At 50.6% G+C, this 124923-nt stretch overlaps 1 protein-coding gene across 6 annotated transcripts; it reads right to left on the bottom strand.

The window, feature by feature from the left end:
- Window positions 1-14590: 14590 nt before the first annotated feature.
- LOC108924285 (double-stranded RNA-specific editase 1-like) lies at window positions 14591-122895 on the bottom strand. Of its 6 annotated transcripts, none has more exons than XM_029247160.1 (13): window positions 122733-122895; window positions 122546-122639; window positions 82339-82408; window positions 68801-68851; window positions 41909-41983; window positions 32804-33732; window positions 28341-28455; window positions 28078-28246; window positions 26517-26668; window positions 25405-25573; window positions 22624-22805; window positions 20901-21079; window positions 14591-18912 (listed from the first exon to the last, which is right to left on the bottom strand). In XM_029247160.1, the coding sequence occupies exons 5-13, from the start codon at window positions 41934-41936 to the stop codon at window positions 18736-18738; spliced, it is 2100 nt and encodes a 699-aa protein (XP_029102993.1). In that variant the 5' UTR covers window positions 41937-41983; window positions 68801-68851; window positions 82339-82408; window positions 122546-122639; window positions 122733-122895; the 3' UTR covers window positions 14591-18735. The 6 variants fall into 6 exon arrangements, with proteins under 6 accessions (XP_029102993.1, XP_029102995.1, XP_029102991.1 ...); XM_029247162.1 differs by lacking the exons at window positions 122546-122639; window positions 122733-122895 and adding exons at window positions 104270-104385; window positions 105953-106418; XM_029247158.1 differs by having other exon boundaries at window positions 122546-122895.
- Window positions 122896-124923: the final 2028 nt, after the last annotated feature.

Genomic DNA, 124923 nt, shown 5'->3' with positions numbered 1-124923 from the left:
TAAAATAAAGTAGCAGTTATCGCTTTAGGGCAGCTGGTGGCGTCATCGTTGGAGTGGCTGCCTTTGGCTCCGGCGGTGGTGCTCTTGAGTAAGGTGCTTGCCCTGCAATTGCTCCAGTACCTTCGCCCGGCTATGTGACTCGGTACCTAGTTGTGACCCTGTGATGGAGTGATGCCCTGTCTTGGGTATGCCCCCCCACCCCCTTTAGCCTTACGCCCATAGGCTCCGGCTCACCGTGACCCTGCTCGGAACAAGCAGATATTGAAATTGGTTGGTTATTACTTTTCTGAACTCATTTTAACAATCTTAATGTTACGGACAGGGTTCAGAGATTTGGAAAACACGACATTTAATTCACATATAAAAGCAATGTGATACATTGATCTAAGTTTTAAAAAAATCTGTTTCGTCTCGTAACGAAAACATGGTAAACACAAAAAACAAAACAGTCCAAGTGACTAAACAGTTGAAGTAAATTATGTAAGCATATAATGCCCAGATTTAAAAAAAAATAAATATTTTTCTTTCTTTTTTTTTTTTTTTTTGAAAAAAGGGACATTTCCTTTCAAGTACAATTTCTTCATGAGCACAGCAGTGACTGTTTGCCACATAACAACGGAGTGCGATGGGATCAGATGGGAGATACGGTGATATACTGCTTTATGTGGCCTTGTGTTTTTATAGCTGCTCCAGGAAAACGCATCACAGAAACACAACATCACCAAATGGTGAAGAGGTAACTCTAATGTTATTGCTCATTTACAAAATTAGCACTTTGTGGCCTCCTGTTACTGTAAAGCGCAATTTGACAGCAATACGAGAGACCGAGCGGCGCTACGAATGGCGATTGAAGCCGCACTTGGAGGCACCGTTCGGACTGAACATTCTCACATATTGGGTTATCAAACGTCTTTCCGAAAGCCCTTCGTAGTCTGACGTTTCAATATGTCATAGAGCCGAAATAGTGCTGCAGCAACTGTTCTGGAAACATTTTGGTCTTTTATGAGAATATCTGCCCCCCCATCATTTTTATGCTCTGTATAATATTCAGTATTATATTGTTTTGGGCTGCATTCAGCCACACTGCAGACCTTCAGCTCACACCGCAGGGCACACATTCTTTTCTCTGCCCAAGGCTAAACACCATGTTATTTTCAACTTTGGAAAGTCCTTCTGAAACCCACACTTTGTATTCCGACATTACGCACTTATCTACTAGCCGTGGGCCTCGGTGCTGAGATGCAGTTGTCCTGCATGTGTGAAACGACACGAGTGGTGTCACAGTACATGGACAGATAGAGAATACCAGGGTAAAGTACAGTACATGCTGTATCTGGGTTAGAGTTAGGGTTAGTTTACTTGCACTGGAGTTCTGAAAGAGGTGGCACTCAGAGCGGCTACCGAAGCCCTTTGCATGTCCTACGTGCGCGTTTAGAAAAACATACAGACACAATAGAGTGACGGGTTGAACCAGTCCGAGCTCAGTATTGATTAAGTGCAAAAGACGTATTATGACAGGGCGGGTGCGTCTCTTTTGTTCCTTTGCAGAAGCACAGAAGTGACAGATGTGTCCATTGTTCGTGCTCTCCTGCGTGTCTCTAATGGATTAAAACCTGTTACAGCGGCAGCCGCCCACACTGGACCGGGTCACAAGTACACACACGTGTGCATTAGGCGTACGCTCATATTCCGGTTCTCATCCCGCAGGGCTGCAGACACACCTCGTTGCAGTAGTTCTCCTCGGGAGGTTTTGCTCCAAGAGCTGAACGAAGGACAGTCACTGCACTATGAGCGCTATGAGTAGTCTGCTCTGCCCACTGCCCCTCACTTTTTAGAGAAGGACGAGAGCAAAATTAGCACTCAGCCCTGCATCCTGCCGACTTGTCTTTGTGAAGAGCAGCCCTTTTCATGGGGTGCGCAGCGGGTTTGGCCGGGTCCTGCTCTTTGGTGGGTCTGGGGTTCGAGTCCTGCTTGGGGAGCCTTGCGATGGACTGCGTGTCCTGTCCTGGGTGTATCCCCTCCCCCTCCAGCCTCACGTTGCTAGATTAGACTCCGGTTTGTCACAACCCTGCTGTCAAGCGGTTTCAGTCAGTGTGTGTGTGTGTGTGTCCTTGTCATGTACATCATTAATGCTGCACTTTCTCCCCCCAGCCTGTGGCATTAAAAAAATACAGTAAATGTGCATTTCAAAGTCACTCACTGAGGCCCTAATTTGGCAAATATTCGCTGCTGTGATCTGAGCTATAAGTACAGTCTTGACAAATACAGTAGAACAAAGGTAACAGCTGACATAAATCAGCTTCCATAGGTACCAACAGACATGTACACACAGTAAGTAACAATAAAATGTAAATAGGTGATAAATTGTTCATCTGAGGTAATAGCAGACGTGTACATGTTGTAAATAGGTGATAACCAACCAGCGTCAACAACTGCTTATCCCGAGTGGGGTTTCAGTGAGCCAGAGCCTTACACGGCAACACAGGCCGCAAGGGGGATGGGACACGCTCGGGACGGGATGCTGAAACCCCAGACCTGCCACACAGCGGGCACCAGCCAACCCTGCCCTGCCACCACACCCCAACAGGTAATAACATGTACATGTAATAATATAAGGTAAGAACAAGTACATGTGATGTAAGACATAGTGATATTGTAAACAGCTAATAAGATGTGCATGCAGGTAATAAGAAACACACATGTTGGAGTTGGCTGTAAAAGACGACAGGATGAAATTACAATATGTGCATGTTTTTCATTGCCTTCTCACACAGACAAGTAACAAAAGGCAAATGATCACAGATAGACAATAAAAGAGACACATGTTCTAAATAGGTAACAAGATGTCTTTGATGGACTGGCGTTCCATCCATGGTGTACCCTCCTCAGCCTTGCACCCAGTGCTTCTGGGATAGTCTCTGGATCACTGCAATCCTGCTCAGGACAAGTAGTGAAATTGGATGGATGGATGGATGGATGGGTGGATGCTAAGTAAGTAAGTATACATCTGTTGCAAGCAAGTAATGAGAAACATGTACATGGTGGAGACAGGTAATAACACTGTGTGTGAGTGACACAGAGAGAGTGTGTTCCACTGATGTATGGATGAGTGACCCAGTGTAAGTAGTGTACCTAGCAGTGTAAGTCACCGTGGTGAATAAGGTGTGTGGGCTGGTAACACTGTGTAGAGTTCATTGGAAGTCACTTTGGAGAAAAGTGTCTGCTAAGTGAATAAACGTAAATGTAAACATGTACATCTGTTGTACGTAGGTAATAACAGACACGCATGTGGTAAATAGGTAATAACAGGCATGTACATGTTGCAAAGAGGTAATAAAAGACGTCCGTTTCAAGGACAGACATGAATCTGCTGCAGGTTATTAACAGACGTTCATAACCCTCATGGAGGACCTCCAGCACAAATATGCTCTGCACCTCCTAGATCCCCAGCAGCTCAGGGCCTGGTTGTCACGTTTCCTCTGCTGGTCCCTGCAGATAGCCAGGCAAGCGAAGCCTTGGAGAGAGCCCCCCCCCAGCCATCCGTCAGTGGCTCCAGCTGGGATCACAGCACTCTTCTCTTAGCCACATGGTTTTGCAGTGCAGGCGAAATGTTTCATAGGAAAGAGAGGTCTCCAGGACTCTGGCCATCAAGCTAATTATCCATCTGGTCCTGGGACTGAGATGGTGTGGTGTCTCACCAAAAACACTCCCGCACTCCAGCCACACTTCACTGTCCTTCTGCCCTGAAGGGATTGGTCCATCACCTGAGCTGGAGCATCGTGACGTCAACAGAAACGTCACCCCGTCCCTTTAGACTTGACCTCCGCAACAGCGAAGTCCTCCGCATCATGATCATTTGCGTGACATTGTGTTACCGTCTGTCATTTTCCTGTCAGCTAAAGGCTGCGTGCAGATTAAAACCCTGGCACGGGTTCAGCTAAGAAGACTCCAAATCATAGCCTCACAGAGCTTCCAGAACAGCGTGAGGCTCCGCAGCCGAGCCAGACCACTTTGCTCAGCATCTAGTGGACGCTTACTGCTTCCTGTCCTGCGGGGATGAATTTCTAGCAAACACTCTTTTTCCAGTTTGGCTCTATAAAAACTTTGAAATAGTATAAAACTGCAGAGTCAATTATTCCATTGCAGGCAAAAGACTCGCCTCTTTGGACTGTGCTACGTCTCCAGGAACTCAATTACATACCTCCTCTACACTGCTGGGAGCTGAGCTGTACTTTTCACGTATAATCTGTGTATTGTACCATTAATCCACACATACATGAACTTGCAGGAGTTTGCACTTGAGCTAATGCCATGGATCAGTTCGCACCAGTGCTGCTGCCATTTACTCTGATTTGCCCTTACTGCATTTTGTCAGGATGACCTCTGTTGAACTGATGAAACTCAAATGTAAACTCACAGCGACACACGGCTCCCCTCAGCAGGGTAACCCCAATTACTCTCACTCGCTGTTGTTAACCGCTTATCCTTGTCAGGGTGGTCTGGTGCCTATCCCGGAATTGCAGGGCTCTAGGCTGGGAGGGGCACACCTGGACGCGACACCAGTCCATCGTTGCATAAAAACCCAATTAAAGAACAATTGTTCTGCTTACGAACTCTGACCATTGTGGAGTAAATTAATCCAAATTAATGTCTGCAGCAAGATAATTTACCTGATGTGTCACTGTTTTCACCTCATCGAGACTTAGCGGTCACTCGGTATAAATGGCAAAACAATATGGCAATAACAATAGAAAAACATTTCCGTCACCCTGACCTTTAGGAAATTCCACTGCAGATGCTGTCTCCACTATTAAAGGTTTCGCTCTGCCTTCTTTAGATATTTGACAAGGACACGGAGCAATTACCTGGCATTCCGCCTCCAAGCAGACTATGCAGATATTTAAATATGCCATTGTTAAAAGGAAACTGTTTAGGGTAAAGTAATGAGGGAAGAGCGAGTCATTAATCTCTCTCTCCTCGGCTCTTTCTTCCCACGCCTTTCTAAGGCAGTGACATTTGATGTCTTTCTGCAGCCAAGGGATAGTGAGGGAGAAAGGGCAGAAACACCGTCAAATCAAGGAGGTCAAAATGCAAATCTGAGCCCCCTTCTCCCCACTCCTCCCCAGTCATGAATAGAAAGTGGGTCGATTTTTTTAATTATTCTGTCAGCTTCAAAGGAAGCCGTCGGACTTGTTCCAAAAAAGACGGAGGCTTGAGTTCCAAGATAAATGTTATCCATTTTTTCTGACGCCACCCTTTCCAGCCCCCCGCTCCACCTCCTCTCCTCCTTTCTTCTCTGGGCCAACAGCCCGTGCAATTTAAACACATGGGTTTGCTGAGGGCCAGCAACGAAAGCATGGCCAATTAACACCGAGGGCAGAACTGTGGAATTTCATACTGAAAAAGGAGGCGCGTTGAACAAAAATGTTAAGAGATCCGCCTAAACGCCACCTGGTCAATAGCGATGCATGCCTAGCTCGGCTTCTCAGAAGGTCACCGTTGCTGTCGCACCTTCGGTCTTTGACTTCCGTCACCGTTTAATAAGGAATGTGATGAGAACACAAGTAGGATTGTTTCCGTCTGGGAATATGTTGCATTACTTGATGTCCAGCTTCTCAAAGCCTTTGTCACTTACCTAAATGTGCCCTGGAGCTGTGTCACATTCCACCCAGGATACCAAGGTCACTGGAGCACCGAGGTGAAGAGCAGGTGGGGGTGGGACAGCGAGCAGAGCACTGCGGAAGTGCGGTTAGACAAACATCAGCTCCGCCGAGCACTTCATTGCAGTGGAGATCCAGGCCTTGAACGGGTGGAGGTCCCGCTGTCTCAGCTGCACTTTTACAAGTGCCTGTATCTAGAGTTTGCATATGTAAGCACATCTGTAACCCAACTGTAAAATTGTACATTTCACTGAGAAAAAATTGGATAAGCAACAAAATACCTGCTCGAAAAATGTGCATCATTTTAAGTGAGCAGGTTGCCATTCAGTTAATGACACGGACTGGTCAGATCTCAGGAGGGGTCCTGCTCAAAGTACCTTTAGAGAAGGTATTTAACCACAACTGTCGTGGTGACACTTCTGTGCAAACAGCTGAGTTGTAAGTAGCACTGGTGTAACGGCGAACATGAGGGTTTTGGTGCATATATTAGAACTCAGGAGCAACATGGATACAGTAAGAAAGAAGACCCCAAATCGCACGGACAGATCAGTTTGAGTGAAAAATTAGGTGTTTTCATAATGGTTCTCCTTAATGAAGAGTCCACTGAAGAGTCTTTCATGGACATGAAAGAATCTTCAGTGGAAATGCAACATCTCTCATATGCTGCCCCCCATGGCTCTGTAAACATCTGTTCTCTAACTCTGTGTTAACTTTATTTTACAATTAATAAAAAAAAAATCCTGCACCCCAGAAAAAAGACAAAAGACAGCACTACGAGTCGGCTAGAAAGAAAAACGTTGAGAGAACAGCGCACAAGACAGCGTATTACTTCACTCATAGGAATAATGGATTCAGCTGCCAAAGACTTAAACACACAGTCATCAAGTGATAAAGAGCAGTTAATGTATTCGAGGAAAGGCTAATTAACCTCCCGCTGCATTGAAATCACAGAGAAAGGAGCCCTCTTCAAATGCCAGGGAACATCTTAAAGTAGCCGTGTGATTGTTAAGGCCACGTCCGTGATGGAAATGAAGTCTCGCTGACACCGGCTTCAGAACACGGGCCCAGACTTTCGCAGCCCTAATTGTGCTGCTCTTTATGCACCTTGCACGCGGCAACAGGCATTCCGGTAATAAGCAGCCAAAAAACCTTTCGCTTTCATGAGTCGGGGGGGGGAACTCTAAATGAACTCAGTCCAGCTGAAGAAAGCAGTCTTGATCAATAGGTGCAGAAAACGAAACGTGCAGCCGGGCGGCTTTAGGAAGTGTTGCTAATGAGCTCCAGCCTAGCTGTCCGGGATGTTCCAGAAAACCATACGAAAGTCCGCGGGAGGACTTTTGGAACTTATTTAATCATTCTTCTTGGTTGGGGCTGGTTACTTCATGGCTCAACTCTTCTTTTCTGCTCACGTCACAAACTACATCTGCGCTTCCAACCCTGATTTACTCCTGGCTCCACACACAAACTATTTACTGCCAAGGAGACAAACAGGCTTCTCAAGAGATCTGCGCAATGGGTACAACATGTACCTCAAGACAGGGGTGTAAAAACTTGTCAGGTACTGGGAGGTACCTAAAAATATCAACATTAACACTCTGATGAATTAATCACAAATAGTGACCAAGCAGGACTGTTGAATGTTGAGAGGGGCATGAAGATGCGAATGCCTCCAACGATCTGAAATAAGCGAGAGGTGAATGGCATCTGTCTTTGGGTTCGATGGAGCTGTTGTAGATTTCCAGGTGTAGAAAATAGCTGGGGGTTGGGGGGTGAACAAGAAGCGATCACGTGTTCATTATCTTGGGGTTGGAAAAATGAACATCCAAGCAGCTTGTGATGGATTCTGATTGCCTAGCGACCTGTGACCACCGAGGCAGCAGAACTGGGAGTAGGCTGTGGAGGATGTGTCGGGAGACTGCTCGCAAGGACCACTTCTGCTGACACCCGCAACACCGAAGGAGGAAGAACGATGGACGGTGTGTCACAGTTAAACGCCCCCCCGCCATATAAACAATCTGGTCCCCAGGTCCCCACTCTATTTAGTTGGTTGACTCAGCGAGATGGCGCAGGCCCCGCTTGATCTGGGGCAACGGAACAAATGATGGACGAGGTGTGGGGATTGGGGGCTCTGGGGCACAACAGGGGGGCACCTGTGCCACAGTGCTACCCGGAGGGAAGGTGAGCCAATGACGCTCTTAACGACACACTCACTCAAAGGGGTTTACCATTACAGCGCTCCCGTTACAGGGTCACCTCTACTGCGGAGTACCTTAAAACAATACAAAACAAAACAAAACACATACTGGTTTCTGCTTTTAAAGTATAGAAGATATTGCCTCCAGGTCACATTTCTGCATATGTGCTTGTCTTTAAAGCTAAAGAATGTCCCACCAGTGTTCTTCCACCAAACATGCTGCTGTGAAATCCCAGTGGGGGATGTCTTTAGAGCAGAGGACACAACTGCCTGCCGGGACTTTCTCGGGACATTTTGCCTTTGCCAAACGCACCCAACCTTGACATTCCTTGGGGAGGGGTTACTGATACGTGCGCTGTTACAGCCATGAGCTCATCTCAGGGGTCCAGAACCACTGAGTGTGTCCAGTCTCCTCTGCTCAGTGTGCTGTGACTACGTGTGTAGCAACATCACATGAGGTTATAGAAAGGAGGCCCGGGCGTCCCCTCCCAGGGCCCTTGAGAACAGCAGCCAGAAGGCCTGCTGCTGACTGTGCAGTTCCCGCTTGAACCGCTCTAGGATATCCACCATCTCCACACCAGGTGCTCCAGTCTGCCCCCCCAGCAACTCTTTGATGGACAGCTTCAGGGAGGGGCTTCTGACCATCAGCCAACATTTCTGAGCTCCTGTGAGGGAGGCTGACGCTGTGTGTGCGGCACGGGGGACACACTGATGGAGGAGGGTCCCCACTTTACCATCTGTTAAGGAACAGTATGGATCCTATCCGGCTCTCGGGCCCATTAGCTGGGTAATGGAGGCTGATCAGTGGGGGAAGTCGGCCGTGACAAATGAAAGAACCCCAAACTGGGGCTGTCAGCAGAGGACACCTTCTTCCCAGGGTGCAGTCATCTCACATTAGGCAGTGCCGGGCAGGGCTGCGGTACGAGCTCATCCCTGTCAGGAGAGTAACTCAGGACAGAGAGAAAGAGAAACCCCAACCTTTTGTGGAGTTTGTTCTCTGCTGTTCTTTGTTGAATGTGTACAAACAGTTTTGAGCGAGCGCCTGCAACACGCCGCAGATTTATTTATTTTTTTTGAGTTTGGAGTATACACACGGCTTAGTGTGACTAAATCAGTCCCCAGGGCCTGTCTGTCATCGCTTGCTCATTGATAAGACATTAAAACCAATGTTTCCGAACCGGCGACCCAAAAATAACCAATAAACAACGTCAGAAAAATCGGAGGCGCTCAAACCTGCTATCTACCAAATTAATTACAAGCAGACACGCCAAATGGCCAGGGGATCGTATTAAAGCCGCTCCCTCCATTGGAAGGAAACAAACAAAACCGGCCATTGTTTTGGGTGCTGGGAGTTGCTGTACTTTCAGTCTCACTCTGTTGACTATTAATGAGAGACTCCATTGTTCTCCAGTCCAACGCTGTCCCCAGGTAGCTGTGATTATGTTAATTACTCTGCAATCGTGGTTACTAATCAAGTCTCGGATGAGGTCCTGCTATTCTGAGCCTGGCACGCTGAACTTCGCTTCTCGGAGCAATTTTACGGAGCAACATAGCTCCCGCTGCACTCCTAATTTAAAACTCTGTTACTGGGGGGCTGGTTTATAACTACTCCTGTTTACGTGTGTCAGAAGGAGCCTTATTTAACTCATGCACACGACCTCGCTCTGATCTTTGACCCAGTTAAGTATAAAACAAACAATAGATTGGTTTAACATCTTATCACTCTGTTAATGCATGCTGTTGATCTACAAGCAAACCAGTAGATGCAAAATTTTTGTAGGGATCCAACAAATTACAAGCTGATGTTTGAAACAGAGAACCACTTGTACCCCCTGGGGTTTACAGTGTTACACAGAAAATGACCATGAACATTTTTTTCCGTGGAAGGTGGTGATAAATAAATTTCCATTGTGTGAGGAGCTGGGCTTCACAAAAAACGGTTGTAGCTAAAGCGGCGTTTCCCACTTTTTAATTGTTACCGAAATTCAGTAAAATAATCATGTCAAGGGGCAAAAAATTTAAATTGTCTGTTGTCACTAAGCGGTTCATATCTGCGTTTCCCAAGGTTCCACTTCTATCTCCGAATTTTATGTAGATCAAATAAGGTCAAATTAAAAAATGAATAAGTAATGAAGTTTCGATGACACTTTGACCTCTTCCTGCCCCACACGGTGGGTTTAGTGATGAGTGAAGTGCATAAAGTGCCTAATTGTCCGATGGGAACTTCCCCCTTCGCTGAATCACAACTGTATTAGTGATTCATGAATAATCAGTTCACATGGAGGTGCAGTCAGAGTTGACTTGGGATGGCCAGATCTGTTGGGTGTTCCCCCAGCTAACTATAAATTATGAATACTCCCACAAAATGTTGGATCAGAGCATGTTGATTCATACAAGCCCCTGGAACTTCAGTGAACCATGGGAGATTTATAATTTCTTCATCATCACATATCTCAATGCAATGAAACATAAGGTTTCACCTCAAAGAAACAAAAAGGGACAGAACAGTGGTTAGAGCTGCCATCTTTGGCACTGGAGGTTGCAGGTTTGAATTTCACCACCTGCTGCAGTACCCTTCATCCAGGTACTTACGTTGAGTTACTCTTGTAAAAATGACCCACCTGTATAAATGGGTAAATAACAGTAGGTAGCTGAACAATGTAAGTTGCTTTGGAGGACAGTGTTGGACAAATAAGCATTGAAATCTTTTCCTGCTGCAGTCAGCAAACCTTACAGAATCCCATTCCTAAAATAACCTCCCTTTAACCAAAAATACTTTGACCAATTATGAAATGCGATGACAAAAATGTCAAGGTCAAATGAATGAGCTGAATGAAAGTGGTGAAAAACGAAACACACACACACACACACACACACACACACACACACACATTTTCAGAACCGCTTGTCCCATATGGGGTCACGGAGCCCACCCGGCAACATAGGGCGTAAGGCTGGAGGGGGAGGGGACACACCCAGGACGGGACGCCAGTCCGTCGCAAGGCACCCCAAGCGGGACTTGAACCCCAGACCCACTGGAGAGCAGGACTGTGGTCCAACCCACTGCGCCACCGCACCCCCTTCCCACATTTTCAGAACCGCTTCTCCCATACAGGGTCGCGGGGAACCGGAGCCTACCCGGCAACACAGGGCGTAAGGCCGGAGGGGGAGGGGACACACCCAGGACGGGACGCCAGTCCGTCGCAAGGCACCCCAAGCGGGACTCGAACCCCAGACCCACCGGAGAGCAAGACTGTGGCCCAACCCACTGCGCCACCGCACCCCCTGCACAAACGAAACACAAGTGAAGTAAAATGCACTTTCCCAACCGAAATCACAGAGGCACTTTACCTCTAGGAAGCAATGCAGGGTTTTGCTGTGGACACCTCAAGGGCAAGAGAACTCCTTGTCTACTTTCACAGCCTTAACCTGCTGAAATGCAATTTGCAGATAAAGCATGGAAGTGGGAAGCATGAAGAGCCTTCCTCCACTAATCCCACTTCACCTTGAGACCGATCGACTCCTCAGGATCATTCAGGAATATTTCATTTCCTGCTGAGAAACTGAAAAAAAAGTCTTTACACATTAAATTTCTGGAAACTTTGTCTTTCCGCTTGCTGTGGTTTCCAGGCCGCATAGGCATGTGAAGGAGACCATCAGCGATTGGGAGGCTAGAAGGTTGATGGTTGATAACGCTGCTTTTTTCACTCGTCTGCTTGCAGGCGTGAGCAGAAAAGACAGGTAATCCATGGCAGGATTATCACTGCCTTTTTTTTCATGTTGTCCAGGTGCTGGACGCTGATAGGACACGATGTAATATCGCTTGAAACACCCCACGCAGAGATTGCGGTCTGGATTGTCGAGATAACATTTAATAGAGAGCGCAAACACACAGCATCATGCAAACGGCTGCGATGGGTTTCTTTTTTCTGTCGTTTTTCAAGCACACTCCCAATTGGGATTTTCGAATATATTTTTAAACTCCATTAAAGACTTTACCCTTGGACAGTTCCTGCAATATCGCACTATAAATGATGGTGAAAATGGCACTCCTCTAGGAGGAGTGAACTCCACTTTGCTTCTCTGCTAGCCCAGGATGACACAGCACTGTTACATGTCATGCTGGAAATATTAGTCCCCATATTTTTCTGCAGAAAAATTACCAGAGCTCAGGGGTTCTTGGAAAAGCAACAGGCCATCGCCAGACAAAAAACAAACAAACAAACAAAAAAAGCAATTCGACTTGAACACCATGACAGTTCTTCACTCAGAATTCTTTGCAGCTCTTATCCTCCACACTTAAATTTGGTTCTTGGTCAAATTTGCTCCTTCTGCCCCTCTGTTTGTTGCCAATTCTTACTGAGGGAATGAAGCCCAAAGTAACATCACAATGTTAACAGAACTTCAGAAGGACAATTTTTATTTCATTAAATGACTTTAGATCCTGTTAGGTGTATATATGAAACATACCGGTCCACAGGAAGTGCCCCAGTTTGGGCCGTTGCCCTTAAGGCTCAAGTAGTACTCTTGACCAAGACACTTACCCTGAATTACATTCATTCATTCGGTTGACACTTCTCTCCAAAGCAACATCCAGCCTTTAGTATAACTGTTTACCCATTTACAGCTGGGTAATTTTGGGTAAATACCTTGTTCAAGGGTACTACAAGAGTGGGTGTGATTCAAACACACAACCTTCAGATGTGAAGGCAGCAGCTTTATTCACTACACTAGCAGCTGCCCCACTCATTATCATTTAAAGATAATATTGCTGTATAAATATGGACACAATATGTTCTTACAAGCCTGTCATGTAGCCATAGATTATATAAATGGAACATAATTTCATCTTCTGAGCATAATTTATGGAATATTTTATTATTACATACTAGTACCTGGCAGCACAGTGACTCAGCAAGTAGTGCTGTTGTCTCCCAGCACCCGGGTGGTGTGAGAGGATGTGGGTTTGATGCCCCCTCAGTGCGTTTGCGTGTTCTCCTTGTGTGTGCATGGGTTTTCCCCACACACTCCAAAGATGTGCGTTTCCAGCGGATCGGTCATTCGAAATGAATCACAGAGTATGTGTTTCGCTGATAAGATGACCGAGTCACTACAGGTAGTGTATTTAACATGGTAAGTCACCTTGGATGAAAGTGTCAGCTATGTACTACAGTCTTCACTGGAAGTTACTTTGGAGAAAGGTGTCTGATAAATGAATAAATGTAAATATTAACTGAAATAATGCAGTAATACAAACGTTACACGTAGTGATATTTTAAGTAGAACAAGTTTAAATTGGCACTACAGTGAGTGTGGCTAGCCACACACGTGTGTACACACACACACACACACACACACAGATCCATTTGGCAAGACTCGCAGTGCCTGTGTCTGCAAACCAATCTTACTCACGGAGGCCCTCCGGCGCTAATAAATACAATTTCATTCCAGTCACAACGATTACTACGCTACTAATAGGTACTTTGCTGTTGTGTTTAGTAACTAAATAAAAGGTCACCATCTGGCGGCTGCCGAATTCTAAGAGGAACTTGTATGAACATCTCATTTGCAGCGCGCACGGATGGCCGCCTCGCCGCTGCTATCTGGGCGACTGTTTACTTCTCCCTTTTTTATTATTATTTTTTGAATTTTCTATAATGATGTTTTTCTGCGAGATCAAAGTGCACGCCGTTCTTACAGTAAACAAGCCAGCTCTGATTAAGGGGATGAAAAGGCTGGTGTGCGATCGGGCTTCGCGCGCCGCCTTCGCGGACGCGGTCGTTAAAAGGCGCTCGTCGTCCACGCAGCGCGCGCGCGCGCGCCGGATGAAAATCGCACCCCTGCGCACGAGCTCCCCGGGGGAATTTGAAGACGAACCGAACAGCGGCTCGTGAACAGTAATAACTCCCTAAACTCTACGTATAGGTCCTTTTGATAAACGCGGTCACATTTATATTTGTATGACTCGGTGTAACGTCGCTGCTCTGGTTACAGACGGTCAACTTACGCATTTTTCCGGCACGTCTGTTCACTGTATTGTTGCTGTATCCTCAAGAGCTGTGTGTCGTGGCGCAGCGAACGCAACCGCTGTTTCCTGACCGGGCAGATAGATGGCAGTAAAACGCAGCCCGACGGGGAAGGAGCAAGGATACGACTTCATGGCGCTCATGTTTGGAGCTTCTTTCTGCTCTTCTGGTGTTTTTCCGCTCCAGAATCTTCCCGCCACTGTTTCTCTCAGGACGGACTCAAAAGCGGGCGAATGCAGGATGGTAAAAGTGGCGGGAAGAAGATAAGCGTCGCGCGGCGCATTGACAGGAATACAGACTTTGCGGAGACCACATACTTTAATTAACCTTCAGGTAGTTTGACGTTATAAAATGAGTTTTTAAATATCTTTGTACCTACCTAACACCCGGACGGAAAGCCTAACCCATTAATAAATAAAAGGAAGTCTGTAATATGAAGCTTTTATTTATTGTGATGTATTAGTTGAAGTGACTTTGTGGTTGGGAGCAAAAATCATGACATTCTGACAGAACTGTGGTCCCAAATCATGTGCTTCTTAGGTAATATAGTACAAGGATCTAGTGTATGTGTATACACACACACACACACACACACACACACGAGAAGTTGCCGTAACGCTGCGTGCACAAGAAAGAAAAACAGCTGTATACAAAAGTAAACTAAGTTCTTGTTTATTTAACATTATTAGTTTAAAGAACTATTTCCCATGTTCTACATGTACATTTTTTGTTTATTTTTTCTCATTTCACTCATGCTGGGTGCAGGCTTGGTGTGGGAGTTCATGCAGCTGGCCCGTGTGTGGGATGTCACAGAGGACACGGTGGGCTGGACAAGGGTGCGGACCCCTGGCGCGCCCGCCGCTACACTCACCGAACACAACACAGTTCAGAAGGTCCGGGAGGTCACCGCTGGGACAGGCGGAAGGTGGTCGACGGCCGCAAAACAGGCCTGGCAGCACAGCCGGTCTGTGTCGCTCGGTCTCTTTCGTGCCGTCGTTCACCTGCTTCTCGCCCGGGGACGACAAAACAAAGGTCCTCCTCTTGCGAGTTGCCGTCAGCGTATATGTGCTGCGCACAACTTGGACTGCAAGCCTGAGGTCCACGGTCCTTACGTGATGCGCAAGTGATCTTCGACATGGGTGTGTGACCCCGGCTCATCGAGAGCGTGATGAAATCCTTCCATGTAATAACACGGTGCTGTCACATCAGTGCCTGAATGACCACGCCCTCAGCATGCTAACACCCCCTGCCCCCCCTTCCCGACCGAGCCTGGAGTCATTAATCTAAAGAGCGCAGCGCCGGGCGACCGTGGTAACAAACAGGCAGCCCTGTGCACGCTCCACTGTGCTCTGAAAGGCCTTTCAATAACACGCTCGCACTCTGCATGCTCAATATGCACACTACAATGACTCTGCTACCGGAAACCATTCGACTGTGGCTTCAGCGGGGATAAGCAATAAACCATTTGAGCTGCAAATATTTGCAGAATTTGTGAGAGACCGTAGGATGTGTCTTTGGCACAAAGTGCCGGTTTAATAAGGTGTGAGGATAAATCCAAATTGGATATATCACAGTTAGCAACTCTGGGGTAGGAACAGCAGGTTTATATAAATATAATGGCGTATATATGATTTTCGACGAGTTCTGTAATTCTGAAATAAGAAAGGTGCTCTGGGGAGTGTGAGTGTGCAATACACATCGGTTTGTGTTACACGTGTAGAATTTCCACCATTTGAAACAACATCAGGTTCACAATATTTACATCTTGGAATCCATAGCTACAGAAATACTGAAATATCAATTGCATCTGTTCACAAAGCTAGAATAAAATTATACACTTAAGTGTCCTTTTTATACAAAATAAAATACATTAGTCAAATTAACGTAAAAAACGAGAACAAAAAGTAGTACACCCAGCTATCTCTGCCACGAGACTAGCAACTCAGAGTTTAGAAGTTAGCATCCACTCAGAAACAAACAAACAAAAGAAGCAGAAATCTAATGACATCATCTTTGGTGAAGGTTCTCCGCCATTCTATTGCGGTGACATCATTGCGGAGTGCCCATGAGGCTTTGCAGCAGGTGAAGAAACAGCCACACGCACACCGTATGCACAAATGAAGACGTGCACACACACATATATTGGAATGAAGCATGGCTCAGTCGACATGCACTGCCGTCTGGACACAAAATTCCTTTCTCTGCAGGTTCCAATAAACCAGAGCTGGCCATTTTAAAAAAAGTGTGTGTGTGTTTGTGTGTCTGTGGCCATACTGCCTGTGGGTTTCAATGTTCACAGTTCAGCAGTCCCTGCAGAATCTACACGGGTGGTGCTTGGAGAGCAGCCTAGCAAATGGCACGAGAAATGCTGGTCAGATCCCAGTGGGTTTCGACCACAATGCCTGCGGCACGCTGCTGTCACGCTACGCTTCGGGAAGGGATGCAAAAAAGCTTCTATCAAACCCTGGCCATCCCACGTACTGAAAAACTCCAACATTCGAACCGAAAAACTCGAGTTTGTCTCAAATTGCGAGACAAGTCCACCAACACGGCGAAGCCTCAACGAGAAAAGTGCAAAGTTCAGTCAGACACCACTGCGTCATACGTGACGTCGCTGACAAAAGCCGAACAAACTGCAGGTCGAAATCGACGGGGTATCATATATGATCAGCTGTTGATGGAACCACCAATCTGCATAAGAATGCAATATTACTTTTTATCAAACGTGCCAAAATATCACTCAGTTTCAATTTTTACTCCTTCTGTGTTCATTCATACTGCAGACTTGCTAACGAATGGACGTACCTCCCACTGGAGCCCGGCTGCGTGTCGTACAGTTGACGTGCTACGGACGGTGTTTTCTGTTCAGCGCAAAACAAGCGTATTATGGCGAGTGCGAAGCGGTGTGAAAGCTGCGAAAGGCATCACCCGGCAGGTCAGAGTGGAGGCCACATCGCTGCGGTGCTGTCGGGGCACCGTTGGATCCTACGGGTGCGGAGTGCCAAGCTTCGGCAAGAACTCTATTTACAGCGAGCGGTGCGGCCTTCGCCTGCGCGAGCATGCGCTCGTCCTTTGAGCCGAGGAGCTGCGCGAAGCAGCGCCGGCAGGGGTTCGAGTGAGCCGGCCCTGCGGCTCCCATTCACGGTCAACGCCGGAAAGCCACGCGAGAGGCTCGCAGAGCACAGAAACTCACCACGAGAGGGAAAATGATGGGATGACCCCCGCAGAAGTGCTTTCGTTCCCATGCAGAAAGATGGCTTCATTCAACAATAAACATGCATTATTAAAAAGTCATTCAACTATCCCAATTAAAAATATATATTCTAAACTCCAATTAAAACGGTCTTATTTGAAGTAAAAACATCGGAAATGTTACGCAAGCGTGCATGTATGTGTACATATATATGTTTCCCACACAAAATCTCTTTTGTGGAAACGGCTACGAAAGATATTTTCAATCTCTGAACCTGGAGACGGACGTGTTTTGAACCTCGATTCTGTTAGTAGCAGTGCGGTCCATGCAACCGCCTGCCCCCGTGTCACCAACGATCCATTTGGCATCGTAAATGTAGCTGCACATCTAAGACCAAGGAATAAGAGACAGTTCGTCGATAAGAGGCTGTCAAAATCTAACCGTATCCTTATTAAGACAAAAGTGCATTTGTTACAGTGGACACATTTCCATTTGACACAGTGCAAACATGCATTTGCAGTGGTGAGAACGAAAAAATATGCACCGTCCCAGTCTATCAAAATGCAGTTCAGGTTTGCATCCGCTTGACATTAATAAAAGGCGATAGCAATTCAGGTGTATTATAATTCAAATCAAAATGAAAACCTTTTGCGACTTCACCGTAACAGACAGTTCAACCTTTTAAGTCTAACAAGATCTTGAAGGGCAAAAGGTTCCTTTATTTATTCTACTCTGTAAAGGAAAAGAACATTTCCCATGATAATGTGAAATATTGCTAATAAAACCATGACTTTGTAAGAATTACAACTGTTCTTAGATGGAACTGTTGAACTTCAACAGGACAGAAAACAGAGACAGAGGTGGACGCAATGCCTTCCCCCCACCACCCCCCCCTTTAGAATTCTCTAGAAAACAAGCATAGAAAATATCCTCAAGCAGTTCGGTACTTTGACAAAAATCTACAGCGAATTTTTTAAATATAAAATCAGCCAGCACTGAATATGCGTGAAAGGACGTCGGATTTTATGATTTGCGGACCTGCTGCTGCGGGCACACGACACACGAAGACAGAAACACCCACGACCCCCTGCTCCGATTCTAGTCGAGTAGCCTACCGGAACGCGCGTGCGCGCACACGCACACACACACACACACACACACACACACACACACACACACACACACACACGCTATTTGGCATTAACGTGCTAACGTGCTGTTTAGGCAACGTTGTCTAGGTAACTGGCTCTGTTTTCTTCTGTATCCTTTCTCACTTATAAAATGTTATTTTATACCTTTTCTAAAAGAAAATAAAACAACGAAATATAAACAACATTTCCATTTCCAGTTTAAAATGAACAAGACTTCAGGTAATGCAATTTGACCGATGACAAATTAATGAGAGAAATGTTCTTTTGCGAACGATAACTGCGGTAATGGTGACACGTGGGACAGCCAAAAAAAAAAAAAAAAAAAAAACCGTCAAGGACGAGGAGGAATGAAAATTGGAAGGGCTGAGAGGTCTGGTTGTGGACCAACAAGCACTTACGAACGCATATGCGAGCGCACACACACACACACACACACACACACACACACACACACGGAAACACGCTGGTAGTCTGGCACCTCGGCCTCCTCCCGCCAGCGCCCAGCCTCTTCTCAGGAGCTGAGGGAAAACTGGTCCTGTTCAATGGGTTTCTTCACCCAGGCTCCTAGACCTGCCTTGTGGAAGGCCTTGATGAGCGTCTGCTTGGCCGTGTGGTACTCCACGGCCGCCTGCTTGGCTTCGTGATACGAGCTTGGCTTGGGCCCTCTGATCCGTAGCGTGGACAAAAGCTGAAAGCGGGAACGAGGCACGCGTGAGTTCAGACGAGGAAGTCACCGAAACGAGCCCCGATCACACACCTTCGTGATGGAGCTGCTTCCCGAAAAACAGCCAAGAGGACATAGTTTGTTACGCAGAACGGGCAGATCAGCTTCTACAAGGGGTTCGCTGTCCTCCTGAATTCGTTCAGTGAAAACAGTCACATGTGCAAAGTTTTAACGCATTTCCATGTTATAGTAATTAGGGCTGTACCAGAAAATCAGTCTTAGACCACTTCGGTGAGGACTTCCCACAAAACGTTTCACTCAAGCAAAGACGGGGAGAGCGCAGGAGAGCTTCCCGAAATGCAGGTACACTGCTCCTTGAAAGTACGTGATCCCTTTGCGTGCCTTAGTTTTACCATGAAATGGTTACTTAATGAGAATCAGTGTTTCTCGTGTGACCTAATAGGTGTGTCACAACCAATTCCATATGTTGCTTTAGAGGAAATCGTGTGTGTGTAGCAGAAACACACGAGTAGTGAAGGTGTAAAAATAAGTGGAGCCCAAGTTTCAGTGGTTAAACCAAGTAGGTAAGTAGAATCAAGTGTGCAAATTATAATAATTTATTCATTTTATGAGTTTACTTTAATAAATTATACAAGAATAATGACCGTCCCTACTGGGTTCATACTTTCAAGCAGCACTGTAGCATCAGATGAGGACATCCCATCGAAACGCGTCTGTCCCGTTACGAAAAATATAACTATTTTGGTAAACTCGTGTGCTCTCCCATTTTTGCTTGAGTTTCATATATTCCAGGGTAGTCTGAGCAACTTTAACTCAATTCGTACACTAATTTGAGCATCTTCTGACGTTACATTGACATTGACGACTCCACGAAAGCTGTCAGTGTATAAATAATCGATAAATAAAGTGAAATAGATGTTGCCGCTGAGCAAATGGGCTGTTAAAGATGCGCTTAAAGACGCTGTTGACAGTCCTAGTTGTGGTCCCGAGCCCTTCGTTACTCAGCTCTGACTGGGATTTGGACCAAACGTATCGCGTGAATCAGAGTTTTTGTAAAGTACACGCCATCTGAGAACTCGTTACTGGCTTTCATTCAATAACTAGTCTGATATCGAAACTACACGTCAAGATGTTTATGAAGAAACCGAGTATTAAATGATAACCCTACACATTACGAGATACAAATGTATTTTTTAGCTTCATGAATGAACAAATAAAGAAAAAAATTTGTAACTCACATTCATATAAAAAAAAAATTCAAAAATGTAATTTCCCATAATGCTAATGCAAAATGAGAGCAAGTTCTCAATTAATGCACTGGCTTCAACACGATTTGAATATTGTGACATATTCAGTCAAAATTCAGGAGAAGCCAGAGTAATTAAGAGTTCATCTGAACCACCATAATCTGTACTGAAATGTCAACGCAGTAAATGAAGCTTCCACGTTTCACGCAATTTGGGCAGATCCTGATAGTAATATTTAAAAAAACCGAACAAGTGATTAACACGGTAAAATGGCACGTTTCAGGGTGTGCACTCGAGGTGTCATGATTTGTGAAATTACTTTTTGTTTTTTCACTCTGAGCTGCATGAGTCTTTGAAGACGAGCGTCTGCCAATTACAGGAACGTTATTTTTATTATGATATAAACTCCTGCGAAGCAATACGGTTATTCTATAACGGGGAACAGGAGGTAGTGCAGCGGTTAGAACTGCTGCCTCTGGCCTCAGAAGTCACTCGTTCAAAACCCACGTATTGACAGCATAACCCCAAGCAAGGTACTTGCCCCGAATTGCTCCCATAAAAAAGTTACCCAGCTGTATAAATAGTTAAATCACTGCAAATAGCTAAATGCCGCGTACATTTTTTTTTTTTTTTTTTTTTTTACGATATACGTGTCGGCCGAATGAATATTCTCATTCTTCTCCCGTCACTGCTGTTAAGCTCGCTCTTTAGGAGATTGCGGGTCTTGTCTGGAACCGGTGCTACCTTGGCGTGCAGGCGCACCCAGCGGCTGTAGAGGGCGTGCTTGCAGAGGCGCGACGGTCGGCCCATGTCGTCCTTCCCCGTGGTGGCGTTGATCACCTCCAGCGCCTGGTCCCCGACCGTCCAGTTCACGCTGAAGTTGGGGGCCTTTCCGGGCTGCCGGGCCTCGGCGTTGCTGATCCCTGCCGAGAGGAGAGGGACACAAGCGGTCCTCAGGTGCTGCCGTGGACACGGGTGCGGATTAGGAATACGGGAAGCGGCAAGACTATGAAAGTAAACGGTGTCCTCGGCCCTCAAGGTGCGTCAATAAATAATGGCCTCCGCCCGCCTGGAAAAAAAAAACTTTACATTTACGGAGCAGTGCGGATGGGGGGAAGTGGGGGGGGTGGCTGCAGCCCATCCATCTCGGCCAGATTAGGACCCCCATTCAGGCTGCTGCCCGCCGGCAGGTATTAGCACCAAGGCCTTCACAGTGGAGAGAGATCCATCTTTAAAAGAGCACTATCAGCCACTGTCCTTCATATGAAAAGATGAGGGGGAAATGTACCCATACGTGACCCGCTGAGAGCATTTTTATCCCCCGCTTCCCAAGAGGGCAGATTCCTGAGCGCCGGCTGGCGTCGGACGGCACGCCGACGAGCCATCAGGGTGCGCAATTTCAATTTAATGGGTGGAACAGCGTGCGGACATGTAAGCCCTTCTTAAAACTTCTTAAGCAGAAAAGGTTAATTGCCGCTCTGTTATCTCTCTAGGGCGACGTGGAGATGGGGGGGGAGACGACAGGCTCGGCGAGAACGATGCGGGCGGTCGCCTGCGTAGGTGACGCGTGCGAACAGGGCAGTGCGCTCGTGCATTCCGTGGCCCCCCGGGTCCAATTTGCTCGCTTCCTCCCGGGTCCTTAACCGACCCCAATAAAGTGGCTCATCCGAGGGGCTGCTTGTGAGGAGACGGGCACCGAAGGGCACCCCTGGAGAAGGAGCACGGCCACCTGGTCTTTTGCCGTACGAGGCAGCGACGAGAGCCCCGTTCGCATCCGCAGGCCACTCGGCACCTCACGTCCTGCACGACGCCAAGCAAACCAAACAAACAGTCTCACGGGGTGCACTTGAACCTTCAGCCGGCGAGAAATGCCACACAACATTCCCCTCCCACGTCCTCCGCGCAACGCAGCTGGAACGTCGCGTTAAACAGCGGCTGGATTTTCTGGGGAAGCGGCGTCGCGTCCCAGTAAAATCGCTTTCGGGAGAAAACAGAAGGAGAAGGCAACAGGCAGACAGCATCTAACCGGGCACGACGGTTTGAAGGTAACGTTACCGAAGACGTGAGGAAACCGAACGCTGTTTCGCCTCAAAGCGTCCAAGTGGCGAGCAAACAAATGAAACGGGAGCATCGGAAAGAAAGGACTGCGGGTTTCAGCGCACGCTGTCATCTGCAGAAGCTGACCTTATAACAAAAGGATTAGAGCAATATAAATTCCACAGCTGTTGAGAAAACAGTCGCTGAGAAGCAAATGAAAGAAAAGATTTTTACCGCCCACACGAATATTGAGTGTGAATCCTGCTTTCGGCCCCGGTATTAGACGTGGATCAAGTGTGACCTTTCCTTGGGATTTTGGAGCACGATACAAATAATGAAGACGCACGGGGTCCGGAAGCACGCGGTCGGGAACTGGTGCTCTGGGCTCCAAGATGTTCCTGCGGGGGGATCGGGACTGAGGGGGGCTCACCGCTGAGCAGGGGTCTGTTCAGGGTGAACTGCTGGGGCAGGTCCTCGATGTCAGCGATACGCTGGTACATGGCGCGGGAGAGGTGGTCTGCGTGGTACAGGCTGCCCAGGATGATGCTGGAGAAGTAGATGGGCTCCGTGAAGTAGCTCATCAGCGAGCCTTGGACCCCCACGACGTTCCACCTGTGGGGGCGAGGAGGGTACGCTCAACATTCGGGAACAAGACCGTCGCACAGACACACGGGGGAGACCCGGGCGTCGCAGCTCCACACCAACTTGCTGGACCCGATGCTGAGGCCACGCCCTGGCGCCGATCAACAAGAGGGCATCGTCTGGGATTCGACAGCCTTGCGTCACAAAGACCTGAGCAAACGACTTTTGAAACACTCGCTTTCTCCTCCTACGAGTCTTGGGCCTCGGAAAAGAAAAAAACGAAGAAAGAAAAAGGAAAAATAAGTCCCAGACCGGCTCAGCGGGATCGAGGCTTCCGCGGCGCCAAATCAAAGGCTAATCAAGCGCGGCGTGCTCCCCGCATCCGGCTGCCGGTGCGCGGGGAAGGAGCTCAAGTGATTGGGGCCTCGAGTGAAACGGCCGCCCTGGGAGGCCGCGATCAGCCTGGCTAAACAGCCACCCGCCGGAGGCCCAGCCCGGCGCCACTAACAAGGGCCTTTTACATGCTCGGTTGAACAACGTGCCAAACTGGACACTGCGTTCCTTCCCTTTTTCACCTTATTTTTTGCCAGTCAGGGTTCCACATTAAAGGAGAAAACGGAGGGCACGGAAGGGAAATGCCAAAGGAGGCAGACAGGCACTACAGGCTACCTGGGCTACCCTACGGAGGGGGGTGCTGACAACAGCGATCGTGGGTTGGGCGCTGAGCAGCGGTGGCGTGGGGGACACTGCCCAACGTTGCAACCCCATCGGCAGCACTGCATCCCCATTCTATCACTGCGGCTTAACTTACAAGGTGGGGTTGGGCATCACGGTAAATAACAACTGTCAGGAGTGAGGTGGGGGCAGCGTGTGTGTGTGTGTGTGTGTGTGTGTGTGTGTAGATGAGGGCAGCAGAGGGACAGTGGTTGTGGCTATGTGTGTATCTCACATGGTACCTTATTCTTGAGCTGCTTGATGACAGCTGGTCACACAGTGGTTAGAGCTGCTGCCTTTAGACCGAAAGGCTGCAGGTTTGAATCCCACCTCCAGCTGTAGTACCCTTGAGCAAGGTACTTACCCTAAATTGCTCCAGTAAAATTACCCAGCTGTATAAAGAGGTAAATAAGTGTAGGTAGTTTAATACTGTAAGTTGCTTTGGAGAAAATGAATAAATACAAGTTCTTAACCTACAAAATCATTTTGCTGAGACGTGTCACTTTGGAGAAAAGTATCAGCGAAATGAATCAATGCCTGTGTTAAAGTGCTCTGTGCCACCGCATGAGAAGTGCGCTCTATAAAATATATAAATTGAATTGAACTGAACTGGATCAACATAGGGGGGTGCGGTGGTGCAGCGGGTTTGGCCTGTGCCTGCTCTCTGGTGGGTCTGGGGTTCGAGTCCTGTTTGGGGTGCCTTGCGATGGACTGGCGTCCTGTCCTGGGTGCGTCCCCTCTCCCTCCTTGTTGGGTTGGGCTCCGGCTTGCCGTGACCTCACTTGGGACAAGTGGTTTCAGACTGTCTGTGTGTGTGTGTGTGTGTGTGTGTGTGTGTGTGTGTGTGTGTGTGTGTGTGAGCGAATGAATGTAAATGATGACTTAGGGAGAGAGTTGAATACAATACAGGGGGTCCTTGACTTAGAACAGGGTTCTGTTCTGACTAACTTGTAAATTGACCCTTACACTTTATTATATATAAGTGATTAACATGGGAGTGGGTTGGACCACAGTCCTGCTCTCTGGTGGGTCTGGGGTTCGAGTCCCGCTTGGGGTGCCTTGCGGCAGACTGGCGTCCCGTCCTGGGTGTGTCCCCTCCCCCTCCGGCCTTACGCCCTGTGTTACCGGGTAGGCTCCGGTTCATCGCGACCCCATTTGGGACAAGCGGTTCTGAATGTGTGCGTGTGTGATTAACATGGGTGAGTGCTACCTTTTATAAATAAAATTTAATTTTTTTTTTTTTTTTTACTAATTTCACGTTAGTCACATGAAAATAACACAAATATAGAATATCGATGATATAAATATGGTGCCTGCACTATTATTTCCGCTTTCATTTCTAAATGTTCTCTTCTCCTTTTTCTGGACCACCTGGTCGCTCACATTTCCACTTGCAAACAATTATTTAAAAAAAAAAAAAAAAAGAAAAGAAGTAGCAACTTCATCGGAGCAGAGAACAAAATGTTCTGTAAATAAAACAATCTTGCAGATAAAACGTATCTGATAAATATTGGAATATTTCTGAAATTTTGTCCACCAACCCAGCGGCGTTGGGCGGCTTCGCTTTGTCGGCAAAAACGGGTCTACCGGGGCTTGCGGGATGCCCAGGGTGAGTCTGGAGCAGCGAGCGGAGGGGAGCGCGGCTGAATTCCCAGCGACAGCAGTCAGAGCCACACTTCGCCATGTCTCTCACCCAGGTACCGGCAGCGCGTTACGCCGCCGGGTAACTCGGCATCGGACCCTGCGGGAGGCGAGCGTCGGGACTCGGCGGCAGAGAGCAGGGGCTTCGCAGCGTAACCAGCGCGGGGTCGAAGCGTTCGCACGGTCCGGTCGTTCCGTGTGAACAGGAGGAGTGAGGATGTAGCAGTGACAGGTTCATTTTGGGGGGGGGGGGGGGTCGCAGCGGGACTCTCACCTGGCGATCTTGTCACTACAGGACATGGTGAGCAGCCTTTCCCCCTGCAGGACGCCGTCCCACGTCTGGATGGTGTTGCTGGACCTCACGGGGATGGTCCCCTCTCCGGACTCGATCTTGGTCCGCAGCTGCCCCCGCGCCTTCCTGTTGGGGTGTCTGTCTCCCTGGTCTGGGAAGGGATGGACAAAGGCGTCCACAGGCACGGAGACCGGTTAAAGCGAACGTCCGCAGGCGCGGAGACTAAGCGACGGCGAGCGGGAAAGAAGAAAAGACACTTCGCTTTGTCTGCAGTGACTGCGGACAAAAAAAGATGCCGAATGCGGTTCTAAACAAAGCGGAGAAAAGAATTAATGAGGAGGGGTCAATTAAAACGAGCGTTCCGTCCTGCTGCTGGTGCAGATTTCGACATCTGAAGAAACTTTAAATAGGAACTAGGAAACGTGAGAAACACACTAATTAAAGAGAAAAAAAAACACAGCTGGAGATTAAATCACTTTCAAAATATGAAGCAGTACTAACTTACTGGAGGAACTGTTAGTTTAGGGACAGGTGGGACAGTCAGTGAGTGGACACAGGTGGACGCAGCCGCACTGCGGTGAGCGCCAGCATCATGCCGCGCTCTCCAGATTCCAGACCCGCCCAGTGAAAGAAAAAGGGAGGCAGCGGACTGATGCTCAGGGTTCACCTTGGCGGGTGATGAGGGTGATGACTCCAATCGGGCTGCTCTGATCAGTAGAATGAATGAAGTGGCTACAGGTTCAAGTGCCAGAGGATACCACTTGTTGAACTCGTGATTCCTTCATTGAACTGTTTCAGGGGGATGGTGGAACAATGGGTAGAAATAGTGTCTCACGAGGCCCTGGCTATATGATTTGACATGGGATGTGGGTTCAATCCTGGGGTGCCTTGCAATGGACTGGCGTCCCGTCCTGGGTGTGTCCCCTCCCCCTCCGGCCTTACGCCCTGTGTTGCCGGGTTAGGCTCCGGCTCCCCGCGACCCCGTATGGGACAAGCGGTTCAGAAAATGTGTGTGTGTGGTGACTATGAATTGTTGCCGTCGATAAAGTTGGCAACTAACTCCTATGTAATAACTATTATAGGGCTCCTCCTACCTTCCACTCCAGCTTCATGGGGCGAGAAAATGCGGGCGTCCCCACAGGGCGAGGTGCTGATGTACAGGTGGAACTGCACGTTGTCCTTCAGCTTGTACCCATGCTTCTCACACCTGGTGAAGATGGACTTTTGCTGCTCTTCCTTGTTGTTGCTACAGGGTATGAAAGAAGGAGGGGGAAGGAAAAGGAGGGAGAGAAACGCAAAGCTCCAGTCAGCGGAACCAGGACCCATATGGGCTGTCCATCACCGCACTCCTAGGCCCGATGTGCTCCTGGACCCGACAGCTCATATTCTCTTTTATCAGCCCGAAGTACAATTCAATCAAGCAGCTAAATGAGCCTTTAAACGTGGACTCTAACTGAAAACAGGAAGCCTTTAGGGCCGTGATAATGAACCCTGTTTGCAGCCTTTCTGACTGAGCATATTGTGTCCTGTCCATATTAGCATCTGTCAATCTTTATTTAGCACAGTGCCCTTCTGAGTGACCTTTATGGGCGGCACGGTGGCACAGCGAGGGGAGCTGCTGTCTGGTGGTGCAAGAGTACGTGGGTTCGATCCGCCGCTCAGTCTGTGTGGAGTTCGCATGTTCTCTGCGTGGGTTTCCTCCGGGTGCTCTGGTTTCCTCCCACACTCCATACACTTGCTGTTCGGGTTCCCGCATAGTGTGTGAGTGACAGAGAGAGTGTGTTCCACTGATGTATGGATGAGTGACCCAGTGTAAGTAGTGTATCTTGCAGTGTATGTCTTTGGGTGCTCTGGTTTCCTCCCACACTCCAAAGACATGCTGTTCACCCATCGTGTGTGAGTGACAGAGAGAGAGAGTGTGTTCCACTGATTTATGGATGAGTGACCCAGTTTAAGTAGTGTATCTAGCAGTGTAAGTCACCATGGTGAATAAGGTGTGTGGGCTAGTAACACTACACAGAGTTCATTGGAAGTCGCTTCGGAGAAAAGCATCTGCTAAATGAAGTAACATAAACCTGTCTCAAGAAACATCTCGCAGGCAACAAACGCAAAGCAGCAGCCAGGCTCAGACGAATCATCTGAAACATTCCCACATATTTTACTATTATGTATAATTTTATGGAATAGTCTTTCAGCACAAAGGGAATTTTAACATGGAAAGCAGAGGGAAAAATCACAGCTCAGCCTGCCAGGAGCAATTACAACGACATAACATTATTAATAATTAATAGAGGCATCGTGCATACTGACTGCACCGAAACATACTGTTTGTAAAGAAAGTAAGCTTCAGTAGTATGTAGAATGAATAAAAAAAGACAGATCCTCAGACAAACAGTGAAAATGAAATTAATGATGGCACTATATTCTATGTAACTGAACGGTGGAGACGGGAGCAGGAGTTTGGTCTTGGTAACAACTCTCATGAAGACTGAAACAGGGGATCCATGTGAAAGCTCCTTTCTCCGCTACATGTGAGAAAAAGCCAAAGAGGGACTAGGGCATCACGGAGTAATGCACGTGACACGTGATCTGGTGGCTTCGCATCATGCCGTCATGGTTGCCCTGCCCTTCCGACCCCCGGCGGCAGTGCCCCACCTGAGGTAGTACTCCAGCTGGGAGTACAGGTACCGGATGAGGGAGCGGCGGGCAATGATCTCGGCGTGGCAGTCGTTCAGCGCCAGGCCTCGGTCGCTCATGTACTCCCCGTTTATGCACTTGGTTCCCGTGGAAACGCAGATTACTTGGGCCTCCTTGACATCGGTGCCTGGGTGAACGAGAAGAACGTTTGTAGACGCGGAGGCGGCGGCCGGAGAGGCTAACGTATGCAGTCTTCAAATTTCACGGATGCGATCGCGTACCTGTTGTCATGACGACCCCAGCGAGGACTTTCCGCCGCGCGTGAGGGGAGGTGAAGTTGTCCGTCAGCTCGCTGAACTTGTCCACCACCAGCCGGGAGACGGCGTCGGCCAACACCTGAGACACCACACGACACAGCAACTTCACGCCCGGGCGTCTCACGGCGACACGTTACCAACGCAAACTCAAGGAGACACGGGCCAAGGATGTGCAACAATGCGGGAGACGTGAAAAATAGTAAGCGTCAAAGATGACGACTTGAGAAGACTAAACAAAAGCGCTTTAGTTTGCGGGCGCGGGACGCGGCCGTACTCGTTGGACTCCTTTCGAAACACGAGCGGACAAAAAAAACGCGGGATCCTCAAACGCACGGGTTACAGGGATGGAAGGGATCCGCCCAAAGAGGAATCGCTGCCGGCGGACCTAAAGGAAAGCGCCCGACGCGAAGCCCCTAAGACCCCGAAGCAGCCGAGTCCCGCGATGGACACATGATGACGGTGGCGCAAACGTGAGCGGCGAAAACGAGCGGCGCACTCGAGCTACTGCGCCGAAGGGTGGATGGCAGCCCTCGAAGCGACAACCTTCTTCTCCCTCCACATACTTCGCTTTATCTCAGGTAGCGCTAATATAGTGGAGAATTACACTGGGAGGAAGCCAGTGGCTGAACGAGCGCAAATTAAGATTAGTCTGTAATTGGCCGTGTCCACGGCGAAGCCGCTCCGCAGTCACTGGGTCACGTGATAACGCGCCTACGTTCCGGCGGGTCGCCGGCGCTTCGGAGGGCCGCGTGCTCGGGAGACAATGGCGCGACGAGGTGTTTTATTCCGGAAATAAGACGCAAACTATTCCGTCATTTAGCGCCTCCGTTCTCCTAATTAGTCGGGAGCACACGGAGGGCACCTCTGCGCGCGCTCGAGGCAAATTAAATAAATATTTCAAGACAAAGAATGAATTAGTCAATTAGGCGGGTGCCGTCTCTGTCAGAGGAGTCGCACGGTGAATTAAGTACGCCGGGGGGGTGGGGTACAGTCTGACAGGAGGAGGGAGAAAGGGACACACTCGTGAAGATGAGATAGCGTGGAAGTGATGAACAGCACGCTGTCTTCTGGTGGACCGCTCCTCTTAACATGTGTGTGTGAGTGAGTGACTGACTGAGTGAGTGTGTGACTCAGTGAGTGAGTGAGTGAATGAGTGAGTGAGTCAGTGAGTGAGTGAGTGAGTGAGTGAGTCAGTGAGTGAGTGACTGACTGAGTGAGTGTGTGACTCAGTGAGTCAGTGAGTGAATGAGTGACTCAGTGAGTGAGTGAGTGAGTCAGTGAGTGAATGAGTGACTCAGTGAGTGAGTGTGTGACTCAGTGAGTGAGTGAGTGAATGAGTGAGTGAGTCAGTGAGTGAGTGAGTGAGTGAGTCAGTGAGTGAGTGACTGACTGAGTGAGTGTGTGACTCAGTGAGTCAGTGAGTGAATGAGTGACTCAGTGAGTGAGTGAGTGAGTCAGTGAGTGAATGAGTGACTCAGTGAGTGAGTCAGTGAGTGAGTGAGTGAGTGAGTCAGTGAGTGAGTGACTGACTGAGTGAGTGTGTGACTCAGTGAGTCAGTGAGTGAATGAGTGACTCAGTGAGTGAGTGAGTGAGTCAGTGAGTGAATGAGTGACTCAGTGAGTGAGTGAGTGAGTCAGTGAGTGAGTGACTGACTGAGTGAGTGTGTGACTCAGTGAGTGAGTGAGTGAGTGTGTGACTCAGTGAGTGAGTGAGTGAGTCAGTGAGTGAATGAGTGACTGACTGAGTGAGTGTGTGACTCAGCGAGTGAGTGAGTGAGTGTGTGACTCAGTGAGTGAGTGAGTGAGTCAGTGAGTGAGTCAGTGAGTGAATGAGTGACTCAGTGAGTGAGTGAATGAGTCAATGACTGAGTGAGTGACTGACTGAGTGAGTGTGTGACTCAGTGAGTGAATGAGTCAGTGAGTGAGTGAGTGAGCGAACTTTACATGGCGTATCGGTTGTGTCAGCACACGGAACACCGGAACGGCAGAGCCATGCGCACGGCGGACAGCCCACCCCACACAGAGCTCCCGAGACAGGACGACGGATAGGGTTGGACACCGTTAAGAGTTTAGCGAAACGGTACAGTATCGGTACCAGCGAAACGATGCAGTGTTTTAACGCTGTCAATAACGTAAGTCCTACGCACAACACATTTGATTAAATACTGACTACTGACACTGAGAGTGAAGCTCAAACTGAACAAGTTTGTGCTGTTACACTTCTGCTGAACCAATGAATGTGTTTCCACTCCATCACAAATGCCTAATCAGCATTTTTCTTCAGGAAAAAGAAAAAAAAAAGCACATCGACTTCCGATGCGACACCTCTCTCGTTTCGCTGAACCGCCTGCTGCAAAAACACTCCTCCCGATCACGCGCCGCTTCCCGGAAATACACGGAAATACCTCGGCACGAAAGCCGCTTACGTTGGAAACTTCCCTTCTTGCGTTTGATAAAAACGGCAAAGTATTTTCTATTCTATTTTGATCTGAAAGTGTGGATCACCTTTCGGAGTTTTGGCCGCGTGATTGCAGACCGCCGTCTTTCTTAAGCCTGGTTTTGTAAAATTTCCAACAAACACCCTCACTTTTTGTACAGTTTTCTTCTTTTTGTCTCGACAGTAATACAGAAAACAATGCTTTTGTTGGGCTGGAATACACACACGCATCGTCTGAACCGCTCGTCCCATATGGGGTCGCGGGGAGCCGGAGTCTAACCCGGCAGCTCAGGGCATAAGGCCGGAGGGGGAGGGGACACACCCAGGACGGGACGCCAGTCCATCGCAAGGCACCCCAAGCGGGGCTCGAACCCCAGACCCACCGGAGAGCAGGACCCGGTCCAACCCGCTGCACCACTGCACCACCGCGCCCCCCCTCTGGGCTGGAATATCAATAACGATAAACACTGAATATTGGTGCCCAACCCTCATTGAAGGGCAGGAATGGGGTTGCGTGTGGCCGACCGGTGGAGAGCGCTCTTCTGCAACGGTGGCGGGCGAATCTGGCGTCGAGGGAAGGGACCCGGCCACAGCGCACCGCTTCCCAACAGAGCCTCCCTCGTGTTGACAGACGCCGCTTTGTTCAAGGACGAGCTGCCGGGAGGCACTTCCCGTAACATCGATTGTCTTGTTTCAACAACGTTCGGGAGGCGATGTTAATTAAGGCCGCGGTTTACTTTGACCAGCTCTTATCTGGAACAGGGATTATGGGGGCAGGATTAAGAGATGTGTAAATAGATGTCTCACTGGCAATAGGATGAGTTCAGTGCTTTCGCTCCTGGCTAGTTTACGCGTCCCAGCTTTATGTCAACCTCAGATGCTCATATCAATTTTGCGGGAAAGTCAGATTGACTGGTGACGGTTGCACAGTAAAAGCAAGAAGTCGTCACACACCGAGGGGCCAAGGACTCAACAGGATGAACGTGGGTCCACAGTCACACAAGCCGCTTGTCCCGAGCAAGATTGCAGCGAACTGGAGCCTAACCCAGCAACGCAGGGCATAGGGCTGAAGGGGGAGGGGACACACCCAGGACAGGACACCTTTCCATCGCAAGGCACCCCAAGCGGGACTCGAACCCCAGACCCACCAGAGAATAGGCACAGGCCAAGTCCACTGCGGCGCCGCACCCCCAACGCCCCTAGTCTAGGGTTTTATTCCGATTTCTTGAGACGACAATCACTTAATAATGACTTTTGTGCTGAAGGTAGTATTGAATCTATATTTCCGAATGTGTTCACACAGCTTGCTTTTCATGAATACGCTCATCATCATGACTGTACCCAATGCCGTAGCTTCGAAAAACAAACAAAAAAAAAATAGAAAAAAGAATAGAACCATAAATTCTAAAAACTACAGAAGGATAGAATAAGTAATAACGCACTTTAATTTACCGGAGGATATTAGAGAAAACCTTATATTTATAATTAAAAGTGAAATATCAGTTTCAAGCTTTCAAGTAATATTATTGTCCTTATTCTGAATTGCCTCTGGGTGGACAATTTCAACTAAATTAGAAAAATAAAATCTGGTTCCGTGTCTTGCACTTAAAACTCCGAATCTAGAAATTGTTTAAAGATCCTTCCATCAAACAATATATGAGGAATTCTCAAACTCTCAGTCTCCTCGGGCCAAGAACAGCTTCTCTGCCCGCAAATAAGCAGGCATATATAAATATTTCATTTCATCCCAAACAGAAAAAAAGAAAAAAATCCTAAAAAGCAACATTCTTTGGAAAAAGGAAAAAGAAAAAAAAAAAAGAAAAACTGTAGGAGTTAATCAGATGAAAACCCATAATGCAACATTCAGTTGCCCTACTTTCAGAAGTAGGACTTTTTTTTTTGGTCTGTCGCACTACCGGAACCAGCTCCAGCTGTTGGAACGCGTCTAGCCGTGGAGTTGTGCGTGAGCGCGTGCGCGGGCGGGCTTTACCTGGGGCAGGTGCAGTTGCAGGCCCTCTCGGGGGATGGGCTGGCGGGAGGGCGTCTGGTCTAGCTGCATGTTGAAGAGCGTGGAGAGGGCCGCCTGCGCAGCACGCGCCTTGGCCAGCTTCTTGTTGCGGCCGGAGCCCTCGAAGGTCTGCGAGTCCACCGTCACGGCCATGACGAAATTCTTGGCGTGGCTCTCGCCGCTCTCCGACACAAACTCGTACTTGAGACCCGGCCGTAGCTCGTTGAGAATCATGACCGGGTTCTTGCCGCCGGAGGGCGAGGAGAAGGCGGAGGGCGGGGGCAGCGGCGACTGCGCCAGGCTGCCGGTGCCCGTCGCCGCGGGCAGGGGGTACTCCCCCAGCGAGCCGAAGGAGCCGTTGCCGTTGGAGGCCAAGTAGAAGGGCTCCTCGGGGGGGGCGGGCGTCTCGAAGCCATTGAAGAGCATGTCCGGAAAGTCGGCCTGGTCGGAGGTGAAGTCGGTGTTGACGCTAAGCGTGCGGCCCATGGCCAGATGAGCCTCGGAAGCATTGGGGAACTGCACGAAGGAGCGCAGCGCCTTCTCGGCCGCGCTCAGCTTGGCCTTCTTCTTGGTGGGGCCGGAGCCCTCGAAGAGCTGCCCGTTAACCTCGACGGTCATGACGAAGACGGGCGCGTGCACGGGGCCCGTCTGCGAGAGCAGCTTGTACTGCAGGCCCGGCTTGATCTCATTCAACTGCATCAGCGCGTTCTTGGGCAGCACGGGCCCCGGCGTTTTCTTGCGCTTCTTGGGCCTGAACTTGGAGTGCGCATGCCCATTATTGCCCTCCTCGAGCGGCCGCTTCCGGCCGCCCCCACCGCTGCCGTTTGGGAGCGGGGTGCCCTCGCCTGCCCCCTCCTTGGAGGAGACGTTGTCCAGGTTGCGGTTTTCCTTTACGTCGGTGCTGCACGAACCTGCGGTGCCCAGAAAGAGTAACTTACAACGCCTTCGTTGCAGGATCTTGTAAATGTAAAATTTATAGATTCCTTTATCTCTCTTTGTAACCGAACAAGTGATGTGTGTTCCTTGTTTGATATGGGGGCACTGGGGGAGATCATGGATACATCAATACATAAAACACATTTTATACACAATGTCATACTGAAATCATTACATCGTTACATAATGCGAAATCAAACGGGCAATCTAGAATTACCTACAAAAATACAATGCACGGTTAATTTCATTAAGTGCACTCCACAGGAATAAACACAAATATACTGATCGAAAGAGGGATAGAATATTTTTAATTCTCTGCCATTAAAGGACAAGAAATGTAAGTTTTGATCTCAGCGAGATTAAAATCAAAAATGCACAAATATGAAGCAATCAAAGGCTATAAAGTTCTTTGAAACCAATCAGATGGCTTTAAATAAATTTTTAAAAGTTTAGTTCATTTCAAAGCACTCTTTATTCTTAAAAGAAAGCGTTATTTGTACAAAACGGGACAAAGCGCAGCAATAAGTGCAATAAGCGTGGGATTAGGAAATTGGAAAAGTTTGTATTGTACGAGGGGGAGGCTGCGGTCATTTCGGCGAGCGCTATAGCCTGAGGCTCCTCGGTCAGGGAAACGGGTTTGCTGGGACTCGAGGAGCGGCTGACCGGGTCTGGAGGGGGGAGCGGATCCGCTTGAAGGGCAATTCAAAGTGAAGAAAGACCAGGAGCCCAAAAAAGGCCATCGCTTCCACTGTGCCGCGTACTTCTACTCTGCGTGTGGCTGTAAGGAGGACTCCTATATCAGGTCCACGTTGGGTCTACAGAATGGAGAAGTGTGGGAAGCGCCGTCTGAAGGAACACACATCACTAGGTCCCGTTCACAAAGCTGATGGAACGTTGACTAAATTTTCATTTATAACATCCTCCAGCAAAAGCTCGATAGGTTACTCCTTTCGGCGCTTGGGGAGAGAGAGAATCTGGCGTGAAAAGGGCGGCATGGGACACCGGGGGGGGGGGCGGAGCTTGAAGAGGAGACACAGGAAGCTTCGGGGGGGGTGGAGGACAAAAGATACAGGGGAAAAAGGGAGACACACATCACAAAAACAGTTCTGAAAATTATGAAAAGGTCTTTGATTTACAGAGCTGAACACTTCCCCAACCTGGCAGCCCCCCCGTACGACTGGCAGCCCACCCACCCTTAACCTTGTGCGTCAGTTACACTTCACCTTCACGTCTCTACCAAAAAGCTGCAGTCTCCCTAAATTAGGCCCCATGTCATAAATGATGTCCAGCTAGTTGGAGGCTAACTTAATTATGCAACAAACCCGCATCTATGAATTACACGGGTTTCGCAGAAATGTTAATGTCGCTGCAGTGTACGAACAGGGGAGATCCGTTGTGTTACACGTTGCCGGTCATCCAAACAATGCAGCTGCAGGTCTCCAAGGGATGCGTTTGAGTGAAATTGCTCCACTTCAAACCCCTTGACCCCATTACTTCTCAAAGACACTCAATCACCAGGCGACTGCATACTCCGTTCGGGTGTTGACCTTCAAGTAGGGGAAGTCTTTCTCTTAGTTACTCCATAATAATTGAAGTGCAGTCGATACCCCCGGTGTGAATTTTCTGTGTGCGGATGAATGTATAGGACAGTTTTTGTCTGTCTATTTGTCAATTTGTGCAGGTCAGTGGTCGTTGAACATGTATGTCTGGGTCAAGTTATACTTTCCTAGCTGGTCCTTCTCTGTCTCATGGAATAACTTGCGCTCCTCTCCTCATGTCTTCTGTACAGGTGTACCTCAGGGATCAGCGTTGGGACCTTTCCTGTTCTCTTTGTACACTCATTGCTTCTCATGGCTCTTCACATTATTCTTCATGCAAATTTACATCTCCTTTCCTTATCAAAAACCATAGGCTTCCAAGGTTAGAGTCAACTGACTGGCGGTTTTGTTCTTCCGGATTAAACCGCGTATGGGACAGAAGAACAAAACCTCCAGTCAGTTCAATCTCCTTTCCTTCTTTGTCTTTCTTTCCAATATCTCAAATCATATATCAAATGTCCTCATGGACATGTCTCACGGACAAATGTCTCTCTCCAGCTCTTCTTGGATGGCTCAACTTCACTGGCTCGGCCCTGTCATTTTCATCTTTACAAAACCCACCCCTGCCTCAATGACTGTATTACCCAGCTCCTTTTCCGGGGCCTTGTTTTCTCCAGGCATAATTATGATAGTTTTCCTTTTGTTCCATCCTGCATCTGCCCCTGCTCTTTCCAACTCATACAAAATTCTACTGCTTTTTTAGTGAATAATCATAATGTTCCACATTATACACAAGCACTCCTCTGCTCTGGTCTTACACTGGTTCCCTCATCACAGTCCCCAGGCAATTCAAGACCATTATGCTTACTTGCAGGTGCCTACACGACCGGACTCCTCACTACCTTCGGTCTCTAATTTCACCCAACTGTCCACAGGTTATAACCTCCGATCTGGCTCTGCCTGGCTTCTCTTAGTACTCTTTCTTCTTGCTCCCAAACTGTGGAATGAGCTGCCGCTCAACATTACTCGTCTTCGGACTTTCCACCACCTGCCGAGAACTTATCGCTTCAGTCCTTATCTCGAGCAAAATATAACACATTGTTCTAGTTTCCTCATAGTATTTCACTGTTAGTTTGCAAATGTTTGAGAAACCTCCAAGCCTAATGATTTTCTTATCGATATATCTACATTTAATGTTCGTTCCGATCCCTTTAAGAGTCGCACTCATCTTTCTTCCTTTTCCATCTTCCTGGAGTGACACGGAATCTTTGGTGGGCCTTCACAGGGGCAATTTTGGAAGCCTTTGCCAGCAACTACACACTGATGTCTACTGGATCCGTTTGCCTAAAAATCACTGGATTATGGATGCTGCCACCACTGATGCTGATTCGGCATCAATCGATCGAAACATAACTTCTCAGCTGTAGCGGCCAAGTCTGGTTCAAATACATTAGAATTTCCAAGACGGGTGGGCAGCTACTGGTACTTAGACCACAGAGACTTATTCTTCTTCCAGTTCCTTGGCCTTGGAGTTGTTTTGTTTTCCTTTCCTTTGTTGCCAGATGGCTAACCGCACAGTAATTCCTTAGGACCCGTCTTCATTGTTTGCTCTCTTCACGTTTTATCGCCTTGTGTTAATTTTATGGGACATACAGTACGACACTGTGCAAATGAGCACAATATAGAGAATGAATGGAATTTTATAATGGTTATTTCTGCGCTAGTCTGATTTTGTTAGAGGAAACAGAGTATCTCATCCTAGACTGTCATGAAGGAACTTTATTGTGCCACCTCGTTTAAAGCCATTCTTGTACATCACTTTGGACCAAGGCATCAGCTAAATAAATAATGATAATATGCATGGTGTGAATAGCTGGGTAGCAGCATGTGTGTGAAACTGAATTTGGTGCAGGGGGATATTTATAAGTGGCTCCTAATTAAAGAAGGCACTGAGGTAATGCCATGAGTATTTCAACAAGACGGGCAAGCTGTATAAATCAGAGGGTGCCAAAGCCAGTGTCTCAAAGAGGGGGTTTTCAGAATAAAAAAATGTGTAGAGTGACACCACAGCCTCTGCCTGTTTGTGTGAAGATGCTGGGGAAGGACAGGTGGTATGTGAAGGAACAAGCACAAGTCTAGTGAACGCAGAGACTAAAGAAGAGACACGCAGGGGCTACAAAGTTCTAGAATAAAATCTCTGCAGTGTTCACATTTTAAACTGTAGTGTGCTGCATGACATATATTCCACTGTGCTATGCATTTCATAGATATATGTATAATATATCAGCATGACTTAATTAGAATATCACATCAAATATGCATTAATAACCCTTAATGTGTTCTTTTGATCAAAAAATTTTAATACATACTGTATAGCAAACCACAGAAAAGCAATATAGAGTAACTCAGTGTAACACACTAGATTTCAGATGGGTTTTGGATGTAGCGATTGCAAATTCAAAAATGAATCGAATGAAAAATGTGAGAGGAAGCTAAGAAGGGCCAAAAGCATTGAGAGGAAGAGTCACAGACGGTGTTGCAGAGGGGGGACGCATTATTATACCCAGTGCCGTGACGCGCCCCTTTCTCGCCTCTAACACTATAGACCTCGAGTGACCTTGACATTTCCACCTGCTAGAGTCTTCCCAGGGCTCCGAGAAGCTGTCTAAACCTTTCCCGGCTCTGCCGTGCCTGGGGAGGATTACTGCTTTCCTCACACATGGAACAAACGTGTAGGGGGTAACCAGACCCATCTGATGATCTGGTCACAGCTGAGCTGGGCAGTGTGGAAAATGGATTTTGCTGCATGTTCTCAGTGCAACGCACACCTTTGCGCCCCTCTTTGACATGCTTTTTAATATGTTTTTGTGAGGTAGGTGTTTTGTGGTAGGGGGTGCAGTGGCGCAGTGGGTTGGACCGCAGTCCTGCTCTCTGGTGGGTCTGGGGTTCGAGTCCCGCTTGGGATGCCTTGCGATGGACTGGCGTCCCGTCCTGGGTGTGTCCCTTCCCCCTCCGGCCTTACGCCCTGCGTTACCGGGTAGGCTCCGGTTCCCCGTGACCCCGTATGGGACAAGCGGTTCTGAAAATGTGTGTGTTGCGGTAAAATAAATAGGCTATTGTTTTTTTCCCCCCCATTTTTAATTTAATTCCGTGCAGCAGGTCAAAGTAATACTGACAGTTTTAGCTCAACTCCTAATTGCAATATAAGAAACTTTACTATATTTAATTACATTCCCAATACATGATTTATTGTAACACTCAGCATATTTCTGGAACAGCCAGACCCTAGCATAAAACAAATGTGGCTTTTCAGGAAGACGGGTTCAAAGTTTCGAAGCCGTTTACCGAGAGAGAGAAAAAAAAAAAAAAGCTTTCAATTCGAATTTGCATTAATAAAAATAAAACTTAAAAAAAAAAATCCTAAATCCACAGAGAAACACAATGTTCCGTGTTTTAAAACACACTGTAAAATAGTTCATAACAGGGCTTTCATTTCTTCGTGGTAAAATTGCATCATGAGGCTATGCAAATATGGCGAGGAAAGGTTAAGCATGTCTGACAGCAAACACTCACGATGCTCGTGCGTTGTTAAATAAAGTACCCTCGCCCGAGCTTTGCTTCGGATAAAGGCTGCGCTTAAGAGTCTCACCTTCGTAGAGGGAAACTCAAAAAAAAAGCAATCCTCGGCATATTAAAATAGCTTCTTAATGCCTTCCTCGCACTCTTATCATCCCTGTCGCATGTCCCCGCTGTATTAATATTTACATACCCTGTCCAGAGATGACAACTGTCTCCTCGATATCTGGCCCAGGCCTCAGAAGATATGCCAACGTCGATTTTCTTGTTGGGGAAAGGGGGCCGCCGATTCGCGGAGTAGAAAAGTCAACTTTTGACCCGACTCACCTCTGGAGTTCGACCCCAGGAATGACGAGACGCACCAGCTGTAACTTAAAAGCAAAACCCTTGCCGAGCATAACGTGATCTTGTTCTTTCCTTGCGTACGACACGCACTTCATCTTCCCTCCGAGTCAGATCAGAGAGGAGTTGCCCCCGACGTTCCCGGGGTTTGTCGGCCTTTGAAGAATCACTATAAGAGTTATGTGCTGCAGTGCTAAATTTTCCAGGTACTCTCACAGGAACATGACTCACTATGAAAAGTTGTATTGAAATCCCACATCCCTGATTCTCTAAGGTTAGGGGTCTTCCCCGGAAAAATACATTTCGTGGCACCTGAAGTGCATATCGAGTGGTGGAGAGGGACCCGTATCGTGTAGTACTGGAAACGCAGAAGCAAAATTACAAGTGGTGGCACAGATTTATTAATTTAGCTGATGCGTTTCTCCAAAGCATCTTAAAATTGTTCTTCCTTTTATGAAGGTGGCTCATTTTTACCAAGGGGGCACAAAGGCGCACCGGGTTTGACCGGGTCCCGCTCTCCGGTGGGTCTGGGGTTCGAATCCTACTTGGGGTGCCTTGCAATGGACTGGTGCCCCACCCTGGGGGTGTCCCCTCCCCCTCCAGCCTTACGCACCGTGTTGCCAGGTTAGGCTCCGGCTCGCTGCAACCCCTCTTCGGACAAGCAGCTTCAGACAGCGCGGGGGTAATTTTTACTGGAGCAATGGAGAGTAAGTACTTTGCTCAGAGGTACTACAGCTAGAGGTGGGATTCAAGCCTGTGACCTACTGGACCAAAGGCAACAGCACTAACCACTATGCTACCAGCTGCCCCCTTTTTTCGGTCACCGCATATCAGTTAGCAGGTGGAAAAACCGTGGTCCGTGTCGCTTCTACACTCTGATCGGTGTTTCAAACAGGCGGAAACATAACGGCCGTGACGCTAAGGGCCGAAACCTCTTTAAAAGAGCAGAAAACCAGAACCTAGGTTTAGCTCGTGTCTTGACCTCAACAGGTCCGAGGTTTAACCAGCCACATCGGCACCCCCACCATTGAACCCCAGCAATGAGGTCTCACCAGCGGTGTGTGTGCTCTGCCGCCTCAGGGAGTTGAGGGCAGAAGATCGGAGAGCGGATGGTGCGTGTCGCCATGTGACAGCGCCACACCTGAACGCGGCCCTGGGCCGGCTGGAGCCCACATAGATGTCAGGTGTCAAAGACCTTTAGATCAGCATTGCAGGAGGTGCCTCTAGGATTTGTTTAAAAAAAAAAAATAAAACTCTTCACAGAGAAGCTTTTTTTATTTTGCCGTGAGCCTTTCGTAAGAGTCTTCGCAGCAGACGTTTCCTTGACGTCTCTTCCTAGCCTTTCTCGCTCCTCTTTTTCTGAAAGAACGGGCACCTGCGAGGTTTTTATGTAGGGACTACACTAAAGCCACACCCGTCTCCCGCACCTCAGTCGGGACTCCCGCTGTTCTCGTCCACGGATCGCGCAGAATTCGAGCGCGGTCGGCAAATTTCTCAAGACGCCTACGTGAGAAGAGATTTTTCCTCCACGCTCAACAGAGTGGGAACTGGGCCCGCTGCTCTTAATTAGTCACGAGGACCGAACTTTTTCCAAGAGTTTCCAGAAGTTGCGGAGCCTCGCGCCACGGACAACGTCTTTAGGATTCTACGTGTAAAAAAGACCGATAGGGGGGTTTCTGAGCGCTGACGCAAGGCTCCCGCTGCCCCCGTCCTTCAAGGTAAAGCCAGTGCTCGTCATTAAAATGGCATTTTAAATTCAAAGTGCACTAAAAGCTCAAAAGACTTGCTGGCAGCCAACTTTTAATGCATAAATTTCAATTCAACAGAAATGCGCTTTTCAGCAGCTCCGGCCGTACGAGATCTGAGGTGCGACTTTCGTTCGGCGCTCTGATGGAATGCGGCGCCGCGTTTAAGTTCCGAGACATTATCGATTCACTGCGAAGGCCTTTAAAGGCGACTTAAAAAAATGAGCCACTGAAGAATGTTATAATTATTGGAGGGGAGGAAGGGATGAGCTCAGTAACACATCAGACGGTAGCCTTTTCTCTTTCAACGTGCAGGCTATGCTTTCTCCTTCCACAGAGACCCTACGGGGAGGGGGGCGGACGTACCCTGATCTCGCCCGAGCCGAGATTCGATGGGTTGCGGCACATGTTCTGCGTGTGGGGGTGGGGGTGGGGGGTCAGGCCGCAGCCACTGTCCCTTTTCTCCACATTCTTTTCTCTCCTTTCTTTAGACAAACACAGGGCCACCGTCTTCATCCCTCCTGGATGAAGGATTAAGTTCTACATCCTGCTCTGGCCGAGAGAAAAGGGATCAAATCCACCCGAAGGGCAATTCAAAGGAAGGAGAGAAGCACGCCCCTTTACCGCGTCCCGAGGGGCGTAGGGGAATGTATCTTACGCTTTTTTTTTCAGGATGCCTTCACGTAACGTTCACGTGGAAATTGCGCAGCGCTCTAAGTTACGCCGCCGCCGAAATGGGAAGCGGCGCATCTTACGAGAAAATTCGGCAAGGCCGAGTTCGTCGCAGCCTGGCTGATAGGAATGCGCAACACGTGTCTCGAAGGGAATAAAAGTATACTGGTGTCCCGTTGAGGCGAAGACGAGGACTTTCGAGAGGGGGAGGTGGTTTCGCGGTCGGGGCCTGGTCGGCGACGGCTCGGTGCGGGACCAGGCAGGAGGGTCGCACTCACTCATGTTCTCCTCCTCATCTACGTCCATAGCGAAGAACTTCTGCTGGCTCCGCGGCTGTCGGGCTACAGTTCGGCCTGGGGAAGACACAGGCGGCACAGTGAGGGGTTTGGGGGCGTCACGTTCGACCGCATTCGCTTCTTTCGGACACACGCAAACACGCGGACGGACAGACGGACACACGCAGACAACAGCGAAGCAAAGCGTGATGGGCAAAAATGCATTTGCAAGGAAATACAGTGCAGGTTTGTTTAAATGCAACCATTTTAACCGCGGTACAACCATTCCCCCACAGACTCCAGCTTAAGACAGCGCATTCAGTGACGGGTGATATGTAAAACTTCATAACGGTGGTAAATATGAGTTCGGTGCTTTTTCTATATGCATTTTACTGCTTATTTTTTTGGGGGGGGGGACATTTTTCATTTGGCTACATGACTTTGTCAGTTTGTGGTGCCAGGGGTTATCCCTCATGATGTCCAGTATGGGTTTGGTTCAACGCGGTTTTTGGAAGGTCTGCTTTAAACGCTGTCTGTACAGAACACAGTCCACCCTGCTCGCGTCGCGACCACGAACGCAAAGGTCTCTGCGCTTGACCTCTTACCGTATTTTAATTGTACCGCAGGGAGTGAAGTATTTCACTGTGGGAACAAGGCTCAGCGAAAGGACTGTGCCAAGAGGACAAGAGCGCGAGAAGCTCGTTCAAAGGTCGGGTCAAGGAGACCCAAGGGGGTTATCGAAGTCAAAGGCCTTTGAGTCGGTGACAGTGGCAGCACCGTGTCCACTAGGGTGGCACGCACACCTACGTTACACCGGGGCGTCCTTCTTCGTCCAACTGGGGTGAACCGTTTTCTTTCCTTGGATTTTCACCAGGAAACATGCAGAAACCGCTCGTTCACCTCGACGCGGGCGATCTCACCCGCAGCGGCCGTCGCAGATTCGCCGCTAGACCTCGCGCGAGGATCCAACCGAGCCTCGAACCCGCAACCCTTCCGGCCCCGAGCTGCGCTGCTTTCGCCGCCTCGGCGCGCTCGAGGACGAATGACGTCAATTCGTTTCGCGCATCCGCCGTCGGACCGAGCGACATCTGCCGCAGAGGCTCCGAGCGCATTGCGACCCCGCTCGTTCCACGGCGGGTCTCTACCCCAACGCGCACAAGCCTAATGTATTCCCCAACGTCTCCGCACCATTCCCGCGCTCAAACAAGGGCACGCGGCAGAATAGCGAGTGCCGCATTACCGCTGATTTGATAAGCGCGCCATTAATTCAGCTCCCGAACTAGCTCCCCGGCACAAGGTCCGACGTATTAATGCTCTCGATGAAGAGGGCTTTCTTAAACGTCCTCACGGGCCTCTCGCCAGGAACCGCACGCTCCCTCTTTCCGAGCACGTTTCTCAAGTCACGAAGCATTTGTTTTTAATATCCTGCTAAATTCGTTCCCCCAAACACGTCCGGATCTTCATTAGAGCGCTCGCGCTTTCCTCGCGGCTCGGCTTTCGGTAACGAGTCCTCCGCGCTTCCCGTCGTACAGATCCCAGAGCCGGTCCTTTCCGGAGGAGACGACTCGGAGACGGGAACAGGGAGCCGGCCGACAGCGCGAGGGCGGCGGGGATGCGGAGCGGGAACCTCGGCTGGACGGCCACGGCGGGAGCAAGAAGGCGCTCCGCGACGGGGCTCACGAAGGCCCCTGGTACGAGCGGGACGGAGGGAGAGAAACGCGGCGATGGAAAAGGGGGCAGGGGACGTGAAAGTGTGCAGCTGGCTGTCTTATTTGGGACCGAGTCCAACATACCAAAGGGGAGGAGAACTGTTTGGCCGGGAGGTGAGCACAGCGCCACCTGGCATGCGTCCAGGGTTCGGCGTCCAGCTCCACGTGGCCGCCCATCCCTGGTTCGGTTGCGGGTCGCATAGGGCAGCAGGTGGTGTAATGGTTAGAGCCGCTGCCCTTGGACTCGAACCAGGCACATTTGTACCCCGCCTCCTTGTGTGGTACCCGTGAGCAAGGTATTTACTCTGAATCGATACAGTAAAAACTGCAGTACTCAGCTAAGCAAATAAATCATTGAAATTGTAATTGAAACAAAAAAAAAGAATTCCCGGCTGTGTGAACGGGTAAATTACCATAAGTATCTTAATATTGGGGAGGGGAGGGGAGGGGAGGGTGGCGCAGTGGGTTGGACCTGGTCCAACTCTCCACGGGGTCTGGGGTTCGAGTCCCGCTTGGGGTGCCTGTGATGGACTGGCGTCCCATCCTGGGTGTGTCCTCTGGCCTTATGCCCTGTGTTGCCAGGTTAGGCTCTGGCTCTCTGTGACCCCGAAAGGGACGAGCGGTTCCGAAAGCGTGTGTGTGTGTATCGTAATATTTTAAATTGACTTGGGGAAAAGCGTTGGCTAAATAAATACATTTAAATATTGCGAAGTAACGTTCTGAACGAGGTGGTGTCATCGTCGAGTTAGGGAGAAGGGAGGGATAAGCGGGTAAAGAAAAAAAATAATAATAGTGATAATAATAAAGAGAGGTGAGTCCCATTGAGGTACGAGTGTTAGAACGGAGACGCGGGTGGGTCCCGGCGGGATCGAAGCCCACGGGAGCGACAGGCAGACTACCGCCGCGCACCCGGAGGGGGGGCCGTTCGGGGATGCGGGCCGCGGCGCCCTTGCCGGCGGGGGGAAACGAGGGCACGCGCTTGTGACCTCCGATAGTATATCAGCGGCAGAACAGGCGCGGCGAGAGCCTGCGCGGAGCAGGGAGGGACGGGAGGGAATCGATACTATAATTGTAAAACAGAAAAACAGCCTCCAGCCAGCGTTATTCAATTTTACCCAGGACACTGAGGACTCATGCGGCCACAGCGTGAAGCGTTAACCCTTAGCGCCCGCCCGCCCGCCCTGCTGCTTTCACAACCCTCGTAGCGCATCGAGATCGGCGCCATCTGCTCTTTAACCCGGGGCCGACCGCTTCCCCCGCCGCCTTTCTCTTCTTACATTCTATTACTTGAGCACCAAAACCAGCACTTGCACGTAATTACACCAGCAATACTTACTTTGTACATAAACTTACACGCAATTCTAATTACAGAGCAGAACAAAAAGGCCCCTTTTCCCCTTCCTACTTTTTTTTCCTCTTATTTGTCAGGATTTGCAGTAACGAGTGATGAACGAACTTGAAAACCACGGTAAATATGAGCTCAGCGGTTTTTGCGCACATTTTGAATCGAATGCATAGTTTAAGGGGGGCGCGGTGGCGCAGTGGGTTAATCCAGGTCCTGCTCTCCGGTGGGTTGTGGGTTCGAGTCCCACTTGGGGTGCCTTGCGACGAACTGGCGTCCCATCCTGGGTGCGTCCCCTCCTCCTCTGGCCTTGCGCCCTGTGTTGCCGGGTTAGGCTCCACCTCCTCGCAACCCCGTATGGGACAAGCGGTTCAGATGATGATGTAGAGTTTAAAGGCCAACAGTGAGCCTCGCTTTCTTATTTTGTAAACTTCACATATCGCCCTGCTCAGTTTTCAATGGGGTTATGTTGAGTTCAGCGCTCGACCGCTCTCCTTTACGGAGGGGAGTTTTACGTTCCCGCACAGCGCTCGGGACGGATCCACCGCAACACGCAAAGTCACCCGGTACGCTGAGCGGAAAAAGGGTAAAAAGGAATAAAATGATGGGGCCGATCCATTTTAGGCTTGATGGATGATAAAAATTAAATGCGAGGGAATTCAAGTCAGGCTGCTTCACTCGTGTGTAAACGCGGCAATGAAATACAGAGAGCTCGAGACTCCTTACAATACTATGGAGAGTCTCATCCAAGACTTGGACAAGATACACACACACCATCTGAAAGCACCCGTCCCGAGTGGGGTCGCAGTGAACCGGAGCCTATCCCAGCAACACAGGGCGTAGGGCTGGAGAGGGAGGGGACACACCCAGGATGGGACGCCAGTCCATCACAAGGCACCCCAAGCGGGACTCGAACCCCAGACCCACCGGAGAGCAGGACCCGGCCAAGCCCGCTGCGCCACCGTGCCCCCCCACGCTAAACATATTGCCATTAAAGCTAAACTCAGAAATATCCATCAGCTGGTGATTTTTGTTTCCATATATTCTGTGCCAGGCCATCGCTAGTTGTCACGTGTCCCCGACAACGAAGGAAAGCATCAGTATCGAGCACTTGTCACCAGTTCACACGGCACGCGTATATTACCTCCGAGCCCATTCGTTTCCCCCGGACGCGGAGTAAAAAGGGACACGTACGAAGAGGGGCCAGAAAGCACGCGTGCGGGATCCCGTCGCCGTGTTCCCGCACAGCTCGGGCCTTCTGCTCGCCAGCGCGTTGCTTTGCACAGGCGGTGCGCTTTTAGCTAAACTAAATGGCCTAATTAATCTAAGCTAATGGTGGGTGACAGCAAATATGCGAGCGCAATTATTGCCCTATTAGAGATTGATATTCCGGTGGCGAAAATCTAAAGCGGAGCAGCTGATTTGGTCACTGCGCTCGTCTGGAGGAGCCGTGCGAAACTTTGTCGTAGCCCGGCGCCCATCCGCCCCCGCCGCGCGCACGCCGCGCTAATGGGCCGAGGTGTAATGAGAAAGCGTGCGGCTCCGGGCTCGGCGCGACCGGCGCCTGTCGCCTTTCATCTGCTACCTGTGCGCTTCCCTTTTTGTCGACTGCGGCAGAAACGCGGCTCCGCTGCCCCGACGGCAGAGGCGTCCCGCGCTAATCTAGCCAGCACCCTTCTTGTAGAAGTGCGAGAAGGACGCATATCAAATACACATCGTTGTTATTTACTCTCCACCAATTGCTTGCTGCTAACCCCATGTCTTAATGTAGGGTCACGGTGGCCCGGAGCCTATCCCCAAAGCTCAGGGTGCGAGGCAGGGTGCACCAGGGAGGGCCGCCAGTCCATCACGGGGACGTCACACGCACTCAGCCACGCACACACACACTAAGTGCAATTTAGTATCACCAATTTGCCTGAAACACAGGTCTTTGGACTGTGGGAGGAAACCAGAGCACCTGGAGGAAAAACAAGAGCATAAACATGGGAGAACAGGAAAACTCCACACTGATTAAAGCAGATTCAAACCAACACAAAGTCACAGCCTTCTCTGCCACACTACTTTATTATTATTATTTATTTATTATTATTACTATAGAGGGGACGCGGTGGCACAGGAACCGGGTCCTGCTCTCCAGTGGGTCTGGGGTTCGCGTCCCGCTTGGGGTGCCTTGCGGCAGACTGGCGTCCCGTCCTGGGTGTGTCCCCTCCCCCTCCGGCCTTACGCCCTGTGTTGCCGAGTTAGGCTCTGGTTCCCCGCGACCCCGTATGGGACAAGCGGTTCTGAAAGTGTGTGTGTGTGTGTGTATTATTACTATTATTATTATTATTATTATTGGGGGCACAGTGGTGCAGCGGGCTTGGCCTGGGCCTGCTCTGTGGTGGGTCTGGGGTTCTAGGTCTGCTTGGGGTGCCTTGCGATGGACTGGCGTCCCATCCTGGGTGTGTCCCCTCCCCCTCCAGTCTTGTCCCGTGTTGCCGGGATAGGCTCCGGCTCATCGCGACCCCGCTCGGGACAAGTGGTTTCAGACTCTGTGTGTGTGTGTGTGTGTGTGACAGATTATTATTATTGGTTTTGCTTACATCCAAAGTGAATTCCATTCTTCGACCCATTTACAATACTGGAGATCTTACCGAACAATCCAAGCGAAGTACGTTATTTAAGGGACGAACAGGAGGGGGTCCTCGCCGGATTTGAACTAACAGGGTTCAGGTTGCTAGAGTACCAGCTGAAAGAAGGTAAAGGCCATTCCAACAGCGGCACCGCATCCATCACCCCGTGAAAGTCACGGCAAAAACAAACCGAGGAGCCCGGCGACGCGCGCTTCGGCTCGGCTCCTCGGCGGCCCGGACGGCATCTCTCAGAGGCGCGGCACGCTGGCGACGGGCGGGAGCCGACGCGAGGTCCGGGCCCCGCGGTACCGCCCACTGGAGCGGCACCGCGCTCGCCGGCCACGTTAGCGCAGCCGGGGCCGCGTTCGCCGTCCCGGAGGGGCCGCCCGCCGCCCCCGGCGCGGCGAAGAGGCTCCGGTTCGGCGCACGCGCTCCACCCTTCCAACACGTTTTAATACCTTATCGGCACAAAGTCACAGCCCAACGAGAAGCCGGCATGAATTTTGATGTCCTCGACACAAAATGTTTCTTCTGCTCGAACTAAATGAAAATCATCTCACCGACTTCCAGCAGAGGGATTTTTTTTTTTTTTTTTTTTGAGGTGGGGGTCAGGCAGGCACTGAGGGAGGGAGGGAGCGAGGGAGGGGAAAGAGTGGTTCGAGGAGTAAAATAGGCCTGTGCCAATCTCTGCACTCCTCAGCGAGAGGGAAATAAGGTGTTTGATTTGTCTTTCATCCTGCTCTCGTCTGCGGCCCCGAGATAGCGCTCCGTCGCGCCACACAGAACCGCAGCCGTCTGGACCAGAAGCAGGGAGTTTAATGGAACTTCGGCCGGCGAGCGGGAGGAGGAGGAGGAGGAGGAGCGCTGCTAGGAGGAGACGAAGGGAAGAGGGGAGAAAAAAGCAATTGCGTTTCAGGGAATAACAAAATGAGCGAGAGCTCGTGAAGCGCCGGGGCTCGACAGGACAGCGCAAACGCACGCGGGCGCCTGCGTAGGGCTCGTCGAAGAGGTGGAGGGGCGTCGCCGTCACGGGCTCCACCTCATCGGCAGCCCTTGGAAGAAACGGAAATAGAAGAACGGGGCGAAGCTGAAAATCACAGCTTTTAAGTGCTTACATTTGTTCATTTAGCTCACTTACAGCCTTTTGCCTGTTTAAACAACTCGGTTAGTTTTGCCGTATCAGTTCAGGGGAGGTACCTGGATCAAGGGTACGGTAGCAGGAGGAGGGATTCGAACCTGCGTCCGTTGAAAGCAAGGCAGAAGCTCTAACCAACACCCTACCTGCAGCCCCGTTGTTAAGGTACTTAACATCTTAATCCATCCAACCAATTTCAATAACTGCTGACACCGAGCAGGGCTGTGGTAGGGAGGAGCCTATCCCAGAAGCGAGAGCGCAAGGCTGGGGGAATGAGATTCCAGTCCATCGCAGGGTAACCTCACACACACACGCGCACGCACACACACACACACACACACACAGTCACTCTACCCACTGACACACAAAGAGCAATTTAGAGCCCCCACCTGAACTGCATGTCTTTGGACTGTGGGAGGAAACCAGAGCGCCCGGAGGAAAGAAGCTGCAGAACTCCGCACAAACAGAGTGGGGATCGAGCCCATGTTTTTTTGCACCATGCGGGCCCTGTGAGGCAGCTACCTGCTGCACCACCCATAACATCTTAATAATTATTAATTAATTAATCAATCTATTAGCGACTGTATCCGAATTAACTAACTGTGACGTATGTGACCTCTGACCCCTGCGACTTGGGACAGCTGCCCCACTAACCCTATTAACGGTCCACCTGCTGTGCCCCAAGTGACCCGTCTGGGCGTCCAGCAGCGACCGCGTTTCCTTCGCGATTCTCCTCAAGTTACTTTTTATTTACAACAGCTAGAAAGTGAAAAAGTGAGCGTTCTGCTGGTGCCGAAAAAAAAGGAGGAGAACACATTTAGAAGTGAAAATGAACAGAGAGGAGGGGACAGTATCAACCTGTATTATACTACTACTTCGACTATTAGTATTATTTTAACACGAGCGAATACCTTTTATGCAGCGTAGCCTTCATACATATTTCTACATCCTTACAGTTCATGTAAGAGGATTTTCAAATTATGACGGGGTCATCAGAACAAAATCCCACAATAAGCGGAGGACCACTCTATTATCTGTTTAAAAAGTATTAAAATTATTATGATCCATAATTAATTATTAAGATTCACTGAGCCTGGTCAGCTTCACGGGGCTGATGGAACACTGAACGGAGACCGCTGTAGCCGCTGTCAACAGGAGTCCGAGGTACAATAGCCGCTCTGGTCCATCAGTCATTGAACACTTCTGAGTGCTGTGTCACAAGTACGACAGCGTGTAGTGGTAGCGTGTAGTGGCAGCGTGTACACCGACCACTCCTCTTCAGACCCTCACCTGCCGACAGCGTGTACACCGACCGCTCTCCTTCAGATCCTCACCTGCCGATAGCGTGTACACCGACCGCTCCCCTTCAGACCCTCACCTGCCGACAGCGTGTACACCGACCGCTCTCCTTCAGACCCTCACCTACCGACAGCGTGTACACCGACCGCTCTCCTTCAGACCCTCACCTGCCGACAGCGTGTACACCGACCGCTCTCCTTCAGATCCTCACCTGCCGATAGCGTGTACACCGACCGCTCTCCTTCAGACCCTCACCTGCCGACAGCGTGTACACCGACCGCTCTCCTTCAGATCCTCACCTGCCGATAGCGTGTACACCGACCGCTCTCCTTCAGACCCTCACCTGCCGACAGCGTGTACACCGACCGCTCTCCTTCAGATCCTCACCTGCCGATAGCGTGTACACCGACCGCTCCCCTTCAGACCCTCACCTACCGACAGCGTGTACACCGACCGCTCCCCTTCAGACCCTCACCTACCGACAGCGAGTACAACGACCGCTCCCCTTCAGACCCTCACCTACCGACAGCGTGTACACCGACCGCTCTCCTTCAGACCCTCACCTGCCGACAGCGTGTACACCGACCGCTCTCCTTCAGACCCTCACCTACCGACAGCGTGTACACCGACCGCTCCCCTTCAGACCCTCACCTACCGACAGCGTGTACACCGACCGCTCTCCTTCAGACCCTCACCTGCCGACAGCGTGTACACCGACCGCTCTCCTTCAGACCCTCACCTACCGACAGCGTGTACACCGACCGCTCTCCTTCAGACCCTCACCTGCCGACAGCGTGTACACCGACCGCTCTCCTTCAGATCCTCACCTGCCGATAGCGTGTACACCGACCGCTCTCCTTCAGACCCTCACCTGCCGACAGCGTGTACACCGACCGCTCTCCTTCAGACCCTCACCTGCCGATAGCGTGTACACCGACCGCTCTCCTTCAGACCCTCACCTGCCGACAGCGTGTACACCGACCGCTCTCCTTCAGATCCTCACCTGCCGATAGCGTGTACACCGACCGCTCCCCTTCAGACCCTCACCTACCGACAGCGTGTACACCGACCGCTCCCCTTCAGACCCTCACCTACCGACAGCGTGTACACCGACCGCTCCCCTTCAGACCCTCACCTACCGACAGCGTGTACACCGACCGCTCTCCTTCAGACCCTCACCTGCCGACAGCGTGTACACCGACCGCTCTCCTTCAGACCCTCACCTACCGACAGCGTGTACACCGACCGCTCCCCTTCAGACCCTCACCTACCGACAGCGTGTACACCGACCGCTCTCCTTCAGACCCTCACCTGCCGACAGCGTGTACACCGACCGCTCTCCTTCAGACCCTCACCTACCGACAGCGTGTACACCGACCGCTCTCCTTCAGACCCTCACCTGCCGACAGCGTGTACACCGACCGCTCCCCTTCAGACCCTCACCTGCCGACAGCGTGTACACCGACCGCTCTCCTTCAGACCCTCACCTGCCGACAGCGTGTACACCGACCACTCTCCTTCAGACCCTCACCTACCGACAGCGTGTACACCGACCGCTCCCCTTCAGACCCTCACCTGCCGACAGCGTGTACACCGACCGCTCCCCTTCAGACCCTCACCTACCGACAGCGTGTATACCGACCATTCTCCTTCAGACCCTCACCGACCGCTCTCCTTCAGACCCTCAGCGACCGCTCTCCTTCAGATCCTCACCTGCCGACAGCGTTTACAGAGATCACAGATTTATTAATAGCCTTAACTGATTACGCTTAATTGAGCTCCTAAGTACGTGAATCACGTGACTCCGACACAGAGAACAGGCAGCTGAAGAGTCACATTCTTTACCAATGTGGTGAAACCAAGGAGTATCTTCTCAATCACAATGTTACAGTTCTTAGTAATGAAGTGATCAATTACACATTAAAAAAAAAAAATTATTATGTAGAACTTTTGTTGATTTTTATTATGTAGAGTTTTGAAGTATGAAGAGTTTTATTATGTAGAACTTTTTTTTTTCCATTTTACATTCAGTTTTGTTATATTAAACATACTTTTTGGCGTTAGTATTATATGTGAGTTAAGAAAATATTTCACAACCTAGAAATTAGCAAATTTTGGCACCAGGTTCCAAACAGCAAATATTCCAGTACCTTTTCGGATCTGATGTTTTCTGGAATTCTTTGGTACTTTCTACAGTGTTCTGGCACATTCTAGAATCTTCCAGTGGCTCTATAGTACCAAATTAAAACGGGCACTCTAGAAGAAGTAACCAGGAAACTGTCACTGATCATAATCAACGCAAAAAGTGAACAGTGAAAAATTTCGTTGCGTTGTGTTATTATGCAAGAGTCGATACTAATTCCTTCAGTTTTGGTCCAGTTTCAGGAATGGACAAATAAATAAGACACTGAAGTGATGTTAATGGCAACAACAATGCAACACATTGACAATCTATCAATACGACCCTTGGCACGTCACACATCAGCGTAAAACAACTTTCAGGAACTAAAGGCTGACGATGAGAGCAGGAGAGAGATTTACGTGTACGAAGCGTGACGCACACCATCCTGTCTGAACCGTAACTATTAACACTACTGTGTTACATATAGTTTGTGTGTTTTTGTGGTTGCATGAACGAGGGGGGGGGCACAGTGGCGCAGTGGGTTTGACCGGGTCCTGCTCTCCAGGGGGTCGGGGGTTCGAGTCCTACTTGGGGTGTCTTGCAATGGACTGGCGTCCCGTCCTGGGTGTGTCCCCTCCGGCTTTGCGCCCTGTGCTCCCGGGTTAGGCTCTGGTTCCCCGTGACCCCGGATGGGACAAGAGGTTCAGACAGTGTGTGTGTGTGTGTGTGTGTGTGTGTGTGTGTGTTTGAGTGGTGTTCATACAGCGTCACGCTGCTTCCCAGAACTTACTTATTAACAAGCGTAATAACAGTCGTCATTAAGAACTTGCTCACTCGGGATGAGAGCTGCGGCAAAGAACTGCAAAAATTGTTGATATTAAAGTAATATTATTGCAGTTATAATAATAATAAGGAATCGCAAACACTTCACCCACAAGCATACTGTCAAATTACTGCCCCGCACAAGATGCAAACCTGACTGAAATGACAAACGTATAACTTTGTCACTGCACTCATTATCTTACCATGGTCACGGTTAATAGGAGCGTCTCACCATGATGACTTCTTCACCGAGCCTATGATGACCGCCGCGGTGGAAATTGGGAGTCATCTCTCCTTATGAGTAACTCCCGTCTATCGGTACTCTACACTATTGTCGTTCGGGCCGAGATTTACGCGCCGGGCTGGAAACGTTTCATGTGTGGGTTCCTGGTGGAGCTACGCACCGGCACCCAGAGCTAGAGCGCAGCACCGGGACACGGTTAGGACCCGGGAGACGATCCGCCGCCACATCCAACGGCGGGAGACGTTCGGGTCCCTGTCATTTGCGGGCGGGGTGTCTGTCTGAGACAGCGCAGCCGGCGTGGAAGCGTCCCGCCCCGTAATTTCCCGCAGAGGCCGGGATCGGACCCCCCCGCGGGGACCCAGCGCACACCTGATCCGCTACGAAAGAACCTTCGGATCCTTTTGGCAGCGAAATAAACCAAATTAAACACGTCGGCCTTCGGCTGGAAACTCGAAGCGTTCAACGCCTCCACCCCTCCGAAGCACACAGCGCGGGTTACACCTGGTACCGTGTACTTCTGCAACATTTACCGTATTTCCAGCACGAAACGGAAGCAAAGGCGACCGCCGCAAACAGGCTTGTTCGGTTGTCGGGCACGTGCTGGTTCTCAACACCTAGGAGGGTTGGGGGTAGCTGTGGTGTGTGTGTGTGTGTGTCAGGCTGAGTTGCAGCTCAAAGAAAACCAATCTGGCAAAGCTGGACCAGGTTGACAAAAGGACCCCGTTCTGCGGCTGCCCGCCGCGACCCCGCAGTCGACCGCGCCCCTCTAACAGGGAACCTGGTGGCCGGCGGAATAATGCGGCCAAGGTGGGGGGGTGCAGGGGTCGGGGACGGTGATGGGAGACCAGGACTCCTGAGCGCGTCCCGTTTTCAGGAGGGGCCCAGATCACGGCGGCAGGGAGAGTGAGTTTTAACCTCATTTCCGTCTTCGGTGAAGAACGTGGAGGAGGAGGAGGGACGTGGACAGCAACTGGACAGTCCCCCTGGGCGGAGCGGGGGTTCGAGGGGATGGGCGTACGATCCAAACCAAGGTTGGCGCCGGGCTGGAGGCTCCCGGCACGCCGAGCCTGAAAGCCCCCCGGTTCTTTCCTGGCGAGCGAACGACTTTTACGAAGCGCGAGTCTCAACCGCAAGACGCACCGGTGAAAGAGAGCCAACGTGAATTTTCTTACAGCTACTTTTATACAAGATCGTTTCTGGAGAAAAAGCGGTTCAAGGGGCCATCTGGGAGGCTGGAAGCGGTGAAGCCCGAGGTGCGCTGCGCTGCGTTCGAGCGTCTGGAGGCGGATGGGGAGGGGGGGAGGGGGCTCTCCGACAGCATCCTACACCACAGCAGCACCATTTCCTATTTAACTTTTCCGTCAGTCTTCCCACACTGGTAAAAACAGGGTTTCATTAGAATTAATTTAGTTCATAAAACAGAATCAGTATTTTATTACTGGCAGAAGTTGTGTAGGCAGACAGAGAAGACGCTATGTGGTGGGGGGGGGGGGGGGTCCTGTCCCTATGCATCAGCACCTTTACACGCCTCTGCTTCCTGCTCACACACTTCTCACGCGTTTTTGTACCTTCGGCGAAATCAAGGCTGAATTTTATATAACGTGCAGTTATGAACTGATATTATTCCCTCATATTATATAAAGGTGGGTTCTCGTGTTGGGGGGGGGGGGGGGGGGTCATCGGGACGGGCTTCCTTCATCTTTCATCTTATCCTCCCGCATTGTTCTTTGTGAGCGATGGAGATCTGCGGGGTGATGAACAACTTCAGGTGATGCAAGCGCACGCAACAGAACGTACAGCGCGCGCACACACACGCACACACACACTCTGGAGCGTGTAAACGGTGCGCCGCAGGCTCCTGAGCTGCGCCGGCACACACTCCGTAGGAGTGGAAAGTGCGGAGCTCTCAGGTCCGTTGGGTGGGGGGGGGTGTAATTCCGCAGAATGCGCACCCATGCCACGCCCCCCTAAGTGAAAATGCCCACCCCCAGCCCACCGGGCCCTGCCCACCCTGCCAAGTCCAGCCCCCCCCAGGCGGCGAGCGGATGCAGAGGGGGACGGGAGCCTTCGGCTCCGACACGTCGCATAATGGGAGCTGCAATTAGCGGGTGAGATGAGAAATGTCACCACACGCAGTTATGTGTTTAATGTGCCATGAGCTGGGTGGGGGAGTGAGACAAGAGGGGGAGGGGTTTCACTTTGGCACTTGCCACCAGCACTCAAATCAGAGCTGACGTAGGCAATGCACGGTTGCCAGCACATCGTAGGCAAAGGAAGGACGCCCCCCTCACCGTGTGTCAGTCCTCACCTACCGGAAGAGGTGTGCGTGCTGTTACATTTATTCATTTAGCTGATGCTTTACCGACAATTATTTATCATTTATACAGCAGGGTAATTCTACTGGAGCAATTTAGAGTAAGTACTTTACTCAAGGGTACAGCCACTGGGGGTGGGAATCAAACCTGTGACCTTTGGGTCCAAAAGCAGTAGCTCTAACCGCTATGAGGCCGGGTTGTTGACTAGAGGGAGACCCCAGGCCGAGGCTCCGGAGCTCTTGCGCCTTTCGCCGCGCCATTCGCGGTGAAATCCCCAAATGCACCGTCACCACGGCTCTATTTTACCGTGCCGGTTCGGCCCATTTCTCACTCGGTGTGGCGCGCCGTCGATATTCCAGCGGCTGTATGGCGCAGGTACGTGAAGAGAGAGGCTGGAGCTTCCGAAAGAAAAATCAGGAGCGTCCTCCAGACAACGAGGAGCCGAAAAGCGAAACATGCGGCGAAAGAACGAAGACAAAGGACGCGAAAGAGCGGCGATCGCCGAGCACGACGGGTGCGGGGCTTCGCTCGAGCGGACGCGTCCGTGCTCCCCGATGGCGCAGGGTCGCTGCAGACACTTCACTTGAGCGATGCCTTTCAAGCCTTCCAGACATAAACGCTCTACTAAAGAGGGCTTAGAAAAGCACTTTGAACGTTTATGCACTTCTTTGAAAAGACTAGAATTTAATAAAATAAAATAAAAAAAACCCTATTTGTAAAAGAATATATTTGAGCAACCTTTGACTTTTATCTGGGATGAGATCTATAGCGTTCCGTTACACGGCCTTACAAAATCCTCAACGCGGTTCTCACTCTTTTGAGGTGCTGGCGGGGAAAAAAGAAAAAAATATGGAAAAGCAGAGATCGGAGCGCAGTCGAGGGGAAAGGTAATCATGGCTGGATCTACGGAGCACATTACCGGTCGCCTAAGAGGCCGTGACCGATGGATTGCGGAGGCCCCCGGGGACGGTGGACGGACCCCGCCGTCAGGCGGGTCCTCACACAACTAATTTAGACAGATAGGCCGGGGAGCGGGAGCGGCCAACGGGGGAAATGCATCCGAATAGGAGCGGTCGCACAGCCCTGCCCACGGGCCGCGTCCCGTTCGCTCTCCCGGAAATCGATCCCTCTCCGCACAGCGAGCGCTCTGCAAATCCGTGGAGCGCGTCCATAGCCGAAGAGCGCCCCGCGGAGGGGTACCAGACCCAGGAGGGGTTTCCGCTTTTCTCCAAAGTGACTTACGCTGTTAAGCAACTTACAATAAATCAACGCAGCAACATTTTTACAAGTTGTTAGTTACGTGCCTTTCTGCGTTGATCACCATCAGTTACAGTTTACCGATTACAAAAATACCGCAATAGTTCTTCCAGAGCGTCCGTTTTAGTTTGGTACTTTAGAGCCATTGGGGGATTCTACAAAGTACCAGAACATTCTGGAAAGTATAAGATCCGAAAAGGTACTGGAGTATTCGGTGCTTGGAACCCGGTACCAAAATTCGCCAAAATTAGGAAATGTCCAGAGTGTGGAATATTTTCCAGAAACGAATAAAGAGTTACAAACTTATGCCAAAAGTATGTTTAACCTAACAAAACTGAATGGAAAATGCAAAAAAAACTATACAGAATTTCTGTGACAGTGTGTTACTTACTCATTTATACAGCTGGGCACATACACACACACACTTTCTGAACCGCTCATCCTATACAGGGTCGCAGGGAACCAGAGCCTAACCTGGCAACTTAGGGCATAGGGCCAGAGGGGACACCAGTCCATCCCAAGGTAGTCCAAGCGGGACTCAAACCCCAGACCCACCCGAGAGCAGGACCCGCTCCAACCCACTGCGCCACCACATCCCCTATTACAGCTAGGCAATTTTGGGTAAAGACTTTACTCAAGGGTACTACAGCTAGAGATGGGATTCAAACCCGCGCCTTTTGGGTGCAAAGACCGCAGCTCCAGCCACTACACTACCAGAAGCTCCGCGACGACTCTCCATGCTGCAGACGAGGCGGACGGCTGACGCCCTTGCAGGTAAAGCGCGGGCGACGCGTAGGCGATGTCGAAACGCCAGGTGCTGGACCCGATCACGTTCAATTTCCTATTCAGATGTGGCCGCCAAGAGAGGAAATTGAAAGGTAATTGAACGTATCCTTCATCGCGGCGCTCGGCAGCTGAAGACTTCGGGGGGAATTGGGGGGAGACGCCGCTGTCAGTGTTTTCCCCTCTTCCTCTCCGCTCATCGTTCCGCTGGTAAAGACCCTTAATGTGGTACACGTGCGAGCGGCCAGGGCCACGGGGACCTAATCGAGAGGGGTCCCCGGCAGGCAACGCTGGCCATCGCTCCGCTTGATTAAAACCGATGGGCTGCGGCGAACGGGACACCGACACCCCCCCCGCTGCTGACAGTGTCCCCTCACCCCCCCACCCCACCCAGCACCTCGTTTTGCCCCAATCTTGGGTTCCATTATTCAATTTGGGGCCCCTAAGTGCCAGTAACACACTGGAATTATTCTGCCAGGACTGATCTCAGAGCAGCGCAACTGGGAATCCGGCTAAACTACTAACTGCCGTGTCACCTATTGTGGCCGTTTACAAAAGACTGACGCTTGAGCGTTTCTGAGACTCCAACAAGGAACCATGGCCTTCATGACACTGACCATCAACCATCCCTCCGCATGGTTCATCGATGTTATATTTACTCATTTAGCTGAGATTTTTTCCAAAGCAACTTACAGCATTAACCTACCGACTCATATTTACCCATTTAAACAGCATGGTCAGTTTTTTTTTTATTTTTTTTTTACTGCAGCAATTTTAAGGTAAGTACTTTGCTCAAGGGGACTACAGCTGAAGGGGGATTTGAACCCGTGACCTTTGGATGCAAAGGTAGCAGCACTAACCACTACACTACCAACTTCCCAGTTAACGCACCCTAAAAGCTGCATTCCGGATTATTCCCTTTGTCAGAAAACATGGAAACAAGCATCTAAGTAGCAGAAAGTTTCTGAAGTGGGGGGGAAATAAAAAAGAAGAGAGAATCAGGGTATTTAAGGAGCCCCAAGCTGACCTTTGCACATTTTTGCACGCGAATGACACGGCCGCTGAGCGCGTCCCCCTCGGGGAGGACACGAATAGATTTGCCGGGTGTCATCTGTGCCGCGCGGGAAATGCGTCGGCAGGACGGCGGGGCAGCGGGGGCTGTCGCCGGGACAAGGTCGCGTCAAATTGTCACGGGCGCCGCGCCGCTGTCAACGAGCGGCGACAACCCGAGCGGAGCGCTCCGATCCGGAATAGCTCCGCCGGGCCTTCTGGAACAAAAGAACGGAAGCGGGAGCATCTTCAGAAGATCCGCGGCGAGCACAAAGGGTCGCCCGGGGCCAGGGGAAGGGGCGGGGTGGGCGGACGGACAAGGGGAACGCCGGAGCCGGCCGATGTGGGTCACTCACGCCGCTGTAGCTGAACTAATAAAAGTCATTTAGCCGCCCGCCGCTTCAAGGACGCTTAAAGCCTACTGCTGCTTCCCCGTCTCCAGCAGAACCTGTAAAATCTTTATGACAGCTCTAATTTGCGACGCAGCCCCCTCCCCCCACGTGGCACAGCAGGGGCAGTGCGGGGGTGCGACGCGAGGGGGGCCACGGAAAAGCTGTGCCGATTCCGCGCTCCACGCGGCCCCGGCGGCTCCGCGGCGGCACGTTGGGCAACGACGGACGAGAAAGCGACCGACGCCGACCATCGCCTCGCTCCGAGCGCGGCGGTACATTGGGTGGGGGGGATCCGTTTCATTGTCATCTTAATTGTGCTCTGAACTCAAGTGAGAACAAAGAATGGAAGGTCAAGCAAAGGTTCAATTAAGGGCACATCCCTCACCGTGAAAGCGAGGGGGGGGGGGGGCGGCTACGTTCCCCGGGCACCGTCTCAGGGTTCGGGCAAGAAAGGGGTGGATAGGTGGCTGCCCCCCCCTCCCCCCAGCACCATTCTCCCCGCATCGCTGCCCCTCGGCTCAGAACAGATGAGTATCGCTGTATTGCACATTCAAGGCCGGGACAGGAGCGCCGATATCCCGGCAAGCGGGTGAGCCGGTGTGATGGGCGGCCGCGGGGATGGGGGTGGCAAATTTCACACCCTCTGCTTCTGGGATTACCAGGCCCTGCGGTAATGTTGACGGACAGGCGAGGGCGGTGGGGCGCGAGGGGGGCTCGCGCCTGGAAGGTCAGCGGGAGATAAGCTGGGGCCGCTGGCGAATTTATCGCGGCGGGCAGGTCCCGGCGGCGCTATCGGCCCGGCCCATCGGCGAGGGGAGCGGCGGCACGAAACGGCGGCTCGCGGTTCCTCGCAACGCCTCGCGGGGCCCGCGTCCCGTCGGCCTCTCCTCTCCAGTGGCGTAAAGCCCCCTAGGGCCCGGCGCGGCCCCCCCCTCCCTCACGCTAGGAGCCCATCCTCGGCGGCCGGAGCGCCAGGTCACCTTATCTACCTGGAGCACGGGGTGCGTCCTCTGGAAATGGACTTCCAGCGCAGGACTTACCTCTCCTCTCGGATTACTGCCGCATTTAATAAGTTCCGAGGAGCGGGTAAGGTGGGGTTGGGGGGACGGGGGGACGGGGGGACGGGCTCCCGGCGCGCAAATGAAGATGACGAATTTGCATTTAAATATGCGAGCGAGCGCTCCATCCAAAATATTAGAAGGCCCTGACAATTGCGCGCGCGTGCCCAATGGAGCGTGGCTCCCGAAAAATGACTTGAGCCTAATACATTAGAGAGGAGCTCCGGGGGGGGGGCGGGTGGGGGGAGGGAGGGGGTCCGATCCATCCCGGAGAACACACTCGACCGCTGCTCCACCACAATGGCCCCTCTGTCATTCGTCGCGGGCCGCTTTGTGCGCGCTCTTAATCGTCCCTATTAATATATTTACAATTGGCGGAGGCCATGATTCGGGAGTAATTTATTACCGCGCTGCGCTCCCTCCCTCTCGTTGCTTCCCCGGGCGCGCAGATTACGGGTGCGAACGAAAGGAATTATCATCACCGGTGAAGTGTCGTATCCTGTAAGGAGGCCGCGGACGCGCCGGAGCTCTTTGTGACGCGACGCAGATCTCCGACCGACGCCGGACCGCACGGCACGTCCCGTGAACGTCCACGAGAGAGTAACGGCGAAGGAGGCGCGGTACGGCCGGCGCTGGCGCTCGGGAAACGGCGCCCAAGTACAGCTCAAGAGATTCGAACGCGCAAATCTCCGAACCCATTTGGCTGCGCACCACTCGGAGGGGGGGATTTCTTCTTCGGCGACAGCCACAGTCTGCTAAATGGAGACTCTGTGGGTGGTCCGCGAGACAGCTGCTGTGCAGCCCCTACCCCACCCCACCCCACCCCAAGCAAATGAAAGCAGATCTGTGTGCGGCTGCAGAACTCAATTACTTCAACGAAATTATTATGTATTAGCGGCGTTATTTTTACTCTGGGATACTCCTTATCAGTAAGCGAGTCACACAACAATTGCTGACGAAAGGTCATATGAAAGATAACGGTAATTAATGTGCGTCTCACAGCCGGGAAGGAACCGGAACACCGCTTTAAAAAAAAAAAAATTCTATAAAAATAAAATAAAACAAAATGCTTTTCATCAGTAGATCAGGAGTTTACGCTATGTTTATATCCATATCCATCACCTTTGAGTAGTACGCAGGAAGAATTTTTGTAAAAATCAGTGTCACCCTACACACAAATGTGTGCCACATGCACATTTATTACTATTATATTTTCAGTTTCTTTGATTTTGTACAGGGGGGGTGCAGCGGCGCAGCAGCACAGCAGCGCAGCGGGTTGGACCGGGTCCTGCTCTCCAGTGGGTCTGGGGTTCGAGTCCCGCTTGGGGTGCCTTGTGGCAGACTGGCATCCCGTCCTGGGTGTGTCCCCTCCCCCTCCAGCCTTACACCCTGTGTTGCTGGGTTAGGCTCCCACGACCCTGTATGGGACAAGTGGTTCAGAAAATGTGTGTGTATACACATCTGGTACAACTTGATTTTTAATAACGGATAAGCTGGAACACTGGCTTAGTGTGCGGGGAGTAAAGCACCCCCGGAGGTAACGTTGTACCTCACCCTGCTGTCAGTAGAGGGACAGCATCCATCCAACAGCGTCCTCTCAGACTGAGCGGGACACCCGTCCGCCACGCCGGTCCCTGCGTGTGGACCCGGGACTCTCCTACACGCTCGCGTTGAGGATGATGCGAAAACATTACGGACAGAACTGACACATCTTGAGGGACGGAGAACAAACCGCGTGCCAGACGGGAACATCTTTCCAGCCCTTTCTGCGCTCCTTTTCAACGGCACTGGTGTGTGGAATCCTCACACCCTGCTCACATGTCACTGCCCTAAACACACTTACACACACTGATTCATTTAGCAGACGCTTTTCTCCAAAGCGACGCGCAACTCAGAGGCAGGAGGAGAGAACTGGATGCGGACACGTGATTCTAGAGTACAGTACACTTGTCACATACCGTACCACCATATGAACCAGTGTACATCACACGAGTAGCTGCGTGTAGGTTTTTCCATAATTAAAGATGTTATTAAAACAAACATTTACACATTAACATACGCTGAAGAGATCGCCGGAAAACTGAGTCCGAAAAAGGTGAGTTTTGAGACCCGTCTTAAGCGTAGGGAAGGATTCAGCAGCTCTGAGTGAGGGGGGAGGTCGCTGCACCACATCGGGGACAGAACTGAAAACCTTTGTGCCTTTGATTTTGGACCTTTTGCGGACGGGACCACCAAGCAGGCAGAGGTGGAGCAGCTCCAGAAGTACGCTGATCAAATCAACAGGTTTGTTTGTGTTTTTATATAATATATACGCACACACACACAGTATATAAAAGAACAGATTAATTCCATCCACCCACATCCTCTGGTGAACAAGCACAAACCACAAAGGGCCTGGAGTTCTGGTACTGTCCAGCCCCGTGGCGTCGGGGTCTCATCCTGTCCCGAGGGCTGAGTTCATCAAGGTCCTCTCTCTGGAGCGCTAACCGTTCTCCTCATCCGCCCCGCAGTCACACGCGCACACACGTAAGCACATGGCGCATGAGCGTTAGCAAAATGAACCGTTACAGCGAGTTAAGATCCATTTCCTCGCGCTCGCAGCTCTCCGCTTAAACGCGCCTTCACATTCTGAGTGGAGTTACAGCAGAGCGTAGCGCGCGATCGCAGGGGGTTTTCGGCACGCCCGCCGTCCACGGGCGTCCCGGGGCGGACGGCAACGTTCAATTGCGTTCGATTCATTAATTTCCACCCTGAAGCGGTGGGATCATTGTTTCTGGGGGCGGCGGTCAAGATAGCAACGGCGGCACCTCCGGATCCACCTTCTCGAAGAGGAGGGCTGGCGCACCCTCTAACACACACACGCCGCTGATGTGGTCTGTTTCCTCAGGTCCCGCTCAGGCTACACACACTCCCGCACACTGATGGGGGCACCTTAGTGACGCGAGGATGCCCCCGAAACGGTTTGAGACCACCTGCCCGCAGCGAGTCCCCGAGTGATACAGCGCCGAGGGCCGTGTAGTATTTAGTTCAAACCTCTTCATCTAATGTGATCCAGTGTTAAACAGACTACGGTATACCACCTACAATCATTAACACATCTATACACCAAAGCAACACACACACAGAGTTAATCTGAAACACATCTTTGGACTGTGTGAGGAAACCAGAGCACCTGGAGGAAACCCACGCAGACACAGGGAGAACATGTAATAAACTCCACGCAGACTGAGCGGGGATCGAACCCACATCCTTTCAGACTTTCCCGTGACACATCAGGGGTACTTGCTGCACTACTGTACTGCCCAAACAGATAGATACTTTATGGATCCCGACGGAAAGCGCAGCAGCGTAGGGCACCGTATTGTACATACAACAAAGCAGTGAGAAAAGTCACTTGAATTAAAAAAAAAAAACCACTTTGAAACTAGTGGGAAAACAAAAACTGCGTAAATAGAAACATCGGGGGGGTTGACAGCCAGTGTCCACAACAACCAATGCAAGACATCTAATATCCACGTTGTCTTCGCTGTCATCATTAACCATCCATCCGTCCACTTTCAATAAGTGCTTTGCCGTGATCGCGGCGATCCGGAGCCTATCCCGGAACCACGGGCTACGAGGCTGGGGGTCGGGGGTCACTCTGGACGGGACATCACACACACGTACACTCACACTCAAGGCAATTTAGAGTCACTAATCCATCTAAATTGCATGTCTTTGGGCTGTGGGAGGAAACCAGAGCACCAACACAGACACGGGGGAGCAGGCAAACTCCAGACTTACATTAACCATTTACTATCAATTCAGGGGGAGTACCTCGATCGAAGGTGCCACAACGGGAGGTGGGATTTGAACCCGGGTCCTTTGGATGGCCACCACACTCGCAAGCGGCACAATCTGCACCGAACCTGAGTAAACTAGGCACGACAGCCGGCCTGCGGGGTGTCTTTCACAAAGTGTTGAGACAACGAGGCGCCTCTCCAACGGACCGACAGCAGCTCGGCTCAGCCGTACGCAGCGCGGGGGTGCGATTTGGGTGCGTGTGTGTCCGTCTCATCAGGGCCTCCCTCCGTGTGTGTGTTGAACTATCATCACGGCGCCCCTGCCCCCAGCATCACCCGCCTATCCCCGCCAGAACAGCTGTTCTCCTCCTGACCCTTCCAGACACACACACACACACACACACACACACACCTGGCATACACACCACGTGCGGCAGAAGCAGCGCACCACCAGAACACCCCCGGCACCGCGGCGTGACACCGCTCAAGAGGTCCTGGAGCGCAACTGGACCGAACCGGAGCGCGTCACAACTGTTCCCCACGCGGCACTGGGCTCGACGGGACGCGGACCGCGTTCTCGTGCTAGGTGCGTCGAGAGGGACGGCGCGTCCCCGGTGCTGGAACTCGGCTACCTTTGCGCTCCGAGCGTTTCTTGCGCCTCCTCTTGAAGCGCCTGCGGATGAGGCAGTAGTAGGCCCCCCCGGGGCCCGGGGCTCCGTCTGCCAGCAGGGCCATGGCGCCGCTCCTCTGCGTCCCCGCGAGCAACCTGTCTCCTGCTCGCTCTCAGCGGCTGTGTGTAAAGGCTCGCGCTCGCGCCTCCCCCTCTCCTTCCCGCCGTTCGTTCTTTCCTTCGTTTGTTCGTTCGTTCGTTCGTTCGTTCGTTCGCTCGCACGCGCTGGGGAGAGAGAGAGAGCCGGAGAGAGCCGGAGAGAGCGGGACGCTTAACCCCTCGGTGAGCGAGCGCGCACCCGGTCCTGTTCCTGCTCCCCCGAGCCCTGCGCCGCGTCGCAATATCAACACAGCGACGCGTCACGCTGCCGCCAGCCAATCCTGGACTCCCCTGCTGTCTGACACGCTGTCCACACTGTCCTGACCGAGCGCGCACAGACACACACACGCGTGCACATGTGTCACGCCGCCGCCAGCCAATAGCGGATTTCATTCCCCAACGCCGTAACCAGCTTCTCATCATCACACACCCACACACACACACTTCACCTGCACGGTGGCTGAAGGCCAGCTGCGTCCTGCGTTCGTGTCCACGTGACCAAAGGGTCACGACCCCAACGTGGGCAAAACCCCTCCGAGAGCGGAAAGGTGAGACTTGAGTGCTGCATGCAGAGGGACACGCACCCGCCCCCGAGCTGGTGTGTAACCCGTGGGCTGAGGACAGCGCGCTCCAACCCCCCCGGCTCTCAAAGCACCAGCATCGTTGTCCATCGTCTCCAAGTGCTCAGCGAGTCTTCTCACATCAGCGTCCACACACTGTTACACGCTGCACGCAGAGCATCAGAAATGCCGACACACATCATCAGCACGTTGCTTTCTCCGCGTCCCCCCATCTCTCGCCTTTCATTACCGAGGTAAATGATGGACGACGATGATCAGCCTCAGATCAGCCTGGAGCTGCCGGCTGAGTGGCGCTATTGTCCCAGCAGGATGGGGTGTGTACGTGGACGATGCTGCACCAGCAAATGCGACCTCATACTGGACAGTTCTCACCTCTGTGTGTGTGTGGGGCTGGGCTCGTGACATGATGCACCAAATTCAGACCGGTCCTGACGGTGCTGATGTCCCACCTAGAGCCCGAGGACGTACGCAGCGAGGTCTGAGGAGCAGCTTCAGCAGAACTTAAACCACCAGGTCTCTGACTCGTCATCAAAGAGAGCAGGCTGGTCCACGTCGGCAACGCCGGGCAACCCGAGCGCCCCGGTCCGGCTTGACCGGACCGTTAGGAAAAGGGGCCCTCGGACTGCAGGGAAACAAAGCGGGTGGCGGGACTGAGCACCGGTGGCGAAAACCCACTGGGAATCCCGGTTGAGCTCAACCAACGTGAGCGTTTATTCACCGAGCTCCGGCCCGCGGGTGGTGCCGGCAGGGGACGCAGCGCGACCCCCAGAGCCAGAGAGAGCATCTCACAGCTCACGCTCCCCACGCGAGGCGAGACGACAGACAAACGACGGCGCAGCGCCAGATAAAGCGAGACGTCACACTGGACGAAAACGATTTCCTCCATCAAGGCGCGACCATCCCGTCGCTCTGCTCGTTTGCACAGCACAAGCGAACGAAGCCCATCTGAGGAGGAGACCACCTTTGCGGCTCAACGCTCCTCTCTCTTCCGGGCCGAGGCAGCATTTATCCACTTAGGCTTGAAGAGCGGCGGCGGGTCGAGCAGAAAATCAGTGTCAGCGCGGTGGCGCCGTCTCCTTGATCAGAGCCCCGCTTGGAGAGGGATCGAGGGCCGGCGTCACGCCAGGTTTATCTACACGGCAGGCTCGCCGCCGCCGACGACTCGTTTCGTGCGGCGTGACGGCTAACAAGCCGTTCGGCCGGAGCCGGGGACGCGGGTCCAGGAAACAGCGGGTGGCTGCGCTCGTGAGCAGGAGGATCCACCTCTCACCCGGCTCAGTTCCATCAGTACTTACACACTTGGCACACGCAGCTTTTCAGGGTGACGCACCATGTCATTTGACCTCATTCGTGTGCTGAAACATCTATACGTAGAGCAATCAAAACACACCGTTTGAGAGTGCAACCGCCGAACAGCTTGCAGCCTGAAAGTACCATTAATTGATCGACAAAGTAAGAAAATACACATCATCTGAACCGCTTGTCCCATACGGGGTCGCGGGGAGCCGGAGCCTAACCTGGCAACTCAGGGCGTAAGGGACACACCCAGGATGGGACGCCAGTCCATCGCAAGGCACCCCAAGCGGGACTTGAACCCCAGACCCACCAGAGAGCAGGACCTGATCCAACCCACTGCGCCCCCCTCGAAATAAGAACACTTGACTATAATGGGTAAAACATAGTAAATCGGATTATCTAACATTTTAACGTGCCCAGATAAAATGTCATATAAACAGACCAACAGACAGATAGATAGATAGATAGATAGATAGATAGATTCCAAAAGAAGCTGCAACCAATAAAAATGTAGTATCTACTGCCCCCTGCTGACAATACCTGTCACTGCCATGAGAAAAAGCAGCCAACTAACTGTTCGGTGGCCAAACAGGGACATCTGAGGAAGTGTGTTCCTTCACACACTCAATATTTCACAGCTGCCACCACAGGTATTAGCAGAGACATCAGCCGGTTGTTAGCTGATTAACAACCTTGTGAGCAGTTTTGATTCGTACAGCCGATCACCAGCCGTCTTGGACAAATAGGTCAGCTAAACTATTATTACTAGTAGTAATAATAACAATAATAATAATAATAATAATAATAAAAATAATAATGATAATTAGTGCAACAGGGGGTCGCGGCAGGTTTGGCCAGTGTCCGCTGTGTGGCAGGTCTGGGGTTCGAGTCCCGCTTGGGGTGCCTTGTGACGGACTGGTGTCCCATCCTGGGTGTGTCCCCTCCCCCTCTGGCCCTGCGCCCTGTGTTTCTAGGATAGGCTTCGGTTCACCGCGACCCCGCCTGGGAGTTGTTCACCTTGGTTGGTTGGTTGGTAGTGCAACAGGTGACAAATATATAGCTTTATGACTATATTGTAAACTTTCTTTATATACCATAAACAAATAAGAATAAAAATAAAGGAATAATAAAGGAGCTAATAAATAGTGCAATGGGTGACACTCTTAATATATATTTATGAATAAACCTTAAACTTTTCTTAATCTTTATATAGTATATTACCGGTACAGAGTCTTATCTTCACCTTTCGACAAAGGTACTGAGTGCTCTAGGGAGACAAATTTTCCACACTACAGAAAGTAAAGTGAGAATTAGTGACAGCAGTTAGAACTGCTGCCTTTGGGCCCAAAAGTTGCAGGTTCAAATCCCCCCTCCAGCTGTAGTACCTTTTACTTACCCTAAACTGCTCTGGTAAAATTACCCAGCTGTATAAACTGGTAAATAATTAACACTCTAAGGATCAAAAAATTGAATAAATAGCAGTACTTATAGAAAGAACGCTTCTGAAAGTTTCTCAAACTGCATTCAGAACCAAAAGCCCTTCAAACACCAGAAGATTCCGGCAAAAATCTTTTGAAGCTGCCTCCGCCAGTCCCGCCGCAGTCTGGCCAATCACAAGGCACGCCTTACAGGTCATGTGACCTGTGCACCCAATAGCATGAGGCAGCTGCATGTGCTCTTAAAGGCACACTGCCCCTAGTGGAGCTGTACCGGTACTGCCTCCTGAAACACCCAAGTCAAGTGCTTTTCTCTTCAACTGCTTTCAAGGAGCAACATGTGCTGCGAAGAATCTCGAGGATGAAGAAGGGGTGGGAAGAATGTGTGGGACAAGCTGAAAGGCTGCTTTTACACACTTGTAAGGCAACACCGCGTTTGTGCAGAGCCGTCTCGAGTGCCCTTGATGTTGAATAAGTGCACTATAATTGTGTAAGCATACACGTCCCGCGTACAGTAACATCGGTGATGTCGTCGTGCTGAAGGGGCGTTGTGCCAAAAGCATTTTGAACGGACCGATTCTATAAAAGTACACATACGTGCATTAAAGGACATGTTCGAGCCTCTTGTTTACGCTACAGCTGCTCTCCTGTGTAGCGTCGATCAACGTGAGACGTCCCACCGCCGTTCCCCGTCCCAGCGGCCCAATCGGGGGGGCTCAAAAAGGACCACCCTTAGACGGTAAGTCCATCTACAGCCTATTTTGTGACTCACGTACACCCATGTGGAGTAAGCTAATGTGTGTGAAGCAAATGCGCGGCCACACACGCAATGCAGGCAGCGGTGCGTATGGGAGGGGGAGGGACGGGGAGCTCTGACGGTGACCCACAAACCTGCTTTTCTTGCACCGTCCTTCCCGGAGAGCAGTGTGTGGATCCCGCGACCTGGGGGGGGGAAATAAGACACCAGTGAAGCCATCTGGAACGTGCAGTGCGGATGCCCTCTGATGACCGCTGTTCGCCTTCACAGCCCTGGAACACGGTCTGGTTTCCGACGGCAACATCCAGCTCGGGGTCACTCGGACGACGGGCCCACTGGCCCTTTGCTTTTATTTCCTCACGACGGACAGGTTTTCTCGAGCGGTCTACAAGCTCCACCGTCCATCTTCATTCGCCAAAGCAGCAAAGGCCAGTACCACGTTCCAGCGAACCACAGCGCTTGAGGCACGGCAAACTCAAATTACAATAACACTCAATCTGCCAAACACGTGAAACGTACAAATATCCACATCTGCGGGTAACCAACCGTACTTGGTCCTCGGGCCCGAACCCTGAAGGACACGGTCCGGGCTGTGCCACGCAACCAGGGGCTGCTGTCTCCTGTCTTAAGGAAGGAGGCCCTCGCAGCATCTGGTACTGACCACCAGAGGACGCTGCAGAGCACCACCGCACAACCCCAGCACACAATCAGCAGGGACACGAGATTTTCAGCTGTCCCAGGTCCGTCCGCTTGGACGGTCCGAGTCCGACACCAGGACACTCAGCACACATCATTTCATCAATGACCTCATACTACAAGGCGAACAATGATACTTGCCTTTACCCTGTTTGCAGGTATTAACTGTAACTGTAGAACCTAAAACCATCAGCACGCAAAGGATCCGGGTTCAAATCCCCTGTCCTGCTCCTTGATCAAGGTACTTGCCCTGAACGGATCAGCAAATCATAGTAATTGCACTAGTGTACAAACCCAGCAGCGTGAATTGATTTGGAACCAAAACTTAATAATAATAATAATAATAATAATAATAATAATAATAATAATAATAAAATCAATACAATTATAAATATAACAATAATTATATAAATGTAATGATACTTTCTGTGGTTCATCAGCTTGTTCAATAAAACATTTTTCCATTTATCTGACACCTTTGTCCAAAACTATTATTGAAAACACAGAAGCGCAAAAGATGAAACTAATTTTGGTCTTAAGACTACAGACGGTTTTCAGCCAAAACACTTCAGCCAATAAAAAAAGTGCAGCTGCAGCCAAAGAGCAGGAATTTCAAAGTGATTCATTCATGGCCCGTTACTAATAACCACTAACCCGCGGCAGGGCCTGGTGGTCCGGAGCCTAACCTGGAAGCAAGAGGCGTGGGGAAATCACACACACACACACACAGACACACACAGTTTGGAGTGTGATCCCCACCGTGGTGTGTCCTCAGTAAGCACTCGTACCCCAGCAACACAAGAGGGCACCGTTGCGCCACACTCTGTACAAGACACTTGATCCCAAGTTTTCCTCTCCATCACATCTCTTCCAGTTCTCACAGACACCCCCCCGACCCCCCTACGGACCCCCGGTTCACCAACACACTGATGATATTTACACTCATTTCTGGGCTCATCCATCCCTGAGCTTCTTTCTCTCCACGCGGCTGTGCTGACGAAACGCCTTGTTCAACGGTGCTCCGACTGCAGGAGAGCGACCAGGCCGGGGGTCCGGACATGACCGGGGGGGGTCGACGTGCACCACATGCATGAAACCAGGGAGACGACGTGTGCCATGTGGACAGGCAAACCCAGCACAGGGCTGCAGAGCTGGGAAGGGAACTACGGCAGACGATCTCTCTGCTCGACGGGGAATTTTTTACTGTAAAAAGCTCCGGGGCGATGCAGGGAAGCGCTGGAGCACCTTTCTCACGCCGGGGCTGTGAGCGCGGGGACCGGTGGCCCGCGGCAGCTCCGTTCCTTGTGTCCCTTCTCGTCGGAGGAGCCCATTCTAGCAGCTCCATGCACTCCTACAAATATTGTTGGTAAAGGTGTTATCATCCACGGCATCGCTGGGCCTCTCTCTCGTTCCATGACGTCACGCCCGGACAGGTGGGCGGGCAGGTGGGGCACCGCAGTGCCGACACCTCATCTCACCGACCGTCCCGGATCCGAGAGCCCAGTCATCGGTAACTCTGCAGACGGCAGACGGGCGCCTGTCGCACGAGCACCGACTTGTGTTATGGTGTGCGGAGCCCAGAGAGCCGATGGTGTAAACACAGCATCCTCACCCTTTCAAACACTGCGCTCCGCATTTCATAAACGGGTGAATAAATCAGGCTTTCATAAATAATGGAGAGCATCTGTGAAGAGGCGGCTGGCCTCGCCGACAGAGGACTCGAGAGGGGGGGTTTTCGCAGCACAAGCGGGGAGGAGAGCTGCGGCGCCACATGCGGACTCTAGGGGGCGGTAGTGAGCCGGCCTTACCCACAGTCACCCAGGAAGGGAGGGGGGGCAGGGGTGCAAGATGCCCCATGCTGCCAGAGGATGCCACTTGTGTTGGGGGACAAAGGCGTGGACACACTGAGGGAAGGAGGGAGGGGACACGGTGCACATGGGAGACCTGCGACAAGGGCATGGCTTCTTCTTCCAATTGATGTTCCAGCACCTGTTTCCCCGACACCAGCGCAGCCTGGACAGGGTAACGCCGGGGGCTATACGCTCGGGCCGCAAGGCCCCTTTGTTGCAGCGCGAATGCGGAGATTTAAATATTTATCGCTGGGAAGAGACGAAGGCAAGGAGCGAACACGTGGCACACCAGCGCAGCACAGGTGGTGCCCTCCACGGAGAGGGGCGGGAGGCGGAGAACACACAGAGCGCCCTGCAAAGTGGGATCGGCCCACCTGGCTCTGGGTTCGCAAAGGCCACGTGAGAAACCACAGCTCTGTGTGTTTCTGTGTGTGTGTGTGTGTGTGTGTGTGTGTGTGTGTGTGTGTGTGTGTGTGTGTGTGTCGCAGGAGCTCCACAGCAATTCTTACCGATCACCCCGACCCTAACTGCCCTCCTCAGCGCCTCCTCATGATGCACTGGGGCTGTTTCCCTGCCCCCCGCAGCTCAGCTCAACGTCGACTGTCTTACTCTCTGACACACACACACACACACACACACACACACACACACACAGGTGTAGAGCACAAAGAAAACCAGTTGTGGAGTGACGCAAATGGGCCTGGTGCCACACACCCCACAGCAAACAGGGCTCACACACAAACACACACGACAGTGAACAGCAGGCAGCATTCCTCACAGTTGCGATGACACCCCTGGTGCTCGTGGGGGGGGGGGGGGGGGGCTCTGGGGAGCTTCCACGGCCTGAGGGAGAGCACCAGCTGGACCTCGCGGGCCGGCGCCACCAAGTGACATGCGGTGCGGCACGCAAGAGGGTGGACACTGGCGCTGTCCACTGCAGACAGAGACAGACATGGTGGTACCCCAGGGGACCTGGGCTCCAGTTACCATAACAACTGGAGCCAGAGGAGAGTGTGTTCTCCCTGATGGGCTCCCAAATGCTGGCAGTGCATTGAGACCCTCCGCATGCCTCTGCGTGTGTGTGAGCCTCTGTTCCTCTCTACTAAAAAAAAACCTGTCCCCAGCACTTCCTGTCTAATGGCTTTGCGGGTGGGGGAAGTGCCGTCTCTCTAGCATGTATGAATGGCCCCTGTGTTCTCCCTGCTGGCGGGGCAGGGCAGAGGAAATAGTGGAGCGCACCTGCTGGCCCATGTTCCACCCCCCTCCCTCCCGTGATTGCCCCCCAGGAAAGCCCTGGGCAACATCCCGAATCGTAGAGAGCGCGGCAGAAAGGACACGCAAAGACAACACGCAGAGCACTGGGGCCACACACACACAACACACGCACAGCAAGAGCGAACAGCAAACAGGATCCAGGGGACGGACCCGAAGACCACGCGGCGCTGTTGCTCGGAGCGGAGCCGCAGACGGGCGCCCAGCGGCCGCGCTGCACCCAACATGCCTTGTGCTCGGCCCCTCCACGGGCAGGCGCGTTCCAACCCAAACAGAGCCCTTTCCGCTCGGCACCGAAAGCAGGTCCAGCTCCGACTTCCTGAATAATAAAAACGCCGGGGGGAGGGTGGTGGGGTGAGGCCCCAGTGGCGAACAGTGCTGGGATCGGGGAGCTGAATGGCACACAGAGTCTCCACCAACATCAACACTGCGAACAGCACGAACAGCACCCCCCCACACACCCCGTCGAGGGGCGACACTGGCAGGGGCAACGTGTGCGTGGGGCTGCGGAGCGTCCGAGCTTGCTCTCCCCGAGCCATCGAAACACTCTTTATGTGGTCGCCGCTGTCTGGGACAACCCCCCAGCCAGGCCTCCCCACAATGTTGTGTGCAGCTGGTCGCGTATTGGTTAGCGCTGCTGCTGTTGGACCCAGAGGTTGCAGGTTCAAATCCCATCTCCAGTTGTAGTATGCTTGAGCAAGGTACTTAACCCTAAATTGCTGCAGTAAGATTACCCAGCTGTATAACTGTAGGTAGATTAATACTGTAAATCACTTTGGAGCAAAGGTGTGTGTGTCTCTCCTGCTCCTTCATTGCCGTTGTTGGTATTTTTTTACTACATCGGCAGAGCAGGAGCCCACATACGGTGCCGGGGCAGTGACTTAAACACACTGGGCCTGTGCTCCTTCTGAACGCGCAGCTTCGTAACAGCAGTCAGAGAGCTGCTACGGCAAGAAGGGAAGAGTCGGCCAAAGACTCCGACACCCGTAGCTCATCCCCATCCCTCGGACCGCGACTCGCTCCTCGTAAAGAGCACACGGCCACCTGGGGACCTCCCGGGAGGCGTGGGGGAGGTGGCGGCAGTGGCGGCGGCAGCAGAACCGGGGACAAGGACGCCCCCCCGTTCCCTCCGCTCCTCAGCATGATTTTCGTGGAGGCCATTGCCGCCCCATTTGTTGGAGCGCAGCGCACACGTCACAGCGGTCGTCACATCTCTAAGCGCTGCGGCTCCCAGGTGGGAAGAAGAGGTGTAGTCCAGGAGGTCAGTCATTAGCAGGAAGAGACACTTAGATGCAGATGTTTGACTCTTAAATGCAGTTTGTTACTTTCCACCATATGAACCAATGTTTATCACACAAGTATGTGCATAAAACTTTATCCAAATATCGACGATTCCTAATAATTTTAATTTTTTGATATAAACATTTACGTTACAGTGGGGGGTGTGGTGGCACAGCGGGTTTGGCCCGTGCCTGCTCTCTGGTGGGTTTGGGGTTTGAGCCCTGCTTGGGGTGCCTTGCGGCGGACTGGCGTCCTGGGTGCGTCCCCTTCCCCTCCAGCCTTGTGCCCTGTGTTGCCGGGATAGGCTGTGGCTCGCCGTGACCCCACTTGGGAAAAAAGTGGCTTTATCCAGTGTGTGTGTGCGTGTGCGCGCATTTACGTTACATTACAGGAGTAGCTGTGTAAAGGATTGATCCGGGCAACATCTTAAAGTTATACTGCATGAACATTTATACACCTTACATTAACTTAAGAGATCATGGGAGAAGTGAATCTGGAAGAGGTGAGTTTTAAAGACCCTTTTTAAATGTGGACAGGGATTCAGCAGTTCTGAGTGCAAGGGGGAGGTCATTCCACCACAACGGAGCAAGAACCGAGAACCTCCGTGCTTCACCTTTTGTGTGCGGGACCACCAAGCAGGCAGATGTGGAAGAGCGTAGCGGTCTGGTTGGGGTGTAGCGGTTGTTCAAGTCTTGTAGACATCTGGGAGCAGTTCTATTGATGCATTCGTAGGCCATAAACAGGGTCTTCAAATTAATCCCGGCAGCTACTGGAAGCCAGTGCAGAGAAATGAAGAGGGGAGATACATGGGAACACAATGGGAGGTCAAACACGACTCGTGGAGCAGTGTTCTGTATCAGCTGTAGATGTTTGATGGCAGTAGCGGGAAGGCCATGAGAGAGAGATGCAGTATCCAGACAGGATGTCACCATGGCCTGGACAAGTAGTTGTGCAGAGTCCGTTGTGAGGTAGGGACGGATGCGGATTTTACGCAGGATGAATCCGCAGGTCCGACTTGAGGCTTCGATGCGCTGAGAGAAAGACAGACTCGAGTCGATCATCGCTCCCAGACCCTTAGCCGAGGAGGTAGGTAAAATGAGTGAGTTGTCCAGTTTGATCAAGAGATCACGACAGGAAGACAGGCCAGCTGGGAGGTGTAGGATCTCTGTTTTGGAGAGTTCGAGTTGTAGGTGGTGATCAGACATCCAGGCAGAGATGTCCTATAGCCATGCAGCAATGCGCAAGGAAATGTCTGATACTCCAGGTGGAAAGGAGAGGAAAACCGGGTATCATCAGCATAGCAGTGGTACTTGAATCCAAGGGATGCAATGACAGGGCCGAGGGAGGAGGTGGAGATTGAGCAGTAGCTCTAACCACTACGCCCCCAGCTGTCCAACAGTAACACAATAAAAGCAGTAAAATTTAACTGTTAGATCAATACTTGGCCAGCAGAAGTAGAGGGTTTGTGAGATGGCTGTGGGATCTAAAGGAGGAAGGGGTGTTCAGGATAGGTATCCTCACCCACCCCCGGGGTCGAAGGCTCTCCGGTCAAAAGAGACTCCAGGAAGTCATAGCGAAGCTGCTGAGAACCCATCCCCCAGGATAAAACAAGGGTACGAGAACCTTGGGGGCCGCTCACAGTTCACAGACCCCCACATGGTGCGAAGTGGGAGGACAAAGGACTCCAGTACAGGGGCAGAACTCATGACATCATTCTTTACCAGTACGACTTACTGAGGTGACACTTCTGTCCAAAGCGACCAACAGGATGAGAGAGAACAGGGAGCCGACAACACCGGCCAATCAGGGAACAGGGATGATACCAGCCAATCGGGGAACAGCATCAGGAGGTCATTTACATTTCTTGAACTTCGATGGACGTTAATATTACACATGTGACACTGCTACGGGAGGGTTCGGGAAACGATGAGCCTTGGGGAGGCAGGGGGGTGCAGGAATCGGGGGAGTGAAGACGGTCAGTTAAAAATCCCAGAGCAGTAAGCAAACAAAGTGCAGAGAGCAGTGAACTACCTTTGGAAGTGGGGATAAAGTGGAAAAAACCGAGAGAAAGAGGAATATTTCCCAGAGACGGACGACACCTGGACCGTTTCCCCCCGTGGCCCATCCCAACTTCAGAGCACTTGGAAAGTCGTGGTATCTTACCTCCTTTTTACTGGAAAGGACAACAGTCATCGAGTCGGTGGAGGATGGAAAGGTAATCATAACACTCGGTGGGGGGGGGCAGCTCGGAAAAACAAGGGAACGTAGAGCGCAGAGAGACGCTCCGAAATCCTGCTGCGGACACCCTGCGGAGCGCCGATCGCACACAGCCGCCCGCCTCGGCGGCATCCAGCAACCGGTGGAAAAGGGGAACGGGAGCGAGCGTGACCTGCGGAGGTCATCGTGTCAGGTTACAGGTGATTAGCGGTACTAAATTGCAGTTTAATTCCACCGAATGGTTTGTCTTCACTTGGGCTTCACTGTAGGACTTCATCGTTATATAACAATACAAAATTATACTGCAATATGGCTAGGGAAGAGCTATAAAAACAGAGCAGGACTGACCCGTTTGTGCCTCCAGAAACGGCCGCCCTGCCAGGACGATGAGGACAGCAGCTCGACGTTGGAGACGATGGAAACGTTGGAGTGGTTGGGGGGGGGGGGGGGGGGGGGGGGGGCGTGAAGAGCCGCAGCTCCTGCTGTCACATAAATAGACAATGAGCTCATGTTCCTGGGCTTTATTAGTCAGCGGGGGCCTCGAGTCCCGGTCCGCAGGCTTTGGCTCACGGTCCAACTGACCCCCAGGCAGAGGCTGGGAGCAGGTAAACTGTGCACATAGGGAAAAAAAAGGATAGGTGGGGGGTGGTGCAGCCTGAGGAACAGTCCCTACCGCAACCGCCATGTCTGACACGCCACGTCTCTCCCAGCATGCACTGCGGCACGTGACTCCAACGTGAAGGGTGGGGCACAGATACGCTCATCTGTACCCGCATCGGAATAAGCTGCAGAGCCGGGCCCTCTGGCTCTCGTCACCGCTCATCCTAATAGCTGCTGAGTGTATAAGAGAAGCCAATTATGTCCCATTACTGAGTTGGCTAGAGACAAACAGGGTTCGAAGAAGCACGAGAGCGTAATGAGGCCCTGTGCACAAGGGGCAAAGCGTTCGCTTTCACCGGAGATCATTACGGCGAAGTGTACGTCCAATTAGCGCGAGCAGGAGACGAGCTCAAGCGGACTTCGAAGAGTTAAATGAGACGTGGCGCAGCGCGGTTCTTGTCCTTTTCACCATTATTTCCGCACCCTTGTGCGGATAAAAGAGCACCCAGAGGGCAAGATCCCGAGTCCAGAAGGACGGCAAACACGTAAACGGCATGTCGTCAGAAACATCCAGCAGGGAGCTTCAGAAAGGAGAGGACAAAAAATGGCATCGTGAGGACAACTTATTACGAGGAAAATTAAATAATATTCCATAACGCAACCGATCATCCTTAACCGCTTAGTTTGTGGCGGTCTACAGCGTATCCAGGCAACATGGTGTGTGAGGCGGGGTACGCCTTCAACGGGGCAACACGCACTAACACACACAGACACAAAGGGGAAATTCAGAGTCACCACTTTGCCTGACATACATCTTTGGACTGTGAGAGGAAACCAGAGCATCAGAGGGAAACCCACACAGCCAGAGGGAGGACATGCAAAGAGCAAGGTGTGTTCATTCCATCCCCATCCCTCAAAAGGGTCCACAGCCACACACACCACCTTTGGTCACCGCGTGTGCACTACACCCCCATCCAGCCACCCCTCTGCACAGCACACACACCCACAGCAGTCCCCAGGACACAGTGGGAAACATACACACACACAAGGGGCCAAACCCACCCAGGTACACACAACCCGGCACTCGTTCCTGTCCAGGACCCTTAGTCACCCTGGGTAACATTTCAGAGTCGCAGCCTCCGCTTCCACCTCCTCAGTACCATGGTCTCTCACCCTGATTCAGAGGCATTTGAAAGGCCAAGACACGGGCTGCGCCGCTCTTCTCCTCGGGCTCCAGACAAGTCTCAGAATAAACACAGTGAGGGGAGAAGAAGGAGAGGAAGGAAAAAAAAAACACACACCTCCCACATGTTATTTAATAGAGAGCAGGGAGAAATAATGGTCAAATAATACATTATCTGAACATTATTTATCTGCTATTTACTCTCGGAAATGCTTCCGACACAGTGCTGTTCTAATGAACGTATAAAAATCGAGACTTTTTCACAAGAAGACTCGTAAATAAAAAAAATTAAAAATGTCATCCCGCGGGAGCGGCGTGACGAATGCTTCGAGCGTCTAATTGGTTTTAAAACGTGACGGAGCGCATCGGCGCCGTGGGTGAACGCTTCAGACGGAGGGAGAAGGCGACCGTTTTCTGGGACTCGCTCCGTTTCCGTTCGCCCACACTAACGGAGCTTCGCTTTGCCGCGTAGGGAGGCTGAGGCCGGGGCTGGGGTACCCACGAGAGTCCCGCGCTCGCAGCCTCCGTGACGGATCTGTACTTGGCTTGAAAGGGGTGGAGCCTAAAGTGGGTGGAGCACAGAGTCGGAGCCAGCTGAATTGAGCAGCTCCAATCATAATATTTATATTTAAAGAAAAAAACACACACACACACTTGCTGCGTGCAGAATAGCAGAATAACCAAGCGGGACACACAGGGGTGTCTGTGCAGCGGTAGATGCGCCTGCTCCTGTTTTGACCCACTCTTTCATCCCGGACATGGGCTTTAATCCCAGCTGAGCCCATGGCGACGGCGCACTGTTCCATCCTTACGGGCAGGGCGCCACCGGTGTCCCTTCGAAACGCGACCCTTTGAAGATGCAAACGCAGCTGGCGCAAGGCTGGCACTTGGTTCCTCCTGGAGCGCTGGGCCTGGGAGGAAGCAGGTCCCCCCCCAGCTCAGAGAAGAGACGTTTCGCTCCTGGTCATCAGGAGACACCGTGGTCCTATGGCACACATAGAGACGACCTGGAACATGGACACCCGCGAGGCACCTTCTCATCCTGGCATCATAACCTCCCCTCTGGGGGGGTCATCCCTTATCGAGGTCATCTGTGCCATCGAATCGCAGCTCTGACCTGTCCTCTCTCCCCTTAATTCCACTGGGACACTGCAGGCGTCCAACGAGGAACCTAAACAAAACGGATTACTGGAATAGAGGCAGGGAAAAAGGAGAAAGATAAGTATTCGGGAACAGAAATCAAGTCCCATATTAAATTTCTATCAAATTTCTGTGCCGATGTTTATATGTTAATCCTTCCCAACCTTCCAAGCGACTCTTACAGGGAGTACCCGACTAATCCAATGTCCAGATTACGGACTCACTCTACAGGATATGCAGAGAAACCTCCGAATGGGAAACCATTCCCAAGACAGCCTTTGCTGTCGGAAGATGAATGTTTCACCTTGAAGCCCACAGTATCGATAGCACGTCTCTGTAGGAGCGTATGTACGGTATACCAAGGTAAATAGGTGTATCACCCCCCCAAATAATACATTAACAATACATCGGCACCTGCCGTGGACTCGCCATGCTGTCCGTCGAGTACGAGCGACTGCCCCTCTGCTGAGGTTCAAGATGATCCAGAGTCATTTCTGGACACCAAACTGGCTCAAGTGTTCAGTTACACACACACACACACACACTTATTCATTTACATTCACACAGTAAGAGAGGAGATCCTGGAACTTCAAGGATGACACCGTGGGTCAGTTTCACACAGCACCGATCTCGCGACGTGGAACGGGCACGCGGGCTGTCGGCACAGCCGTCTGGGCCCCGACTCCCACCGAGCTGTCGGGAGGACGCGGATGTTTTCACACGCAGTACGAGAGGGATTCCAGACCTCGGTGCACACGTGACTCAATCCCCGCAACATCGGCACAGACTCGCGACATTTCCATATTTGCACATAATAAAGATTTTAAGTCTTTGTACATTAAGCCTCTTTGGGGTTGCGGTGGGGGGGGGGGATAATCCTCCAGCATCAGCAATCAACCCTACAGGGAGATGTCCACTGGTTGTGGGAAAAATCCCTTCCCGTCGCTTCCTCCCAGGAAAGCCTCAGGGTAGCAAGGGGGAGTTCAGTGATGCTCCTACAGTGCTGAAAATGACACCATACGGCTGGATCGTGATCACATTTTATATGGCCCATTTTTTTCCTTAAACTAGGAAGCTCACAAGGTGTAAGAGGGCAGGGGGAGGGGGTGGCAGTTCAGTCCTGACACATGGCTCCTGAAACAGGAGCATTTGAGGCCTTCTTTGACAGGCGGCTGTCACTCATTGCCTTCCCTCACCCTGTTCTCACAAACACGGAGGCGTCACTTGAGAGAAATCAACTCGCCGAACATCCTTAATCCACCAGTCACTACCCCCGGCCACTCGCATACTTCATAAAAGCAGAAGGGACGGAAATCATGGGAACATTTCTGTGTTTAAAAGTGAGGGTAACGTCTGGGTAGACACGCGTCCTGGCTGCGCCCACCTGACGGTTGCGGGTCGGAGCTCCTTCCAGATCCACACGTGAAGACATGCAGTTGGGGTTCACTTAGTGAGCACCCAGACTGAGGACCACGCAACCCTTTCAGAGCCGTAGCAGCACAGCCCTCCGCTAGAGAGGTCCTGTCTTCTTCTCTCCACTCACCCTGCAGCGCTTGTCCTTAGCACGCTCTCCCTGAAGCCATCAAAAGCCAGTCCACTGAGGTTCCCTCAGGTACGTTGGAACGACTCTCAAATAAATCACATCCTCTTGCTGCAGAGGTTTGCGGGCCCTCTGGGGAAGAACAACGTCAGGACTGACTCCATCCTTGCAGCCAAGGACGCCCCCTCTTTCCCTCTGACGAGAGGCCCTTCCGAACGTCTCTCACGGATGGTAACCCTGGGTACCGATCTGCTCCACCTGACGGCAGAGGACGATTTCATACTGGAGCTCAAGCGGTGAAATTTGTCATTACCAGGGCAGAAAAACCATTGGAGGAAACCGCAAAACGTGACCAAGCAGCATAGAGATGTGAATGTACCATGAGGCAGAGGCCAAACTGAAGCATCATGCCTGGAAAAAGAGTGCAAGTGCTGCAGCTCTTCACTGCGCTTTCGTGGCCTTTTTATCCAACACCCTTGGGGCTCAAACAGTCACACATCCTAGAGATCGATTGGGATGGGGGTCCTTTGCTACGCTGGTCTGCGTCGCGATCCCTCCCAACTGCTGGCTGGCCACAGTCATCACCCTGAGACTGGGAACAGGAGCCGTACCACAGCACACATCGGGACCAGCGTCCCCTGATACAGGTTGAGACTGATCCAATCACATGGCCTCATCGTCCCAGCGATGCAGGCGCCCTGCGGGACTCGTTCGTTGACACTGCCATAGAGATAGATGTGGTAGAGGAGGACAAGGGTCACTGCATCTGCGGGTTGGGACGAGCCACATACCGAAATATGCTCCCACCGCTTGCCAGCTCCATGCTCCCGGCTCCGCTGGAGGTCCACGATAAAAGATCGTTCCGGGAGAGGTTGCGGCGCTAGGGATCATTTACTCGCTCACACCGCATTTCCACGGTTCTCACAGTCCGGGACGGGTACTTTGCCAAAGCTGGAGTGGCTTGAATGCAAGTGCTGCATGTTTCAGCATCGTGCCTGGTGTCGGGGCCCAGTCTGCATAAGTGCTAGATAAGCAGCCCGGACATCCCGGGGGCCCCTTAGGTCTCGCAGCTGTACAAACACCACAGCCCAAAAATACACACAGTGAACAGATAGAGGTAACAGCACAGAAAGAATAACACTTGTGCCTTGCAGATCACTTTGGACATGTGTGTCTTTCAACATTAGATTCCCTCTTCGGGGGCTAGAGGACCCGGACACGGATGAGAGATGCCGAGGGGAGTCGCGACTGCTAGTACCCATCCTTAGTACTGTCCAAAGTCAAAACTATGGCAACGTGCTGCTAGAATGAGCATCCAGTTGTTGTTACGATGACTATCCACTCGAACCCTAAACACTACAGTGTGTTTCCATGCAGCTACCGCGGGCCGCACGGGAAACCCAGCAGGTCCAGATGGCCAGTGGGCATCTTCCAGTCTCCGGGCAATAATTTCCTACACGTCAGAGTGTCCACGGTTACACAGCGGTGGGCCAGTGGAAAAATCAAATTTCAAAACAACTAGCAGCTCGACCGCATGGCGGAGGTGTGAAGGTCAAGAGCTTTAAAAACACAAACCGACAGCGCAGGACATTGCGTTGCACCGAAGTCTGCTGCAGTTACTGCCATCACAGCACCGACAATATCGACACCTGCTAGCCTATTAACTGGCAAATAGTTTGACTGAGCCCATGTCAAAGCACAACAAACGTTGCTTTGCTAACGGGAAATGCAGTAATGCATTATTAAATCCCGAATAATTTATTCCAATGGAAAACTCACGTTTCTGGCTGCCTGTGTGGTTTAGGCAACTATTTCCACCGTAGAATGAGAATGAGGGGTGCAAAGCATTGTGGGTAACCCTGCAGCAAAAATGAGCAGGAAGGACGTCCGTACCTGGTGTGGGGCGGAAGAGCTGTGCGTTAATCCTGTATCACCTGTAGGCCCGGCGGAGTTCACCCCAACGCTGAAAGAGAAAGACACAGGGCGTAAGCTGTGGCGAAGCAGCCCACCGCGGCATCTAATGGTGACCACGGCAACAAGACAGCGGGAAGAGCTTTCAAGGGTCACAACGGAGCGGCGCGGCTCAGCGTGAACGGAGGGCAAGATAAAAAGCCCGAAAACTCTATAAGAGCCGCGAGGAGCAAGACACGGCTGCGCTCGCAAACATAAATCACGGCGGGAGGAATCCATTATAACTGCTCTCCTGTTTCTACGAGGAAATTGATTCATAAACGAATCTTTACTGGCTTGCGAGGCAGACCTGGAAACAGGGCATGGAAAGAAGCTCATCTCTGTGCTGCGCTAATAAAACGTCCCCGCTCTGCGCAAAAGTAAACACGGTAAAGCGAGCAGACACAACAGGAGCTCCGCCGCCTCCGATCCCCGGCGGACCGACGGTGCTCGGGAGCGTGAGGATAAAAACAGACGCCGGCACGTGGCGACACATCCCACCGCTGAAGGGAGACGGCGAAGGCGCTCTCTCCACGTATCCCCAGCCCTAATTACATCTTTCAAATTAATCAGCTCAACGTGTAATTACACCACCTCTAACATGTAATCTGATGGGGACGGAAAATCGCGTTCGTTTTCGGCGTCGTGCTCTGGGACGGCACCGCGAGCCGATGCCCTCGTTAAACCGAGAGCTTGGGCTGGAAATATAGAAACGAACGTGGCGCCGCGTGACGTGGCCTCCCACGACGGAGTCCGCGGCTCGGACCCCGCGATGCGCCGGGCAGGCGGATCGAAGACGAGTACCTCCGAGAGCCACGTACCGAGCCTCCCAACGCGGCACTTCGCCAAAGAGCACATGGAAGAGAGGCCCGGATGACAAACCTTGAGACAGTGCACCAACTGCATGTGACTTGTGCGCTTTGAAACGGAGGCCCTCCAGGCAACGCACCCCCCACCCCACCCCAGTGACTAAGGGTGACCTTTGTAAAAACACCCGCGGGCGGGACCTCGCTCGCATTATCCGAGTCACAATGGTAAGCAAATGGCACGATGCCAACGTATTACAGCTTCTGAAGGACACGCTGACCCCGGGTTCATTAAAAGACCGCCCCTCCCCCGTCCCCCCAGCAGCCGGAGTGACTCAGTGTCCGCGGTCCGTGCTCGTCGGAAGCGCCGTTAGGCCGAGCGTAGGAAACTCGGGCATGGCTGTCTGTCTGTTGGCAGTGACCCGCACAGTGGTTCGGAGGGAGGCTTGTCAAGATTTGCACGTATGTGGGTGCGCGCGCGCACGCCTTTCTGAAGCAATCAGTCAAGTAGCTCATCCGCATGGCCCCAACTTTCAGGGCCAGATGAAGATTTAGGGTGCAAACCGGTGGATGTCACAGGCCCCAGAAGCCGGTCACTTGCCGCTGGGACTCGGAAAGTCTGCCGAGGCCCCAGGCAATCAGCGGTTGTCGGGCCCTGCTAGTTTCAAGAGGAGAGGTGAGTCAGCGACCACTTCGGTAGGGGAGGAATTGCACTGACAAGACTGCGCTTGTATGTGAGACACAGGGAAGGTGATGACTGATGGATGCTGCAGGCCTGCCAGTCTCCAGATGTCAAGGGGTCAAGAGGTCACTTGTTAGAGGAGCAGTGCCAACAGGCAAGGGTGGAGACAGCCCTCCCCACAAATCCATCCCCTGACCAGATGTGAGACTAGAGAAAAGGATTCATATATATGTGTGTATATTTAAAATAAAATAAAAAAAACCTCAACATCCGCATTAAAACATGCGCTTCATAGCAATAAAGCAAAGCCTCTAGATATTCCATGAAAGAGATGATTGCGCTAGAATAAAACAGACTGAACACGCCGCCACACTGCAGGGGAACAAGACACCTAGACAAGCCGACCTGATGTTCGGGAGGCTGCGCTGCTCAGTTTGTCGCGGGAACCGTACCACCGAGGGCACACGCTGCTGCTGCGAAAAGAAAACACAATCTGCCGACAACACTGTCGCCACATGGCAAGAGCTACACGACAACGTGCTTGAGTAGTTCCCCTCCAACTGCGACAGAAGGAGCACAGGCCTCCGAAAGCGAAAGGGCTCGTTGGGGAGGTGGTTGGGGATGCTGCGAGCTCCTGTGCGGGGAAAGGTGCGAGAGCTCAGGAGCCCTCAGCCTGGGTCCGTTTACAGTGACCAAACTGGTACCTTGTAACGTAGTGGTTAGAGCTACTGCCTTTAGGCCTGAAGGTTGTGGGTTTGAGTCCCACCTCTGGCTCAAGTACCCTTGAGCAAGGTACTTACCCTAAATTGCTCTAGTAAAATTACCCAGCTGTATAAATGGGGCAATAAGCATCAGCTGAATGAATAAATGCAAGAGAGGGGATTCAGTCCACAGAGGACTGACTTTGTACCCCCCCCTTAAAAAGTGGTGATGGGGATTTAATGGGAGAGGAGAAAAAAAATGCTACATAAAACTTGAAGCAGTTGTAGTGACATTGGTATGCAGAGTCAGGACAGGATGGAGATGAGGCGCATGTCAAATATAGGACTGGGTGATGCCAAAACGGGCCTGGCCTGCGTGACATACATCAAAGTGGGCTGAATAATTGGGGATGCGGACGGGCTCCCACAGGCTGGCACGAGGGACAGAAGGGTGCCTGGCAGAGAAATCGAACCGCGCTCCTAGGTTCGAACTGGTTAAACCCCGAAGGGCTTCGTGTCGACGCCTCACACGAGATGCTCAAGAAGTACTCCAGCTCGTCCTCTGCAAATGTTTACTGTAAACGCTCACTCGAGACATTAAAGGATTTTACGAACACTTAAGATGGATTTTAGCTCAGCTAAATAAGAAAAATAACTTTTCCGAAAGACGTCCCCAATTAGGTGTACTTTCTTTCGCTCTGATGACAAGGCGCTTCGCGGACCGCCGCAGCGCCTGTCGCGTCAACAGCTCGGCAATCCTGACGGGGTGCGGAAACTTCCCGCAAATCGTGCAGACACCTCAGCTTCCGTTGCACTCGTCTTCTTCCCGTGCCCCAAATGTGTCAAGTAATGGGAACATTACAGGCCTCAGAATGCATAATACCCCCTTAAAGCCACTCTTTAATCAAAGCATAATTCTAAAATAGGTGTCATCATAATGCAGGATGAGTAATTACCTCTCTAATGAAGCTGCACCTACTTTGCTTCATAAAGTCTATCATATGTTTTCTTCACCCGAGTTTTTAGGTACCCATAGGACCTTCTCCATATGCATGTTTTAACTTCCTGTAATTCCTGGCATCAGGGAAAGCTCACAACCGCGGGAGCCACACGAAACGCCACAAGTCCTCTGCCTGCTCGTTTTGGCTCCGCCCACAATCCCCGTTGCTCCTCCCCTGCCAGTTGACCACATTGGGGCACGCTGTAGACTGGGCTGCTTCTCGCGTTTGATCCAAACGCACAAAAAACGAACGACGAACGAGAGCGGAGAGAGTTTATTGTGAGGAACATGGCCACAGCACATTTTCTGTTCGGTCACTAGTTCTGCTAAAAGTGTAGATCCCACAAACATAGCAGGGGCTGTGTTTTCTTGTGTCCATCAAAAATGTCCATAAAAGCCCTACAAATTTCTACCAAATACAAAAAGGTGTTTTTTTTTTGTTTTTTGTTTTTTTATTCCAGTTTGACATTATAAATGGTATAATGAAAATGTAATATTCGAGCTGAATGTTCAGTTTCAAACACGATTTAAACACTGGCAGCTTTCAAAAGATAATAAAATGTTCAGTAACCGGCAGAAAAATTGTTTAGCGCCACTCTTCTGACATCCCCAAAAAGAACATGGGCAAGAATGTAAATAAATGAAAATACTGACAAAGGACATCAATGTGCAACACACACATGCCTTTGCTGCTTTTTATTCATGGCAGGAACTACAGAATATTTTTCACAAAGTGAGAATTATTTTATTAATGATAAACAGAAATTAAAGAGCTAAATATAGACGTTTCACCGCGATGCCTTGGAGAAGAGGCACGATGCATTTGGGGAACGATGCTGGGGAACGCTGCGGTGTTTTGGAGGGAAACAAGCGCTCACCTCTGAGCTAGCCTGAAGCTACGGAAGCTCCGCCCATCTTTGGCCACACCTCTTGGGGGTGTGGCTTAAATGGGGAAAGGGTGGGGCCTCACAGGAGAATTCACTCTATAGGTTTGGCACTTCCATTCGAAAAGGGGCCCTGGGCTTTGGCATTAACGAAGTACTGGCAGGTTCTCTCATGCGGAAGGTTGTAACACGAAGATTTACTTCGTCTGGAGGCGACCGGTGCCAGCATAAAAAAGAAAAAACAGCACGTCACCTTTATTACTTTGCAGCACTACGTTGTGGCTTTGTCGAGAAAGTAATTCATGCGTGAAGAGTGAGGATGCAGCAAAGCAGGGTTCGGTATGACACACACACACTGGAAGGGAGACAAAAGAGGACTTGGGAAGGTAAAAATGGGACGAATACCCTAGATGCACATTCTCTCTGGGCACAGACAGCTGCTCCTGCTGCACGGTACACAAGATGGCTGACGTCTTCGCCAGACAGTTTACTCCTGAGGTATCGGAGGTAATCGCTGGGTAAACACTGGATATACGCTGGGTAAAAGTCACCGTGGCACTGAACAGCAAACATCTCTCCCAACATCATACCGCCGAAGGGCTTTCGTTGTAAAAGGGAACAACTTGGAGAACTACGTTCGCTCCGACTGAAGCGGTACTATGAGATTCCGTTCCAACATCATAAGCTGCAACTCCCTTATACTGTATTACATAAACTATAAAAATGTATAAACAATTAATATGCATGAATGCTACACTGTATAGTAGTTTTCTTCACATTTTTTCATTCATGTTTTGACACAGTGAGTAAACGCTGTTGTCTCTCAGCATCTGGATGGTGCGATAGGAGGTGGGTTTTGATCCCCACTCAATCTGCGTGGCGTTCGCGTGTTCATGCGGGTTTCCTCCCGCTGTCCGAAGGCTTGATCCGGTCATTCTAAATTGCCGGCAGCGTTTGTGTTCGAGTGTTGCTCTTGCGTACAGAGGAGTGACTCACTGAAGGCACCGTAGCGTACGTAACGCTAAGTGACCTTGCATGAAAAGGTGTCGGCTAAATACTACAAAGTACTAATTGTAAATCACCTTGAAGAAAAGCATCAGCAAAACAAATGTAATTTCACACATTATTCATGGTAAAATATACAATAATAGAGTACAGTATTATATTTCCGCACGGCCCTTATTTTCACTTTTTATTTTCCTTTTCTGCACCACCAGGATCCTTGCGTACTATCCACTGTGAAGAACTTGAATGGGATCACAAAGGAAACATTCTGTAAATAAAACATTTTTGTAAGTAAAACACAACGGCTGACAGACACACCGAGTCAATAATAAATATAGGGGCCTTGGGGCAGAGCTGCCAGCTGATGTCATTCTGGAGCAGATGGAGTGGTCGTCCCTAGACGTTGACAAAACGTTGCGATTCAAATAACGGAATAAGGTCGATGGCACAGCCGTCGTAAGTTACAGGTTTTTTTTAAGGCAAGGTCTGCAACAGAAATGTTTACAGAATACAAAAGGATGTTCTTCAGAGGCCAAACTGCCCTGATGAATAGTGTGCAGCCCTGTGGGAGCCACAGGTTAGAAGCCTCTGTGTGAAACAGGCCTCGAGTTTCAAGCTGAGGTGTATGAATCCAAGGGAGGTAGTATAGTGGTTAGAAGTGTTGCCTTTAGCCCCAAAGATGATAGGTTCAAGTCTCATCTCTGGCTGTAGTACCCTTTGTGCAAGGTACATACCTTAATTTGCTCCAGTGAAATTACCCACCTGTATAAATGGGTAAATAATTGTAGACAGGTTCACACTCAAAGTCATTTTGCAAATAAGCATCAGTGAAATGAATAAATGTCAGCAGCCCAGGTACATCATTGCATCTGCAATCAATGTCAAACTGTGTGGAGCCTAGAAGAGCTACACTAGCCACTGATGGAGGGGATCATGGAGCTGGCCAGTCACTGAAGGAGGACTTGGGAGGTGCCTGGGAATCACAGTTGGTCATGGCACAATAGTGTCCTTAAAGCAGCACTGCCATGGAGATTAGAAGCTGGATGCATCCAAAGGTAGAACCTAAGAGCCCTTGTGGGTTTCATGCTCCTCCTCTAAGAGGTAGTAACACTGCTGGAGAGCTAATGAGTTGAACATCATGCTATTCACCTGACTACATAAAGAAGGTAGAGGGATGGGAGGGGGATCAAGAGGCAGTTCACAACACACCTGGTGGACGCCTGGTACCCTACATGTGCAACCCAGTTAGACATTCTTCTCTGATCTAATCACCCCTCGAGCACTGAACGGGGGAATTAAAGAGGTCGTGATGAAAATCAGTCAGGTCTGCAGGTCACCTAAAATGATTCCCCACACCTCAGTCTTCATTTCATAACAACCGTATTTCCCCAACATCGCCGATGACCCGCACATCACAATTCATGTGTCAAGCCGCGGCCAAATTCCCCCATTTGGAGCACATTCTTGGTGCATCCCACATTAGGAGAAGTGCTCTAAGAGAGAGTGCATTGTGCTCGCCTGATACATGCAAAAAATGAAGGGCTCCTGCTGCGCCAGCCATCCAAAAATAGAGCACGATGGGGACGTGCTGTGCTCCTCTGCAAACCCGGGGGAGCACATCAAATGAGCCAGTGTCTTTGAACCCTCTGCTGGTGCACTTGTGCCATTTACTGTATAACATGGCAGTTAGCTGCCAGTCAGCTGCTAGTAAAGGCTTCATTGCTGAAGTACAGTCATAGATAATGAAAGGCAATATAATACCGAAACATGACTTTTTAATGAAGTGGCATGGGGTGTTCCCTTACAGCACTGGGTGGGCTCCATGTCCTACTCCATAAGCCATGTTGTTTATGACGACACACGTTAATGAACTAGAGGTTCTTTTTCTCAAAGGGCTTACGACGAGGCCTGCTTGACCAAAGAACCGGATGCGACTTCCACTCCGTGACCAATTACAGGCTGAGCATCCAAAGCAGAGATCCCAGGGTCCCAAGGAGCCAAAGGGCTGGTTGGGCAATGTGGTTCAGAGCAATGTTTTACAGGCATCACATCTAGTCTGCAACACAAAGACCCACTCTGGGAACAAGTGGCAAAACCAAAGGATAGAATCAGACAAAGGAAGCAGCAGCCGAACCCATGATCTTGCTCCATTGGAGCCTGTTTACAGAGAGCACATGTGAATAATTAGGGCCCAATAGTACGGTTCCATGGCCCATCCCCACCTACAGCATCGCAAAGGGATGCGTAAACAAGGAACCGCGAAGCACAGCCAAAGCCGTACCAGCTGGAAAAGCTTTGTCTGTGAGCAGAATGCAACTGTCCAAGCGCATTAGTGTGGACCATCTGGGAGGAGTGCACTAGACCTTCTCTGCAGCACATCAGAGCAAACGGACACCCAGCGCAGTGGCTCCCTCCAATCTGGAAGCACAACAGCCACACGGACAATCCGCAAAACCGGCCGCGGCCAAGGAGGAGCGCAAGACAGGAGACCGAACACGACAACCGCTGCACTGGACCAAGGTTGCCGGCCCGCCAACGACTGCTTATTTACGTAATGGTGGAGAGACGTCCGCTCAGATGAACTGCAAAATCCGTCCAAGCCGAACTAAATGAGAACAACTGTGCGTCATCACAATCGGGGCGCTGCGTCGATTATATCCATCGAGCAGGATGCCTGAGCCCCGGAGACATTACTCCTGTCCACCGTGTCAGCAAGACTGTTGAACAGCTCAGACTGATGTAAGGTGCAGATGCTACAAGGAGGAAATGTCAACAGGTGACTGTAAGACAACAAGAGCAGAAGAGATGATGCTAGAATGCCAAAGCCATTTACAGCGGTTGGGAATCTTTCGATTCCAACCTAAAGAATCAGATTGAGCATTAATTAACCCCTCTCTAATGTTATTTAGCTCCACTTGCCATCTGTTGGAAGTTGCTCCTTTAGGTTGGGTGAGAAGGAACAGAACCAGGTAGGAGGGTAGAGGAGAACCTGTATATGGAAAACACACACAAAAAAACTGAGATCAAGCCTTTGCAGACCATCATCCTGTCACATCCCTCGAACCATCACAAGATGTTACCCCTCAACCGGTGCATCGCCACAGGGAGGAATGCCTACGCAGGTTCAGCACAAAGTCCAAACGACGCTCTACACCTTTCGCTCATTTAGTTGACCTCTCCAAATCAAATCCACAGTTGTTCCCCCTCACAAGGTAACTTAGTTTCAGCAAAGCTATGAGAAACGCAAACAAGGCCTGGACAGATCTGCCATTAAAGCTTCCAGACAGACATCAAACAAATAGAGAGAACGTGTCCATCACAATTTCCAGTCTCCTAAGGACATTCAGATACTCTTGCACCTTTGTACATGCAAACACGCAAAACAAGCGCACACGGCCACTCGTCGCAACAAGCAACCTGCCATCCCACGTCCTCGCTCTCACTGGCTACTTGGAGCCGCTCGTCAGATCCATACTCTCAGTCACACGCGCTCGATAACCTCAATACTCGTCAGGAACATGAGACGCTACCGAAGACTTGTGTCGCAAAGGCATACAAAGGCTCAGAAGTGACAGCTACTGGAAAAACGTGGCTCTCTTCGGGGCACGAAAGAGCTCTGGAGATCCCAAAGTCAAGGGCCAGCGATGTAGGTCCTCCTCAATGTCACAATTATGACCTGTAGCTTAAAGCACACAAGGGATCAGGTTAGTGGTGTGGAGACAGCAAGGCGTTCACTCCTATGGCAGCTGTCAGTGAAAGATTCCAGCACAGAGAGACGCTCATTCTCAGCACTGGGTCCAAGTGATTAAGAGCTGGGAAAAGATCAGCTGAGAAGAAAGTGAGATGTTCACACTAGATAGCTCTGACCAATAAGAGTTTACTACTGCCACCCACCATGGACCTGTGCAACCCCTCATCACCCAACAACACAGTGAGCTCCACATTCATCTGCAAAAGATCTGAGGTTAATAAATCATTAGAAGCAGTAATTTGTTTGCAGCATGCTTGTTTGATAAGCACAGTGAACGTGTTGGAACGCGGGTATTAATTCCCAAGAGTACAAAACCCCAGTTACAGAGGCGATGACAACAGGAGTGAAGACACAAATGCGCTTTTTTACTGTACTAAAGCATGGGCTGTGAAAATTAATCTTAAATACACTGCAAATGACCCCGTTATTTGTGTCAACACACAGCACGATATCTCGCTTGAACATAAAGGAGAGCGCTCGTTTCCAGGGGAACATAACACAGCCGTGGTCGCCCGGGGCCCCGGCTTCAGGAACACCACCATTGCACGTCTTTGACATCTGCGAACACGAGCGGAGACGAACACGGGGCAGCCGCCGAAGTCTTCTGCCGCCCCCCGTCGAGCTGGAGGACTTCGTACAGGACTCTGCAGAGGGCCGGTAATACGATGGGACAGCAGACAAATGCACAGCGCAGGGACACTGCTCTCGAACTGCAGGAGCACATGTGTGCAGGCCAAGAAACGTCTTTATGCATGCATGTGTGTGTCAGCAGACACGTACGTACGACAGAACCGTGTGTCCTGTCACTGCAAATCTTTCACTCCAAAAGGAGAAGCTTCCTGGGCCTACGACAAAGCCCGGTGCCCTCGGGCAGGAGACCCCCAACTGGGTGACCCCTACAAAGGGTAACCGTGAAAGCGTCGATCAGCAAGTACCACTAAGAGGAACGAAAACGGATGCTTTCCAAAACTGTCAGACAACCTGGAACTGAGCAGCACAAACTCACGGTGATAAACTCACAGTACTTGTACCTTGAGCTAGACCCAGAACCGAAACCAGAGACCTGCAACTGCAGCTCGGCACACTGGGCTCAACTTTTAGGGGCAGCACAGGATTTCGGCTGGACCGACCTCCTCCGTCAAAAAGGGCGGCATGGTGGCACAGCGAGTAGCGCTGCTGTCTCACAGCACCTGGGTGGTACGAGAGGACATGAGTTTGACCCCCGCCCAGCCTGTGTGGAGTTTGCATGTTCTTCTTGTGTTCGCATGAATTTCTCCCAGTCCAAAAGACATGCTGTTCAGGTGGACTGGTGACTCTAAAGACACCCATAGTGTGTGAGTGTGTTCCACTGATGTATGGATGAATGACCCATTGTAAGTAGTGTATCTAGCAGTGTAAATCACCCTGGTGAATAAGGTGTGTGGGCTCATAACACTACATAGAGTTCATTGGAAGTTGCTTTGGAGAAAAGTGTCTGCAGATGAACTAAACATACTGTAAAAAGACATCAACGCTGCCCCAACACAATCCATTATGTGTAGCTACTGAATGTGGACAAGTGCAGCAGGAGCCCCTCGGATGGATACCTGCTGAACCGCAGGCCATCGCATCACAGGAGTGCATTCTATTTTCACCAGCAGGAAGGGTACGTCTCCTACAATTATTTGCAAAACCCCCTCCAAAACCTCCTTGTCTGTTGGGGAAGAGCGATATCAGCATGGTAAAGCAACAAAAGAATGAGCCTCATCTGTCAATGGAGTGTGGGAGGGAGAGCCAGCCAGTCCAACGGGAGGCGCGTCGGCACACCGGCTGCCGTCTGCAAATAGCAATCTATTCCGTCTGCCCGTATGCGTCTCGCGAAGCTGGAAACGCGTTCACCGTGTGAAAAAAAACCCACTGAAACAGCACACATCGTGCATTCTGTCCAAGCCGCCAGCATCTTCTATTAATCTATTGCTCTAACGGTTTTATTTCACTTGTGTAACACTAAGTAGAGAATGTTATGACAGCACTGAAAAGATTCCTTTGACAGTTTGTCAAGTGAGCTGTAGAAAACAAACACTGGCATTTTAATCACTGCCAAAGAGCAGCACATGAATGGTGGAGAGATGCTCTTTACCTGTAACCGAGACAGCGCCGAGAGCAAGAAGCAGCCTCGGTGGTGGTGGTTAGTGGGGGCACCTTGAAACCCCAAGGTGTCCAGTCCAAAGCCCAGTCCTGCTCTAGTACCCTCCCACCAGGACACTTGCCCTCAGTCAATACAGGCAGAATACCCTGCTGTTAAAACGGGTAAATCATTGTAAAGTTGATTAACATTCTACGTCTCCTTGGACAACGGTTACAGCTGAATGAATGAAAAATAAACGGAGTAGGAAAGGTGACGAGGAGAGACCAACCTCTCAGCGTTTATACTGTCATCCCCAGGCGGACGATACCCAGGGCCGTGGATGGGCTTGAGTCAACGACAAGCTGTGGAAAGGGGTACCGCACCTCCAGTTCAGCACACTTAACTGATCGTCATGTACAAGCAGAATATTTCTTGATCATATCATTACTCACTGACTTAGATCTGCTCCACTGGAAGCTTTCCAGAGCAAACTTGCAAGAGAACGGAAACGCATTTTTCAACAAGATGCCGTGCAAAACAGTTTGTGACGAGCAACCTGTTAGTCAAAATAAAATTAAATTCAATTTCAATTCCATTGACCTCTACTGTCATTATACAAGCATAATGAAATCATTTCTGCAACTTTCTGTACCCTGCAAAGTGTGATGCAACAACTGGAGAATAGAAAGTACACCAAAACACAAAAAATAAGAGGAGGAGAAAATACATAATAGTATGATAAAGAGAAGCAGCAATTAAGTGGGGGTTACCTCCAATGATCACTGGGTGCAAATACCCTGCAGAAGTTAAGCTAGACTGGGTGAGTGAAAGAACAGAAAGGAACATTGTGTAAATTTCCAATTTCTTTCAAAAAGACGGACAAAAGCACTTTTGCTTCCCAGGACAATATACAAATGAAATGAACTTAATGCACATACTGTAAATACATAATACACCTGCATTGCCTGAAGTCAAAAACTCATTGATCTGAAGATGTAGTTCAAGCCATGAATTTAATGAGCAACCAGTGCTGCATTTAAAAAAAAAAAAAAAAAGAAAACAGAATGCATGGCTATGATTTCTCATGATAAGGGTTTCTCTTCTTAAGTACATTTGTTCAAACCCAAGGCATCTACAAAGAAAAGCCTTCTGTACTGCAAGAAGCCCACACACGTAGGACATAGCGCACTGGTTACAGTCGTTGCCTTTGGACCCGGAGAACGCAGGTTCGAATCCCACAGTTGCAGAGCCCTTGACCAAGGTACTTCGCTTGAACTGCTCCAGTTAAACTACTCAGCTGAATAAATTATTAAATCTTTCCAAGTAGCTTAGCGCTGTAAATCGCTTTGGAGGAAGGCATGGAATAATTATAAGAAAAAGATTCCAGTGAAAAAACAATGACAGCTCTCAACTCCTGCAAACACGCAACCCTGAAAGTGCGGGTCAAGTGCTCGACATTCAGGCCTAACCGGACACAGAGGAAAAAGAGAATTTAATTCGGTGACAAACAGTTCTAAGCTGCATTTTAACTGTACAGCAACAGTAGTGAACCTTTGAAGCAGTTGGAGATCCACTTCTTGCCCCCACCCAAAAAAAGGGTTTAAATTCTAGGGAGCAGTTAGGCTGGGGAGCGCGGGGGCAACAAGCTCGTGTAAACGGCCCCGCGTTCACCTCCCCTGGGAGATCATCATTGCCAATCTTCCGCTTTATTGATCCCAGGGCCAGAGCCATAAAGGCTCAAGGAACAGCAGGAGATAAAATGGGCTCAATATGGACATCCTGTATGCTGGAGGGATGCACATTTCCCATACAGTGTACCGTCTCACTTTAATCCGCTCTATGCCTTATCCAAAGATATGACGTCAATATTAAATAAGAATACTGGGGATAGTTGGTAGGACAGTGTTAGAGCCGCTATCTCTAACCCAAAGGCCGCAGGTTCGAATCCTACCTCCAGCTGTAGTACCCTTCAGCACAGTTCTTACTCTAAACTGCTCCAGTAAAATTAGAGCTGTAAAAATGGGGAAATAATTATAGGTACCTTAGCATTGTTAATTGCTTTGCAGAGAAGTGTCAGCTAAATGAATAAATGTAAATTAAAAAGGAGGGAACACTGTGTCCCTTTGAAATTTTCAATATGTTTACATCTTTTTCATACTGAAGGTGTTCAGATGTTTCTTACTTCTATGTTTGAAGGGAACCAGAGAATGGAAGCCAAGAGAAAATGAGACCACTGTTGTTCTTTCATTTCTTTGGTACACAACACAAGCAACCATCTAGTGTGAAAGTGTAACAGCCACCTGAGTGAAATGGACTTCATTACCAGAGCAATCGCGCTCAGCTCCTGGAATATTTGGTAAACAATGAGGAATGGTTAGGGCCGACCCCGTACAACATGAATTCCGCCGGTTTAAATCGTTACCCTCAGAAGCGAAGTCGGCAGAACGCAGGTTCACAGAGGCGGATCTCCCTGCACCGGCCGATCAGGCCGGAGAGGACGCTGCACAGCGATTTCTAAGGCTTCAATCTCAACTCAACCGTAGTCAGAACCATTTTTACAAAACAAGAGAAAGTTCTGGTCGGTGGTGAGTCTACTTAGCAGTGGCCGTCATCTCCCAAAAAGCAAGGTGTGGAATCATCAAGGTGACGATAAACTGTAGAACAACATCCAGGAGGCTGTAGGTCTCTACGTGTCTCAGCTAAACTCGGTGTTCATGAATCTACATGAAGACAGACACAGCAAAAGTGTCTCAAACACCCAAATGAGTAATAATGATGATGTTATAAAAACATTTTTTATTTGCTCCAGGAAAAATTAAAGACAACAGCCTAGAGGAAGTCATGACTTAAACCTGACATGTGGCAGAGACCTGAAAGGAGTTCATGGTCAACACTGACAAATACTGCTGTGCGAACACACACCTCCATGGAGTAGGGGGGAAAATTTGACTCCTGGACGCACGCGGCAACAGTACTTCCCTCAGATGGTGCGAGACCCTGGTCAAGAGCCACAGAAAGCATTTTGATGCTGTTATTAGAGTGAAAAGGGGCACGCCCAGTTACCGACTGCGCTCGAGATTTCTTTTTTAGCACAGGAGTGTTCGGTGATGGGTCTCTTCATAAAAAATAAAATTTAAAAACGCACAGTAATGCAGAAAAGACACACACTTTTGCAAGACGCTACACCTGATACGCGAGATTGCGGCAGCTGTTCCCTTACAATGAGAACCCAAGTACCGCGGGACAAAGCAAGGGGCAGTGCAGGTGCACGCAGCTCCACCCTCATAGGGCGGCTCTTCACAGCAAGGTTCGACAAATTGCAGCTCCTGCCAGAGCGCACATCCGACAAGGTTACCCCAGAGCCGTTCACCGTGGCGACTTACACCGCTACGTACGCTACTTACAATGGGTCACTCGTCCATAAATCGGCGGAACACACTCTGTCACGCACACACCAACTTCACGAAGAACACTCAGGTGCGCGAGTGTGTGTCGAGGCAAGGCAGCCTGTCCCTTTCTCACAAGCGTGAGAGGTTCCGGCTGGATCGCGGACAAACGCACGAAACATGGCGGCAGCGCTAACCCGAATTGTAGGCCCTTCTTCAAAAGGGCCCAATGTAAGAGCTTAGACGCCTTTTCCGTAGGTCCATTGTATAAGAGGCAGCACTAAAAATAGAGGCTTCGAGCAAGTACGTCAGGGGAAAATCCTAGGACGGTTTCTGTGACACCACCTTTACATAAAAGACGTATGAAGGGGGTGGGGGAAGCGCGAGAGCTTAATAAATGTAGTCGGTCACCGCGGCGGAGAGAAAGGAGAGGACGGCAGGCGTGCTCATTTGGCACGCTGACGTCGAACCCAGGCCGAACGGTCCCTCCGTTCCATCCGGTGTTTTCCTGTAGGGATGTCAGCACAACAGTCCGCAAGTACTTGGAAAAAACCGGGACACTGCTCCACTGCGGGGGGGGGGGGGGGGGGGGGGGGGGGGCGGCGGCAAATGCAGAGTGCAGCTTGAGTAATGAATTGGAGACATGGTGTCCACAGCCTCGGCCATGAAGGACAGGGAGCAGGGAGAAAGCGGAAGGACACCACCTCCAGCACGCAGGCCTGGTGCGGACAGCCCCTGCTCGTGGGACAGCGAAGAGAAGGAAAGCGGAGCTCATTGGCGCAGTCGACATGTTCGCCCTGGTAACAGCTCCATATACCGGTGCAAAGAAATACTCTTTAAAACCCAACAAACTTGTTGCGAATTTCATCATCTGACAGAATCGATCAAAAATTCCCCATCCACCTGGGACAAATGAAGGAAAATACATATGAGCCCTACTGCTGCAGTCTACGGGACAGCGCCTGGTGTCACAATATTAACATAACTACCATTATCTGCTTTACATGTTTCCGTACATGTAAATTAATCAGTCATTAATATTCTCAACACATTATTAGAGTGTAGCACAATGTTTTAACATGAACTGCAGTAATATTAAAATGTCTAAATACTGCACTATAATTTCACTTTTTACTTTGTCTTACTGTCCAACCCATTTTATGTATAAGTAAAAGGCGATAAATTTCATTCAAATACAGTGGAACTGAGTGGCAGACAGAACGCTATAGAAAGTGGTGGAAAGAATGCAGAGCACAGAGAGTATGGAGGGGAAAGAATAGAGAAAGTAGAGTACAGAGCAGACCTAGTAGAGCAAGCAGAGTAGAGAGCACAACGAATAGAGAGTAGATGTAGAGAGATGGAGTAATCCAAGTACAGAGTGTAGATATAGAGAGTACAGACTAGAGCTAGCAAAGTGAGTAGATTAAGGCGGTACAGCACAGAGCAGACTGAAGAGAGCGTAGATGTGGAGTACACAAGTAGAGAACGGACGTAGAGAGTAGATGAAGTAATCTGAGTAATGAGTGTAGATATAGAGAGCACAGAGTAGACCTAACACAGTGAGTAGATGAAGGCAGGAGAGCACAGAGTAGAGAGTAGCGATTGAGATCGGAGTAAAAACTAAGAGGAGAGTAGATGGACAGAGCAGCCCATTGACATGGCTCCAACCATGGTTCACAGCTGGGTCAACTGCCTTGTGCTCACAAGGACCGTTTCTGGAGGCAGAGCGAGTCCTGCGGAAAAGTTAAAAGGTTTCATAACGGCGCACGCGTGCATCCATGCGTCTACACGAGGCTGCAAAACACGCGTCATGGTTTTGGACATCCTACGACTTGTCATCTTGGCTGCCCTTCAAAACTTCAAGAAGTGCCACAGAATCTCGCTGGCAACGTTTACTTTCCCATTTCCTTCGTTTCCACCTCTCAAAAGCGCTCAACGTTACGTTAAATTGAAATGCTACGATCGTATCGATCGAAAGGGGACATTAAATATTGATTGCCCGCCATCTCAAATCTGTTTTGAAATGATACTGATCACCCTGCCAGTCAATCGCAAAACGGCGCATTGAATCAATGACGTTCTCATTACTCGGCGGTCTCGTCATTTTCCCCAGTGTGCTCTACAAACACAGAAATCCTAATGTAAATTATATTCCTATAAATAAAGTGGCAACACATCACCACATCTAACAAACACAGTTGACACAAGGGCAGTGAGACGGACCCGTCTCTGACAAGCGAGACCTCCGGCATATACATATTTCAACTGTGTTTCACGAAGAGGTGCGTTACATCTTGGCTGAGGTCTACCTGACTTCTCCCCAAGCCAACCTACCTGTGCTTGCTTGTCAATAACGGGTTCGGTCTCACTCGACTCCTCTCCAAAACCAGCATCAGACTACGGTAGATTTTTTAAAATTCCATTTCTCTTGACCCGTACTTCTGTCTTATGCAGACCGCACTTGTACCAAAGCAAAATTCCTAAGAGCTGAAAAAAACGGCAACAAAGGGCGATATTCTCGGAAAAAGGAATGCTCTCGGAGGGAGCCTAATGTGCTGGACTTTCCCCAGACCTCAGCGATACCCTTTGTTCTCCATTCCGTCTCCTTTCCCTTGATCTCAACGGGCTGCCTTAGTTTCCTTACGGCTGAAATCAATCACTCTCCTCTTCATCCATCCCTTCATTCACGCCGGCATTCAAAAAAAATGTGTTCTCCACTTGCGTCTCAAAGGGACGTTCCTTTATTCGCAAGCAGCATCGGCAAGGCGACACACGCGTTGGGATTACGCTGGAAGATTTTACACGACAGATAAAAGTGAAGGCCAGTCCTTAGAGAAAAAGATATCCTGAGAAAAAATATGCAAATCCACGACCTTTAATCCGTTATCGAAGCATGAACGTTTTTTTTTCCCCGAATTTGAGCCGGCAAACTTTGGGGTTTTCTCCCTCTCGTTGTTCACGCCAGCAATCGGCTCAAACTGCACCTACACTGGGAGAAAAAAGGAGAGGAACCCTCATTTACCACAGTTGGCAAAAAGAGTAAAAATATTTTGACAAGGCACGAGGTGGCATAGGGTATATACACACACACGCACGCACGCACACACGTCTGAAATTGCTTGATCCGAGTGGGGTCAAGGTGAACTGGAGCCTAACCCAGCAACACAGGGCGTTGGGCTGGAGGGAGAAGGGGCACACCCAGGACAGGACGCCAGTCCATCTCAAGGCACCCCAAGCAGGACTCGAACCCCAGACCCAGAGAGTGGAACCCGGCCAAACCTGCTGTGCCATCATGCCCCCCCAGTATAGGGTAGACATTTACATTTATTCACTTAGCAGACGCTTTTGTCCAAAGCGACGCACATCTCAGCAAAAGTACAATTTATGCATTACATTGAGAGAAGGAGACATAACTGCAGACATGAAGGTCTCAAGCAAACCTAGTTTGTTCCCTACCACTTGCTGCACCGAGGTTCATCGTTAGATCAACTGGGGGGGGGGGGGGGGGGACAAGACTGCAAAACGATCTTCTGAAACGCACAAAAAAAAAAAAAAAAAAAAAAGAAGCTCTTGTTGCCAACCACACCCACACTCCAAGTACAGGTCCATAGTGCAGCTGCTGTCCTCTCTGTCCATTCGAATAGTTTTCCCACACCTGATCCTCATCTCTTTACCAGCTGGTGGTTGTGGCTGCATTCCTGTGTGCCACATAAATTTAATAAAGAGTACACTGGATGTTTGTGTCATGAGCCTTCGATTTACAGATATTGGAAGATGTTTCTCAGTTACGCTTTTATTGCTTATATAGATGAAGCCAACAAACATCACTAATGTTTCACATTTTCGTTCAACGTATAGGTTTACACCGCACTGGAGGTTGTTGGGATGGCGCATTAATCATTTTGAAGACGAATTTATGAACTTGAAAAAAGAGATTAAAATTAAGCAAATCAAAATATTGTTACAGACTGGCGCTTTGCACCACTTGTACATGTGGCTGATAACTGAACAAATCAAAAATCTTAGTGAATTTGTAGTTCGTTATACCTTTATCCGAGGGTTTTACAAAACCTAACCCTATGATTAAACCAACGGAGATGTGCATTATTAAGCATTTACTGTAATGTAGTGATGGATTTACAGACAAACCAAGTGACCAAACTTCTGGTCCCAAATGCATCCATACATTGAGAAGCCCGTGTTAATTCCCCAGCAGGGAACTTCCTTTCCTCTAATCCCATCCTTCAGACGTGGACGTTCCAGCACAGCAACTCATGTGAAGTGTCTACCTCAAGGGTCCAACAGCTGCTGCTCTCAGTGGCTTTGAACGGGCAGCTTTTCGTTCCCGAGTACAACAGTTGGAGCGCTAATGGGAAAAGGTGACAAGGGCTCCGCGATTTCCTTGCGACGTCCCCCCCCCAATCCCATGTGAAAGGGAGCAGGAGCGCACAGACGCACAGAACACGCTCACAATGGGCTCACAATACCATGCTGCACCCTGGGATTACAGGCAGCTGTTCAAATTACTGCCTGAGAGTGATTAACAGCAGCTTAAGCAGATTTGCGTGTGCGTGTGACCGATCAAAACACTGCGTTATTATGGCGAGGGCGCCCTCTCCCCCCGTAGTTCAGGGCGCCCTGGCCGCACTTTCAGCCAAGCAGGGCAAGCCCCTTCGCTAAGGCCCGAGGCCGATCGAACCCCCGCAATCGGGCCCTCCGGCGCGCGCCGCGCGTCACAGGGCTCCGAAGGCCCGTCGAGGGCCAAGTTCTGCTCCGGGCCCAATCGAAGGCGCGAACAAACATCCAAACGAAAGCAACCTGCGGCAGAAGCACACACATAATTAAATCAATTAGCGTTAATGAGTCCGCGTGCGCTCTCACCTCCCAGTCCACAGCTGTCGTTTCCCCGTTGGGCTACGTCACAGTCGCCTCCCATCACCGCGTCCGCCCGTCGCAGGACACGAAATATCAGCGAAATATCTCCAGTGCGTTTGCCCAGGTGGAGGACGGCCTCGTGCCACGCACGCGCATGCTGTTCACTTTTGGGGTAATCCAATTCCACAAAGATATACCCCGGTTCTTACGACAACGTGTCAAAAGTACCGGGATTCGGAAACGCGATCCAGATATTTCTCAAGCAAAGCCACTCGATCCCGCAGTTACATCACAGGGTTATATCCCCACGCGACAAGGGCCACGAATTCGTGGGTTTTCACCAGTTATCTTCTTGTCACGAGTCCCCTGGCGGTGTCAGTGCACAGCAGTTTAGGAGCAGAGGACACAGGACACACCGAGCATCCTCACCGCACTGCCAAAGAGCGACACAAAGAAGCGTGACAAAGGACCGGCGTCATGCGTGACGACCGCTTATTACAATTTTGTTCCAGGGATAAAGTGGTGGAACGCACGCACACGGGTCAGACGATACACAGCTGAGCACGAGCACAACCGCTAAGCTGCCGCAGCACAACCCGGCTCCGCTTGGCACCTTTACAGCGTTTACCCTCTAGCACCGGACCTTTGCGCAAAACACGGCAAAGAGTTCGAGGAGAACTTTGGTGCCCTGGAAGGAAGAGCCTCGCCCAGGGACACGACCCCTTATCGCAACCACACCATCCCTGCCGGTCCTTCAGCAACCCAAACTACTCCCGCATGGCGCAAACTTCATCGTGGCGTCTCTGCCCGAAATGAGGATGTTGTGTTTTTAATCACTCGTTTTACGACGGGGATTTAGGAGAACACTCCCAAAGGGCTGCGGGCTTACGCGCCCCGCGCACTCGCACAGGCACGAGAGACACGCAGACGGATGACCGCAGACGGACACGTGCCGCTTTGAACCCGGGCGTGAAACAAAGGAGGTTCCGACGGGTTCGAGAAAGCGTGATCGGATTACACGGAAGCGCTGCCGACATCCAGCGTGACCCTTGACCTCGGAACCCCCGACAAGCGCACGCATCGCACGCTGGACAGCCGAGACCAGCCGGGCGGGACGTTGCACCAAGCAATACCAGACGGCCAAGATCCCCACGACGGCGAAAGCCACTGGCCACAAGAACGTCCAATTCCCTGGTCAGGATGCTTCTCATTCCTGCATTTTACCCAGACGACGCTGAAAACGACCCAACAAGAGAAAACGGTGCATCATCGCAACGATGTGAACATCACTTTTCTCCTCGCAAGGTAACGCGGCGCTCCCTGGCGCACCCTGCGTTCACTTTCATGTTCCGAGAGAAACGACTGGCAAAATGCAGACAAACAGCAAATTACCACGTTATAAAGGGTTTACTGGAAGAATGCAGGAAGCTGGCTTGGGTATACTCGGGCTCGCAGCTCATCTGGAAATTCTGTTCTGCGCTCCTCTGCGGTAATGCCGTCGGATCTTTTACTGCTATGTAAAGTGTCTATAAATAGTAAACAAGGGTGGCAAAAGCGAAAAGGAGGCACAACAAATGAACGCGGAAGGCAATCGTACACACGTCATGTTCAATAAAAACGGCTTGATTAGCCTGCAATGTTTGTGGTTTAAGCTAAATTAAAAGAAAATGTCCCATATTTCTGAACTCTGCTGAACTGTGGGCACACTGGGGGTGAGGGACTGCTGTGGTCCAGGGTCGACACCGTCGGTTTCGGAAAGCGATCTACTTTTGGTCAACGCTGACGTCTGGAAAAGCAAGCAAGACACTCAGGTGGAACGGTGGCACAGTGACTAGAGCTGCTGTGTCACAGTACCTGGGTGATGCAAGAGGACATGGGTTCGATCCCCACTCAGTCTGTGTGGAGTTTGCATGTTCTCCCGTGTCCCCGTGGGTTTCCTCCGAGTGCTCTGGTTTCCGCCCAAAGACATGCTGTTCAGGTTAACCCATAGGGTGTGAGTGACAGAGAGGGTGTGTGTGTTCCACTGATGTATGGATGAGTGACCCACTGTAAGTAGTGTATCTAGCAGTGTAAGTCACTGCGGTGAATAAGGTGTGTGTGGGCTGATAACACTACATAGAGCTCACTGGAAGTCGCTTTGGAGAAAAGCATCTGCTAAATGTAAGAAAAGTTGAAGACGTTACACAAAGTCATTTCAGCTTAAGCATCTCGGGAAAAGGAGTTGGTTCTTTGATGGTGTGTAGATCTTTTTCAAAGTGAAGCCACAGTGCGCGTGCATCGACCCGGATGCTCTGACACGTGTGCGGTCAGAAGAGGTCGGGCAATACTAGGTGGGAAGGGTTCGAACGGCCAAAAACAAACATTGAGCCAAAAAAAAAAGAAGAAAAAAAGTGTGTGCTGCCAAGCCTTCTACGGAATTTTGTAGAGCCTCGTACTAAATTGAGAAAGGCAGAGGGGAAAACAGAATCAGTGAAACCAGAGAGGTCAGCGAGTTTTGGTCTCAGGACTGCTAACAGCACTGGGTGGCCTTAAAGAAAGCAGCTCAGCTTCACCTGCTCCAGGGTGAAACCCAGTTAGAGAACCAGCAGCACAATCCTGCATAAAACCAACCATCGAAACTCGATAAACTCGGCAACATGAGCCGTTTCACGAGCTTCGTTCTACGCTCAGCACTTACCACGTTCTCCGGCGCGGGGTCTCCCGGGAGCTGCTCCACTGACACTGCAAACCAGCGGAATAAACCAGCGCTCGATATCAATCGTTTTTTGCGTCCCATCAAATTCTGCCCAATTTCTGAAGACATCAGAAAGACAAAAATAAATAAAATTCTATGCTTAAGAACAGGGATGTGACAAAGTTCAAATTCAAACGTTGTCCAACTTCGAACGGTTTTGGCACGACCAAAATCCATCAAATTTTATCAACGCTTTTTCGACGGAGGCGAGTCTGATGGTGGGGGGGGGGAAAAAAAATATAGTGAAAGCACCACAGCTCATAATAAGCTTTATTTTAGATGTATATGTGTTGCTGTCCACAAGTCTTGGCGCACTTGAGAACGATAATCAATGATTCTACAGTACTGCAGTACTGCACTAGACGCACCGCTATACACCGTTACATGCAAATCACTACTCAAGTTTGCACGTTTACTCTCCTATCGATTACGCAGTGAAATGTGTTATTGCCGCTTTGCAAGACCATGTATATCATTGTGGTCTTTTGTGTAGATTAAGACCATTTGGATAAGTCCACATATATGCAGCTTGTTTGAACTAGAAATACTCGTACGGGGGGGGGGGCGCGGTGGCGCAGCGGGATTGGCTGGATCCTGCTCTCTGGTGGGTCTGGGGTTCGAGTCCCACTTGGGGTGCCTTGCAATGGACTGGTGTCCCATCCTGGGTGTGTCCCCTCCCCCTCCACCCTTGTGCCCCGTGTGGCCGGGTTAGGCTCTGGTTCACTGTAATCCCGCTCGGCTCAAGGGGCGTCAGACAACGTGTGTGTAACCGTACAGATATAAATGAACATTTATATTTTTACTAATATTTGAGCACAAATTAATGTTTTTTTTTTTTTTTAATTGCTGAAAAGGAGAATTAGTCCTGCGTGTAAAGCTGTACACGGAGCTGAGGTGACGCCCCGACAGCCGAAGTAAGCGGCGCATTCTCGTTTTTATTCATAACCACCGAAACGAATCCAGTGCAGCAGCAGCGGACTCGCTTCCTGCCAGAGCGCTTTCCTCCGCGTGCAATCCGGCGGGGGGGGGGGGGAGCAAAGCGCGTCCCTGCGCTGGAAGCAGAAGGCGCAGCAGTGGCCTACATGTGCTGACGCACGGAGTCGCTGCCTCCTCCTGCCGCAGGCAAGAGCGCCACCCAGGATCGCAGCCAGACGCACGCGACGCGTGCAGCCAACCTGCCGCCTCCGTCTTTTCCCATGAACCTCGGCGGCAGACATGCCTCATTCAGGACCGTACCTGCTCCCGGGACAACAAAGCGCACACTCTCCCCTGCTGCGCTCGGGTGTATGTGTGCGTACGCGCCTGTGTGAGTAACGACGCTCCCGGCTGACTGTAAGCGAGGGTGTCTCCGTGTCGATCCGTAATGGATTTGGCATGAATAGAGAGCGCGGTGAGATGCGCGCAGGCCTTCAGTGACGCTTTCCACGAGCACTTTTCTTCGCACTTAAAAAAACTACAAGTCATTTGATCACAACTGAAAGCATTTCCTGACACTTAGTAGTTTTTAATGAAACATTTGCTCATTTATTTTCCCCCCCTCCTTTCCCCTTAACACAGATAACATTAACAACTCCTCCAACAAAAGGCTCGGCTAATTCTGCTTTGGGGGGGGCTCTTCATTCCTACCCGCTTTGGAAGCTGGTACCCAATGAAATGGCACCGTGGCTCTGGTCACACCGGTGAGGAAAAACAGGCATCCAAGGAAAATGGAGGCTCCTAAAGGCCATGCTGAAGAAGTTCTGGAACGGTCTACAGTACGTATGCCGCCAAGAGGCAAGGCAGGCACACTTTTCACAGCCCCATCTCATTCCTGAACGCGGTTGTGCCGTTCCTGCAAAACAAGGGTGAAACAGGGTGGCCCTTGTGCGATAAAGTCCCCGCTGATGGAGATTACAGTTCTCACAGTTACTAAAGTCTGAAAAAGGACCTCAAAGCAGCATTTCCTTTTAAACGCAAAGGGGCAACAGTAACTGGTGAAAGTACATGGCACTGGGGGTGGGGGGGCAGGCTACGCACCCCAACGGATTGGGTGGAACTTGTGGGACGTTTCTGCAGGAGGTGACAAAGCGGTTAGAGCCATTAGATGCTTTCGGACAAAAAGGAGCCAGGTTCAAACCCTCCCTCCAGCTGCAGCACCCTTGATCAGGGTACTCGCCCTGAGATGATACAGTAAAAAAGTACTCTGCCATATAAGTGGGTAACTCACTTGATGTAGTTCAACAACTCTATTGTGAATGTCAACTAAATGTACGAATGTCAACGTAAATACCACACAGGGATGGAGAGGAGGGCTTCACGCTTCTCTGGAGCAGCCGAACAACGTGCCAGAGCTTGGGCGCGCGACCGCCATAATGCTCGATGGGCAGCAGGAGCAACGTCTCTGCATGGAGGGCGGAGGCAGCACAGCCAGGGTGACCCAGGAACCGCGAGCCGTTGATCCGCACTCCCTGGAATCGCTGCCGGCCCAGCATGCCGAAACGCCATTTGTAGCCATTCCGACCATCCCCCCAGACAAAGGAGGTCGCCGACATCAAGAGGCCCGTGAAGGACGGACAAGAGGCGATGCTCGCAGCCGGCGGGCGCCAGACAGGACACGGCGGAACACGGGGCCGAGGAGAAGAGCGGGCGGCGGAGGGATGGGAAGGGGGATCTCTGCTCCGGGGCTGCGCGCCGACCGGAGGGAAGCCGACAGCCCAGCAACGCTGATGAAGATTTTCAATTAGGGAAAATGCTTTGCTGTGCTAAGTCAGCGGATGGGTCAGCACCAGCCTCTCCACTTGGCACTGCACAGACCTCACTAGTGGGCCTCAAACCAGCAGCGAGGGTGGGGGAGGGGGAGCGTACGTAAAATACGCCATTTAGGGATGGAGCCGGCCACGCTGCAGTCTCCCGCCGTTCAAACGCCTCTCCGGAGCGTCCGAGCAGAGGCACAGACCAGCGCTGGATCGACACACGTACGAAATGCCGAGATCCAACTTCATCTCAGTAGCCTCCCCCGAATCGAGACCGCAGGTGCCTCGTGGCCATTAGAGCGACCGCCGTGGAGGAGCTCGCAACGGTTGTGCTCCAATACTTACATGAGTAACTCATGGCTCTAAACGAAATGTGTCGTTAAAAAACCAATCCATTAGAACAGCAAACAAGAAGAGCAAATAAATGAATAAGCCAAGGTGGCCAGCGCTCGACTAGCGGGGGCTTCGCCCCGAGACGAGCGTTTATGACGCAGCCCCCGGTGGCTGCGAGGGGTTCGGCTCCAGCAGGGCGCCCCCCCTCCCCGCAGGCTGTAGCGGCGGGGAGGAGCGTTCAGCAGGCGTGCGGCGGGGGCCTAGAGAAGGGTTCATTGCACATACCCCTGCCAGCACGCTGCGACGGGACGGCCAAGTAAACAGCGGGGACGAGTTAAGCCCCCCACTCCCGCTGCACAGAGAAGGACTGGGGATGTGCCTCTGCGGCGCTCAAAGTCCCGCATCTGGAAGAAAAGATGCTTATGCTTCACTCTCGACTCCTCTGTAATCACACTCATCGCTAAGACGTTGCCGAGGCACCTCCTCTCCGTTGGTCGGGGGGGGGGGGGGGGGGACCTTCCCAGAGGCCTGCCTCCAAAAGCACAGAACCATACACATATTTCTGCTTTTCATAAATTAAAACTATTATATTACAATAAAAAAAAAAAAATTCTCGACCAGAAACACTATGTGAACACAAAGCTTTAAAAAGCAAACTGCTACGAGGAAAATTCCACACGGCACAAACACAATGGCCTGCGCTTGAGAACGAGAGGAGACGCCGCCCACTGACACACCCAGACCGAACACACGCTGGAAACACGCAGCAGGGCCCGAATCGCTGAGGACCTGCACCCGGCACACGGCTTGGGCATCGCCGGTTTTCACTTCCAGCGCTGTCTAGTCTCTGCTGTACGTCTCCTCACTTCTACCACTATGACCCACACCACTGCCAGGCAAGGCGGGGACACACGGTCACAGTTAGGGGCGCGGAGAGGCCAGCAGACTTGGGACCTCATGCTCGTGTCCTCAGAAGACAAGAAGAGACCGTTTCCTTCAGCCTCTCTCGTGGGCCCACGTTCAAAGACACCGTCAGCGACGGCGTTCCAGGAACATGCACCTAGGTCACATTTCAAAAACACGTCTGGCTCTGCCTGCGTTCAGGTTGCGTAGCAGCGTTTGGATAATTAAAGCGGTCCTCTTCGTCCGCCAAGGTCACGGAAATGACTTTGACAGCGATACGCTTCCAAGTCTCCTCCCTGAGGTTCTAAAGCCGCTGGAGACGGATGATCCGTCAATGTCACCCTCCAAATTCGTAGCCAGACACTCGCACACCGCCGTCCCGAGTATTTCGCATGCGAGTTAATCATTCAGAAACAAGGGCCACGAGTTCAGGACCCTCAGAACATCCCGGGATGGTGAGAGCGGCGAGTATGACGCTGACGCAGCAAGCTGGGATGCTGAGAAGGTCAGGAAGCTCAGCGATGCAGCTGCCATACAGGAGCACAAATGGGTTACATAAAAACAATCTTCCCAGGAACCTGGCGAGCAAATAAATAATGCAGTAACAAAACACGGGCGGCAGCGTTCCAGGCTACGGAGAAAAGGGCGCATCTGTCCGAGGAGCATTTCAAGGTACAAGTGTGATCCCGCCCAGGGACAAGAGCTCAACACCAAGCACACGGACCCCAGAAACACTGACCAAGCGAAGCTGCAGAACAGGCAGCAGGGTGCAATCGAACACGGCGGAAAGGACGCGCGCAACCTCCGCCAATGACCGAACACGCACTCGAAAGAGCATTTCTGTGACACGAAACAGCCTTTTTAACACGAGGTCCTCGTCTACATTCTTCTGGAAAACACGTCGCGAGAAGATCTTGTTTTTCTTTTCCATCCAGGTTAGAAAAAAAATAATTCAGAGGAGTATTCCTTTTACTCCAACTCCCTTCGCTGGACTCATCTTACTGCAGCGCACCTTCACGGGACACGTGAGGCTGTTTGACGCACCTGCTACGAGAACGTCGTTGGGTACCAGATGACTGGAATGACGCTCGTGTCGCTACTCTAAAGACCTTTCCTAAATAGTCCGACTTGTGCCCGATCCACACCAGAAATCGCGCCGGCTGCCGCGCTCCCAAGACGAACGTCCGTCTCACTCAAGCGTCCAACGCTCTCCCGCGAGAAAAGTTCGTATGCAGTCTGCAGGACAACGTCAAAGTCATCTACAGGAGCCGGAGCTGCACTTCTTTGGAACTTCTCACCGCTGCTGAATATTGTAACCCTTTGCCTTTGAGTTATATGATGTGCCTGTATGTATTTGCATTTTTCCAAACACTGACTGTCTCTCCATGTTTCTCTGACCCACTTTTTCTCCGTTGCGCTGTTCAACAAATTCTAAAAAATAAAAGGTGGCTGGGCCGCGACAGGACCAAAGCGACAGTGTGGAACTGGTTGGTAAAGATGAGAAGGGCGTGCGAATCCCAGCCAAACCGTTGACATCTAACACAACGGCATCCAACCACCAAGCACGACGTCCTGTTATTTTAAGCTCAATTTTTACTCTGTTCGTTCACTTCCTTGGACACACCTCGCTCCAGCAAAACCGTAAAGGACCTTGGGTCCTGAAGGTCGGCGAAGACGTGTCCGTCGCCCTCCTGATGCCGCCGTTCCACCGCACCTTAACAGGTTAGGAGTCAGGTACGACGAAGCCGGCTCATTAAAAAGTAATCGCGAGTGTTAAGTGCCTTTTATCGCAGGAGACCTGTATTGTGCGTGAATAAAGGGTGTCTGGGAAACTCAAGCTGGCCTCTGGTCGGGGCCCATTAGCACGGGCAGAACAGCAGATAAACCGCGCCCTTCTCCTCCTTCCTCTTCGTGCCGCCAGCAAGAACGAAGAGGTTTCCATGCCTGCCATTAAATGCTGCAAATATACACTGGTCTTGTCTCGTCATCCACAACGTCCCTGCAACACGCCACGGAATTAAGCCGTTCCCCATCTCTGTCGCGTCGGCTGCCGTGCTCCAAAGACGAATGTCCGTGCGGTCCTTCCTTGCGGTTTGGAGGCCGGAGCGAAAATAGCAGCTTTCCCACAATCACCGCAAGTTCCGTCACGTTAGAGAGCCCAACGCACGCTCAAGTGTGACGCGGCATGTTCCAGAAATACGAACGACTTGGAAGAAACCAAAAGAACGTAGGAGAGCGAGGATAACACATAATGGAGCAAGTGTTTTTTTTTTTTTTTTTTTAATGAATAATAAAAAGCCAGTTCACATTATTTTGCAAGTTTTATTTTAGGAAACTGCTGTTGTCGCTACCGGGTTTGGGTGAAAAATCCGAAGCGACCCTCTCTGAGGTCGCAGCCATTTTTCAGGACAAATCTTTCAGCACGGGAAGGTGGACAGCGAGGACCCGCACGGCCGGACCCAAGAGCCGCACATCGAGCCGGAAGAGTCCCGGCGGACGAGGCATTTCGCCACCGCAAGGTCACCGTCACAAGACGGGCAGAGCTGATCCGGCAGCGCCTTTGGTGCCTTTGCCTTCTGCTTCTGCTCTCGGCCTCGATCGCCCCCGGCAGCTCCGACGGCTCCCACGGCACAGCGACAGGGAGCAGAACCGCCTTCATTAAGAGCAGCCCATTAGCCGAGCGAACGAGGCACCGCCACCAGGCACCTGTGTCATCAAGTCACCTCAAAAGCCTGACAAATACATCTCATTATGTGTTTTTGCGCAAGCGGAACAAGTAAAGGATTACGGTAAAGCCAAAATGGTACATTCCGGCTCGAAAATGCAAGACGCCGTTATCCTGGAGAGACCGCCGTTTATTCGGAGGTCAGCATTCCTATAAAAGTTTGACTAGCTGTAGGCGAAAAAGTTCTGCTCCTTCGGGAAACAAGTGGAGGAGCAGTGCGGTAAGTAGCGCCGCTGTGTCACAACACCAGAGCTGTGCGATCTGACGCGGCTCCAGATCGGGCTCAGCCTGCGTGCGGTCGGCATGTTCCCCCCCGCGTTTGTGTGGGTTTTCTCCGGATGCCCTCATCTCACGCCCCCGCAACCCAAAGGCCCGCATTTCAGCCGAACTGGTGACTCCAAAACGGGACACTGGCGAAGCCTCGTGCGGACGGCACTAAATGAGTCACTTGAAAAGCTAAAGCAAAGACGGGGGAGCACGCAGGAGATTACCAAAATATATTTCTCTTAACGTGACAGATGATGGAGGCATCCTGCCGACACAGAACGTCGGCAAAAAGGCATCCCGCCGAAACGCGTCCGCCAACTTACAATAAACAACTACTCAGACAAGAGTGTGTGGTCCCTCCCATCATTGCTTTAGACTCCTGGGTACCAGGAGGTTCTGAACGCCCAAGCCCTTAACTGGATTCTTCTGTTGTTCCAATATATTACTCAGGAAGGTCCCAACCGCCAGCAGCGACCAGAACTTCAAAAACCAAAGACTTTCATCTGAAGGACTTTATTTTTTAACACACTCAAGCAACCCTTATAACGAGAACGCTAGTTTGGAAAAACAACTGTTCTTCTCCTCCAAAAACAGTACCATCCTGGAAGTCAACCCTTGGGAAGCCCTGCATTTGCAAGCTGATGGTGACAAAGAGATGAACAAAACGGTGACCCAATGAGGTGTCCAAAGAAAGAGCTCATCTCAACGCTACCAGCACATCGTTCATCACTGCAACAAGCATAAAAAAAAAAAAAAACTGAACTCAACCTGAACGTGCCGGTCCTCACATTAATTCCCAACAACTCACGACATATGTACAGGCCCCACAATGCACTGTAATAATAATGGAATAAATGTACCGTAAAGCTGTGAGCAACTTGGTAGTTGAGAGACTGGAAGAATCAAACCTTGAGGTGGAAAAAGAAGCTTCAAACATTTGCATTTATTTATTTAATAGACACGTTTCTCTAAAGCGACTTCAATCGAACTCTATATAGTTTTATCAGCGCACACACCTTATTCACCGTGGTGACTTACACTGCTAGATACACTACTTACACTGGGTCACTCATCCATAGAAGCAAAAAATGTAAGCTAAATCACTGCACTGATTGAAATCATTCATTCTTTGTCCCGCAAGTGAACAAAGAGAGGAAAAATAAGATACCTGCTTATCAATATACGGATGGAAAACTGTCCCAAACTAAAAACAGACATATGGTCACTATGTACGACCAGTATACATCTATTTATCTCACACTGTTACTCACACTCGGCGGTTATTCATTCTCATTTACTTCACCAAGACAGAAGAGAGGAAAAAAAACCCCAAACCTATAATTTACAATAAAATGTAATACAACAACAGGCGATGAATTATTATTTAGGAGCTACTAGAGCGATTAAAAAAAAACTGAATATGTTTTCAATTCAATCTTCATCTGTGCAAGTCTTTTCTTACGAGAGAGTCAGCCTTCAGAGAGGACATTTGTGTCTTGCGAGAACAGTAGATTAGTTACCGGGAACGGAGGTGGTCATGAAATGGACAACGGTCCTCACAGCGAGTGTGTTAAAAAGAATGGCAACTCCCTAAATGAAGCTTTAGAGCTTTTTCTGGGGCGCTCGCAGAACATCGAGAGTCACCGGATACCCATCTCTCAACAATTATTTTTATAAAGCACGTCTTAAGCGTTGCCTTTTTTTGTGCAGCACATTTCCGAGCGAATACCGCGGCAAAGCCAAAGGACGAGGTTTTCCAGGAAATATCCTGGAACCTTCAAATGGACCACACTCCACAAAAAGTGTGTGTAAGGCAAAGATCCATTTAAAAAAAAAAAATAAATAAATAAAAAAAATAAAAGGGGTGAGGGGGGTTACCCTATACATAAAAATACCTAAATAAGAACCATTGTAAACTTTTCCTCTGCTCATCCTCATCAATGAGTTCAAGCAGAAATCTCTCGTTTCCCTTCTCAATACCACCCTGCACCTCCATGCATTTCTCATGCAACATCATCTTATGCAATAATATACTGCAATATTGCTATTAACCTTTACTTAGCTCACGCTTTTACCCTGGGCAACCGAAAATGTCACAAAATCAACTTTACAGTGGCGTGCCATTTATAGAGCACGGTACTCTTACCGGACAAATTCAGGGTCGTTCCATTCAAGTGCCTTCATCAAGGGTGGTACGACACAGCAGGATCTCAACCGAGAGAGAGCCTTCAGACCGCAAGGAGACGGCGCACAACGCCGCGCTCGCTACCCGCTGCGCCAGCACGCCGAAGCAAGCACACGGACGATCCGCACGCGAGAAGCAAACTAAGAAACGACGCGTTTTTAAATGGGGGCGACTAGAGACCGCTCGCTTTCCTGGCATTCTCGTTCTGCGTAATCTAGGCCTCACAGTTTCCTTCCTTTGCACATTCATCCTTCTGCGGAACGGTTCAGAAAGCGAGAACAGCAGCTGTTTCTACTGTATTTATACACTGTTTATACACTGTGCGTTCAGATGTGTTTTTAGTGACCCCACATGCAGTGTGTTTATTTATCGACCTTTCCCCCTCTTCCATTAACATCACTAGGGTTTTAGACATACTTTGTGTCAAAAGCAGCTATATACTCGTGTGTGTGTGTGTGTGTGTGTGTGTGTGTAACATTAATATGCAGAACGGAGCCAGATCAAATTCAAACATGAATTCTTTTTGATTCAGCAAAAGAGAATATTTTAACTTAAATAAGAAAAGAGACTCCAGTGCACTCGCCATATTCTGCCTATCATACTGTTCAGGGATCATTTCTCGTCCGCCACACATTTCAGACGCTTCACAAAAATGACAGCACGTGGAATTGCTCCAGAGCGCGCAGCTTCGGGGAATAAATCCAACCTGTTTTAAAGCAGGGATCAAATTAAAATGTTTCCGTTGAATGCACAAAGTGCACGCGGGCCTCGCGAACCGTGCCGCACCTGCTCCGCTTTCCAGCTGAACGTCCCAACGCCACTTTTTCATCCCTCTGCTGTGAAACGAAACAAGAGGCACACCTGACCGTGGTATTTCTTTCCCCCGTCCCATGTAAAAATGGAAGCCGGAGCGATTGCCGACCAGGCGGCCAAGGCAAGCGCGACAGCTCTCGGGCCCGTTTTAGCTCCTCCTTCGCATAAAACAGGAGACGCGACGGCGCCCGGCCTCCGTGACGATCCATCCGAGACGCGAGAAGCGAAGCGAGAGCGGACACGCTGCAGCCGACGGTCGCGCAATCAATCATATTTTAGCGCACCGTCACCTTCAGAAGTCCACCTGGAAAGGAATAATGAGACATTCTCAGTGGATCGAAAGAGAACGCATTCCATCGGGCCGATACTGGATCGGCTTCATCTGGGGATGAGAAAGGAGAATGCTGGGAGAACCTTAGCGGGTTTTGTAAACAGTCCAGTAAAAAATGGCTCTGACCTCAGTTAACCTTCACTGGTCGTGGGTTAGGTGTAGCTGACCTTTGTGATTGAGGCAGTCCTTGCAATACGGGGGAGATCGGGGTAAGGGGAACAGTACCGGGGCAAGTTGTCTCCGAGCAACCAACATCAACGCGACAACAGCCGTAAACGCCACGCAGCCATGGATCCGTGAGCCACGCGAGCGCCGATTCGGCTCCCGCCGATGCCGGAGGCGGCGTCAAATTCCCGAGAGCTCAGCAGCCTTGTCTCGGACACAGATCGAGCATCACAAAGCACCGCTCTGACGTCCACGGGAAGGCGCGAGCGTTACATAACGCAGCAAGGAGATGGCTGGAAGCAGCCTGCTTACCGCAAGAGGCGCGCGCTGTGCAAACGGAACCAGAGAGCGGCGGTAAACCAAACCTGTCGGCTCGCCGAAAGATCCGCCACGAGATAAAGGCTTTATCGATACCCAGAAGAGGATCCTGAGCGTCCTCCATCCGCTCTGCAGCGGGGTCTGTTCAGAAACAGTACTGCTTCAGAATCTCCCTTCCAGGTCAGCCAACGTGGTCGCCGACGGCGTGTCCCGACAGGGGCTGACAAGTACGACGGAGCACGGCGACGTGCCGCCGCCGCCCGACTGCAGCCTGTTGATAGAATGCGACACACAGCAAATCTCCACTACCCCAAACAAGCATCGCCATGACCTTGGGGACAACGGGAAGCAGGAAGACCCCCTTTGCTCCTCCCCATCATCCACCTGGGCAGATAAACTCATTAGCAGAAACTGCAAATGGAGTGGAATTGTGGGCCGTTAATTGCCATGTTCCTTTGTAATTGCCATGTAAAAGCAGAACTTGTGGACTGGCATGGAAGGAGAGGTAATGGGGGCCAGCAGGACATGCTTTGATACCCCATTAATGTAGTATGCAAGATAAAACATGCGAATAAACTGCCAAATCTCACAATGTCGCCAGGGTTTTTAATCAAAGACAACCGCACGTTCCCACCGAGGGACGTAAAGGACGCAATTTACGGCTTGTGACGGTGGTCAAATTGAAGCAGAAACTCGAGGAAGAGAACACCGTAGCCTGCGAATCACAGAGGGCTCAGAACCAGCAGGGCTCCTCTTCCCATTATTGTTATTTTCTTAAATCTGCTCAGAAGGAAGAAACATTACTGAGGATTAGAGCCCTGATCTCGAATTACAGATTCCGCACCATTGTCAAAGCCACCGTTGTCTAATAATTCCCTGGTGCCTTCATCCTCAAAACCGCGTGAGAACAGCAAAGGGGAGACCTGTGTGGCCAGCGAAGTGACAAAGCAACACAAATACTTCATGATCTGGGACTGTGATATGGGGGGGGGGGGGGGGGCGGGGGCTGCAGCGGACTGCAGTACTTTTCCAGGTGAAGCAATGGCCCCCAGCAGGTTTCTGACCGGCACAACCACCCAGATGTTCAAGTCATCTCGGTCAAAGAGCAACCAACTGACTGAGCAAATGAGAAGAATAAGTGTGTGTGCGAGTGTGTGTGTGAGAGAGAGAGAGAGAGTGTGAGCTGTGAGAGAGAGAGAGAGAGACCGACCCTGTGTCCATCAGCGACAGCTTAGCCAAGGGAATGTGAATATGCAAATCCATACCTTCTACTCTCAGTGGCCAAGCTGCCCAAATTCTTGCTTTTCCAGAGTTCACAGCCACCTTCCCATTCACAGAAATACCTGATTTTAGGCCACTTTAAACAGCTTGGGCAAAAAAAAAAAAAAAAAAAAAAAGGATGAAGAACACAGTTAAACTAGGACCCGCTTTATGTACACACAAAACCTGGGTTGAAAAGCTGCAGCTGCAGCCAGTACCACAGCCGTGGCCCTGATTTTACTATATCAGAGTGGGAGCAGGATTTGAACCTGGGCCTTCAAGTGAAAGGTGGTGGCTCTAACTACTGCACTAGCTGCTCCCTCACTTGTTTATTCTACTAAAACATATATGGAAATTGAATGTGCTCCATTTATTCCATCGTTGAACCCTTATTTCTTACTGAAGCTGTCCAACAGAAGTTGTCTCTGAACCTGGTTTGAACAGACTGTGCAAAGAGCTCCTGTAGGCCCTAAGCATCTTGAGGACTTCTGTAGGACCAAGAGCAGCTTGTAAAATGTGAAAGTAACATTTTCCCACCCGGTAAACGTCCTTTTTAATATGCCTTTCCACCTACCACACAGAGCTCAGCAGCCACACCTTCAAGAGGATTTGAGAAGATGTGAGCCTGGTCATCAAGCACATTATTTCAGATATGAATGGATGTCAGACGTGTGACCTGTCCCAGCCTCGCTTCTGTCATGGGTCTATCACGAAGAGCGGATGACTCAAGCATTTCTTCAATGGCATCCGAGCTGGACGATTCCAACCGAAGCCTTCGTGCAGCGTGAAAAACCTAACAGTGGGAGATGTTTCATTAGCCTGACTCAGACAACAAACACCACAGCGGGTGTCAGTAAGAGGAGCAGATGCCGCGCCCGACTGCGGAGGAGTTCCACAGGGGAGGAAGGTGTCGAGGAAGAGAGGAAGGGCTACATCGTGCTCTCACCCTTTGAGGCCGTGCCTGGCCATTCAGAAGGCACATGGTGGGCAAAGTCCCAAAAACAGAGTTACCTCGAGGACGGGTTTGCGTGCGCCGTTCGGAGGCAGGGTGAAACATCGCAGCGCCAGCCGCAGGCTAGCAACACACATTGTGGTCCCTGGGTCAAGGACGGGGATGATGCACATTGCAGACAACATGTGAAGGTCGTGTGTAGCCAGTACACAACTAGCTCTTTCTCTCTGGTGAGGTACAACTGCTGCAGGGGTAGGAACACGTGAAGGAGACACATTGGGAAAGCATCTGCTCCTCAGTGAGAAGTACAAGCACCTGCAAACACATACAGAGCTGTTGATCAGTTGAGGTATGAGAAGAAGAATTCAAGTTTGTACCTGATCTGGTATCTGACATTAAAAATTATGTAGCCATAGAAGTGAAATGATGAGAGTGTGATGGAAACACGGAAAGTCCGGGTATAACGGTGACCCAACAACAGGAGTAAGTGAGCTTCTTCCACAGTGACTGGAGAGAAACACCTTGCTAGGCACCGGGATATTTTTTAATCATCATCATGGTCATTTATTCTCCTGAATTAGTCAGAAGTGCCTCCAAAGCCCAGGGGGAACCAGGTACAAAGCAAATATGACAGAGAAACAACAAGTCCCAACTTGAGTAGGACCCCAAAATACCACAAAGTTTCAAAGGGTCCCATGTATCTCAGATCAGAATCATACTTTGATGATAATTTGTAGACTCAAACTCACTGTGATTTGACCACGCCATTACTGTATCCCACAGTACACAACAAGCGTTTCACGTTTAAAGACATCCGCACGCTTTAGAAAGTCTTCATCGGTACTTCACTTGTTCATGGACATCCGCTAACGTCAATTACTTGTTTTCCTATTTTGCCAGAAGTCTATTATAGTATGTTACAGGTGACAAAATCAGTGACAAAATCCTCCGCCTCACTGATCGATGCAAATAGTATCTCAACATGTTGATGTAATGAGCGCAACGAATGCAACCTAACATCAGGCACGAAAACCCCCCAAGCTTTCTGCTCGGGGAGGCAGCGATGAGCCCTCTGGGACGAGACGTGGACATTTAAGGCATGTCAGATGGTGTCTCATAAGCCAGCCATCCATGCATAACGATACACCCCCTCTAAACCCCATGGGCCTCTGCAGCGAGGCTGCTACCCAATTAGCCGCCGTTACCCCTCCATCCCCCATCGGAGATACCCGGAAAGGCCAATAGTTCCAGTCCAATAAACATACTCTTAAGAGGTATTCACAACATTTAATCTGAAGCAGCGACTAAGAGGCACAATGTAAGCCAGCGTTTTATGAAAACATATTAGGGAAAAAAATCTGGCCTATGCACGGCATTGAATTACAGCAGCACTACAGACGATGAAAATAAACACACGCGAAAAGCACTTTATTTCAGTAACCCAAGAGATTAGTTACCAACTCTTCGGATGCATGTTTCTGGTTCGTCTGCTTATTGTTTTATTAGTCTGGGTCATTTGAGTTTTCCTTCCGGCTTCGTGCGCACGTCTGCGGAGTCCGTCGAGTCGGAGTGACTCACCGTGGGTCACCGCGGAGAGCGAGACACCTTCCAGCATGAGACGGGTGGACTTCCACAAGAGGGGCCTAAATAGAAATCATCCTGCGGCTACACCCCCCCCCGCGGGGGGAAAAAGAAATACATTTCTCCTGCTCTTCAGAGCTCGACTTTATCTCCAAACCAGCAAGTCTGGATTCAATTTCAATTAAAGAGGCGTCCAGGCAATTCAGATGGTGGATTTTCCATCACTTCCCAGTGGCATAAAGGACAAAAAAAAAACAAACACAGCAAACACAGGAGGGCATCAACACTGAACACCTGGAGAGGTGTTATTTAACTCCAGCAACAAACGACTTTGTTTACCGTACTTGAGCTTCAAAATCATTTAGAAGACCCCTGCAAGACCTTACCACATAATTTAACTGTTGGAGGACATAGATGAGTTATTTCTTCATGAATTTTAATGAACGGTTTTAAAACGTTATCTAAAATAGAGCAGCTCTGTTCTGGTGCTCAGCGCCATGACTTTATCTCTTTCGGTTATTGTTCTCCGGTGACCGACGATAACAAAACCTTGGCATCACATTACCAGCGAGTCCCTTTACAGAACCAGACTGACCACTTCGGGGGGTCTCTTTCCACACCGTATCACAATCCCAGGATGAAGAGAGTTGTCGCACTGAAACGCTCAAACCAAATAACCGTCCGCGGAATAAGACGAGAACGCAACACAAATCAACAAAGCAGTTTCGAAAGAAGCAGAGATCGATGCTACAATGATGAAAAACGACATCCCGAGAGGGCCAGCCGATTTTAACAAACCAGCAGCTCTCGGTCGACGTGCGGCACGACTTTCTCTCGCGGCTGAATTTAGAACTGACCGGAACGGACCTCCAGAGGCATCGCTACGTGCAAACAAGCATTAAAGAAAACGTTGGACGAGAACACCAAAGCCATCAGCGTTCTCGTCCGGTACCTGGGCTGCGCGGGCACGGGTTCGAATCCAGCTAAGCCCGCGTGGAGTTTGTATATTTGCCCCGTGTTCGAGCGGGTTTCCTCTGGGCGCTCTGGTTTCTGCCCACAGCCCAAAGAGATGCGTTCAGGTTGGGTGGCGAGTCGACCACCCCCACCGCCCTGCGTGGACTCCCGCATCGCAACCCCGCGTCAACGTATCTTGCGTGACATCCGCGGCCCTCCAGGCACCAGAAGTAATTTCTGGACTCCGAAGTAGCCTACCGCCAGGGACAGGGAGGAGGACGGCAACCGTTCAACCACCCAGAGGGACCTCGGATACGAGCAGTCCACTTCCTGCCATAGTCCCCGCTCTAGTGTGCGTAAGGCCTATTTATGGACTTGATGGCCGGATTTACAAATGCCATCCTTCGCCTATCATATATGCCGAACCCTCATGTTATGAATTTAAGGCACAAACATTTGATATTTTTACCTTTCAATTGCCTTTCCTTCACCGATCCATTTTTTAAACCCGCGTTTGCAACGTGAAACCGCCCGTGTCTCGACATCTGCGTCAGTTGGCAGCGAAAAACACGGATGCAGAGCAGAAAGAGGAGTGAGGGGCTGCCTTCATTCAACTCGCTGTCACAGTGTTCGCAGCCTGCGCTTGGGGTTCAGCAACGAGGGGATGGACGTTGCACGTGTTCTTGTGATGAATCGCAAACGTTCCAAGCGATAAGGAAATTGAAATTTTAATGTTATTTACAAAAAATTAGTCCCACGGATAACTTTATCTGATATCTTTGGAGGACCTAACCAAGCAAATAATTTGAGGGAACATTTGTATTTAAGCTTTTATTGATTGTGGATCGGTGGTAAAAGTGACAAGGTGAATTGAAGTTATGGATGTCTAACCCCAACAGCGTTCATGAAGGGAGGAACTGGTATAAACACACACACGCACACACACAGGCCGGAGCCGCTTGTCCCGAGCGGGACTGCAACGAGCCGGAACCTAAGCCGGCAACACAGGACGCAAGGCCGGAAGGGGACGCCAATCCATCACGAGACACCCCAAGCGGGACTTGAACCCCAGACCCACCAGAGAGCAAGCACAGGCCAAACCTGCTGTGCCACCGCATCCCCCCACCAGTATAAACATTTTATTTAAAAAAAAAAAAAAAAAAAAAAAGTCAGGTCCTCTGCACACCACTGTAAAACAGGCACAGGGTGGTAAGTTTGGCTCAGCTTTGATTTGACAGGATTTCGCCTCTGCAGGCAAATCCCAAATCTGTCACGGACTTTCCGCAAACCCCACGTGGCAAGAATGAAAGGCGCCAGCTTAAGGGACAGCGGTTCGACTTGAATTCCCACCGTTTCACACCCCCACAGGTAAGGGTGACGGGCTGGTCCAAGCCAAGCCCCGGAGCAGCACACCCACTCGGTCCCGTTGACTTACTACAGCACTCCACGGGTAGCGATGAGCACAAAAGAGATGCGGCAGTGAGGAGCAAACACAAACAGGCGTTCGTCAGCACTGCCTGCAGTTTTGAATCAGCATTCAGAATAAACAAGCGGATGAATCACAGCGAGGGGAACTGCCCACTTTTGTATTATTCACCGTCGCCCTCAGACGCATACTAAGCGAACGCAGGGTTAGGGATCACGCGCCGACACACACGGAGACTGACCTGGTGCCGTCACCTACTCGCACATCTGTGTCCGCATCTGAAGCGACCAGCACGTTCGACCGTCCAACCAGAAGCAGGACCGGCACACACCGACGCGCGCCCTTCCTCCTGTTGCTGGAACGCGCTCGCTGCGCTGTCCTCCGAGGCGTGAGCCGCTTTGGAGAAACGTGTCTGCCAAACGAACGGATGCAAATGTGTCCGCACGTGACATCCAGCAACGTGTCCAGCTGAGCTGTCCAACCTGATCCACCGCTGTCACGTACTCACAGATGTGCGTCCAACCGTGCAGCTTGACCTGGTGCTGTCAGATAATCACACATCTGCATCAACATCATCAACAACAACAGAATAAACCCATAACAAAACAGTCCAACTTGACTAATGACTGGATGCACATCGGTGTCCGCTTCGACGACAAAGCAGTGACCAGCTGCCCAACCTGACAACACGGAGCTCATTCGATCCAAATCAGTGTCCCCCACTCAGTCACTGAGCGTGACAACACGCGGCCATGTACTCCAACCAAGATCACGTGTGTGTGTGTGTGTGTGTGTGTGTCCACACTGGTGATGAAGAAGCGAAGCACAGAAGAGGCGACGGCACCAAGATGATCTCGTTCCTCTCCTGCCGTCTCCCTGCTTCCTGCGCCAACCCACCGTGGTCGTTTTCGTGCGCTTCACTTGACAGCGCTGCAGTGAGTCGGTCGCGCTCTGCGAAGCCACAGGCTGTCGACGCGATCGCGCGCCCCGCGCGCGCCACGCGAGTCGACTGCCGCCGCCGGTCCGCCTTTGCCGCGCGCGCAGCCGCGAGCACCACAGCGCTGCCCGTCCGGGCGGGCGGCACACACACGCGCGCCTGCCAGCCACGCAGCTACTAGCCTCGCGACGGAGCAGCCCGCAAGGTGACAGACAGCTTCACGGTCGGACAGCAGAGCTGCGCGAGGGTTCCAATTATATCAGCACAAACACGACGAGTCGAGTGTGGCGCGTAAAAATCGCCGCGCGGACGAGCGGGAGGGCACGCGGGTGCTCACCGAGTGCGCCGCCGCCGTTCGGGGAAACCGCTCAGGAGCTCCTCTTCACCGGCGCCTCGTCCGCCATCCACCGTCCAGGCAGAACGCCGCCGCTCTGCGGTACAACCCGGGTGCGAGAGGCTGTGTTACTACCAGCGTGAGAGGCAGCGCAGCGATGACGCAGAGCGCGAACAGTCGGCGGACTGACCGGGACACTCTCTCACAGCTCTCACCGTCGTGCACGGTTCTCCCAGCGACCCCCACACACACATACACATACACACAACTGCACAAACGGAGCGTTTTGATAGGACGGGACAGGGCTTGCGCGGTGCGTTACTTCAGGTCACGGTCGGGAGCGCGCACCGAAGGCGGCTATCATTCTAAGTATTGGATTGAACGGACACAAGTAGGCGGTAACCAAAGCGCGGACACCGATTGGATGAGCACACATTGACAGGTGAATCGCGCCGAGCGATTGGCTGCTGGTGCAAACTATGGGCGCGTCATTTTACATGGCTAGCGATGTTTTGAAAGCTGAACGGTCGTTTCTGCCTGTGATTTGTATTGCAGGAAAGGCGTACTTCTAAATTCTAAGTCATCCCGCTTTCCCTATTTCATCCCTGAATGTAAACAGTTGAACGCATGCCATGGCATTAATTCTGAATACTACTAGTTTGCACATTTCCTCTCGTTTCATTAAGCGTTGAATATAACATGAATAACGTTGAATAATAAAAAAAACAGCAGGTAGGCAGGGTTTTTTCTTATTAATTAATCGTTTCCTTCATTAATCACGCAGGAAATAACGCACACAGACACAGTCAGTCATAACAAAAGCACAAGATTAAACGATTCATCATCAATGCCATATTCATTACAATCTATGAATTTGCCAGACATTATTATCACTTACACATTAGGCAAAGCCAGGTTTGTATGACTGGAAAAACGTGCCTTTTTGACACGGAGAGTCCAAAATAGGAGGAAAGTATGAACTCTGAAGTACTCAGGTACTGATCCCAGTCCGAGGCCCATGATGATGCTGATATGACTCCTTCCTGGAACTGAATTGGTTGGAGCGCCTGCTGTTGGGGTAAATGTTCTGATCAGTGTTTCAGAATTTAGTTTGGATCTTCCTGGGTAAAAAAAAAAAACAAAAAAAACACACCACTCTCCCATTGTGTAACAACATGATCCATATCAAAGAAATGTTTTTCTAAAATGAATTTCTAACAATATCATGCTTATTATGGAGGTTGAAACCTTGATCTGCAGAACTTACTCAACATTATGCAGTACTTTAAGTTACCATCTTATGAGAAATGTTCTTAAAGAGTCCATCAAATTCACCTGGACCGCTTCAAGAAGCCCACAGAGGCTTTCAAAAAAGTTAAGGTGTTCATAATGCAGAGTTTTGTTCTGGTTGTATACGACCCTGAACTGCCGACAATGATGTCAGCAGATGCCCCAGGTTATGGAAGAAGGACAATTTTGAGAGTTCAATCCGGAAAATAAAAGCTGGACGGTGGACTTTGCTTCATGGACACGGATTGGTATGAGATTTATATGAAATACTGATCATCAGGCTCTGATCACTTCTACAAACCAAAGTCATAGGACATACTAGTCTTAAAATGGTGCTAGACTACTAGACTATCGCACATGAACAGCGATGTTTCGTATTGGTCGACTGTTGAAAACGAATCTTTTTTTCAGAGCTGTAGCGCAACTCTTCACTCCGTCATAGGGTCGTTATCATTTCAGCTAATGGTAGGGAAAGAAATGAAAAGCAAAACGACTCTCTTACAAACAACACAGCTGAGCCAAGTGAGAAGAAGACCAAAAAACAAGTCAAGATTATTCAACAAAGATGAAGGCGTATGTATATTCAAAACATGTTGTTAAGATTCCAGAATTACGGAGAGCAACCCTGTTCATGTGAGAATTCTTATTTATGTGAATAAAGTGAAAATTAACTAACCGTCTTCAAATCCAATAAAATGCACGGCTACACACTGACCAAGGGAATAAAAAACTGCTTTTAATTTCTATACGTCCACCTCGCGAGCAGAGTTAATCCCAGCAGGGATGAACAGAACCTGTCGGTCAAGGCTGATCAGTTGAGGAGATGCTGTCTTAGCTATAGTGGTGTTTCTGCCATTACGAAGTGACCAGAAGGGTACGAGACCATCGGAAAATAGGGATGGGCTAAGTAAGGAAAATAGGGCAGGGCAATGCATGTGGGGAAAGGAGGTGTTCAATTTAACTTCTGGCCTCTGCTATGCTTCATAAGCAACATGATCCTTCTTTAATTTTACCGCTGAAACAGACTGTGAAAAAGGACGGAATACAACGTATGTCTTTTTGCCTAGAGGGATATTTTTCAACTTGTGCTA

The sequence above is a fragment of the Scleropages formosus genome, chromosome 21 (assembly GCF_900964775.1).
Source record: "Scleropages formosus chromosome 21, fSclFor1.1, whole genome shotgun sequence".
NCBI classification, from domain to species: domain Eukaryota; kingdom Metazoa; phylum Chordata; class Actinopteri; order Osteoglossiformes; family Osteoglossidae; genus Scleropages; species Scleropages formosus.
This window is presented reverse-complemented; position numbering and strand designations above follow the sequence as displayed.

What these genes read in the sequence shown, in the direction of transcription:
- LOC108924285 (XM_029247158.1), bottom strand. Translation starts at nt 41,936, where the DNA reads ATGGACGTAGATGAGGAGGAGAACATGA. An exon ending in TGGGGTCGTCATGACAACAG is followed by an intron (nt 28,247 to 28,340) that starts GTACGCGATCGC and finishes TCGTTCACCCAG; the next exon opens with GCACCGATGTCAAGGAGGCC. An exon ending in CAGCTGGAGTACTACCTCAG is followed by an intron (nt 26,669 to 28,077) that starts GTGGGGCACTGC and finishes CATACCCTGTAG; the next exon opens with CAACAACAAGGAAGAGCAGC.